At 43.5% G+C, this 144,179-nt stretch overlaps 1 protein-coding gene, 1 long non-coding RNA gene and 1 pseudogene across 2 annotated transcripts; all 3 read left to right on the forward strand.

Moving 5' to 3' along the window:
* The first annotated feature begins 8,516 nt into the window (after window positions 1-8,516).
* Window positions 8,517-75,619, forward strand: PIK3R2 (phosphoinositide-3-kinase regulatory subunit 2). The gene is made up of 16 exons (XM_044305655.1): window positions 8,517-8,646; window positions 29,258-30,045; window positions 41,984-42,076; window positions 48,399-48,461; window positions 53,476-53,607; window positions 56,325-56,526; window positions 59,254-59,339; window positions 59,499-59,601; window positions 60,447-60,545; window positions 67,110-67,290; window positions 67,369-67,494; window positions 67,578-67,720; window positions 68,189-68,365; window positions 72,442-72,513; window positions 72,989-73,159; window positions 74,565-75,619. Exons 2-16 carry the CDS (start codon window positions 29,715-29,717, stop codon window positions 74,752-74,754), a joined length of 2,169 nt encoding a protein of 722 aa, XP_044161590.1. The 5' UTR covers window positions 8,517-8,646; window positions 29,258-29,714; the 3' UTR covers window positions 74,755-75,619.
* LOC122925227 lies at window positions 50,632-50,715 on the forward strand (annotated as a pseudogene).
* A 32,246-nt stretch (window positions 75,620-107,865) lies between the features above and the next one.
* Window positions 107,866-134,049, forward strand: LOC122928037. The gene is made up of 3 exons (XR_006387838.1): window positions 107,866-108,005; window positions 129,065-129,195; window positions 134,001-134,049. It is a non-coding gene; the product is annotated as an uncharacterized LOC122928037 (long non-coding RNA).
* Window positions 134,050-144,179: the final 10,130 nt, after the last annotated feature.

Here is a 144,179-nt window from a genome sequence, read left to right on the forward strand (position 1 = left end):
TATAAACTAGCTGGGTGTTAGGGGCAGTGATAGGGGGTGTCTATGTAACTAGCTGGTGGGAGGAGCTATAAACTAGCTGGGTGTTAGGGGCAGTGATAGGGGAGTGTCTATGTAACTAGCTGGTGGGAGGAGCTATAAACTAGCTGGGTGTTAGGGGCAGTGATAGGGGGTGTCTATGTAACTAGCTGGTGGGAGGAGCTATAAACTAGCTGGGTGTTAGGGGCAGTGATAGGGGAGTGTCTATGTAACTAGCTGGTGGGAGGAGCTATAAACTAGCTGGGTGTTAGGGGCAGTGATAGGGGAGTGTCTATGTAACTAGCTGGTGGGAGGAGCTATAAACTAGCTGGGTGTTAGGGGCAGTGATAGGGGGTGTCTATGTAACTAGCTGGTAGGAGAAGCTATAAACTAGCTGGGTGTTAGGGGCAGTGATAGGGGAGTGTCTATGTAACTAGCTGGTGGGGGAGCTATAAACTAGCTGGGTGTTAGGGGCAGTTATATGGGATGTCTATGTAACTAGCTGGTAGGAGGAGCTATAAACTAGCTGGGTGTTACGGGCAGTGATAGGGGGTGTCTATGTAACTAGCTGGGTGTTAGGGGCAGTGATATGGGGTGTCTATGTAACTAGCTGGTGGGAGGAGCTATAAACTAGCTGGGTGTTAGGGGCAGTGATAGGGGGTGTCTATGTAACTAGCTGGTGGGGGGAGCTATAAACTAGCTGGGTGTTAGGGGCAGTGATAGGGGATGTCTATGTAACTAGCTGGGTGGGAGGAGCTATAAACTAGCTGGGTGTTAGGGGCAGTGATAGGGGGTGTCTATGTAACTAGCTGGTGGGGGGGCGCTATAAACTAGCTGGGTGTTAGGGGCAGTGATAGGGGGTGTCTATGTAACTAGCTGGTGGGAGGAGCTATAAACTAGCTGGGTGTTAGGGGCCGTGATAGGGGATTGTCTATGTAACTAGCTGGTGGGAGGAGCTATAAACTAGCTGGGTGTTAGGGGCAGTGATAGGGGAGTGTCTATGTAACTAGCTGGTGGGGGGAGCTATAAACTAGCTGGGTGTTGTTAGGGGCAGTGATAGGGGGTGTCTATGTAACTAGCTGGTAGGAGAAGCTATAAACTAGCTGGGTGTTATGGGCAGTGATAGCGGAGTGTCTATGTAACCAGCTGGTGGGGGGGAGCTATAAACTAGCTGGGTGTTAGGGGCAGTTATATGGGATGTCTATGTAACTAGCTGGTAGGAGGAGCTATAAAGTAGCTGGGTGTTACAGGCAGTGATAGGGGGTGTCTATGTAACTAGCTGGTGGGAGGAGCTATAAACTAGCTGGGTGTTAGGGGCAGTGATAAGGGGTGTCTATGTAACTAGCTGGTGGGAGGAGCTATAAACTAGCTGGGTGTTAGGGGCAGTGATAGGGGAGTGTCTATGTAACTAGCTGGTGGGAGGAGCTATAAACTAGCTGGGTGTTAGGGGCAGTGATAGGGGAGTGTCTATGTAACTAGCTGGTGGGAGGAGCTATAAACTAGCTGGGTGTTAGGGGCAGTGATAGGGGGTGTCTATGTAACTAGCTGGTAGGAGAAGCTATAAACTAGCTGGGTGTTAGGGGCAGTGATAGGGGGTGTCTATGTAACTAGCTGGTGGGGGGAGCTATAAACTAGCTGGGTGTTAGGGGCAGTTATATGGGATGTCTATGTAACTAGCTGGTAGGAGGAGCTATAAAGTAGCTGGGTGTTACGGGCAGTGATAGGGGGTGTCTATGTAACTAGCTGGTGGGAGGAGTTATAAACTAGCTGGGTGTTAGGGGCAGTGATAGGGAGTGTCTATGTAATTAGCTGGTGGGAGGAGCTATAAACTAGCTGGGTGTTAGGGGCAGTTATATGGGGTGTCTATGTAACTAGCTGGTAGGAGGAGCTATAAAGTAGCTGAGTGTTAGGGGCAGTGATAGGGGGTGTCTATGTAATTAGCTGGTAGGAGGAGCTATAAACTAGCTGGGTGTTAGGTGCAGTGATAGGGGAGTGTCTAAGTAACTAGCTAGTGGGAGGAGCTATAAACTCTCTGGGTGTTAGGGGCAGTGATAGGGAGTGTCTATGTAAGTAGCTGGGTGGGAGGAGCTATAAACTAGCTGGGTGCTGTTAGGGGCAGTGATAGAGGAGTTTCGATGTGAGTAGCTGAGTGGGAGGAGCTATAAACTAGCTGGGTGTTGTTAGGGGCAGTGATAGGGGAATGTCTATGTAACTAGCTGGGTGGGAGGAGCTATAAACTAGCTGGGTGTTGGGGGCAGTGATAGGGGAATGTCTATGTAACTAGCTGGGTGGGAGGAGCTATAAACTAGCTGGGTGTTAGGGGCAGTGATATGGGGTGTCTATGTAACTAGCTGGGTGTTAGGGGCAGTGATATGGGGTGTCTATGTAACTAGCTGGTGGGGGGAGCTATAAACTAGCTGGGTGTTAGGGGCAGTTATATGGGATGTCTATGTAACTAGCTGGTGGGGGAGCTATAAACTAGCTGGGTGTTGTTAGGGGCAGTGATAGGGGGTGTCTATGTAACTAGCTGGTGGGAGGAGCTATAAACTAGCTGGGTGTTAGGGGCAGTGATAGGGGGTGTCTATGTAACTAGCTGGTGGGGGGAGCTATAAACTAGCTGGGTGTTAGGGGCAGTGATAGGGGAGTGTCTATGTAACTAGCTGGTGGGAGGAACTATAAACTAGCTGGGTGTTAGGGGCAGTGATAGGGGGTGTCTATGTAACTAGCTGGTGGGAGGAGCTATAAACTAGCTGGGTGTTAGGGGCAGTGATAGGGGGTGTCTATGTAACTAGCTGGTGGGAGGAGCTATAAACTAGCTGGGTGTTGTTAGGGGCAGTGATAGGGGGGTGTCTATGTAACTAGCTGGTGGGAGGAGCTGTAAACTAGCTTGTTGTTAGGGGCAGTGATAGGGGATTGTCTATGTAACTAGCTGGTGGGGGGAGCTATAAACTAGCTGGGTGTTAGGGGCAGTGATAGGGGGTGTCTATGTAACTAGCTGGTGGGAGGAGCTATAAACTAGCTGGGTGTTAGGGGCAGTGATAGGGGGTGTCTATGTAACTAGCTGGTGGGAGGAGCTATAAACTAGCTGGGTGTTGTTAGGGGCAGTGATAGGGGGTGTCTATGTAACTAGCTGGTGGGAGGAGCTATAAACTAGCTGGGTGTTAGGGGCAGTGATAGGGGATTGTCTATGTAACTAGCTGGTGGGGGGAGCTATAAACTAGCTGGGTGTTAGGGGCAGTGATAGGGGGTGTCTATGTAACTAGCTGGTGGGGGAGCTATAAACTAGCTGGGTGTTGTTAGGGGCAGTGATAGGGGGTGTCTATGTAACTAGCTGGTGGGAGGAGCTATAAACTAGCTGGGTGTTAGGGGCAGTGATAGGGGATTGTCTATGTAACTAGCTGGTGGGGGGAGCTATAAACTAGCTGGGTGTTAGGGGCAGTGATAGGGGAGTGTCTATGTAACTAGCTGGTGGGAGGAGCTATAAACTAGCTGGGTGTTAGGGGCAGTGATAGGGGGTGTCTATGTAACTAGCTGGTGGGAGGAGCTATAAACTAGCTGGGTGTTAGGGGCAGTGATAGGGGGTGTCTATGTAACTAGCTGGTGGGAGGAGCTATAAACTAGCTGGGTGTTGTTAGGGGCAGTGATAGGGGGTGTCTATGTAACTAGCTGGTGGGAGGAGCTATAAACTAGCTGGGTGTTAGGGGCAGTGATAGGGGGTGTCTATGTAACTAGCTGGTGGGAGGAGCTATAAACTAGCTGGGTGTTAGGGGCAGTGATAGGGGATTGTCTATGTAACTAGCTGGTGGGGGGAGCTATAAACTAGCTGGGTGTTAGGGGCAGTGATAGGGGAGTGTCTATGTAACTAGCTGGTGGGAGGAGCTATAAACTAGCTGGGTGTTAGGGGCAGTGATAGGGGGTGTCTATGTAACTAGCTGGTGGGAGGAGCTATAAACTAGCTGGGTGTTAGGGGCAGTGATAGGGGGTGTCTATGTAACTAGCTGGTGGGAGGAGCTATAAACTAGCTGGGTGTTGTTAGGGGCAGTGATAGGGGGTGTCTATGTAACTAGCTGGTGGGAGGAGCTATAAACTAGCTGGGTGTTAGGGGCAGTGATAGGGGATTGTCTATGTAACTAGCTGGTGGGGGGAGCTATAAACTAGCTGGGTGTTAGGGGCAGTGATAGGGGGTGTCTATGTAACTAGCTGGTGGGAGGAGCTATAAACTAGCTGGGTGTTGTTAGGGGCAGTGATAGGGGGTGTCTATGTAACTAGCTGGTGGGAGGAGCTATAAACTAGCTGGGTGTTAGGGGCAGTGATAGGGGATTGTCTATGTAACTAGCTGGTGGGGGGAGCTATAAACTAGCTGGGTGTTAGGGGCAGTGATAGGGGGTGTCTATGTAACTAGCTGGTGGGAGGAGCTATAAACTAGCTGGGTGTTGTTAGGGGCAGTGATAGGGGGTGTCTATGTAACTAGCTGGTGGGAGGAGCTATAAACTAGCTGGGTGTTAGGGGCAGTGATAGGGGAATGTCTATGTAACTAGCTAGGTGCTGTTAGGGGCAGTGGTAGAGGTGTCTATGTAACCAGCTGGGTGTTGTTATCACTGTAATCGTACTGACCCAGTGAATAAAGTTATCATGTTATTTATGCTTAAAAATGAACGCCACAAAAAATTATATTGTAAAAATTCATTTTTTCCCAACTCCCTCCCAGTAAGAGTTAAAAAAAGTTAATCAGAAAGTTATGTGTACCCCAAAACGGCACCGTCCGAACAGATGTCCGCATCTGTTCCACAATTTTACTGAACGGATGCGGACTCGTTCATTTCGCCACAAAAAATTGGCATGTCTATCATAAGGCTGTCCGTGTGCGTTGCGCAAAATGCAGAACTCACTCCGTCGGTATACATGTTTTGCAGGTTGTCTGAATGAGCCCTTATGCAAACTAGGTGCTTCAGAGACTTAATTTGCACATGTGCAGTTGATCTAGGGAGGTTCTCCACGCTAAGATCTGCATTGCACAACAAATGGCCTGATCCGGAAGAGAAGATGCTTGGCTTTGCTGATCTAAAAACAAAGGCAAGGGTTTTCTCATCTGAGAGGAGACTGATATCATTGGTGCTTGAGCCGTGCAGATTTCAGCAGGGAGAGCTCTCCCTGCTCTGAGATCTGCACTGCGCAAACACTAGGGATGTCCGTTCCCTCAGACTGATGTCATCAGCGCTTGTGCAGTGCAGATTTCAGCAAGGAGAGTGTCAAATCAACTGAGCATGCACTGATGAAGCCTTGCGAGCGACAGATTTCAGGGCTAGGCATCTGGACAGTGAGGATGTCTGTCCCTGTCAATCAGGTCATGTGGGTGGCCATGGGGTAAAAGAGGTGAATCGGTGTTCCAAGGGCCTAGGCCAGCGCATCGGTGCTCTGATCACTTCATTTACATGAGAATACAAGTAATTTTTTTTTCTGCAACAGTGCATCAGATTGCAGCAATTGAAGGCTTATTTAATTCACCATGGTCAACCCTACCAGGTGGTATGCTTGGTTTAATAGGGTTGATTATAGTGCCAGACACTCTTTAAAGAGGACCTTTCACCTGGATATCCTTAATCTAATTATTATCCTACCTTATAGGGGTTCTTTTTTCCAAAGAACCCCCTCGTTCGTCAGCTGTGGTCCCTGTATATTTTGGCGCCTCATACGCTAATGAAGTGACTCGGTTATACTAGGCGTCAGTGTCGGACTGGGGTACCTAGAGCCCACCAGTAAAATGTATTTTAGGGGCCCACCATACGGATACATTCAAATATAATAAATAATCTAACAAGTTTGTTATATGACTATAAGCTGGTTGAGGTGCTGTAACTGAATACAGGTCCTTCTCCAAAGATTAGCATATTGTGATAAAGTTCATTATTTCTGTAATGTACTGATAAACATTAGACTTTCATATATTTTAGATTCATTACACACAACTGAAGTAGTTCAAGCCTTTTATTGTTTTAATATTGATGATTTTGGCATACAGCTCATGAAAACCCAAAATTCCTATCTAAAAAAGTTAGCATATTTCATCCGACCAATAAAAGAAAAGTGTTTTTAATACAAAAAAAGTCAACCTTCAAATAATTATGTTCAGTTATGCACTCAATACTTGGTCGGGAATCCTTTTGCAGAAATCACTGCTTCAATGCAGCGTGGCATGGAGGCAATCAGCCTGTGGCACTGCTGAGGTGTTATGGAGGCCCAGGATGCTTCGATAGCGGCCTTAGGCTCATCCAGAGTGTTGGGTCTTGCATCTCTCAACTTTCTCTTCCCAATATCCCACAGATTCTCTATGGGGTTCAGGTCAGGAGAGTTGGCAGGCCAATTGAGCACAGTAATACCATGGTCAGTAAACCATTTACCAGTGGTTTTGGCACTGTGAGCAGGTGCCAGGTCGTGCTGAAAAATGACATCTTCATCTCCATAAATCTTTTCAGCAGATGGAAGCATGAAGTGCTCCAAAATCTCCTGATAGCTAGCTGCATTGACCCTGCCCTTGATAAAACACAGTGGACCAACACCAGCAGCTGACATGGCACCCCAGACCATCACTGACTGTGGGTACTTGACACTGGACTTCAGGCATTTTGGCATTTCCCTCTCCCCAGTCTTCCTGCAGACTCTGGCACCTTGATTTCCGAATGACATGCAACAGTCCAGTGCTGCTTCTCTGTAGCCCAGGTCAGGCGCTTCTGCCGCTGTTTCTGGTTCAAAAGTGGCTTGACCTGGGGAATGCGGCACCTGTAGCCCATTTCCTGCACACGCCTGTACACGGTGGCTCTGGATGTTTCTATTCCAGACTCAGTCCACTGCTTCCGCAGGTCCCCCAAGGTCTGGAATCGGTCCTTCTCCACAATCTTCCTCAGGGTCCGGTCACCTCTTCTCGTTGTGCAGCGTTTCCTGCCACACTTTTTCCTTCCCACAGACTTCCCACTGAGGTGCCTTGATACAGCACTCTGGGAACAGCCTATTCGTTCAGAAATGTATTTCTGTGTCTTACCCTCTTGCTTGAGGGTGTCAATGATGGCCTTCTGGACAGCAGTCAGGTCGGCAGTCTTACCCATGATTGCGGTTTTGAGTAATGAACCAGGCTGGGAGTTTTTAAAAGCCTCAGGAATCTTTTGCAGGTGTTTAGAGTTAATTAGTTGATACAGATGATTAGGTTAATAGCTCGTTTAGAGAACCTTTTCAGGATATGCTAATTTTTTTAGATAGGAAATTTGGGTTTTCATGAGCTGTATGCCAAAATCATCAATATTAAAACAATAAAAGGCTTGAACTACTTCAGTTGTGTGTAATGAATCTAAAATATATGAAAAGTCTAATGTTTATCAGTACATTACAGAAAATAATGAACTTTATCGAGAAATGCTAATGTTTTTAGAAGGACCTGTATATGTATGTAGTGCAGTAAGTTTAATGTGTTATGTGCCACTTGTGCAGGGGGTGGGAGACTAGGGGCCCACCTTGCTCAGGGGCCCACCGGGGGTTTCCCCTGTACCCCCTGTGGGCCAGTCCGAGCCTGCTAGGCGTGGACTTGTATTTCTCCTGGGCGCGGTTATCTTCTCTCTGGCTGCGAGCGCATCCAATCAGAGCGCCCTGCTATTAGCCAGGGAGAAGGAGCTCAAGTTCTCGCGGGAGAAGGAGCTGCGATTCTCGTGAGAACTTGAGCTCCTTCTCCCTGGCTAATAGCGGGGCGCTCTGATTGGATGCGCTCGCAGCCAGAGAGAAGATAACCGCGCCCAGGAGAAATACAAGTCCACGCCTAGTATAACAGAGTCGCTTCATTAGCGTATGAGGCGCCAAAAGATACGGGGACCACAGCGGACGAACGGGGGGGGGGGGGGGGGGGGTTCTGTAGAAGGAAAAAAAAAGTGCGGGCCGCGTTATAAGGTAGGATATAGATTAAGGATATCCAGGTGAAAGGTCCTCTTTAAGTGACTCTTTATATTTTAGATGAGAGAAAGAAATACAATATTGTCCCGTACACGTGGGCTGTAGAAGGCTAGGGTCACATCTGTATTTCCGGTTTCCTGCTCTGTCTTGGGGTACGGCCACACGGTCAGGTTTCTTGATGCTGTTTTGGAAGCCAAAATCAGAAGTGGATCATAAAATTAGAGAAAGTATTGAGGACAGATATGACTTCTCCTCTTTTATGATTCACTTTTTGGCCTTCAAAACCGGACTGTGTGGTTGTGCCCTTAGGACTGCAGTGCTGGATCAGCGCCTGCCAGCCCCATTCCTGGGGTTCATCATTTCAGTAGGGGACACCAATGCTGCCCTCTGTGGTACTTTCTCCAGTGTGGAATGCCTAGTGGTGCCTGCCAGGCAGATATAAAGCCCTGCTAGTGTGCTGAAGCGGGGGAAATAAAGCGTTCCCCTCTCACAGTGGATGCGGTTCAGTCTCGGTGGTTTCCGTCAGCGCTCGGCTTCGCCATCATGCGTCACTTCGGGAGTTTCCGGGATCGCTCGGCTCTCGCTCTCGGCTAGCTGCATAATGGCAGCTCCTGGGAGCCTCGGCGTGTGAAGGCAGGACAAGAACAGAGGAGCAGGGGAAAGGCCATGCACCAGGACTGGCGAGAGTGGCACAGAGCGGTAAGACGGGGCGAAGCTGGCACTGGGCTGCACAGCTCCGTATGCGGGCAGGGCATTAGGGGTTATGGTTACTATGCTCAAAGTTCCAGGGGAGAGTAGAAGGCGAGAGACGGCAACTAGTGGAGGAGCTCCGTGCCAGCTCAGCCCGGGCCTGCACACACGTGCGGGCACTGGAGCCGAGCTTTGTCTCTGGGCGCCCGATGTGCAGGGCGACATGTTCCGAGGAGGCCAGGAATGTGGGCGCAGTACGTCACATGTACGTATTCACAAGGCGCAGGTAATTGTGCGGCATCTGAGCCGCCTGGGCCTTGCTGGGCTCCTCAGTAAGCCTTGTGCCACACAAAAAGGGCTTGCCAACCCCTTGAAATCGCCTTGTGCCCTTAATTGTTTCAGACACAGGGGCACCTGAACGTGTCATTGTGTTCCACAGTCTGTTCACACATTAGTGTGTGTGTGTATATATATATATATATATATATATATATATATATATTTTTTTTTTTTAAATTTTTACTGACCAAAGTAGTGACATGCAATGCTACTTTGCCCATTTAAGTCTATGGGTCGGTGAAAAGTCACTAATACAGCGCAGACATCCCAACCTGCAAAAACTCATTTCCGGGAGGTTTTCTTATTTTTTTTTTCTTTCACAAACAAAAACAGGTTTTACTAACCTGTCAATCATTAAGGTGCCCAAGCAGGGGAGGTCTATGGATGCATGGTGCCCGGCCGCACGCATCGCCATTCGTGCCCAGCGTCGCCTTCTACTCCTCAGTGCCGCCTCTCCCTCCCTCCCCCTTTTGAGATCCTGCGCGTGTGCACATGCTCAGCCTGATGCGCCGTTGTGGACTGCTGGCATCGGCTTCTTCCTGCACTGTGCGCACGCGCCGAGAAGGGGACACAGGTTTACTGCGAGTAAACCTTTCTGGGATATATTGTTTCACATGCGGGCGTCAGGGAGCCGCTATCTAATAGCGGGAGACTCCCTGAACGTCCGGGAGACTTGAGATCCCTGACAGCGCATAGGGCATCCGCGTTTGGTCTATTTTTCGCTCGTAGGAGATGCTGTGGGAAATTAACTTTCAGCTTAGCATTGTCCGTGGAATACGATGACATGCGCACCAAACACGATCCTTCCCAGACGTGCGCAGACGACTTTTCTTTTCTTCTCCTGGCCGGCCGCGCGCTTAAAGGGGTTTTCTCAACAGGCTATTTGATACTTACCTGGTCCCGGCGCGCCATCCACTTCCTGGTTTCGGCACTCTGCAGGGGGCAGGCTCCATCTTCATTGATGTCTTCTCCCGGCCGGGCCGTGCGCTGTACTGAACGCGCACGCCACTGGCCAGGAAGAAGTCACCAGGGCGCATGCGCGGACTCGGCGTGCGCGTTCAGTACAGCGCGCGGCCCGGCCGGGAGAAGACATCAATGAAGATGGAGCCTGCCCCCTGCCGAGTGCCGAAACCAGGAAGTGGACGGCGCGCCGGGACCGCTACTTTCACACTAGTGTTCGATCGGATCCGTTCTGAACGGATCCGATCGTAATAATGCAGACGGAGGCTCCGTTCAGAACGGATCCGTCTGCATTATATTAGCTAAAAAAAGCTAAGTGTGAAAATAGCCTCGGACGGATCCGTCCAGACTTTCAATGTAAAGTCAATGGGGGACGGATCCGCTTGAAGATTGAGCCATATTGTGGCATCTTCAAACGGATCCGTCCCCATTGACTTACATTGTAAGTCTGGACGGATCCGCACGCCTCCGCACGGCCAGGCGGACACCCGAACGCTGCAAGCAGCGTTCAGCTGTCCGCCTGTCCGTGCGGAGGCGAGCGGAGCGGAGGCTGAACGCCGCCAGACTGATGCAGTCTGAGCGGATCCGCTCCATTCAGACTGCATCAGGGCTGGACGGCTGCGTTCGGGTCCGCTCGTGAGCTCCTTCAAACGGAGCTCACGAGCGGACCAGCGAACGCTAGTGTGAAAGGAGCCTTAGGCTCCTTTCACACTAGCGTTCGCTGGTCCGCTCGTGAGCTAAGTATCAAATAGCCTGTTGAGAAAACCCCTTTAATCCCTTCCAGACGAAGGCATTTTTCCCCTTCCTGACCAGACCTAATTTTCTAATCTGCCCAGTGTCACTTTACTGGAACACTGTTACTTATCCAGGGCATTCTGAGACTGTTTTCTCGTGACACATTGTACTTCATTAGTAACAAAAATCCAGGGCAAAAATGATACTTCAAGTCAAGAGTCTTTTTGTATTGATTTCCTCTTATAAATGAAAGCTTTTTATATTAAATAAATCCATATGTAATATTTGAGTGTGCCCCGGATTTGTTACTATTGGTGTGGCACCTCACTATTACATGTCGAGAAGTGCTGGTAATTTCTTCCGCTACATCAAGCTTCATGTCAATGTACTATTTTTCAAATTTTAATTTCTCTACTTTTAAGCCACAGTGTTGCCGCAAAAAATAGTTATTAACATTCACCATTCACAATTAATTATTTTGGGACATTAAAAGACTTGGGCCCCTTTCACACGGGCAAGAATTGTGCGTGCGATGCGTGAGGTGAACGCATGCACTCGCACTGAATCCAGACCTATTCACTTCAATGGGGCTGTGCAGATGAGCGGTGATTTTCACGCATCGCTTGTGCGTTGCATGAAAATCGCAGCATTTTCTATATTCTGCGTTTTTCACGCAACACAGGAAAATCGCAAGCATCCGCAAGCAAGTGCGGATGCAGTACAATTTTAACGGATGTTTGCTTGGAGATGATAGGGATGAGCAACCCCAGACCCCATTAATTTGTATTCACTGTATTATTTTCCCTTTATAACGTGGTTAGACGGGAAAATAATAGCATTCTTAATACAGAATGCTTAGTAAAATGTGGCTTGAGGGGTTAAAAAATGAACTCGCCTTATCCACTTGATCGTGCAGCCGGCATCGTCTTCTTTCTTCTTCTTTCAGGACCTGAAAAAGGACCTTTGATGTAATCACGCTCACCACGTAGTGAGCGCGGTGAGGTCAGCGCAGGTCCTGCTGAATGAAGATAGAAGATTCAAAAACCAACTTTTTTTTAGGACCAGTTCAATTTTTAAGTAACTTTGAGGGGCTTAAATAATAGAAACGACCAATAAATGACCCCCTCAAATTATTAAAAATTGATTTTAGAAACTTTGTTGACCCTTTAAGTCAGGGATATCCAACATGCCGCCCTCCAGCCATTGCAAAACTACAACTTTCATCATGCCCGGACAGTCTACAGCTATCAGGGCATGCTGGGAGTTGTAGTTTTGCAGCAGTTGGAGGCATGCAGGTTGGACATCCCTGTTTTAGGTGCTCCACAGGAATTACCTGTTACATGTGCACTTGACAGCTGAAGACATCTTTGTTGGTCCCATGTTCCTATGTGCCCACATTACTGACAATGCCTGGCCCTGTCAATCAAAGCAGAGAGAATGCAGCAGTTGCAGAGAGAGCAGAGACTCGCGTATGAACACAGGACCAGCACAGATGCCTTCAGCTGCCAAGCGAACATACAACCGGTCAGCCAGTGTCATAAGTACAAATCTGCTGACAGATGCCCTTTTAAAGCAAAAAGGAGGATGACATTTAATTTAACTTTTTGCAGATTTTCCATTTTAATTTTTTTTTCCTGTAAGGCTACTTTCACTCTCACGTTTTGTGCGGATCCGTCATGGACGTATGCGTTCAGATAATACAACCGTCTGCATCCGTTCAGAATGGATCCGTTTGTATTATCTTTAACATGGCCAAGACGGATCCGTCTTGAAGACCATTGAAAGTCAATGGAGGACGGATCCGTTTTCTATTGTGTCATAGAAAACGGATCCGTCCCCATTGACTTACATTGTGTGCCAGGGCGGATCCGTCTCCAGAATGGAGACTGAACTGATGCATTTTGAGCAGATCCTTTTCCATTCAGAATGCAAACTGATCTGTTTTGGACCGCTTGTGAGAGCCCTGAACGGATGTCACAAACTGCAAGCCAAAACGCCAGTGTGAAAGTAGCCTAACACAAGGATTAAAAAGCCAAACAATGTTCGACAGAGGGTAAGGGGTTAGCTGAAAGTGAAGCTTTGTGGGAAAAGTTGAGGGTCTAAGTTGTGTCATTTTGCCCCAAAATCTCTCTAAGGCCTCTTTCACACTTGCGTTGTCCGGATCCGGCGTGTACTCCACTTGCCGGAATTACACGCCGGATCCGGAAAAACGCAAGTGAACTGAAAGCATTTGAAGACGGATCCGTCTTCAAAATGCGTTCAGTGTTACTATGGCAGCCAGGACGCTATTAAAGTCCTGGTTGCCATAGTAGGAGCGGGGGAGCAGTATACTTACAGTCCGCGTGGCTCCCGGGGCGCTCCAGAGTGACGTCGGAGCGCCCCATGCGCATGGATGACGTACCATGCGATCACGTCATCCATGCGCCTGGGGCGCCCTGACGTCACTCTGGAGCACCCCGGGAGCCGCACAGATGGTAAGTATGCTGCTCCCCCGCTCGCCGCTACACTTTACCATGGCTGCCAGGACTTTAGCGTCCCGGCAGCCATGGTAACCATTCAGAAAAAGCTAAACGTCGGATCCGGCAATGCGCCGAAACGACGTTTAGCTTAAGGCCGGATCCGGATCAATGCCTTTCAATGGGCATTAATTCCGGATCCGGCCTTGCGGCAAGTGTTCAGGATTTTTGACCGGAGAAAAAAGCGCAGCATGCTGCGGTATTTTCTCCGGCCAAAAAACGTTCCGTTCCTGAACTGAAGACATCCTGATGCATCCTGAACGGATTTCACTCCATTCAGAATGCATTAGGATAATCCTGATCAGGATTCTTCCGGCATAGAGCCCCGACGACGGAACTCTATGCCGGAAGAAAAGAACGCAGGTGTGAAAGAGCCCTAAGCCAACCAATAGTTGATACAGAGTCAGAGAAAGGTGTCTATCCCTGCACCAAATTTATTGTCCAGCCTGAGCCCCTGGGATAAATCTGGTGCAGGTCTATGAAGTCCACGGGATTAGTAAATCTGGTTTGTAGAACTTGTTAGAGAAACCAATGGGGAGATTTATTAAACTGGTGTAAAGTAGAACTGGCTTAGTTGCCCATAGCAACCAATCCAATTCCACCTTTCATTTTCCAAAGGAGCTGTTAAAAATGAAAGGTGGAATCTGATAACTAAGCCAGTTCTACTTTACACCAGTTTGATAAATCGCCCCCAAAAGGGCTGCGATCAGGTCACTGGAAAATGGCGTTTAGCCGTGTGGCAGAGATGAACAATCCTTTTTATTGTATTCTAGACCGGGCAGAGGGGGGATGCTCCTGCTGCTGCCCAACTCGGGACAGTAAGGAGGGTGGACATGTCTGATGAAGGCCTAGGGGTGGGTGATATGGCCTAAAATCTATATTGTGATATAATTTTAAGCATATGCGATATATATCGCAATATATTTTATACTTCGGGAGGTGGGGGTTAAATTATTATTATTATTTTTTTATTAGCCTCCTTAGGGGCTAGAACCCTTGTCCTATGCACCCTAATAGAGCTCTATTATGGTGACTAGGACCTCACACTCTCCCTGCTGCCCTGTGCATAGTACACACAGCAGCAGGGAGCTTACCATGGCAGCCAGAACTTGAGTAGCGTCCTGGCTGCCATTGTTAACCGATCGGAGCCCCGCGACTGCTGGGGCTCCGATCAGAAGCTGCCACCCTGGGGCCACTGCCACCAATGCTTTAATCGTGTGGAGGGGGGGGGGGGGGGGGGCGCAATTAATATAATACTTAGAAGAGGGGGGAGTAGAAGGGTGAGGCTGTGGCCACTGTGCCACTAATGAATATAGTTAATATGCCTGAATACAAACACAGCCTGCATGTGCCGGCCATATCCCATACTTGGCCTCTATTACTGTGCGCCGTGATCCGCTGCAATTAACCCCTCAGGACCTCTCTGTTCTCATTGGTGGTGCAGTGGCTATAGTCCCACCCCTTCCTCCTGCTCTGTTCCCCTTGGTGATCAGCAGCAGCCGCACACAGTGGGGACTCCCTCCTTCTCCACTGTGTCGGCTCAGGAGAATATGGTGTGTGCCGAGAGTGGCACATGCCATGTTCTACCACGATATAAACAAAATCTCTATCGTTGGCCCCTAGACTTCTTATACATCTCATACACTCCCATAAGTTAAGACCTTATTGTCATTGTAATTATACAACAAGATTTGTTTCGGGGCTCACAGTTATCAGCATTTTCCCGGAGCAGTATAAAAAGACTTAAGTTTCATATACAGAACCGTATCCATAAAGTGCATAATGTGCAAAAGTTATAACCGCAACCTCTCAATCATTATAACCCCCCACTCATAACCAATCCCAGATTTAGTACATCCATACCTCCCCTTAACATCACTCTTATGTGTTTGTGTATTCATGCAAAAAAGAACATGAAGAAACAGTAGTATTAACTGACACCACCGCCCTAAGGCCCCTTTCACACGAGCGAGTTTTCCGCGCGGGTGCAATGCGTGACATGAACGCATTGCACCCGCACTGAATCCTGACCCATTCATTTCATGGGTCTGTGTACATGAGCGCTGTTTTTCACGCATCAGTTCTGCGCTGCGTGAAAATCGCAGCATGTTCTATATTCATGCGTTTTTCACGCAGCTCTGGCCCCATAGTAGTGAATGGGGCTGCATGAAAAACGCATTGCATCCGCAAGCAAGTGCAGATGTGATGCGTTTTTCACTGATGGTTACTAAGAGATGTTGTTTGTAAACCTTCAGTTTTTTATCATGCGCATGAAAAACGCATTGCAAATCGCAGACAAAACTGATTTGAACTTGCTTGCAAAATAGTGCGAGTTTCACTGAACGCATCCAGACCTAATCCGACATGCTTTTGTGAAAGAGGCCTTAGGGGGGGGGGGATGGAACCTGTTCCTCAATCTATTCTTTATTATTATTATTTTTTTTTTTTTTAACCCCTTCCAGACCTAGCTCTGCTGAAAGTGATTTCCTGACCAGTACATGTTTGAGCGGGCCCGATCATCAGTAAGGGCAGTGCTGTTTCTGGCAGCCAGGCCTCCCTTAATAGCACTGCGACCTCTCAGCTGTGTTGACATGGTGCTCCTGGGAGCATACACACATGTGGTATTGCCATAATCGTACTGACCTGGAGAATTAGGCTCCAGTCACACGTCCACAATTTCATTCCGCATATTGCGGAACGGAATTGCAGACCCATTCATTCCTATGGGGCGGACCGCACATTGCCGCTTTCCGTGTTTTGCGGATCCGTGGATCCGCAAAACACATTCCGGACGTGTGAATGGAGCCTTAAAGTAACAGGTCACTTTTACTGTATAGGGAACGCCATAAAAATAAAACTAGGGCTGAAACGATTACTCGATTGAATCTAGTAATTAAACCCAAAAAAATCCTTGATGGAATTTTTTTGCATCGTGGATTAGTTTGTGCCATGTTACCACTGAGCGGGAGTGAAGCACTTGCTATTACTCACCTGCTCTGTGGTCACCCGCTGGACCGTACTGCCCTGCACTGTATCCTGAAACATCGTCAGGTCATAGTGCGTGCTTACGTGCACTATGACCCAACGCTGTGTAACGTCAGGACGACAGTGTAGCGAGCAGAGAATAAGATAGAGGAACTGGGGAGCGGCACCCCTACAGGAAAGGTATGTACTGGCGCTGGGGACATGGCTAGGAGGGGGAGATGGTGGCACTAGGGGGGGGGGAACCTAATGGCATGTGAGGGGGCAGCTGGTGGCACGGGGAGGGGGGGTCTGATGAGTTTTTATAAAGAATGCACACGGCTGTGTTCTGCGGCCGTGAACGGTCTGTGGTATGCCGGCCTGGATTCCTGTTGACAGTAGGAGCGCACAGCGCCATTGGTTGCTATGACGCCGTGCACTTCATGCTGCCGCTGCACTACAGTGATGCACTCGTATGATCTATACGAGTGTATTACTATAGTGCAGTGGTGGCATGAAGCGCACGGCTGGATGCATTTAGCACCCCAACCTGTCCTTGGGATGAGGCTGCAGGCTGGACAATGGTATCATAGAAGGTTCCATCGTGAGGCTTTCCTTTCAGGGGACTCGCTTGATCCTATAGCAGGGTGCTAGAGTAGGATTTAGTAGGGCAAATATCAGGCTCAGTACCATGTTACCCACACCATGGTTCTGTCTGTGTATTTAACGATACGTGTTTTTTTTTTTCACATGACATATTGAAGGGGTTATCCAGGAATTTGATATTGATGACTTATCCTCAGGATAGGTCATCAGTGTCAAATTGGTGAGAATTCCCACACCCAGAACCCCCGCCAGTCAGCTGTACAAAGAGGCCACCACCCTCTCCAGACACTCGCTTCACAGCTTACCAAGCACATTCACTTGAATGGGACTGAGCTGTGCCTAGGTCATGTGACTGATGTAGAAAGAGGTCTAAGCACTCATGGAGTTCTGCGACCTCTCCAAACGAGTCAGATCCCTGCTAATCTCATATTGATAACCTGTCCTGAGGATAGGCTGGAGTTGGCCGCCATCTTCTATATTTCCTTATAGTTGTCCACTTAAACTAATTTTTTATGACTTATGTTATTTACAGTCACATTTTTAGACATCTGTGAACTTTGAAGATACTGGCATGATCCATCCTTGTTAGAGATGTGGATGGGAAACACAATGGAGAAAGATTAGACACATGGAGATTACGATCCCTCCCTTATTATTGCATGGAGACCACCAGGGCTGCAGTAAACGAATATTTTAGTAATCGAGTATTCTATCGATTATTTTTTACGGTTAATCGAGTAATCTAATAAGAAAAACCTTCTTAAAATAACTTTATAAAAACAATATTTTTATTTCTTACAGTGGTATAGCAAATAATTGCACACACCTAAGGCTAGTTTCACACTAGCGTTCGTTGGTCCGCTCGTGAGCTCCGTTTGAAGGGGCTCACGAGCGGAGCAGAACGCTTCCGTCCAGCCCTGATGCAGTCTGAATGGATGCGGATCCGCTCAGACTGCATCAGTCTGGCGGCGTTCAGCCTCCGCTCCGCTCGCCTCCGCACGGACAGGCGGACAGCTGAACGCTGCTTGCAGCGTTCAGCTGTCCGCCTGGCCGTGCGGAGGCGTGCGGATCCGTCCAGACTTACAATGTAAGTCAATGGGAACGGATCCGCTTGAAGATGACACCATATGGCTCAATCTTCAAACGGATCCGTCCCCCATTGACTTTACATTGAAAGTCTGAACGGATCCGCTCAGGCTACTTTCGGACTTAGAAATTTTTCTAAGTTATTAATGCAGACGGATCCGTACTGAACGGAGCCTCCGTCTGCATTAATATGATCGGATCCGTTCAGAACGGATCCGATCAAGCGCTAGTGTGAAAGTAGCCTAAGGCTTATTTCACAGCTGCCATATACATTGTCAGAAAAACAGCCAGAATGTACCATATCGGGTATGTCTGGATACTGCTGGCTGCTGCAGCAATTGACTGTAATGGGGTCCGCTTTGGATGATACCCAGCATGTATGCCGAAACATGGCATTGGACCACATATTATAGTCAATGAGAGCATATAGCTGGCTGTATCCAGCTATACCCAATACTGTACAGTCCAGCAGGCTGTTCTTCTGCCAGAATGTGTATCTAAGGCTATGTTGTGAACTCTGTCAGTCTGTTCCGGTGGAGGAACAGACTGCCGGAGTTCACTGGCTGCCATGATGTCCCCCTTCCCCAATGCCTCTATGCCAGTAATGGCGAACCTTTTAGAGACCGAGTGCCCAAACTGCAACCCAAAACCCACTTATTTATCGCAAAGTGTCAACACAGCAATTTAATAAATCTTGCATGTAATTTATCATTTAGCTATAATATCCTGCCTACATTCAATGTACTGCCTATAGTGCTCCCTGCGCTGACGAATGGCAGGGAAAGTCTAAGGCCTATTAATACACCATAGACTTTTTCCGGGGTGCAGGTGCCGTCTCTGGCACCCGTGCCATAGGTTTGCCACCACTGCTCTATGCCATCCACTATGTCCCCCACTCCCCGAGATCAACCCCTCCATGCCAAATCACAGGTGCCCCCATTAACCCCTCTCCCACCCCGCCAATAACTTTATATATGCAAAATCACAGGTTCCCCTCTCCTCGCCCGCCAGCCAGCTAATAACTTTATACACGCCATTGCCAAATCACACGTGCCCCCATTTCCTCCCCCCGCCACTAGTGCTGTTAACTTTATACTTGCATTTCCTGGCAGTGCAGCGGACACATGGAGTCTGCAGGAGATGTGTTTTCATCCCAGCATGCACTGGGCCAGCGCGCTGACAATGTGTGAACGCACTGCCGAGTCGGGAAGCCACACGCTCCGTGGTAATGTGATTTTTTTGCCTCGATTTCATTGATTTAAATTGATGGATCATTTCAGCCCTAGTGACCTTCCCTATAATAAAATGATGGCTCATAAAGAGTGTCTTTCCGTTCTGGCCCACTGAAGGCGGCTCGAACGAGGGCCTAATGGGGCATATGGAGAGGAGTTGCCTTATTCGGTGGGCTGTATACTGTATAAGCATATGTGAGGTTACAGGACACCATCTGCTTGTCTGTGCTGCAGCATTTCTGTAGGTATAATATATCAGCATGTCTTGTGAAGTAGGTCATCTGTGGGTGTAGAAGTCTGGAATGTGCGCTAATGTATGGGTGCATCTCCCTTCTATACAAAGATTGCTAGGCTGGAGCTGGCGCAACCAAACTGTCAATTACTATTTTCTGGTAATCTCTCCAATCTTTCAAAGAGACCAGTTTCTCTAGGAGAATGATGCCCATGCCCTCACCTCCAACTAATCTTATGCAGGAGAACTCTAATTTGATATGCAGGGCATCCATTGCTGGAGGGTTTCCATATTGTGACTATTGTTTCCCAGCAGTAGAAGTATTCACATCAGCTAGGCATCCAGTACTTGTGCAGTATACGCTGTATTATGATTGGCTATATTTATATGGAGTGTCACCCCCCCCCCCGGATAAGGACTTTATATACTGTATAGTAAACTTGCCATAGATTTCTGTCTGTGAATGTGTGTGCTTCCTTGTCCTTGGCTGAAGGTGGTACGAGATGACTAGCTAGGGGAAAAAAGTAGTGTAAGGCCTCTTCCAAACTTTGTGTTTGATTGGTGTTTCCCATCAGTGATTGTGACCCAGAAGAAGAGCCTACAGAAGTAGAAAGATGAAGGGGTATAAAAGCCACTCGCCTTGGGGCGCTGGGACAGGCGCACAGCAACCCAAAGTGCCAAATCAGGGTCCTTGGCGCTGCTGTTTTACCAGACAAAAATCAGTTTGAAGAGGATCAAAAAAAAACAAAACTGAGGGGAGATCTAATAACTATGTATACATATATCCGGGGTCAGTACAGAGATCTCTCCCATCATCTATTTATCCCCAGGACTGTGACGAGGGGACATCCTCTGCGTCTGGAGGAAAGAAGGTTTGTACACAAACATAGAAGAGGATTCTTTACGGTAAGAGCAGTGAGACTATGGAGCTCTCTGCCTGAGGAGGTGGTGATGGTGAGTACAATAAAGGAATTCAAGAGGGGACTTGACGTATTTATGGAGTGTAATAATATTACAGGCTATAGCTACTAGAGAGGGGTCGTTGATCCAGGGAGGTTCTGATTGGAGTCGGGAAGTAATTTTTTTTCCCCCCTTAACCTCTTCAGGACACATGACGTACCGGTACGTCATGATGCCCTGGTACTTAAGGACACATGACGTACCGGTACGTCATGTGTTGTTTCGATCACTGCCGCCCGGCTGGCAGTGATCGGAACAAGGTGCCTGCACAAATCATTGAGCAGGCACCTAGGCTAAATGCGCGGGGGGGTCCCGTGACCCCCCCCATGTCGGCGATCGCAACAAACCGAAGGTCAATTCAGACCTGCGGTTTGATGCGCTTTTTGCCGTTTCTGATCCCTGCGGTCCCTGACCGCGGGGATCAGAAACTTTACAATGCCCAGAATATATATGTTATTCCTCCCCCTGCACCCCTGAATGATATTATGTGGGCGGGTGGTGCAGGGGGAGGGTTGCGGGCGGTGCGGGAGGCGGGCGGTGCGGCAGGCGGGATCGCGATCCCCCGCCCGCCTCCCATTGCGTAATCGTTGGTGTAGAGTGGGTATACCAGGGTGCCAGCACATTGCTGGCACCCTGGTATAAACGGCTGACATCGTTGATGCAATGTCAGCCGTTTAACCCTTTCCATACAGAGGTCCGTACGGACCGCTGTATGGAAAAGGTTAACAGCGCAGGGAGCTCCCTCCCTCTCCGATCGGGGGGCTGCTGTGCCTTTGCAGCCCCCCGATGGGAGAGGGAGAGAGCTCCCAGACAGCCCCCCGACACCCCAGTCCTTACCCTTCCCCGTCTGCGAAGTTGTGGCAGACGGGGAAGGTTCCCATGGCAACAGGACGCCTGCTCAGGCGTCCTGCTGTCCATGGTGCTGAACAGATCTGTGCTGAAAGCATAGATCTGTTCAGTGTAAGTAAAATACAGTGCAGTACCCTATATAGAGTACAGTACTGTATTATATAGACATCAGACCCACTGGATCTTCAAGAACCAAGTGGGTCTGGGTAAAAAAAAAAGTTAAAAAAAGTGAAAAAAAAGTAAAAATCAAAAAACACATTTATCACTGATTAAAAATGAAAAAAATTAAATTCCCTACACATGTTTGGTATCGCCGCGTCCATAACGACCTGATCTATAAAACGGTAATGTTACTTTACCCGAACGGTGAACGCCATAAAAATAAAAAATTAAAAACTATGATAAAATAGAAATTTTGCCCACCTTACTTCCCAAAAAAAGGTAATAAAAGTGATCAAAAAAGTTGCATGTACGCCAAAATTGTAACAATCAAACCGTCATCTCATCCCGCAAAAAATGAGACCCTACTTAAGATAATCGCCCAAAAACTGAAAAAACTATGGCTCTTAGACTATGAAAACACTAAAACATCATTTTTTTTGTTTCAAAAATGAAATCATTGTGTAAAACTTACATAAATAAAAAAAAGTATACATATTGGGTATTGCCGCGTCCGTATGGACCGGCTCTATAAAAATATCACATGACCTAACCCCTCAGGTGACCATCGTAAAAAAATAAAAATAAAAACGGTGTAAAAAAAGCAATTTTTGGTCATCTTACATCACAAAAAGTGCAATAGCAAGCGATCAAAAAATCATATGCACCCCAAAATAGTGCCAATCAAACCGTCATCTCATCCCGCAAAAAATGAGACCCTACTCAAGATAATCGCCCAAAAACTGAAACAACTATGGCTCTTAGACTATGTAGACACTAAAACTTTTTTTGTTTTAAAAATGAAATCATTGTGTAAAACTTACATAAATAAAAAAAATTGTATACATATTAGGTATCGCCGCGTCCGTGACAACCTGCTCTATAAAATTACCACATGATCTACCCTGTCAGATAAATGTTGTAAATAACAAAAAAAAAAACTGTGCCAAAAAGGTATTTCTTGTTACCTTGCCGCACAAAAAGTGTAATATAGAGCAACCAAAAATCATATGTACCCTAAACTAGTACCAACAAAACTGCCACCCTATCCCGTAGTTTCTAAAATGGGGTCACTTTTTTTGAGTTTCTACTCTAGGGGTGCATCAGGGGGGCTTCAAATGGGACATGGTGTCAAAAAACCAGTCCAGCAAAATCTGCCTTCCAAAAACCGTATGGCATTCCTTTCCTTCTGCGCCCCGCCGTGTGCCCGTACAGTGGTTTACGACCACATATGGGGTGTTTCTGTAAACTACAGAATTAGGGCCATGAATAATGAGTTTTGTTTGGCTGTTAACCCTTTCTTTGTAACTGGAAAAAAAATATTAAAATGGAAAATCTGCCAAAAAAGTGAAATTTGGAAATTGTATCTCTATTTTCCATTAAATCTTGTGCAACACCTAAAGGGTTAAAAATGTATGTAAAATCAGTTTTGAATACCTTGAGGGGTGTAGTTTCTTAGATGGGGTCACTTTTATGGAGTTTCTACTCTAGGGGTGCATCAGGGGGCTTCAAATGGGACATGGTGTCAAAAAACCAGTCCAGCAAAATCTGACTTCCAAAAACCAAACGGCGCACCTTTCACTCTACGCCCCGCTGTGTGGCCGTACAGTAGTTTACGGCCACACATGGGGTGATTATGTAAACGGCAGAGTCAGGGCAATAAAGATACAGTCTTGTTTGGCTGTTAACCCTTGCTTTGTTAGTGGAAAAAATGGGTTAAAATGGAAAATAAGGCAAAAAAATGAAATTTTCAAATTTTATCCCCATTTGCCAATAACTCTTGTGCAACACCTAAAGGGTTAACGACGTATGTAAAATCAGTTTTGAATACCTTGAGGGGTGTAGTTTCTTAGATGGGGTCACTTTTATGGAGTTTCTACTCTAGGGGTGCATCAGGGGGCTTCAAATGGGACATGGTGTAAATAAACCAGTCCATAAAAATCAGCCTTTCAAAAACCAAACGGCGCACCTTTCACTGTATGCCCCGCTGTGTGGCCGTACAGTAGTTTACGGCCACATATTGGGTGTTTCTGTAAACGGCAGAGTCAGGGCAATAAAGATACAGTCTTGTTTGGCTGTTAACCCTTGCTTTGTTAGTGGAAAACATGGGTGAAAATGGAAAAATAAACAAAAAAATGAAATTCTCAAATTTCATCCCCATTTGCCAATAACTCTTGTGCAACACCTAAAGGGTTAACGACGTATGTAAAATCAGTTTTGAATACCTTGAGGGGTGTAGTTTCTTAGATGGGGTCATTTTTGGGAGTTTTCTATTATCTAAGCCTCACAATATGACTTCAAACCTGAACTGGTCCATAAAAAGTGGGATTTTGAAGATTTCTGAAAATTTTCAAAATTTGCTTCTAAACTTCTAAGCCTTGTAACATCCCCAAAAAATAAAATATCATTCCCAAAATGCTACAAACATGAAGTAGACATATGGGGAATGTCAAATCATCACAATTTTTGGGGGTATTACTATGTATTACAGAAGTAGAGAAACTGAAACTTTGAAATTTGCAAATTTTTGAGATTTTTTGGTAAATTAGGTATTATTTTGTGCAAAAAAAATAATTTTTTTGACTTCATTTTACCAGTGTCATGAAGTACAATATGTGACGAAAAAACAATCTCAGAACGGCCTGGATAAGTCAAAGCGTTTTAAAGTTATCAGCACTTAAAGTGACACTGGTCAGATTTGCAAAAAATGGCCTGGTCCTAAGGTGTAAAAAGGCTGTGTCCCTAAGGGGTTAAGTGGGGATTTTTTTTTTTTGCCTTCCTCTGGATCAACTTGCAGGATAACAGGCCGAACCAGATGGACAAATGTCTTTTTTCGCCCTTATATACCATGTTACTACAAGCCACTTATTAATGTATTGTTATTATACATATTGATTCATTTTACTATCACATTATACACCGCTCGTTTCCATGGTTACAACCATCCTGTAATCCAGCAGCAGTGGCCGTATTTGCACACTATAGGAAAAAGGGCCAGCCTGTCTAATGGGTAAGGATTGTGTGGATGGCTCTGAATAGACAATGCTATTGACTGCACAGATAGTTATATTTTTAAGGATACACACATTTCCTCCACTTAAATTGGTATTTCTGTTTAGATGACCATTTTGACAACCGATTAGTGCATTGTGGCTATTACCGTGATGTGAAGGTGGTTCCAGTAGCCTCATAGATGGCAGCCCTTGTTTAAAGGGAGTCTGTCACCACATTTGAGCATATTAGACTGATCAAATAGCGTTATATGTGCCACGAGAACTTAAAAACGGTACCTTTGTTGTATCTAATGAAGTTTTCTTTCAGCCAAAAATGAACTTTTAAGATTCTGTCAATGCGCCCTCTCAAGTGCCCAGGGCGGCGTCTCAATCATCCGAGCCCCAGGCAGCACCTCCTCAACGGCTCATAACCCCGCCCTCCGTGTGCCTCTGCCCGCCCGTTTACTCTCCTCCTCTTTCCTTTTCCACTGCGCCTGCTACGAATTTGACCACGCAGCCGCAGTGGAAAAGGAAAGAGGAGGAGAGTAAACAGGCGGGCAGAGGCACACGGAGGGCGGGATTATGAGCCGTTGAGGTGCTGCCTGGGGCTCGGACGATTGAGACGCCGCCCTGGGCACTTGAGAGGGCGCATTTACAGAATCTTAAAAGTTCATTTTTGGCTGAAAGAAAACTTCATTAGATACAACAAAGGTACCGTTTTTAAGTTCTCGTGGCACATATAACGCTATTTGATCAGTCTAATATGCTCAAATGTGGTGACAGACTCCCTTTAATGAATAGGCAAGTGGACAGTGTCTTATTTGTGCTTCAGGCCTTGTAGAGGTTAAATAGATGTGGTAATTTAGTGGTGTCTCAGAGCGCAGACATCTGGAATGTATTATGCTAGGACCCTCCCCCACCATCGTACCGCACAATGGATGTCTACAGCATCCATGCTCTGTTCCTTCAGATCCACTTTCCTCTCATTGAATGACTAGTGTAGTTATCTGTGCGCCATTCATTTTGTCCTATCCCATCAGAAGTAGGTCATGCGTAGGATGTGGTTGACCACTTACCGCACTCCATCCTGGTAGAAGGGTATTTAGTAAATGTGCCAGCCCCTGCTATAAATTAGTAAGATGTCCCAATCAGCTCTGTTTTTGTGGCCATGTGACACCTTTAGTAAAACAGTTGGGTCATAGGTCACATCTGTCAAGAAACGGAGCGCTGTGTTCCATGGGAACATTGGACTTGAAAGACTTGTCAGTTCATAGGGTGAAATAAATGATTCCAGTAACATTAACCGTTTTGGCGCAGTGTTGGCAGAGGCCTCCATTTGTTTGAGTTCTCACACAAACTCCACTTCGTGCTTTATAGAATCGGATAATTCCCCCGAGCCTTCACATTTCTTTCAGATGTCTTCATGGTTTATACAGCAGAAGGCAGCATGATGTCTCAGTGGTTAGCACTCGGTCTTGTGTTTGAAACTGACATGAGGCAACATCTACATTCAGTTTGTATGTTCTCGCAATGTTTGCAACTGCAGACTTAAGTTAAAGGGGCTATCTGGGAAATGATAATGATGACTTCTCCTCAGAATAGGTCATCATTATCAAATCAATGGGGGTCTAAGTCCCGGCATCCCCGCTGATCAGCTGCGTTCACTGGAGCTCGGGTGAGAGGTGAAGACTCCCGCAGCTTTCAAAGGACAGCGCTGTGCATCATATAATTGCATTGTTTGGTATTGCAACTCTGTCGCTTTGACTTGATTGGGGCTGAGCTGCAACTAGGATATGTGACCAATGTACAGGGATGTCACTAGCCTAGGAACGGGCTGCAGTTCTTAAGGCATCTTCTAACAGCTGAGCAGTGTGATGATGACCTATCTTGAGGATGTCGAGAATATCTTTTCCTGGATACTTCCTGACCCTTACAGGAACCTGCGTTTTTCTGTTTTTGCCTTTTTGTTTTTCACTCTCTGCCTTCCCGGTGCCATAACTTTTGTTCACATAGCCTTATGAGGACTGTGGCACTATTTAATCTTGCATATGAAGTGGTAGGAAGCTGGGAAAAAAATCCAAATGGGGTAAAATTGGAAAAAAAAAAACCACTGTTCTGGCACAGTTTTATATTTGTTTTGAGTTTACGGCGTCTCCTATGCGGTAAAATTGACTTGTTACCTTCATTCTCAGTACGATTACAATGATACCACACTTGTTTAGTTTTTCTTGTGTTTTAATTCTGTAAAAAATAAAATAAAAATTTAAGTAAATAGATTTTTTTTTTTTCACCTCCATATTCTGACACCTAGAATATTTTTGTAGATGTGTACGGAGCTGTGTGAGGGCTAATTTTTTGTAGGGCAAATATTATGTTTTAATGGGGTTGTCCGAGATATATATATATATATATATATATATATATATATATATATATATATATATATATATATATATATATATATATATATATATATTATTTTTTTTTTGTATGTTTCTAACTAATCAAATGTAGCTGCTTTACCATGCACTTACTGCATCTGTAGTTGCTCCTTTCTCAGATTTCACTGAGGGTCACATGATCTGTGATGTCAGCTTCTCTCCCTACTCTGATGTTTGGTGCACAAGCCTGAGAGAGCAAATATGTGTCTGTACACTACAGGTCACTGTACTGGTCACGCCCCCCTGCACTGGAAGCTGCTTCTGCTGTCTGCCCTGTGTCTCCCTCCCACTGGATACTTCAGGAAACATTAACCCCTTCAGGAGCACAGCCACAGGGCTGAAGGCTTTACTGAGTAGCTGCAAGCAGACAGAGGAGACAAATGCTGGGCACAGAAGCTGACAAAGGAGTTCTGCAGAGTATTGCACAACAGGTAGGGAGAAGATCCTGTGTGTATCAGCAGTGTCATTGTACAGCTAGGACCTGTAGTCCTACATAGAACATACTGCTGAGTCTCCCAGCAGGCAGACATGTCACTCAGGGAAGACTCTCTCCCTTTGCAGACTAGGGGGAGGGGAAGAGATTGTTGTTGTTATTGCAGGTAAACAAAGGGCCAGAAGAGAACCAGGGAAATGAGAAAATATCTATTTTTTTTTATTTTATTATTTTTTTATAACCTAAAACTTGCTTAGCTCAGTTATACATTGCTGCCCTTCAGATTTTACAGTGAGATATATATTTAAAAAAAATTTCACAACTCAGACAGCCCCTTTTAATAGTACGGGTGTTTTTGCACGCGATGATGCCCCTGATGTGTATTGTTTTTATTGGTTATGTATTAAAATTTTGGGAAAATGGGGTCATATGAACTTTTATATTTTAAAAACTTTTTTTTTTTTTTAAGTCACCCTGGGTGACTATAACTGGCAATCGTTAGATTGCCCATTGTGTTTTTGATTGCTACATAGCCATCATAGAACACTTCACTTCATTTACCATATACCAATACAGTTCTGCCACCTGCTGGTATGTATTAGTATATTCTAGTAATAGCTACCAAAACCTGCTTAAAGGCATTGGGTTATTACTATACCATAACAGGTTCCCCTATGTCGGCTGAGGAACGCTGTTACGGGCATTGGAGTGCACGGCTACTGCTTCCGGACCGCTCAGATGCCGTGGTAACATTTGACCACGGCATCAGGGGTTTAATGTATGCGATCAGCAATAGGACTGATCGCATACATTCGCTACAGGTCTCTGCTGTTTGAAACGGCAGAAACCTGGTAGCTATGGTGCCCACTGCACGTGTGAGCGGATGTCATCATTAACGTGGCGACTTCCGCAGTACATGTATGGAGGAGGTCGTTAAAGGGGTTTTCCGGGTAGTTAATATTAATAACTAATCCTCGGGATACATCGTCTCATCAGTATCTGATTGGTGAAGGGCTGACTCTATGCAAGGGGTCAGCTCTCAGGCAAACGCTGCAGCCTCCTCATAGTATCCTAAGTACAGTATTGTCGTTCCTTCTAGAAATGTATTAATAAATTGACAACTGTCTCTTACCATTACCCTTGTCAGTACATAGTCCGACCCTGTCAACACTGACTTGACACCTATTTGTAGGTGGAATAACAGAGGAAAAGCACAAGGCAGAGGTCTAAGAAAAGATGCTCCACAGAGTTCTAGGCTCTGACTACACTGTCTTTTCCTTGGCATTTCTGGCATATTACATTTACAATCTGGCATTTTTAATTAGCTTTTTTGGGGGTGGCATTTTTTAAGCTTGTTTTTCCTGTTGAGAAGTCTTTGGAAAAATGTCTGGGAAAAAACACCACACCCAGAGCATGCTGCGAATAAAAAAAAAAAAAATGCCAAGGGAGCAAAAAGTTATTTTAAAACTCCACTACAAAAGGCAATCAGAGTTTGTAAAGAGGGAGAGCATCATAAAATGCTTATATCAGAGGGGCTGCCTGGGTGAAAATGGGGAGTCCAGGTTCAGCTTTGAACCCAGACAACCCCCTCTAACTAGACTGAGGTGCATGGTCATAGTACTGCCTGTGTAGTTTATTCCTATGAAGTCTACTGTATTGTCGTTTGTCAGAATCTGATATTGGCCTATCCTTCAGCTCAAGTTTCATAATTTTTACAAAAAAAAAAAAAAACTATTCCACTGCATAGTACAGGAATTCTGCTGTCTAACTGTGCAGTGCCTTTCCTGTCAGACCACAGCCGGGAGTGGATTTCATTGAGAGCTAAATTGCTGTAAATTCTCAGTTTCTCTTTCTCCAGAGGCAGTATAGGGATTTTCAGCTAGCAGATGTGACCTACAAACCGCATTCTTCTTGTACATGTACCTTTTTATTTATTGTACTGCATCCTACTCTATGTTCTCTATATATAATCCACTTTATACCAGTATACATGTATGTCAAGCCCACTAACACCCAAAAAAGTTGCACAAACCAGTATTGTATCTGAATAATAAATCTTTCACACTACTGAGCAATTACTGGGCATTTTCTCAACAAGGCATCTTCCTTGTCTTTCAGATTTGCAACCTTCAACACGTTGAGCATTGATCAAGGAAGTACCGGCAACCAGAAGAACATTCCTTCCTCAGCTCCTCCAATTTGTTGTTCTTCTTCCAGTTGCCGCATGGTCCCTGAAAAATCCTGGATTATGTTTGTCGCACTTTTCCTGTGCTCTATCATCTGGCTGAATAGAGGGTTCAAGCTCAGAATAAGAGGCAGCTAGCTGGTATAGTGGTCTTGGTCACACTACCTTCTATGTTCTCTCGGGACTTTTTAGTAGCTGAATGTGAACTTCACTTCAGAAGAGGGTTCTCTGTATCCTCTGTAGAACAATGTTCATGGAAGACCCCTCTGCTTTTGTAGTGTAAGTTCTATCCCCCAATATTTCTTTGGTGCTGTAATGCACTAAGGACATTATTGAGCACCTGCGACTTCTAGGACATTTGGAAGCCATTACAGGAAACCTCCTGTACCAATGTCAACCGAAGGGTTCCAGTATCGAGCTCTGTATCCATATGAAAGAGAACGAGAGGAAGACATAGACCTTTTGCCTGGAGATGTCCTAACGGTCAGTCGAGCATCTTTGTTAGCATTAGGGTGTAAAGATGGAGAAGAGCTGGACCCACATCATATTGGTTGGATTTTGGGAGTCAATGAAAGAACCAAGCATAAGGGAGACTTTCCAGGAACTTATGTTGAATTTATCGGACCTGTACGAATGTCGTTGCCAGCCCATCGTCCACGTGGGCAGCGGCCCCTGCCTGCGACTCCCACTACATCTAGGATAGACCAATCCAGCCTCTCAGGTAGGTTACTTTTGCACTTATTTGACAGTGGTGGGTTTTATGTGGTCACTAAAGAGAGATGATTTCTCAGTAAATGTGGTCACCAAGCATGAATTTTATTTTGCTTAAAAATGTTGTCTGGCCGGGAAGCGACCTACCCATTCCTCAGAATCTGGGCCCAAATAAATAAAAAAATATATAATCTCTCATATCTGCAATCCTGAGGTGCCAATGAAATGACAGGATAGCAGTCAGGTGATTTATTTATTTTATTTTTATTTGTGCAGTTGGCTGTTAGGCCGGACAACCACTTTATACCCCTTTGTAAGAAGTATGCACAGATTTTGCTTCTATATAACATCACAGACTGGTTGGGATCTGTGCTGCGCGCTGCTCATAACTGTGCAAGACTTATGCGATCCCGGCCACACTGCAGGCTGTCAATCTAACAAAAGAGGGGACGTTAGGAGGCATGCTTACCTAGACTCGAAGCAAGGAAGCTCACGTGGGATTTTATCTGTAGGGGTGTTTCTTAGGCGGAGCTGAGGAGCTTGACTCAGAGAAAATATGACTTTTCTCTGGTCAAGCAAGGAAGATATGACTCTTTCTGTTAATAAGCATAAAAGGCGGGAAAGTGTTATAGGGCGATAAAATAGGACAGGTTAGTCCTGAGAAGATTATGGGAAATATCAGGATAAACAAGCATTAAGGTACATTTGGTTTTATATGTCAGAACATGGCGACAGGTTCCCTTTAAGTAAGGCTAGGTTCACATGACATTTTATGATGTATGTTTAGCGTGTTCGGTAGGAAAGCTAACTAAGTATATGCTAGACTTGTCCATAAAGGTACATTGTCCAAAAGAGTGTCCTTTTTAGGCTCCTTCTGGCCAGTATTCATTAGTATGGTCATAGCGATAAAAGATGGGATCATGCCTTGTCACTCGTAATGTTCAGAGTGAGATATGGCAGGCGTAGGACCTCTACATCAGGTTCCCTTGTGATGTAAAAAATGATTTGTTCATGCATGTATTTTTACAGTAAGACGCTATAGGTGAGATATGCTACTGTAAGGTCAGATTCACATCTGCTTCAGATTCTGCTGCATGAAGTGTTATTTTGTCTGGCAGAATGAGGGAAACCATAATGGAAACCCAACAGATGTTATTACTGACAGTGGGGCGCCGTAGGTGTTCATCACATGCCAGCCGTAAAAAATAAAATAAAAAAAATGGGAAGTGAACATGCCTCAAGCACCCGTTTAGCCTTTACATCCCAAAGTATATGTAGAGGTCATAAGCGTGATGTGAACAAAACCCAAAGCTACTGTAGACATTATACGAATGTCAGCAAATTGAGATAGCGGTCCAATATATATATATAAGGGTGGCTCGACCACCCCGGCGCTTACTTGCAAGCAGAAAAAAATGAAGCAATGTGCTTGTTGGAATTTCACCTGTGGATCCTTTGTCTGGAAGATAATCGCTGATGGCTGGCTCTCTCCATAGCAATATACTGCTTCCATTCCTGGTGACCAGGAGTCGGAGAGCTAGCAGCAGTACATGGCCAGCTTCCAGCAAAGGGCATGGAGGGGATTCCGCACACCGTCTGCTACATGTGAATGAGGTTTCAGATGTCACCATACTTTTGTATTCACTGTATTCATGGTGCAGAATCCTCGTAACCATCTGCAGTGATTACGCTGCATCCTGAGAGGGATTTTCCACCCACTTGTTTCTTAACCTGGGCATGAACATAGCACTCACCATCCAGTGAGGGTTCTGGTATTTTTGCTTAGAGACCTACATTAATAGAATTGAATGTTTTGGTATCTTATATAAACATTGCCAATGACCATTAAATGTTCCTTTTAGACATGGCAGGAGTTGCCCCATTAACATACTGGGCAGGTAGGTCTGAGTACCGAGGTGGACCCCCTTTAACCATTTGATGGGCCCTTTGCTTGTGTACGTTACGTAAGCATGGAAAACCTCCATTTATTTGAGTTCAAGGCTTAGATTTCCAAGCAGCCATACTGCTGAAGCACACACAACCTTTCCGCTCCTTGTCAGTGTGCTGGTACACCATAGTGTGCCCTATCCATGAAGTTTGTTCTTTGGCTCTGGACCACAAGCTGTCGGCATCAAAGAAAGGCCAGGGAGAGCCAGCCAAGTGCATAATTCCTCTTTTGTTCCTCTTCTATCCTCAAGCCAGCTCCGATATCTTCCCTTGTCACAGACTTTTTCTATAGAGGACACATGTACGCCTGCCAAATTCCTTTTAACCCTCATGTTGCTTCATGCTCCAGCTATAGTGCAGAACTGAAAAATGGAAAGGAATTGCGTGCCCTGTGGAAATTAGGCCCCGGTATGATCATCTGCCATTTCTATGGACTCAGACTGTGCATATAATATGTTGGTGTTGTCCAGCAAGTACCAGTAAAAAAAAAAAAAGGTCAGAGTGGCTTAAAAAGATATTAAAAAAGGTGATATTCGTCAATCCCTGGCTGCTCTTGTTACAATATGTCCGACTCCCTACTTTCCGGTCTCTCTCAACACCGGAAATGTACCACCCAGCCAATCACTAGCCCCAGAGGTGACTGGCCTCAGGCTGTGATTGGCTTAAGTCACATATTAATGGCTTGAATGATGATGAATGAACATAAAAACGGAAATGATTAGCAAAGTTGTGAACCTAGTCTTAATTGGGAATGCTATCCTAGAATAACTTGACATATATGGAAATCAGTTTAATATAGTGGAGATGTCCTCAAGCCTGGTACGTATATTGCATATACCATCATCATTTATGGGGATCCATGCATATGAACTGATCATTACTGGTAGGAAACCCTCTTAGATTTCGGTGCATGTGGTCTTCTGGTGGGCTGTTGCCAGACCTTAGAGCTATTTTCTCGATGGGCCGATTCCCATAAGACTGTGCGAGCCCTCTTGACTGCCACTGGCCGGGTACATACAACTGGGTGCACAATAGGGGTCCTTATTAGAGAAAGTCAAGGCAGCATACTGAAGGAAGGGCTGGCTTCGTGTTGTGGCCCACATCTCCCCTCCTAAGCCCCCTGCTCCATATCCATGTTAGAGGAGGACAGAATGTGGTACCATAGAGGAGGGATCAGCAACCTCCGGCACTCCAGGTGTTATGAAACTGCATCTCCCATTATGCACACTTGCTTGGCTGTTCTCTGAACTCCCACAGAAGTGAAAGGAGCATGCTGGGAATTGTAGTTTCACAACAGCTGGTGTGCCAAAGGTTGCTAATTCCCTGGCATAGAGGGACCACTTAATGGGAGGCACTGTGGTATTTGGGAAGGTATTCTGTGCTACACTATGGTATTTTTTATTTTTTTTTGTTACGCTCTTATATAGTGCTGCTGTACTCCGCAGCGCTTTACAGACATTAGCATGACTTTCTGTTCTCTATCAGAATGTCTTTGGAGCGTGGGAGGAAACCCACGCAAACACGGTGAGAACATACATCTCCATGCACTATGGTATTACTGACCCTGCCACCTTGTATTGACCCCATCCGCTTTTGTTGCCCCATCTCCCGTCAGTTGGGACCCACCTACAACATTGGGGCCACTTTAAGTTTGCAGTCCTCCCCTGGCACCAGGCCTGTATAGAAGTAGTAAAGTAATCATGTAGAATTGCACCATTTAATACAATTCCACAAATGGCTTTGATCTCAGCCCTTGCATTTATCCAGCGTCGTTGCCAGCTTAAGGTTATGTGGCAGGTGCACCCTATTTACAAGCCCTAACACTTTTGGAACAGAGTTGTTTCCCTTCAAGTAGGCCATTGATTGGCATCAGCATATGTGGCTGGCATCCATGGTTTATGTAGTGAAATAACGGCGCTGGCTCTACTGTTGGCTCATTGCAATGGATCCACTATGGGGTCAGTTTCTTAAGACTGGTGTGAAGTATGGCAGTCCTAACCAGATGCTCTCCTGGTGAAGCGGGAATTGCAGCTGCCCCTAAAGGGGTTGTACTGATAGGAGATGCCATGAATGTCAGATAGGTGCAGGTCCCACCCCAAAGTGAAGGAGAGTACACTGTGCGTGCAATGGTAATTCCAAAAATTGCTGAGCGAGTGCACTTTGCTCATAGCATCGAATGGAGAGCGTGCCTGGCCGCCCCTCCATTCATTTCTGTGGGACTGCCATCGCTCGGCTACTTTCAGAACTCCCATAATGGTAAAGAGAGGGTGGTGGTGCTTACGTTGTGTGCTCCCCTTCACTTTGGGAGGCCCATTCTGAAGATAGGTGAGGCTCCCACGGAGTGATATGCCATAAATGTCCGATATGAGACAGCCCCTTTTTAATCCAAATTTCTGAGCTTGCCACATGTGTTTAGTATGTGGTAAGCGTTGCCACTTCTGTTCCATTTCTATACTCCTGCCATTGACCTCCGCAGACTTTATGGCTTCTAAACGTTACACAATCCTTTCTTCTAAATTAATGTATAGACCCCAGCACTGCACTAAAGATTTAAAGGGGGTGTCCATTTTTCTGATATTGGATAGGTCATCAGTATCTGGCACATCCGCTGTCTGAAGAGACCGCAGTGCTTGTTTCTCCTCACCTACCTGCTCCCCGTATACACTGCGGTGTAATTACAGCTGCTCCGTCCAATTCACTTGAATGGAGCCACTGTAATTACACTGCATGTCCGCTGTGTTGTCGATGGCATGCAGATAAACAGGGAAGAAAATGCAGCATTTTTTTTTTTTTAAACCACATGGGTATTAATGATCTTGTCAAGACTACGCCAATTTTCATTAAACTGCATATTGGCGTTGTTTTCACCCGCACGTCCGTAGTCTATTGCAGATCCGCAATACACCCGGCCGGCACCCCCATAGAACTGCCTCTAGAATAAGACATGTTCTATTTTATTTTATTTATTTTTTGCGCTCCAGAAATGCGGAATGCGGACAGCACACTTTGTGCTGTCCACATCCATTACTTCCCCATAGAGAATGAATAGGTCTACACTCGTTCCAGATAATTGCTGAATGGGTGTGGACACATTCTATGGACGTCTGAATGGACCCTTAGGCTCCATTCACAAGTCTGTAGCGTGTTTTGCGGATCTGCAAAACACAGACACCGGCAATGTGCGTTCCGTATTTTGCGGACCGCACATCACCGGCATTATTAGAATATGACTATTCTTGTCCGCAATTGTGGACAAGAATAGGACATGTTCTATTTTATCTTTTTCGGAAAGGGAATTGCGGACCCGGAAGGGCGGGTCCACAATTCCGTATCCGGGCAGCACATCGTGCGACCCCATAGAAATGAATGGGTCCGCAATTCCGTTCCGCAAAATGCGGGACGAAATTGCAGACGTGTGAATGGGGCCTTAATGGTATGAAAGTCTGAAATAAAACTGGATGTACTGCACAAGGCACTTAAAGCACAAAACGGTATTGAGAAGAATTAGAAATCTACGGTATAGTTTATTAAAACTGACCACACATCCAAGTCTTTATCTGTTGTCATACACCGTTCTCACTGCTCTGTGCTCCAACTAAATGGTGGAGGTCCTGAATGGGGGGGCACCCTTGGTGACTCACAAATGTACTAATAGAATGTTTGGCAATGTCTTTTCTAAACCAGACTGCGCCTTTAAGACCAGACTTGCTACAAGCTTCTGTTAGTGTATGAGATTTCATATCGATGGATTAGATGTGTGTGTGATGTTTCCCTGACTTGCAGACATTGATCTTGCTGAAACCAGTTTGAGGAAGATTTTTTTTTTTGCCTTTTGAGACACGTGGTAAAAATTCAATTGGTTGTATGGGAAGCAGCGGAGTGAGAGAGAGAGAGAGAGAGAGAGAGAAACCCTCTTGGAACATAGGAGGAGGGGGAGGGAGCTTTCCCTGTCTCTGGCAATTATTCCCTCCTTGTAGCTTGAGTATTCTTCTCAAATAGTTTCCATTAATGAAGAGAAAGCAGAGAATTTATTGCTGTGCCTACATGATCTGTGTGCCTGGATGAGTTCCCTGCTTGTCAAACTTGTACATCTATAGAAGGTTACTCAAATCAACAAGCAGATTTAGGCCTTATACACAGGAGCCATGATACAACTCCTATAGAAGTCTGGGGGGCTCTACTGTACCCCCATAAAGAGTTTCCGTTATGCATTCCTCTACCTCCGACCATAACTAACCATGGACCATAACTGAATTCTTAGATCACCCGAACTTGAGACATCTCTTTGAGAAGACCATATTTTCTGTAACGTACAAAAACAGGAGATTTATCCATACTGGTGAAAAGGGGAAAGAAAATTTTTTAAGTTAAGTTGTCTAAAAGTTCACATTATTGGGTAAAAGTATGACGCAAACAAAGTTATACACAGCAAAGCGCAAAAATAAAAGTTCATTGTGTGCATGTTCATACATACCACTAAATTTACATGCACATATCTTCATAAAATCATCACAACTAGAAAGAACAAAAAAAAAACTGGTTTTAAAGGGGTTCCACCTGACTTCTCCACAACGCAACTGATGGTCCCAACCCCATTTATAAGGCAAGAAATCCCACTTAATAAACCTGACAGGGCACACCTGTGAAGTGAAAACCATTTCAGGTGACTACCTCTTGAAGCTCATCAAGAGAATGCCAAGAGTGTGCAAAGCAGTAATCAAAGCAAAAGGTGGCTACTTTGAAGAACCTAGAATATTACATATTTTCAGTTGTTTCACACTTTTTTGTTATGTATATAATTCCACATGTGTTAATTCATATTTTGATGCCGTCAGTGTGACTCTACAATTTTCATAGTCATGAAAATAAAGAAAACTCTTTGAATGAGGTGGTGTGTCCAAACTTTTGGTCTGTACGTATATATTATTAATAATAATAATAATAATAATATTTATTTATTTATTTTACAAAGTTAGCTGCTTCAGTTTTTATAGTGGCAATTTGAATTAGAAGAGCTTTAAAAGAGGGATGGTACTTGTAATCATTGTCTTCTTCTGTTAACCATGGTTACCTGGAAGGAAACATGTGCAGCTATCATTGCTTTGCATCAAAATGGCTTCAGATTATACTTAAATCGACCATTGATCAGATCATCAAGAACTTTAAGGAGAGAGTTTGAATTGCTGTGAAGGCTTGAGGGTCCCTAAGAAAGTTCCAGGACCATCTCTTAAGGAGGATTTAGCTATGAGATCAGGTCACCACCAGTGCAGAGCTTGCTCTGAAATGGCAACAGAGTGCATCTGTAAGCACAGTGAGGCAAAGGCTTTTGGATGATGGCCTGCTGTCAAGAAGGGCAGCCGACAAGCCATTTCTCTCCAAGAAAAACATCAAGGACAGAAGACTGTTATTGTCTCTGTTAGTTATTGTCTTGAGAAGAAAAGGTGAGCGCAACCATGAGTCCTGTGTCATGTCAACAGTAAAGCATCATGAGACCATTTAAAGTGTGTGCTTGCGTCTCGTGGGAGTGGGCTCACTCATATTTATATCATTATTATTATTATTATTTTTTTTAGGGCCCGTTCACACAAGCATATATTTTTGTATGCATCCGTTCTGCAACTTTGTGGATCAGATGTATACCCATTCATTTCAATGGGGCCACAAAAGCTGTAGACAGCACACCATGTGTTGTCTGCATTTGTTCCGTGGCCCTGCAAAAAAGATAGAATATGTCCTATGCTTGGTCGTATTTGCGGACAAGAATAAGCGTCTCTATCATGGAGAACGATATTCCGTTCTGAAAAATGCTGCAGGCACATGGCCGGTATCCATGTTTTCTGGATCTGCAATTTGTAGGCAGCAAAAAAACTGATCAGTTGTTTGAGAAGGCAGCGGCGCTCCAGGAGAGCCGCAGCCTTCTCACTGTTTACCCTGGCCCAGTGACGTCATGACTAGTATCACTTGCCTGGCCGCGGCTAAGCTCCATTCCCTTGAATGGAGCTTAGCCCCGCCCAGGCCAGGCAAGTTGTGATGTCACTTGGCCAGCAGTAAACGGTGAGAAGGCCGTGGCGCTGCTGGAGCGCCGCTGCCTTCTCAAACGGCTGATCGGCGGGGGTCCAGAGGATAGATCATCAGTTTAAACAAAGTGTCGAACCCCTTTAAAACCATTTTTTTGGTTCTTTCTAGTTGTGATTATTTTATGAAGATATGTGCATGTAACTTTAGTGGTATGTATTAACATGCACACAATGAACTTTTATTTTTGCACTTTGCTGTGTATAACTTTGTTTGTGTCATACTTTTACCCAATAATGTGAACTTTTATACAACTTAAAAATATACATTTTGACTTAACAAAATTGCAAGACGGCGTCTGTGTATAAAGTGCAGAGTGGCATTTTGACAGTATTTGGGTGTCTACTTTCAGAAAATGTGTTTTAGGGGGTTAGTATGATTTTATATATTTTTTTTGTTGTTGGAACTTAGGTTTTATGGGTACATGTCAAAACTAAAAATTTCTGGCTACCAGAGGTGCAAATCAGACTCTCCTGTCAGGGTTTGTCCAGCGAGGTAAAATTTATTTGGAAAGGGCTGTTTATTCAAATAATGGAAAAAAGGATACCTCCTGGGTCTCTCCTGCCGCTCCTGTTCTGATGCTGGTCTCTACTTCCTGATCCCATTTCGAGGTACAGAAGATACCTGTTCAGCCAATTACCAGTATTTCTTGTGTGTCAAGACGGACACGTATCCATTGATTTTAATGTGTTTACTCACACTTGCTTGGAGATGTACACTACTTTTGTCTATTATGTGTACCAAACAGTCTATGGGTCAGTATGAATGGCATCGTTGTTTTGTCAGTGGTTTTCATTGACCATTGGTAGGAGATGCTCTGGAAATCCCTTTTCAGCCTAGCAGTGCATGTGAGAAATGGGTGACACCCAAAGAACAATAAAATGCGCATACAGACTGGACCTGGTTGAAACATAGATCGTTTTGTCATGGACATAGACACAGGCACGTGAATGAGGCCTTATTGTGAGGACTGTTGTAATTGTAACATTCTGAACCTGCTATGCCACATAAAGTATGAAAGAAAAACAATGAAAATGGCCGCCGAGTACAGCTCTTCACTGTTTCCAGCAGGTGAATGAAGACGCAGTGCATGTGCTCGACATGTCGCTCTGTGCATTTTAGGGGGAGCCCTGCAGTGGATTTTTCTGTAGTCAGGGTAGCCTAAATCGTAAGGTATCTGCACACTATATAAGCATAAGACATTTGGGATATACCATTATTTCGCTTCTGTGCGGTATTCATTTGGATACATTTAGAAACCTAAGTTCAGATGGTTTGCTTCCTCCCAGTATGGCCGTTCCATTCTGTAAAGAGTTAATGTGCTTGGAGAGCTTGGAATTTGCTGACAAGGCTAAATAAGCCTGGCTGAGGATTAAGCTGAGAGCCAGGATGTGAGGAGGAGGAGGAGGGGTGCAGGGAAAGCATCAAAGTCTTGCACTGTGTCTTTCCTTTATTTCACATGTCTCCAAAGCACTGCCCAAGTAGTAGATGAAAGATGAAAAGTGTATTGACGTTTGGGGTCTGTTTACTTAGAGAAATTTCCTGCCCACAAACTGCCGCCCATTGATTTCAATGGGAAATCCACATTGCTGTTCAAGCCCTGCAGAGTTTTTCAGATTTAAACTGACTTGTTACTTTTTAAGGTGGATTCTAAGTGTGGTAATCCTTCAGCTTCTACAAACACATTAGCCGCATTGCATCTGTAGGTGGATCTGCAGCAGAAAATGCCTTGTGAGCATAGAATTACAGGCCTAGTGCTAGTTCATATGGCAGATGTTGCCATTGTCAAAATCCACCATGGATTCTGGGACCGAAACATTCTGCTGCATTTTTTGAATGTGGCAGACATTCTTGCCATTTAGCCCCAGTGACTGTGCGGACAGTATGCCAAGAAAGGACACGACCGGCAGCGCGACTGAAAGTGCTGGAAGGCGGTTCCCACACGGCTGTTTTGGCACGGAGTCCACACAGATTTCCGTGGAGAGAAGTCCCTTTACATACGAGATCTAATAGTTTTTGAGTGTTTGTACATATGTGGACATTTATATGGATTGGGATTTGTGTCCCCATTAAAGGCTATGGACACCTTTTTATTATTGAAAAAGAGGTTTTGTCCAGCTTGTAGTTGTGGTAATCCAAAAAGGCTTTATTCGATATTCAATAAAATCCAGGTACAAAAATGCAGAGTCTACATGTTTCGGGCGCAATTCAATCTGAGCCCTTACTCATAAGGGCTGAGTTATGAGTATGGCTGAGATTGAATTGCGCCCAAAACATGTAGACTCTGCATTTTTGTACCTGGATTTTATTGAATATCGAATAAAGCCTTTTTGGATTACCACAACTACAAGCTGGACAAAACCTCTTTTTCCATATTTTCGTCATTGCTCCTGATTCGGGTGAAGGAGTTGTTCCGTGCTATAACAGTGGAATCCTTGGCAGGTGAGAGCTGCTCAAATCTTTTATTTATTTTTTTCACAACCTTTTTAAGCATTGTACTTTTTTTTTTTTTTTTTTAAGCAAATTTTTTTTTCAATTGGTCTTTATGAAACATTTTAAACACTGTCTGTGCAACCTTGATTTTCTCTAGTAGCAGGATCTGAATTTTTACTCTGTTCTGTCAGGCAGCTCAGCTGACGGCTCCTTTTCTCTGATCTCTGACCTCCTAAACACTCGCTGTGGCTTAAATAAGTGTTTATGACCTTTTAGTAATTTAGAGAGAAGGGTTATTAAATGATCAGCACAAAGTGAAAGTACCATTCACACAGCTAGAAAAACACTTAATTTTTTCTGACAGAACGGCTCAATAATTTTAATAAAAAACTATTGAAAAAAATATTTTTAGCCCAAAATGAGTAAAACAAATCTACAGCATTATATTACCAGAATAGTAACACTTATCGGGTGCTAACGTGTAAATGAGGATATCGGGCCTGTTACATCCGAGCCTTGGTAAGGCTATTTTCACAGTACCGTTTTGCTGGATCCGGCAGGGCTCTGCAAAAACACCTGTTACTGATAATACAACCATCTGCATCCATTATGAACTGATCCAGTTGTATTATCTGTAATATTGCCAAGGCGGATCCGTCATGAACTCCATTGAAAGTAAATGGGGGGGCGGATCCGTTTTCTATTGTGTTAGAGAAAACGGATCTGTCCCCATTGACTTGCATTGTGGGTCATGACGGATCAATTTTGCTCCGCATCCCAGGACTGAAAGCCAACCGTAGCATGCTGGGGTTTGCTCTCAGCTATGAGAACGGAACGGAATGCATTTTGGAGCACTCCATTCTGTTCAGTTACATTTTGTCCCCACTAACAATGAATGGGGACAAAACGGAAGCGTTTTTTCCGGTATTGAGACCTATGATGAATCTCCATACCGGAAAATATTAACGCTAGTGTGAAAGTAGCCTAATATGGAGAAATTCTTTTAAAAACTGTTCTTAAATGGTTTATGTGCAGTCATGGGCAAATACACTAGACTTTCAGGGGTCAGTTGCGAGATCTGTGTATTAGTTCCCTGGCTTATTTAGTCCTGCTCATATACATCAAGATCCTAAAAATGAGTAGTCGTTCTCCCTTTAATAGCAATTCTTTACTAAAATATTATTTCAATCGTAGGAGCAGGGCTGAACCCTCAGCTCTAGGACGTAGCTGTGGGGAACAGGTTTGTACCTCTTTTATTTTAGGTACCGCACTGTCCTGGGTATAGATAATATTGTGGCAGAATAAAAGTATGTTTTCACACTATATGTACTGCTCTCCTTAGCCCCTACCTAGCTCTGCCAGCAGTTTAGCCTGGTCCAAACTTATGGCAGCTTCCCTTTAGTCAGTAAATTAGCATAGCAGTTCACAATAGTAGAATGTTATTTTTTTGTGAATTATGAACATGCCATGTAACTCGCTTCATTTTGCTTTAGGCTCCATCCTACTTGAACTTGTCGAACAGTTTTCTCCTCCTGAAGAAGCACCTCCTCTCCTTGTAAAATTACTCAAAACAGTTGAAAAAAGAGGTGAGATCTTTTTGGCTTAAATACAAGTGTGCATTATTGTGTTCAGCCTTCACCACTAGCTGCACTAATTGATTTTGGGATGCAGTTATGAATTAAATTGTATAAACCAAGAGGAAGATTTATCGTCTCCGTTGCACCAGAAAAGTGGCTTTAAAAAGTCATAAGCTATGTGTTTTGTGTCTATTGAAATGCAAGTTTTTGTGAACAAAAAGTCGCAAGTGCCTCTTTTTACGCCGCCTTCAGCACGTTTCCAAATGGGGATGGGAAAAGTGCGTGATCAACCGCAGAGACAAATTGTATCTTCATTTACACCAGTTTTCTGCTACAAATGAAGTCAGAAATCTATGGCGGCTCTGCTAGAGGTTGCCTCTAATTTATGACCAGGCCCGCGCCTCATCATAACATAAATTAGGCATATCCTCACACACAGTGCAGGGGATATCAAGACCAGCACAGAAACCACCCATTTCCTCATTGTTAATGGAAATGTCATTTTTATTCAAAATCGGTGACCTGCTGCTTAATGCCACGGCCCAGTGGAAATGGTTTTACAAACATCCTGTGGGGCCACCGTATTGGAGATACACTTTTCCTCTCCATTATCTGTATGGACCGTATAGCATGGTGTGAGTGCTTGATGGCTCCTGCAAAGTGTGGAAGTTAGAGGTTTCCAGGACTTTGGTACTGAGGCCTACCCTTCACCAGGCACGGTATTGTGTATTTGGTTGCGGCTGTGCCCGTTAGAGCTCACTCGTATGAATGAGACTGGGCTGCAGAGAGTTGCACTACAAGGGTCAGCTGCTATAAGACATACAGATCTGTGCCTGGTAAAGAATTAGGAAAGAGCCTGCAGTTCATTCAGTGAGTTTTAATAGAAGTAGACCCCCCCCCCCCCCACCTATCCTAATTATAAGCAATCCATATCAAAGTCCCAGAAAACCCATTTTATTGAGACAGAAATGTAATAATTATTCCAATCTCTGTGCATATAGATCCTCATATCTCTCCTTCACTAATTAGTCCTTCAGCACTGGACAGGATCATAGCTTATGTTCTAACTCCCATCTTCAATAACAGTTGTGGTATCCTGTATACTCAATGGGATCTATGTGCGTGCAGTAATATCCCCCGTTCATCAGAGACATTACCTACAGCTAATATCCCTGTATGGGATCCTTGAAACTCCTGGGTACCAGAAAAGTATCTGGAAAAGAGATCAAGTTGCAAGAACTAGAGGCTTTAAATATGCGATCAAAAACTTCCATGGGGCATATAGTTGTGGAAATTGTACCCCCTGGTACTGGAGAGCGTGCTGGAGTTATAGATATTGAGAAAAAACTGTATGCTCAGGCCAAGTTCACACTGGAGTGACTGAAAAGATTTGGACCATTATCATATAGCTGGTACATATAAATAAATTAAATAAATAAATATATACACACACACAGTGGGATGCGAAAGTTTGGGCAACCTTGTTAATCGCCATGATTTTCCTGTATAAATCGTTGGTTGTTACGATAAAAAATGTCAGGTAAATATATCATATAGGAGACACACACAGTGATATTTGAGAAGTGAAATGAAGTTTATTGGATTTACAGAAAGTGTGCTATAATTGTTTAATCAAAATTAGGCAGGTGCATAAATTTGGGCACGGTTGTCATTTTATTGATTCCAAAACCTTTAGAACTAATTATTGGAACTCAAATTGGCTTGGTAAGCTCAGTGACCCCTGACCTACATACACCGGAGAATCCAATTATGAGAGAGAGTATTTAAGGGGGTCAATTGTAAGTTTCCTTCCTTTTTTAATTTTCTCTGAAGAGTAGCAACATGGGGGTCTCAAAACAACTCTCAAATGACCTGAAGACAAAGCGTGTTCACCATCATGGTTTAGGGGAAGGATACAGAAAGCTGTCTCAGAGATGTCAGCTGTCTGTTTCCATAGTTAGGAACATATTGAGGAAATGGAAGACCACAGGCTCAGTTCAAATTAAGGCTCGAAGTGGCAGACCAAGAAAAATCTCGGATAGACAGAAGCGACTAATGGTGAGAACAGCCCACAGACCAGCACCAAAGACCTACAACATCCTCTTGCTGCAGATGGAGTCACTGTGCATCGTTCAACCATTCGGCGCACTTTACACAAGGCAATGCTGTATGCGAGAGTGATGCAGAGGAAGCCTTTTCTCCGCCCACAGCACAAAAAGTGCCGCTTGAGGTGGGCTAAAGCACATTTGGACAAGCCAGCTTCATTTTGGAATAAGGTGCTGTGGACTGATGAAACTAAAATTGAGTTATTTGGCCATAACAAGGGGCGTTATGCATGGAGGAAAAAGAACACAGCATTCCAAGAAAAACACCTGCTACCTACAGTAAAATATGGTGGTGGTTCCATCATGCTGTGGGGCTGTGTGGCCAGTGCAGGGACTGGGAATCTTGTCAAAGTTGAGGGACGCATGGATTCCACTCAGTATCAGCAGATTCTGGAGACCAATGTCCAGGAATCGGTGACAAAGCTGAAGCTGCGCCGAGGCTGGATCTTTCAACAAGACAACGACCCTAAACACTGCTCAAAATCCACTAAGGCATTTATGCAGAGGAACAAGTACAACGTTCTGGAATGGCCATCTCAGTCCCCAGACCTGAATATAATTGAAAATCTGTGGTGTGACTTAAAGAGAGCTGTCCATGCTCGGAAGCCATCAAACCTGAATGAGCTAAAGATGTTTTGTAAAGAGAAATGGTCCAAAATACCTTCAACCAGAATCCAGACTCTCATTGGAACCTACAGGAAGCTTTTAGAGGCTGTAATTTCTGCAAAAGGAGGATCTACTAACTATTGATTTAATTTCTTTTTTGTGGTGCCCAAATTTATGCACCTGCCGAATTTTGTTTAAACAATTATAGCACACTTTCTGTAAATCCAATAAACTTCATTTCACTTCTCAAATATCACTGTGTGTGTCTCCTATATGATATATTTAACTGACATTTTTTAATCGTAACAACGATTTATACAGGAAAATCATGACTATTAACAAGGTTGCCCAAACTTTCGCATCCCACTGTGTGTGTATGTATGTATGTGTGTGTGTGTGTGTGTGTGTGTGTATGTATATGTGTATATATATATATATATATATATATATATATATATATATATATATATATATATATATATATATATATATATAATATATGAGATCCCTTTTGTTCCCAATGTTCAAATCCCTCCAAACTATATAGTTCCCACAAAAAGTGTATTTCAGAGAGGCATGTGTTTAGTACATCCAGAAAGCTCTTACAGCTCCCTGGCTTTTTATCAGATCTTCATAAGTGTCAAGGTATGCATATTAGATGAGACCAGGTCGAATATATGAACTTCTAGAGAGCACAACACATGCCTTCCCTTTAAAACATATTGCAACACACACTGCCTGGAGTCCACAACTGGTTCCAATCCCCAGCGCAGCATATGTTGTATCTGCGAGGCTAGAAAATAAGCCCACAGTAAGTCTTGAAAAACTATTGACAAATAGGATGGAAGCATTGCGAAGAACATATCATAACCGTGGCTTTAATCTAATTTTGAAGTTAGCCCGACCCATCACAGACACAATTTTAATCCATGCTTCCACCTCATGTTTCATCTTATCAAGCAATGGCAGCATATTTTACATAATGTAATCATTAAGATGATGGTCATAAAAATAGGAAGTAGGTAGTGTCAAGGTTATCTACAAAAAGCAGAAGATCATCCGCATACAGCGAGACACATTCCTCTGTTGTCCCATACGTACACCCTAAAATACTATGTGGTGATCTGATCACAAGCTGTTCAATTGCAAACAGCAACAGCAAAAGGGGAAACCATTGGAGAGTTTCCCTTTCCATTAATCTGGGCTATTGGGGCCACATAAAGTTGTATTTGTTTAAATGGGACCTGTCACCTGTACTGTACTGCCATCTCTGAGGGCAGCATGATATAGTGACAGACTTGCCGATTTCAGCGGTCTGTCACTTTTGAGCTGGCAGTCAGTAATTTCATAGTACTGCTATGCCGAACCTCATAGCGCCCGCCAGCACTACGAGGGAGATGAGCCCGTTAAGACTCGCTGGCCCTGCCTCCTGACAATGACTGGCAAGTTCCTTTCCTATGAGTAACTGGAAAGGAACCTCCCAGGCATGGTCAAGAGGCGGGGGATGACGGGCCTAGTTAGTCTTATCGGACTTATCTCCTTGAAGCACTGGTGTGCACTGAAAGGTTTGGCATTTCCGTACTATAAAAGTACTGACTGCCAGTTCAAAAGTGACAGACCGCTGAAATCGGCAAGTTTTGTACTATACTATGCTACCATCAGTGAGGGCAGCATAGTACCAGCGACAGGTTCCCACTTTCTCTAGTACGGGCTACAGGTAGCACCACTTAACACTGTCCAATGCTTTGGCAGCATCTAACCATACAGCCTTGTTGACCCGCCTGGAAGTTAAGAAAAAGGGTTTGTAAAATGAACACCTGTCAATTTAGACAACATGAAACCTGACTGGTCAGGGTGTACTGCTGAAGTAACTACATTTGCTAGTCTTTTTGCAAGAATGTTTGCCAGGATTTTTACATCCATTATAAGTAAAGAGATCAGGCTGTAGGAATCGGGGAGGTCCATATTCTTTACCAGTTTTGGCATGTCCACAAAGATGGCCTCCTAAAAGGTAAATGTCCTCTAGAATAGACATTGTTGTAGATGTCTAAGATTTAAGAAGATCTTCCCTTAACAGTGTATATAACTCAACTGGTGACCCATGGGACATTATACTAACCGCGTCCTGCAGTTACACCAGCATAAGAGCAGCTTCCAGCCATTTTTTCTCCTGGGAGTAGATTTATTTTTGAGGGCTCTGTGTGGCAATAATTATTGAAGGGGGCACTATTTTTAGGGGAACTGTTCCTGCAGTATAGTACTGGGGAGCACAGCGGACACAGTATTGTGGGTGGCATAATGGGATAGTTGAGTAGATGAGGAGGAGGATGGAAATGTAGGTACCTAAGATGTCTGTGTGGCAAACTCAGTGGCAGAGATGAGACATGGCTGAAAGAACATTTCTATCAGAGGCAATGTCCTGGATGTAACAGGTATGGAGTGCTGTATTCTCCAGTATATTTGGTAGAGTGGAATGTAATTTAAAAAGCAATGGTTATCTCTCGTGGGTCCTTATGTGGTGTCTTCCTTTTCGACAGGATGACTAGTGCTGCATGCTGAGCTATTTTTTCTGTCTAATCTGAAGGAACTGCTGACAGAGGCTTAGAACAGCGCCTGTGACAGTGGTGTGACAATAACCTTGTTTAGTTAACTTCCTTAGGGACCCTTAGGCCTATATTAGACACGCAGATCTTCAAGGTGATTGTCGGGAAGGAAGCATTCCTTTACAGCAATCGCCTGCTTGCTAGCAGAGGAGACCATTGCAATTACATGTAACAATCTTCTCCTCAGTATGGGGTGGAGCGATCGCTAATGCCATCGCTCATCCCCATACTAAATCACTGCTGAACCTGCTGAAAGATTTCAATTACCTGATGAATTAGCTAATGATTGCTCACTCATCAGGTAATCTGTGGCATTATTAAGCCTCATTCACACATCAGTGTTTGGTCAGTGATTGGAGCCTCCACAATCATAAGGTATAAGGGAAAGATCTGCACCTCTTCTGTGTTTAGAGCCGCGCCTGGTTTGGGCTCAAAATCACTGACCGAACACTGACATGTGAATAAGGCATTACAGTGCCGGATCAATGAGTGTTCATGTGAACTTTTGTTAGTGATGATCTGCACGATTATCTGCCCTTATAATATAAGTTTTAGTCTAAACCTATATGGGGTCACTTATCAAACTGGTGTAAAGTAGAACTGGCTTAGTTGCCCATAGCAACCAATCAGATTCCACCTTTCATTTTCCAAGGGGCTGTGGGATCTGATTGGTTGCTATGGGCAACAAAGTCAGTTCTACTTTACACCAGTTTGATAAATGACCCCAATAGTGACTAGGGTGTACTTGGCATAAAAAGGTTGAGAACCTGTAGATTACAGTATAAGATGGTCGGAGACGTGTGTATATGCTATAAATGTTGAGATGGGAATACCCAGCATTCAATACAAAGAATTTCAGTTTGTTTTTCTTTCTTTTACTTACTGGTGTTGTGAGATATTGTTTATTGATCATGTGCAGAATGAATGTATGGCTGGTGGTGAAGGCATATGGTGTGGGGGCTGGGTGACTTGGCTGCTGTGTAAACTCACTTGGTATGCTTTCCCCCCCCTCTGTAGGACTGGACAGTGATATGCTTTACAGGTCCGCTGGCTCAGAGTTTAGACACACACTAAAAACCGGTAAGAACCAGTTCTCACAAGGGTCTGTATAGCAACCGGTGGGCAGGCCGGATCCTTCTGTGTAGCTGATATAGCAGGGATATCACAAGTTAGTAGTTTACTTTGCATTTGACACTTTGTATGTTGGTTTTATTGGTGTCTTTCGGTACCTGAAAAGCTGTGCCCGGAGGATGCATGGAAGTGAATAGGCATTCTGGCCGCACCAGTCCATGTACCGACTGACTGAAATACCTTCCATTATGTACTCTAGAAAAATCAGCCACAGGTTAACATTGATGGAAAATGGAGCATTATTTTATTCCATTAATGTTCTATTGTTTCCAGGCAATCAGAGCGATCACTGGTCAGTGTAATGTAGAAGAGCAGTCTAGTAGCATTCATGCTGCCCACCTGAAGAATTTTTTTAGGGGGATGAAAATCACTTTAGATCACCTATTATCTATCAACATAAACCTGAAAAGGCGATCATATGGAATATGTTATGTCTAAAACGTAACTTTTAATACACATGAATAATATAAATGTCCCTAAAAATAAACGGTAAACATTACATAAAGGTTGCCGCTGTGCATCATTTTTTCATTCCTACTGCACCTGTGATAAACCAATTGTCCTACCACAACCCAAGATTCCAGGTCTCCACGGTCCCAGGAAGGAAGCTGGATACAATATAAGCTATCCCCGAGTAACAAACGTGGTAGTAATGTGTGTGCATAATTTTTTCATGCCCACCTGAAGGCCAAGAGTTTCCGCCATGCATCGCTGCCTGGAAATGCCATCTTCTAAGAAAGTGTTGTGTTTTTTTGTTTTGTTTTTTAAACCACCAATATCAGTGATCCAGAAATGTTTCTGTGAAGGCTCGTTCACACAAATGTGTGATGCCCATTGCTGTTTTGCAGACCGCATTTGTGGATCCGCAATACACGGGCAGTGTTCAGTTGCCATTCATTTCAATGGGTCCGCAAATCTGGAGTTCCGTTCCATGCTTCCGCACCGCAAAAACATAGAACTTGCTCTATCTTTTTGCGGAAAAGAAGGATCGCGGACCCATTCAAGTGATGCCTGCATCAGCATCTAATTTTACAGTAGAGAACCATTTAAATACCTACCATTCATGCAGAACCTGGACCGCCTATTGAGCTGCATTTGACACCACTTTACACAAGTATCTGTTTCTGCATTTAGTTTTTTTGGCCTTAAATGATGTGTTCTTGGACACCTGTTTCCCAAAAAATGACCTACTATTTAATTCCAGGTTTAATTAAACGGAATGTATTATAAGGAAATGGTCTATTTTGTTGTTTTTCGTGTAAAAAAAAAACAAAAAAACATTCTGATGTGGGCAATTTTCCCTCTGGTCACCAAACTTTATAATAAGATTTCGCTTCCTGCTCTGTAGAGCTCAGTTTTCAGCAGTCACATTGTTGTCTCCACAGTCAGATTGCAGTGACAAATAACACCTCTGTATATAGATAACAATAGGAGCTCACCTCCTTCCCTCTCCCTGCAGGGGTAACAGAGCATGTCATGACAGCTTTCTCATAATTGCTGTAAAGCAAATCTCAGTCATTGTTGTTCATGGCTCAGAGCAGTCTCAAGCCTGATGGCTATCCCATTGCCTTTAAAGGCATCTTTTGTAGATGATCTCTTCTTTAAGGGAATCTGTCACCAGCGACCTCCCTATCCAACTGTTTGCACAGGCACGTAGCTGTGGTTCAACTGATTAAAACACACTTTTTCTTTTATTGATCTGAAGCTCCGTTCCTGGATAACTTTTTCTCAATATGCAAACTAGGCCTTTGGTGCAACAAGGGCGTCACCGTTGCTTTTGTTGCCCCAAGCTCCACTCATTTCTGTGGCCAGCCCTTCCCTCGCTGACTTGCCATTGTCTGGCCCTGTCAATCAAAGCTGTGCAGGAAGCGTTGGCCACAGAAAGAAAAACAGCGTTTTACTCAGGTGAACCACAGCTATATGTCTATGCAAACAGTTTGATAGGCGACAGATTCCCTGTAAAATAATACGATTTTGCTGTACTTATTAAGGGGCAATAGATTGCACCTTCTGTGTAGTACCTAAGAAGTTGCTGTGCACTCATGGTTATGATTCCACTGTGTTCATGATCCTTGCGCTTTCCCTGCCCCCTCCTTCAGTCATTTAATGGCCGCAGTGCAATGCTTTTCGGCCTTTTGGCTAAGATCAAGTGTAGTATCTGTTCTTCAGTTCCTGTAGAGCTACGCTCCAGGACATACTCCAACTGTGGCTAGCAATGGTTGTCGAGCGGAATGGAGAACCACACAGCAACCTTGGGTAGTGGAGCGCGGGAGTAGTAGTGTCCTCCTATGCGAAGCTACCATTGGGCTCTGCTGGATCGAAGCCATGAGGCTGTGTTGTATTGAAAGCCCGAAGTGGTGGTGCCCCAGGGGTGGTATCCCGGGGATGTCTTAACTCGCTGGGTTCTTTTGAGGCCCACAGAGTGATGGCACATTTGCATATTTTTAGTGCACACACCTCTATTAGCTCGGCTTCGGCCTTGAAAATACGAGGAATTTTTATAATTCCGGGCCTTAATGGCACACATTCACTTTATTTATTTTTTATCTTCGCTGTGTGCACTTTTACATGTTTGTTGTGTCCACTAGGATTTTCAGGGTTGCCGGCACCCTTACGGGTACCCCCTCCTTGAGGTCTGGGGGGGAGGGGGGGGGGCATATTGGTTCCTCACCCCCCTGCCAAACCCCTTGGGCTCTCCCTCTGGGGAGAGTCCAGACCTTGTTGAAGCTCCTGGCTGACTCCTTGGGTGGCAGCCTAGGCGAAAGCCAGGAGCATAGATGGGCGTACCCTTGGCTTCGGCTGAGGGTTGCCACTTGTCCCAGTCCCTTGCAGGAGCTTCGGCCCCGGAGGGATTGAGAATGGTTTGTGGGGGGCCCTTTTCTTATGGAGAGGGCCTGCAATAGACCGTGACCTAGTGCACGTTTTTGTGTGGCACACTGAACGATTTTGCTGCACAGGGTGAGAGAGCACGACTTTGGGCTTTCAAAAATAAAATATAAAATATGGATTCCATTACCACGGACCAAAACGCAATTCCATGACGTAATACATAACTGAATGCCTTTACATTCCCTCATTATAGAAGGCTATGGTCAGCAGAACGGATCAGTCATGGAATTGTGTTTTTGTCCGTAGTAACGGAATCCATAACGCAATTCAGTACATACCTGAACTTCAAAACTTGAAGTTCGCATATCCCTAATGAGGAGCAATTACTCAGAAACGGGTGTCTGCAGATGAGGTGCTGTTTTAATTACAAACCGGATTCCAAAAAAGTTGGGACACTAAACAAATTGTGAATAAAAACTGAATGCAATGATGTGGAGATGGCAAATGTCAATATTTTATTTGTAATAGAACGTAGATGACAGATCATTTTAAAGAAAAAATACGTTGATTCAAATTTTCACGGTGTCAACAAATCCCCAAAAAGTTGGGACAAGTAGCAATAAGAGGCTGGAAAAAGTAAATTTGAGCATAACGAAGAGCTGGAAGACCAATTAACACTAATTCGGTCAATTGGCAACATGATTGGGTATAAAAAGAGCTTCTCAGTGTGGCAGTGTCTCTGTGCGTAAGGGTCAAGGCCGTAAAACAATACTGGATGCCCGTGATCTCCGGGCCCTTAAACGACACTGCACCACAAACAGGAATGCTGCTGTAAAGGAAATCACAGAATGGGCTCAGGAATACTTCCAGAAACCATTGTCAGTGAACACAATCCACCGTGCCATCCGCCGTTGCCAGCTAAAACTCTACAGTGCAAAGAAGAAGCCATTTCTAAGCAAGATCCACAAGCTCAGGCGTTTTCACCGGGCCAGGGATCATTTAAAAAGGAGTGTGGCAAAATGGAAGACTGTTCTGTGGTCAGACGAGTCACGATTCAAAGTTCTTTTTGGAAATCTGGGACGCCATGTCATCCAGACCAAAGAGGACAAGGACAACCCAAGTTGTTATCAACGCTCAGTTCAGAAGCCTGCATCCCTGATGGTATGGGGTTGCATGAGTGCGTGTGGCATGGGCAGCTTGCATGTCTGGAAAGGCACCATCAATGCAGAAAAATATATTCAGGTTCTAGAACAACATATGCTCCTATCCAGACGTCATCTCTTTCAGGAAAGACCCTGCATTTTTCAACAAGATAATGCCCGACCACATTCTGCATCAATCACAACATCATGGCTGCGTAGGAGAAGGATCCGGGTACTGAAATGGCCAGTCTGCAGTCCAGATCTTTCACCTATAGAGAACATTTGGCGCATCATAAAGAGGAAGGTGCAACAAAGAAGGCCCAAGGCGATTGAACAGTTAGAGGCCTGTATTAGACAAGAATGGGAGAGCATTCCTATTTCTAAACTTGAGAAACTGGTCTCCTCGGTCCCCAGACGTCTGTTTAGTGTTGTAAGAAGAAGGGGAGATGCCACACAGTCGTGAAAATGGCCTTGTCCCAACTTTTTGGGGATTTGTTGACACCATGAAATTCTGATTCAACATATTTTCCCCTTAAAATGGTACATTTTCTCAGTTTAAACTTTTGTTCCGTGATTTATGTTCTATTCTGAATAAAATATTACAAGTTGGCACCTCCACATCATTGCATTCAGTATTTATTCACGATTTGTATAGTGTCCCAACTTTTTTGGAATCCGGTTTGTATTATCCAAGTCATGTCTTAAGGCCTATTTAAAGGGTCGAACGTTGACTTATAGGATATCTACCTTATTTCTGGTGTCATCAGAGGCACAGGATGCTAAGAGCTCATTTGCATAACTTTATTTGGTGGTTTAAAATGGTTAAAACCTAACAAGAAAATATTAAAGATAAAATATAAAATTTGGCCCGATCCCAACAGAATAAAACTCTAGCCGTGAAAAAGTGACTGTGCCTAGGTTTTTACTCCTGGAATGGAACTTCCATGTGAGACTTCCAGTTTCTGCTTAAATTTTTGGTTTTATCATTTCAGATCTCTCTGGGATTGACCTGGAAGTGGCAGACATTAATTTCCTCACAGATATGGTGAAGTCATTCCTGCAAGAGTTACCCAGTCCCGTAATTCCACTGAATATCCACAGAGACCTTATTCAGGCATTGTTAGGTAAATGCTCTGTCAACCCATGTTGTGCAGGTTTAGTAGTCCGTCCTGCAACTGCCTGTATTTTAACTCTTCATAATCCCTTCAGATGGGGGTATTAAGTTTTCTGGTGGGGAAAAATGTCAAAAGGCGTACAGTGGCTTAAAGATAGATAGATGAAGCCACAGTGCCCTCTTCTTGGGCCATCTCCACACAGAAAATGCCTGTACTGCCAGCAATTGGCTGTGTGGCATTTCCTATGTGTCAAGACTGGGGAACGGGCACCTGGTAAGTGTTGGAACAGGAGTGGCAAGGTGTCGGTGGATTATTGCTTCTTTGAGCCCTTTTGACAATTTTTTTTCCCTGCTGGACAACCCCGTAATAGAGGATTGGCCAGTAACAAGAGTGATATATCCACTGTAGCAATTACAACCATTATCAAATGTTTGGATGTACTACTGAAATGTTGGCCACTATCGACTGTGGACCTTATTCTGGTTCTGTCTATAAAGTGTTTTTTTAAATTTGCACACATTTCAGGGTGTGGAATGAATCTTTTTGCATAGTATACCGATGTTCACATGAAATATTATTTGAATATGCACCGTGCATAGAGTTGAAATGTGCTGCCCCCTACTGGTGCAAGATGAGTAGATTTGTGTGAAATCCTTGTTCAGTATGACAATGTTTGTTTTTTCTATGCATGGTGCCTTGTGAAAGTATTCACCTGCTTTGGTGTTTTTCCTGTGTTATTGCATTGCAACCTGTAATTAAAATGAATTTTAATTTAGATTTTATGTAATGGCCCGGATAAAATAGTCCAAAATGTTGCGTTGGAATTAAAAAAAAATTACATAAGACCTGTAAAGTTGTTAATAGGTATTCTTTGTCATGAAACTCCTAAATAAGGTCTGGTTCAACTAAATCCCTTCCAAAGTCCGATAATTAAGGCTCGTGCACACGGACCCATTTTCGGTCTGCATCCAATCCATGTTTTTTCTGGATCGGATAAAGAACCATTTATCTCAGTGGGGCCATAAAAGATGCGGACAGCACACCCGTCCGTTAGTCTGTTCTGCAGCCCTGCAAAAAAATAGAACATATCTTTTTCTTGTCCATTTTGCAGACAAGGATAAGACATTTCTGAGGAGGAAAAAAAAAACATGGCAGGAAGCACTTGGCTGGGATCTGACAAGAGAAGGCCACTTGCCAAAACTCTGAGAGGGCAGGGAGGGCATTAATCACTAATAGCTACACTGAGGAAGCTCCATAGCGGAGATGGAAGAATCTGTCCACTGGACTGCTATAAGCCGTACACTTCATAATGTGGGGTTTTATGGAAGAGAGGCCAGAAAATGCCATTGCTAAAGAAAACTCATAATGAAACATGTTTGGTGTCTGACAAACAGCACTCCGCAACATATGGAAGAAGGTTCTCTGGTCAGTGGAGACTAAAATTGACCTTTTTGGCTATCATGTCAAATACTAAGGGTGGCGAAGACCCAAGATTTCCCATCACCCCAAGAACACCGTTCCCACAGCGAAGTCTGTTGGCGGCAGCATGCTAGGAGGAGGATTTTCAACAGCAGGGACTGGAAAACCATTCAGGCTTGAAAGATGGATGGTGGTAAAAATACAGCAATTCCTGGGGAAAACTTGTTCCAGTCTGCCTGAGATTTGATACTGGGCGGAGGTTCATCATCCAGCAGGACAGTGACCCTAATCATACTGCATATCAGATTCTGGAGTGCCTTACTTTAAAGCATCACTAACTTTCACAAACACAAGTCAAAAGTTTTGATCAGTGGAGGTCTGAGTGTTGAAACTTTCACAAATCTGTAGAACACAGGGAGAGAATCTCTCTCTGCTACTGAGGACTGAATGAAGACAGACGCATAGACTTCTGTGTAGCTTGTCTCGTGCAGCAAGCAGAGAGAGCACGATATACATGCACTTCTCTCCCCTCATTCTAGAGATCGGTCAGAGTCTTAGCAATCAGGCCCACACTGATCAAAACTTTTGATATGTCTTTATGAAAATTTAAAAGCGTATTCCAGTTATAGAACGTTATCCCCTATCCACAGGATGGGGTATAGCTATCAGATTTGTGGAGGTCCTATCGCCAGGACCCCTACTGATCATGAGCGGCTACGTCCATTTCAGTGGTGCTCCACTGGGTACGGAGCCCCTGTTCTTGTGATTTGGTGGAGGTCCTAGCAGTAGGATAGGGGATAGCTTGGGATAACTGAAATACCTCATTAATGACACTTTAAGGAGGAACATTTAAATGTCTCTGAAGGTCCTAATGAAGGCCCAGACTTCTGTCCAATGGAGCTTATGTGGCAGCACCGCCCATCTAACTTGAAGGAGTTGGAGCAGCTTTGCCTAGTAAAATGGCCCAAATATATATAATTGACTTTCAGGGGGTGAATACTTCAAAGTGGTAGTCATGTTGTGTAAATCAAATGGTACAAACCTCCCAAAAATCTATTTTAATTCCAGGTTGTAATGCAACAAAAAGGAAGAATAGCAGGGGGGGGGGGGGGGGAGGGGAATGTCTTCTCAAGGCACTGTACATTTCCAAAATAAGCTGACCTGTACTTTCCTTATTCCTGGGCATCACATTTGAGCAAATTTAATTGAAAAAAAATGTGTATCTGTTGACTGTCAGGTAGGTGATACTATAAGGTAATGTACTTTTATTACAGTATGGTTATCATAAGGTTTGCTTTCTGTTGCAGACAATGGGGAAGATGTACAGAAGAGAGCGCACGTTTTGTCACTCCTGCAACCACCCGCTGTTCCCATACAGCATGCGCTCACTTTTCAGCATGTCCTCCAGCACATCAGGAAAGCATGCAGTGCCAGTAACTTGAACAGCTTCACAGTCAAAGTTGCTGTAGAGACGTTTGGACCTTTGCTGTTTCGGCCTGCCATCACAGGGTCAGTTCTTGTGTATAATGGCTATGGTGAAGAATGACAGAGGCTTCTATCTGTATTATGAGAGCCTAATGAGGCAAACGTTTAGAGATTAGCATACTGCAGAGTTGCACGCCAGTGTGACCAGTGTTCCCTAGACTATATTCTCCACCAACCTGTTGAGGAATAGTGTGAGGAGTACTGAAGATGCCAAGTTGTGTATAGTAATGTCAGAATTTGAGCTTTGAAGGCCATGCCGATTTCCAAAACAAACGTAGGCTATGTTCACATCTGCATTGGAGGTTCTTTCACAGATTTCGTTGAGAAAGTGCTATTTTGCCTGGTCAAATGCCGTATACTATGACTGAACCCAACGGACCCCACAATAATGACTGGGTCTAACAGGCACCATTGTGTCAGGTTTTTGGATGTGATTGTTGGGTTTCTAAAGAACACACAAATGTCCTATATTGGACACAACTGCCAAGGCCTGGGTCAAATAGTGATGTGCCATGAGCTAAAGTTGCTGTAGAAATAGGGCCATGCATTTAAATTCCACCATGGCATCTTCTAAAGAATTTCTGTAGGTTACCACTGCCCACTGGTTTTTCTGTACTTGAATCACTGCAAAAGGTGCACCACGATGATATGCAACTGACAACACTGGCTAATCCCTCACGCTGATGTTAAGAACTGAGACTTTAGCCAATGTATTGGAGCCCTTTTGCACCACCGTCAAGGTATCTGTGTGGCATGAGGCCTACTACTAGACTACCTAAGGTGTGTGAACACAGTTTATCTCCCCCGGTTATAAACGCGCTACAGTGTTTGGGTTTTTTGAGCATTTCCTCCCATTTAGGCCACGTTATTTTAGTGATTTTTCTTCTGCACTTTATACACACAATGGGGTAGATTTATCAAAAGTGGTGTAAAGGAAAACTGGTTTAGTTGGAAAATGAAAAGTGGAATGTGATTGGTTACAATGGGCAGTAAGTCCTGCTGATATGAATGTACTTATTCGCCAGCTACTGTTGTCATCTACTTAAAGGGGTTTTCCAAGATTTTAATACTGATGACATGTCCTCTAGATCAGTGGGCGTCAGACACCCAGCACCCATCTGATCAGCTGTTCGAGAAGTCCCGTGGCCTTCTCTCAGCTTTTCATAGCCAAGTGACAACACAGTCATCGGTCACTTGGCCTAGACACAGCTCCATTGCAGGGACTGGCGCTGAGTGCTATTCCAAGCCCAGCCGCTATACAATGTACTGCACTGTGCTTGGTAAGCGTGGAGAAGGCTCTGGTGCTAATAGGAGTGCTGCAGCCTTTTCAAACAGCTGATCGGTGGGGGTCCTAGGCATCAGACCACCCACCAATCAGATACAGATGACCTATCCAGAGAATAGATCATCAGTATTAAAATATCAGAAAACCCTTTTAAAGTAATTTTATGTGAGACACATAAATACACGGTTCACAAACACGGCGTACTGAACAGTCTTGATACTATAACGTCAACTTGTCACTCTCATTATTTGCAAAAGTTCCTTACATGATGCACAGAATGTGGAGTTTACAGCAATGTGATGCTTCACTTCACTCAGTAATCCTAAATACCCGAATATCCACAAAGTAGTCCTGGGGGGCTGGGACTAGAAGAAAGAAAAGATTGTCAGTGCAGGTAAGGGGAAGGAAGAAAATTAGTGTGAAATGCAGGTTTTTCCATCAGAACACATGTAGAGAAGTCGCAGAAGAAAATGGAGGAACACTTTAAGACTATTCAGACACACTATACACGTCATGAGGAGCACCACCAGATATGTCAGTGTACAACTCTTTTAGTTCACAGAACATGTGTGCTTCTAATTAAGTATAGTTTTTGTACAAAACACCATTACAATATAAAGATTTCCCAGGAGTTAAAAATGGATGCCTTGTGCTCCTAGCAAGACCCCCCCCTTGACGTTCAGCACATCATAGTATAACAAGCACGGTACCGCACATTTTATAGTGGCTCTGCTTGGTTTTGCATCTCAGTCCCGTCTTGAATGGGACCGATTGGCAGAAAGACCATGTGACCGGTGGATGTGACATCATAGCCCCTGGACCCCTTCAAAACAATTGACAGGGCTGCCAGGAGTCAGACTCCCACTGATCTGATATTAATGAGCTACCCTGAGGTTAGGTCATCAATATTTAAGTCGCGTAAAAACCCTTTTAAAGGGGTTTCCAGAACTTTAGAAGTGATGGCCTATCTTCAGGATGAGCTATCAGTCTCATTCCGCCCATCAGCTGTTTCAGAATATCTCTGGCGCTGGAACTACGCAGCTCACTTCAATGGGAGCCGCTGTGCAGTAACCAGCTCCGTCCACCATGCAGTATCTGTGTTGTTCCATCGCTGACTTTTGGCACTGGAGCTACTGCAGAAAGCTAATTTGCAGGGGGCTCAGGGTGTCTGTCCTCCTCTGATCTGATAATGATGGGTTATCCTCAGGATAGGCCATCACTTGTAAAATCTTGGACAACCCCTTTAAGGCATCAGCCCCATCAGACACCTTACCCACAGTACTAAAGAGTCAACATTTTGAAACGATCCTGTGGGGATTTCAAGTACAGCACTCCAGAAGTGCTACCAGTGTGGTTGCCAGGTTGAGGAGAGAGGTCATAGTAGACAGTCTGTGTGATCCATAGCACATACCGAGGATGGAGCCCTTTTCTATCATTTCTGACTTTTTTTCTTTTACTCTGATCAGGGCAGAAGCTTTGCCAGATTATCCTGCTCTGCTCCTGGAGCTTCTGCTTCAGGATAATGAAGTTCCACAAGATCAGCCTCCCCCAGGTACAGCTTCACTGGAGTAATGACGTTTAATTGAGCGCTCACTGTGTTATGTCTTGTTCTGCTTTTGAATTATTAGATATTAATTAAAATCACTTTGAGGTTTGTGTTTCTGTACTTTAATTATGAAGATGGCTTTACTTTCTGGTTTGTCATTCCTAGCTCTCCCTCCCAAACCGGCAAAACCCAGACTGCCAGCTTCTACAATCAATGGGGTTGGAGGGACACTGCAGGAGGCAGAGTGGTACTGGGGGGACATTTCTAGGTGAGTCACATTTTCCTTGATATTTTGGATGGGGACTACTGAAGTCTGGCAATGCCGAGAACCCAGTTTTCAACTTATTTAGTTGAGCTTATTTTATGGGCAGGTGCACCTTTAACCATCATTGAAACATGTCAGAAGCAAGTAGACTATATGCAGGAGCTTTATCAAAACTGGTGTAAAGTAGAACTGGATTAGTTGCCGATGGCAACCAATCACATTTGAACTTTCGTTTTCCAAAGCTCCTTTTGGAAACTAAAAGATGGAATATAAAAGGTTGCTACGGCCAACTAAGCCAGTTCTATTTCACACCGGTTTTGATAAAGCTCCCCCTATGTGTCATGCACAGTAAAAGGTTGAAATATTGTGCATATGTTCGGCATAAAATGACTGCATAGCTGTGCCTTATCAAGTTGAGTAAGGTTATATTCAGACGGCAGATTTCTTGAACTGTAACATACATCTAAATAAGCTTTGCAAAAATCTGTATGCGTGCTGCAGAACCAATTCAGATGCTTTGAACACATCTCTAGTCACAGAAATTTTAGCAAACATTTTGGTAAAAACAAAAATATGAAAATATACCCTAACGTTTAAGTAACTATGAAGGCACTTGAAAATCTAGGATATAAAAACACATGAGGCTCACATCCTGTACATAGAACATAGACTGCAATATAAATTTTCACATTTGTGAAAAGCAATTCTGTTAAGTCTTTATGTTAACATGATGTGCAGACAGACTTGTTCAGTGCTTGATTGAAATGGATATGATAAAGATATGTGATTTTGACATTGCTATATGTATTAAAAACCAATCATTACATTTTGCTAATGTCTGCATTCAGGGAGGAAGTCAATGATAAACTGCGGGATACACCAGATGGCACATTTTTGGTGAGGGATGCTTCCAGCAAAATCGAAGGAGAGTACACTCTTACTCTAAGGTAATAGAACTCTTCACGAAGGTGTGTACTTTGTGGATTTGTCATGTCTTACCTCAGTGACTTCAGTGGGATAAAACCATGACTGTGGAGTTGGCAAGCCAAGCTTTCAACTTTAACTCCTACAGTCAGGTCCATAAATATTGGGACATCGACACAATTCTAACATGTTTGGCTCTATACACCACCACAGTGGATTTGAAATGAAACAAACAAGATGTGCTTTAACTGCAGACTGTCAGCTTTAATTTGAGGGTATTTACATCCAAATCAGGTGAACGGGGTAGGAATTACAACAGTTTGCATATGTGCCTCCCACTTGTTAAGGGACCAAAAGTAATGGGACAGAATAATAATTATAAATCAAACTTCCACTTTTAAATACTTGGTTGCACATCCTTTGCAGTCAATTACAGCCTGAAGTCTGGAACGCATAGACATCACCAGACGCTGGGTTTCATCCCTGGTGATGCTCTGCCAGGCCTCTACTGCAACTGTCTTCAGTTCCTACTTGTTCTCGGGGTATTTTCCCTTCAGTTTTGTCCAGGGCTGTGGAGTCGGTAGATAAATGCTCCGACTCCTCAGTTTTTGGTACTTCTGACTCCCCGACTCCGACTCCTCTGTATTTAATATGCAAATGTATCTTATACATTCCTTGAAGGAAAGAAAGGCAACATACATATCAATATCATTACCACAGAACTACTAGCTAGGAAACTGCTGCCTTCTCCTTTGTGTGCTGATCTTCTGCTGATAAGGCAGTGGGAGGATCCAGGAAGGGGCATTTTAAAATATTGATTTCCCTATTAGAATCCCACAGTCATGTTTAAACTTTAAGCTAACAATCTGAGTTTACAAGTTTTTATAGCCTTAGCTGAATGACATCAGTTTTTCAAATGGTTTACAGCTTCAGTCTTGAGCTATTGACTATCCATTCCCTTCACTTATACAAGTGTCTCTAGTCCTGCAAAAAACATGTTTACTTAATCAGTTATCAGTGAGAGGCTAGGTTAACCATGGGCGTTGCGTTCCCTGTAACAGCGGAACACAACACAATGGAAAGTATAAGGGCTGTTTCACACGAGCAGATGCTGTGCGGGACATCCGCTGCGTGACTGACAGCCAAGACCCGATGTGGACAGCAGAAGCACGAAACATTAACATGATTGATAATGCTCCATGCCTCTCCGTGATCTCTTTACTACAAAAACACAGTGAGATAATTCAGACCTGCAGTTTGCTGCTTTTACCTGGTGCGGCGGTGGTGCCATCGGGTCCCCATGGGGCTGTAGGGGGAACCCGATGGCATGGAAGGCAGCGGGATGCCTTCCTGAGGCACCGCGCTGCTTTCCGGTGAAGAGCCTGTGAGATCCAGCCCCCTGGATCTCACAGGCCGGAAGCTGTATGAGTAATACACACAGTATTACTCATACAGCCAATGCATTCCTATACAGAAGTATTGGAATGCATTGTAAAGGATTAGACCCCCAAAAGTTCAAGTCCCAAAATGGGACAAAAAAAAAGTTGAAAGTTTTCCCCCCCAAAAATTAAAAGTTTCAAGTAAAAATAAACCAAAACGTAATTTTCCCCAAATAAAGTGAAAACAAAATTGGTAAAATATAGGGGGGGGTGGAAGAAAGTATACATATTAGGTATCGCCGCGTCCGTATCCACCGGCTCTATAAACATATCACATGACCTAACCCCTCAGATGAACACTGTAAAGAAATAAAAACTGTGCTAAATAAACCATTTTTTGTCACCTTACATCACAAAAAGTGTAATAGCAAGCGATCAAAAAGTCACACGCACCCCAAAATAGTGCCAATAAAACAGTCATCTCATCCTGCAAAAATCATACCCTACCCAAGGTAATCGCCCAAAAACTGAAAAAAATATGGCTCTGAGACTATGGAAACACTAAAACATGATTTTTTATTTTTTTTTGCTTCAAAAATGAAATCATTGTGTAAAAAAAGTATACATATTAGGTATCGCCGCATCCGTGACAACCTGGTCTATAAAAATATCACATGATCTAATCTGTCAGATGAATGTTGTAAATAACAAAAAATAAAAACAGCTATTTCTTGTTATCTTGCCTCACAAAAAGTGTAATATAGAGCAACCAAAAATCATATGTACCCTAAACTAGTACCAACAATACTTCCGCCCTATCCCGTAGTTTCTAAAATGGGGACACTTTTTGGGAGTTTCTACTCTAGGGGTGCATCAGGGGGGCTTCAAATGGGACATGGTGTAAAAAAAAAAAAAAAGCAGTCCAGCGAAATCTGCCTTCCAAAAACCGTATGGCATTCCTTTCCTTCTGCGCCCTGCCGTGTTCCCGTACAGTAGTTTACGACCACATATGGGGTGTTTATGTAAACTACAGAATCAGAGCCATAAATATTGAGTTTGGTTTGGCCGTTAACCCTTGCTTTGTAACTGGAAAATAATTATTAAAAAGGAAAATCTGCCAGAAAAGTGAAATTTTGAAATTGTATCTCCATTTTCCATTAATTCTTGTGGAACACCTAAAGGATTAACAAAGTTAGTAAAATCAGTTTTGAATACCTTGAGGGGTGTAGTTTATAGAATCGGGTCATTTTTGGGTGGTTTCTATTATGTAAGCCTCGCAGAGTGACTTCAGACCTGAACTGGTCCCTAAAAATTGGGTTTTTGAAAATTTCAGAAAAATTCAAGATTTGCTTCTAAACTTCTAAGCCTTGTAACATTCCCCATGTGTCTACTTCATGTTTGGATCCTTTTGGTAATGATAAGTAATAACTATTTTTGGAGGTATTACTATGTATTATAGAGGTAGAGAAATTGAAACATGGAAATGTGCAATATTTTTTTTACAAATTTTTGGTAAATTTTGTATTTATTTTTTTTTATAAATAAAAAAAGTGATTTATTTTTGTTTTACTTCATTTTACCAGTGTCATGAAGTACAATATGTGATGAAAAAACAATCTCGGAATGGCCTGGATAAGTCAAATCGTTTTAAAGTTATCACCACTTAAAGTGACACTGGTCAGATTTGCAAAAAATGGCCAAGTCCTTAAGGTGAAATAGGGCCGAGTCCTTAAGGGGTTAAATTAAAGCTGAGTCTGCAGTTAATGCACATCTTGTTCGTTTAATTTCAAATCCATTATGGTGTATAGAGCCAAAAATGTTAAAATTGTGTCGATGTCTCAATATATATATGGACCTGATATTTTTCCAGCCACTCAAAACTGACTCAGACTCCACACCCAGTTAGTTGCGATCATTCTTTATTTTTAAGTGCCATTAATTCCAGTGCGTTGTACATATGACAAGGGGTTTACATACATACCTACATACATACATACATACATACATACATACAATACAATACAGACCAAAAGTTTGGACACACCTTCTCATTCAAAGCGTTTTCTTTATTTTCATGACTATGAAAATTGTAGATTCACACTAAAGGCATCAAAATATGAATTAACACATGTGGAATTATATACATAACAAAAATGTGTGAAACAACTGAAAATATGTCCTATTCTAGGTTCTTCAAAGTAGCCACCTTTTGCTTTGATTACTGCTTTGCACACTCTTGGCATTCTCTTGATGAGCTTCATGAGGTAGTCACCTGAAATGGTTTTCACTTCACAGGTGTGCCCTGTCAGGTTTAATAAGTGGGATTTCTTGCCTTATAAATGGGGCTGGGACCATCAGTTGCCTTGTGGAGAAGTCAGGTGGCTACACAGCTGATAGTCCTACTGAATAGACTGTTAGAATTTGTATTATGGCAAGAAAAAAGCAGCTAAGTAAAGAACGAGTGGCCATCATTACTTTAAGAAATGAAGGTCAGTCAGTCCGAAAAATTGGGAAAACTTTGAAAGTGTCCCCAAGTGCAGTCACAAAAACCATCAAGGGCTACAAAGAAACTGGCTCACATGCGGACCGCCCCAGGAAAGGAAGTTCCTCCGAGTCACCAGCCTCCGAAATCGCAGGTTAACAGCAGCTCAGATTAGAGACCAGGTCAATGCAACACAGAGTTCTAGCAGCAGACATATCTCTAGAACAACTGTTAAGAGGAGACTGTGTGAATCAGGCCTTCATGGTAGAATATCTGCTAGGAAACCACTGCTAAGGACAGGCAACAAGCAGAAGAGACTTGTTTGGGCTAAAGAACACAAGGAATGGACATTAGACCAGTGGAAATCTGTGCTTTGGTCTGATGAGTCCAAATTTGAGATCTTTGGTTCCAACCACCGTGTCTTTCTGCGACGCAGAAAAGGTGAAAGGATGCACTCTACATGCCTGGCTTCCCACCGTGAAGCATGGAGGAGGAGGTGTGATGGTGTGGGGGTGGTTTGCTGGTGACACTGTTGGGGATTTATTCAAAATTGAAGGCATACTGAACCAGCATGGCTACCACAGCATCTTGCAGCGGCATGCTATTCCATCCGGTTTGCGTTTAGTTGGACCATCATTTATTTTTCAACAGGACAATGACCCCAAACACACCTCCAGGCTGTGTAAGGGCTATTTGACCATGAAGGAGAGTGATGGGGTGCTGCGCCAGATGACCTGGCCTCCACAGTCACCGGACCTGAACCCAATCGAGATGGTTTGGGGTGAGCTGGACCGCAGAGTGAAGGCAAAAGGGCCAACAAGTGCTAAGCATCTCTGGGAACTCCTTCAAGACTGTTGGAAGACCATTTCAGGTGACTACCTCTTGAAGCTCATCAAGAGAATGCCAAGAGTGTGCAAAGCAGTAATCAAAGCAAAAGGTGGCTACTTTGAAGAACCTAGAATATGACATATTTTCAGTTATTTCACACATTTTTGTTATGTATATAATTCCACATGTGTTAATTCATAGTTTCGATGCCTTCAGTGTGAATCTACAATTTTCATAGTCATGAAAATAAAGAAAACTCTTTGAATGAGAAGGTGTGTCCAAACTTTTGGTCTGTACTGTACATAACAAAAATAAATACAGTAAGCATGGACTTGGTGATAGATTAGTACATACGGCGAGGATCCTGCCCACAAGGGCTTACAATCTACAAGGGAAGGGGAAAGTAGGTGACAGTAGAAGCTGCCTATATGACTGAGAAGCAGCAGCAGCATGGTTATTGTAGGTTGTAGGCTTCTCTGATAAAGGTAAGTTTTCAGGTTGCTTTTGAAAGTTTGGATGGTGAGAGAGGCTGTCATGTGGGCAGCAAAGAAGGAGTTCTTGTAAGAATCAGAGATTGCATGTGGGGCTATATTAGGAGGTTAGGTCAGAATTGTAAGGACAGGACACATGGTAAATGGCATTGTATGTTTTTATTTGTACTTTGAACTGAATTTGTTGTGTAATGGGAGAGCCAGTGAAGGCAGAGGTAAGCTGAGAACAAACAAGAGGACACGTGAATTAACTGGGCAGAAGAGTGTAGGATATTTAGGAGGGCTGTAAGAGTGTTGGGTGGAAGGCCACAGAAGAAGTTGCAGTAGTCTAGGCAGCAGATGATGGGGGCATACACTAGTCTTTTAGTTGACTCAAGGTTGTGCTTTTGATTTGGGGGTGGCGGGATGTGGTAAGGTCTTGGATGTGTGAAGGAAAGGGCAGAATCAAATGTTATCCCAAGGCAGCGGACTTGACACTGATGAAAGCTTGGTGTCATTAGCTGTGAATGATGGGTCTGGTAGTGAATGATGGGTCTGGTGGTGGGGGCTGAGTGACATGTTGAGTTTTACGAAGGAGGAGGATATAGTTAATAGACATGCTGGGATCCTGCATAGCTACGAAGTGACATTTGGCCATAGAGGTAGATTTGAAGGTCTTCAACATAGAAGTGGTAATGGAAGTCAAAGTCCATGAGCAGTCCTAGGCCAAAGGTATAAATGGAAAACAGTAGGACTCCCAGGACAGATCCTTGACGCACACCAACAGAGAGAGGGTAGTTGGGGTGAGGAGGTGATGCATGAGTGGGAGACACTGAATGTTCAGTTGGTGAGGTTTGAGGAAATCCAGAAGAGAACTAAGTGTCTGATGCCAAGGGATGAATTTGTAACCAGAGGGAGTGGTTGGCTGTGTCAAAGACAGAGGACAGGTCTAGAAGAAGCAATACAGAATAATGACATTTAGTGTTGGCAGCTAGCAAATCATTAGTGACTTTTATTAGGGTACTTTCATTAAAATGATCTAGTTGGAAGCCAGATTGTAGCTGGTCAAAGAGCGAATGCATAATACATTACAGCTGATGTTAGGTAGGGACATACAGCATTATAAATCATTATAAAGCCGTGAGGTCCCGTTACAACACAGGAAATCACGCTCCCACGCAGAGCCTGTTTCCCGCAGACAACTTGCTTGACTGAAAGTGGCCTTAGATTGTTTTCACAGAAATGACCCTTTGACTTGAATGTATACAACTTAGAATAACCTATGAATATTACCAGGTGTGAACAAAAGGGAGGATATGCATGCGATATAATATGGACACAGTCAAAGCAGAAAAATCTGCCTAAATATTCAGCATTCCTATACTGCTGCTACTTTTACTGCTAACTTTGACCTTTTTTTTATTTTAGGAAGGGTGGAAACAACAAACTGATTAAAATATTCAACCGGGATAACATGTATGGTTTTTCGGAACCTTTGACTTTTACGTCTGTCATGGCTCTAATTGCACATTATCGTCATGAGTCTCTAGCTCAGTATAATGCTAAACTGGACACCAAACTTCTGTACCCCATGTCCAAATACCAGCAGGTAAGAGTTAGTAGCTGTGGGTTTTACTGATACATTTATGTTTGCCTTAATCTAACTAACCTTTTTATGGAAATTTAGGACCAGATTGTCAAGGAAGACAGTGTGGAAGCCGTAGGGGAACAGCTTAAAATTTATAGTCAGCAATACAGAGATAAAAGTCACGAGTTTGATTCGCTTTATGAAGAATACACAAGGACAACTCAGGTAATCCCTTGACTGTACTTATTAGCGGGTATTCTGCTCTCACAGGTTTTACTCACGAGCCTCAACCTTCTGTTTTTTAACAGGAATTGCAAATGAAGCGGACAGCTATTGAGGCTTTTAAAGAAACCATCAAAATCTTTGAGGAACAGTGTCAGACTCAAGAAGCATTTACAAAGGACTATATTGCGAAGTGTCGCAGGGAGGGCAACAACCAAGAGATAGAAAGGTCAGAACAGCACACAGAAATACTGCTGTTCTTTTGGCCATTCACGTGCAATGCTGTTTCTATTCATTTTTAATTTTTTTTGGGAGTCACAGCTCACCTCATGTTGGGTTTTCCATGGTGGTGGCCAGCAGCCTTCTCGCCAAGATGGTTGTGGTTTTAATGGAAACCATAACGGCAGTGTAAACAGAGCCTAAGATGGGGAATAGTTGTAACATGTCATTTTTGTACTTGTGGGTTGCCGATCCTTAGAATTGAAGGACCATGTGCATGGCTTATTCTTTTGGTGAGAAATGTGTCTATAGGAAATTGTACAAACATCATTTGATACATAACATGTAGCATGTTTATTACTGAAAATGTTAATTTCCAATAATGGTGGACTTGTTATAGAATAGGTTACTTGCGTATGTGTATATACAATGTCTTGCCCTTTTGACACTCTACTTCTTTCCGTCCAACTTCCAACAGAATCATGATAAATGCCGAAAAGCTAAAATCTCGGGTAACAGAGATCCATGACAGTAAAAAGAAACTGGAGCAGGACCTAAAGAAGCAGGCAAATGAAAACCGGGAGATTGACAAGAAAATGAATAGTTTGAAGCCAGACCTGATGCAGCTTCGGAAACTTCGAGATCAGTATCTTGTGTAAGTATCTTGGCTCAGTAGTTCTTTTGCCTAAATCGATTAAAATGCATATTCCTGCGCTTGAGACTGAATTAATTTTGGTTGGGAGGATTGTGCAGGCTTCTCTATGTAAGTAGTAAAACAAATAAATATGAAGAGGTTCTCAGAACTTCTTCTTATGTACAGCTTTATATTCTCACGCTACAACGCCAGCACAGGACCTTCAGTTGGATCCTAATGAACTCAATCTGATGCCAGCACATTGAGTCAGTAAGCGACGTCATTAGGAGCCACCTGTCCCCTCCTTTCCTCAAGTGTAAGAAGTACTGCTGTGTGAGTCACAAGTCTATGGGTACAGGAGCTTGATCTGTGAGTACAAGTTAAAGGGGTTGTGCAGTGTCATGATATTCATGATCTAACCTCAGCATAGGTCATCAATATCAGATCAACGTAGTTTGAAGAGGCTACGGTGCTCATGCAAGAACTGCATCTTAATTCAATGTCTACCTGAACACAGTCTAGACTGTAGCAGTGGTGCAGTGTAGTAACAGTTGTTCGTACCATTCACTTCAGTGGGAGAGGAATCTGTATTTCCAGTGCACTACTGTTACAGTCTAAATGGTGTGCAGGTAAAAATTGAAGAGGGTGCTGCGGTCTGACGTCCACCAATCTGATATTGATAATGTATCCTGAAGATAGGTCATCAATATCATGACACTGCACAACCCCTTTAACTGCCAGGCACTCCAGCGCCCCAGTGTATTATCTATGTGATACCAACACATTACATCCTGTTATACTCTAGTGCTATAATGGCAGCACTGTGTGTAATAACTACATGGCTATGTACATAATGTAGTTTGAAAGGATTACATGACCCAGGCCGTATATTGGTCTATGTAATTTCATCATCATTACGCAACCTGCACCACAATGATCACCTGAAATCTGCCAACAGTTTTATAAAATGACACGCATTCTGGTGTTAATAGTGCAACAGATAAATATTGTATATGATGTAAATGCTACAGTCCACACTGTGCTGCAAAAGCTGTAGTCAGACTTATCTACTGCAAAATTAACAGCAAAAGTTTGTGTATATATACATATACAAACATACATATGTGTGTACACACACAGTAACCAGAACAAAAGCCCACATGAAAATAGCTATGCGTAGCAATAACATCATACACTTAAAGGCTATGTACTCTTTTAAAGGCAATTTAGTTTTAATATTGCATTGCACTCATGTTGAGCTAAAAATGTTAAACCCCTTTCTCTGTACAATCTTGAGATTCTCTAGTAGCAGGCTCTGTTTTTACTGTTTCTGGTCAGGCTTCTCAGCTCCTTATCTACTTTCTCTGACTTTATAAACACCCATTATAGCTCAGCTCTTATTTAAGCCACATTCTAATCAGTAAGATAAGTGTTTATCACCTTTTAGTAATTTAGAGATGAGGGTTATTAGATAACTGTCACAAAGTAAAAGTGAAAGTACCAGTCACACAGCTAGACAGTTAACCCTTTGTGACAGAACAACCAGGGCTGTGGAGTCGGTAGATAAATGCTCCAACTCCTCAGTTTTTGGTACCTCCGACTCCTCTGTATTTAATATGCGAATGTATTTTATACATTCCTTGAAGGAAAGAAAGGAAACATACATGTCATTACCACAGAACTACTGGCTAGGAAGCTGCTGCCTTCTCCTTTGTGCGCTGAAGTTTAAGCTAAGAATCTGAGTTTACAAGTTTTTATAGCCTTAGCTGAATGACAGCAGTTTTTCAAATGGTTTACAGCTTCAGTCTTGAGCTATTGACTATCCATTCCCTTCACTTATACAAGTCTCTAGTCCTGCAAAAAACATATTTACTTAATCAGTTATCAGTAAGAGGTTAGGTTAACCATGGGCATTGCGTTCCCTGTAACAGCGGAACACAACACAATGGAAAATATAAGTATTGCTGTTCGTTAACTGTGCATTGCATGCCATATAGTGAAGCATATGAAAAGCATGCTTCTTCATGGTCACTTAACGTGTTCGTTTTGCGGTAAAGTGACGCACTGCATGCATTGGCCTTTATTCTTACAGTAGAGAAGTACCGTATTTTCGCAAAAGTGGGGGAAAAAATAGCAGTGCGTCTTCTGGGGGCGAATGCTGTGACTGTCCGGTAAATAGGCTGAGAGGGAGGAGGGACTGGGGGCCGGCATCTGTTTCTGTAATGGCAGCGGGGCCTGCTGCAGTCACTGTATTCTACTACACCGGGCCCCGCTCACTGTAGTATACGGTAATCATATCTAACTAGTATTCCAATAATCTTAAATCTAGCGCTGTACTACTTACTTCTAACTTATTGGCAATCAGGAGGCCGGATGGGCGCTCGTAGCGTAGCTCCCTACGTTACGCGCCTGCTCCACCCACTTTATGAATGAAGCAGGCGGCACAGGCGCGTGACGTAGTGAGCTACGCTGCGAGCGCCCGCCCGGCCTCCTGACTGCCAAAAAGTTAGTGGGGGATCTGTAGATGATACATAAGATAAGATGCTATATATGTGTCATCCATAGATGCCACCATATCAGTGCAATCCACAGATGCCCCCACAATAATCCCACATAACAGTGCCATCCATAGATGCCCCCATAATAGTGTCATCCACAGACCACCATTAGTTTTTTTTTCTTATTTTCCTCCTAAAAAACCTAGGTGCGTCTTATAGGGCGAAAAATACAGTAATTAATTATAACTTTTTGTGAACTTGCTTTTTTTTTTTTTCTTTTTTTTTTTATTCCAATTTAAATTTAGTAGGAGTCGGAGTCGGTTCATTTTTTGCCGACTCCGACTCCAGGTACCCAAAATTGCCTCAGACTCCACAGCCCTGGTTTTGTCTTCAGGAAGTGAAATGCATGCTCAATCGGATTCAGGTCAGGTGATTGACTTGGCCATTGCATAACATTCCACTTCTTTCCCTTAAACTCTTTGGTTACTTTTGCAGTATGCTTGGGGTCATTGTCCATCTGGGCTGTAAAGCGCCGTCTAATGAGTTCTGAAGCAGATAATGTTGCCCGAAACACTTCAGAATTCATCCTGCTGCTTTTGTCAGCAGTCACATCATCAATAAATACAAGAGAACCAGTTCCATTGGTAGCCATACATGCCCACACCATGACACTACCATTACCATGCTTCACTGATGAGGTGGGGTATGCTTAGGATAATGAGCAGTTCCTTTCCATCTCCATACTCTTCTCTCCCCATCACTCTGGTACAAGTTGATCTTGGTCTCATCTGTCCATAGGATGTTGTTCCAGAACTGTGAAGGCTTTTTTAGATGTTGTTTGGCAAACTCTAATCTGGCCTTCCTGTTTTTGAGTCTCACCAATGGTTTACATCTTGTGGTGAACCCTCTGTATTCACTCTGGTAAAATCTTCTCTTGATTACGGTAATTAATTAATTATAACTTTTTGTGAATTGGGACATTTAAACTCTGAGTCGGTTCATTTTTCTTGCCGATTTCATGTATATTGCATTATTTACATAGCTCCTGTTGTAAGAACCTCCAGAACCCTTTACATACATGTTTATATGCAGTTGAGTCATTTTAATAAGCTTTATTATTTAAATCGTTCTGTAATTCCCAATTGTGTTCAGTCTGTCTTTTCATAGGAGAGCTGTCATACAGCAATGTGACATCTCAACTTTCTATTGACTTCCTTGGGGTGTGATGGTTAGGACTCGGTATTCTTTTGAACATTCATTTGTTGTCACATTGGACTGTGTGACTTATTGGGGGAGATTTATCAAAGGAGTGATAAGGAAAGTATCTGACCATAGCAACCAACCAGTTTCTAATAGCACTTTGAAAAATAAAAACGAATTGGCTGATATGGGCAGCTACTCCACTTGACGCTCCCACTATGTGCTAAATCTACCTTATTGTCTTTTTGCCTTTTTGTTTCTGCCTTTTGTTTTGCGGTGTGTTTTGTTGCATTTTGGGTGTTTTTCATAACTATTGTTAGTTTGTTTTAGTGTAAACTTTGATTTATTTATTTTTTTACATTTTCAATTTCTGAATTAATATTTTAATTGCTATTTCAGCTGGCTGGTAGGGAATGGTGCTCGACAGAAAGATATCAGTGAATGGCTGGACACGAAGAATGAGCCTGAAGAGTAAGTAATTAACATGAAACAGAAATATTTCAGCCATTACATAATGTGGTATTGATAAATACCCTGTAGGATACTGGTATCATACCAAAGATAGCATTGCTTGGAAAATGTGTGATTAAGGGCTTATGCACACGACCTTATATATTTTGTGGTCCACAAAACATGGATCCGGAAAAAATACGGATGATGTCCGTGTGACATCCATATTACCCTGTACATCCTTTTGTTGCTGATCCATTGTAGCAATGCCTATCCATGAGGACATACGGAAACGGAATGCACACAGTCATTAAAAGTGTGTGTAGTTTAAGAAGGTTTCAGATGTAAACCTGCCAAATGTATGGAAGAGTTCTGATCACTTGCAAAGGTGTTAGTGAGGGATTAAACAGGGGTATGAATAGAGACTGAAGAAGGGCTTAACATAATGAACAAGGTGTCTCACAAGGCATCATCACTTATCTTTTCTCCCTTTCAGTCCATACTCCATGATGGATGATGATGAGGATCTCCCTCACCATGAAGAGAGAACCTGGTACATGGGAAAGATGAAACGTGAACAGGCTGAAGAAATGCTCACTGGGAAGCCAGGTGGTACTTTCTTGATTCGAGAGAGCAGGCAGAAAGGTTGCTATGCATGCTCAGTTGTGTAAGTACAAATTCAGTGCCTTCTGTTTCCCTTTATATATTAAAGGGGTTTTCCTGGAGTCATATATTGATGACCTATCCTGAGGTCCTCAATATCTGATCAGTGGGGGCAGGGGCGGATTGGGATCTTAAAGTGGCCCTGGAAAAAAAAAAAAGTGGCCCCCACGTAGGCGGGTCCAAATTAACAGAAAGCAGGGTTAACACACTTAGACAGGCCCAGCAAGACCATATTGCGGCATAAAATACCGCCTCAGCAGAGCCAAATATCTAAGTGTAACATAATCAATTGCCCCAGCAGAAGAAAAAAACACAATGCAGAATGAGATAGTTCCCCAGCAGCACAAAAGACAGCTCTTTGGTGGCCAGCACCAGCTGCCATGTTCTGTCCTCCTACTCCAGGCGCCTCAAGATGACAATACAGTTGGAATCAGGAGGGCACCTGTGCTCGCCAGCCAGATACATAACTACTTGATGCCCTCAGAGTTAATTAACTATGATAGCGACAGATCATTACTTACCTGGCTCAGGCAGCCACCTGGGCAACGGCCCACCAGGAAATTTCCCTGTAGAGTCTATGGCCAATCAGCCCCTGAGTGGGGGAGACTCTCAGTGCCCCCGCCGATCATTATATTTTTTTTTTTTTTTAAGAGACTGCAGCAAGTCAGTGACATCAGGTTCACCGGTCACATGATCTACTTGCAGCTTGGTCCCAGTGAATGGACTTGAACCACAATACCAAGCACAGCCACTATATAATGTACAGCACTGTACTTGGTTAAATGTGAGGAGGCCGCAGTGCTCAGCAGAGCTAATTGGTGGGGTGCTGGGCGTTGGACCTCAACTGATCAGATATTGATGACCTGTCCTGAGGATAGGTCATCAATATGAGTGTCCCGGAAAGCCCCTTTAAAAAGAATCATTCAACATGTTAACACCCCAGCTGACCACTGTTAAGCCCAAGACCTGAGTGAGTAATATGCTAATATAATCTAATCACTGCCTGCCTTTTAAATATTTATATTTTGCCATGTGTCCCATCCACTTTTAATGTTGCTGCATCCCTACAGTGCACCAATGTGGCAATCACGGGGCGCAGGCGTAATACCAGAACTTAGTTGGGGCAAATCTTGACAAAAGTAATACTGCACATGGTCACAGCATGTACATATGTGCTAGTTATGGGGAAAGGAGATGATAAATCAGGGAACAGTCTTACATCAATTTAAGAGCCTACACCAGATTTGGTGATAGAATAAAGACTCCTCCTAAGTGGTTCAGGACAATAGCCACATTACAGCAGGCAATAGTGAGTAAGTACACAAGCAATAAGTACATATTCTGAATCTGGATAATAAATACGTTCTGTATGTTTCTACACGCATTAACACTTAATCTTACATTTTTAGGGTTGATGGTGACACCAAGCACTGCGTTATCTACAAGACTGCCACCGGTTATGGCTTTGCTGAACCCTATTACCTTTATGCCTCTTTAAAAGAGCTTGTGCTACATTACCAGCACACATCACTAGTGCAACACAACGATGCCCTGAATGTCACGCTGATGTACCCCGTGCTGGCACCACCATCGCGGTGAACTTTTAATCTTCTACCAACTGTGTTTTCAACCACATAAGATGTGCCCTTGGAGTAAATTTGGTTTGGTCTTATGATCTTCTAACTTTAATGATGAGCAACCTCTACTAGAACAATCTCTGTGGGGATTAATAGCTTTGTAGATCACCTATTTTTATTTTTTTTTGTTAAGGAAATTGGCTATTCATTCCTTTCAGAACATAAGATCTTTCCTTAGAGGGAATTACCGTTTTGAGCATTGTGAAGTTGGATGTGTTTATATGCTGCAACTATATCCGTAGCATTGTGTGTACACCATACACAGTAGTTAATTGAAAGTCTTATTCATGTTACACCTTGAAGTAAGATCTATGCCTCCAATCTTCTCTAAGAGGTATTTAATCTTATTTTGTGTGTTTTTTTTTTTTTTTTTTTTTTTCACATTGGTAAAATTAAACCACATACAGAATCAAGCTCTCCTTCTCAGATAGGCCTCTACACCTTCAGTTGTCAGGCACACAGTCTTTTTTGTGGTAGTCATATGCAGTGTGCTTCTTTCTTTGTAGGAGTTTTTAATCAGAATCTTGATTCTAAATCACCAGGTCTGTATTTAGCTATAAACACTACCCATTTGAAATGACACATAGACCAGCAGAACTAGAGTATCTACAGTTCATAGTCCTTTGCTGCATGCTCAACAAAAATAAGCTATATAATTAACATTCACTAAAAAACATTATTTTTTGTCTATGAATCATTGTGTGCTTTGGGCCTCGTGCACACAAACTTGGTGGCTTCTGTGTCGTTCAATTATTTTTTTTTAAGTATAGGCTGCGGACCATTTCATTTCAATGGGTCCGCAGGAAATGCTGACAGCACACCGTGTGCTGTCCGCATCAGTATGTCCGTTCCGTAGCCCCGCAAAAAAAAATAGACCATATCCTATTCTTGTCCTTTTGAGGCATTGTTACAATGGGTTCGCAAAAAAAAACAACTGATGGCATACGGATGTATGCGGACCGCAAAACACATACGGCCGTGTGCATGTAGCCTTACATACAGGAGCAGTCTGTAGACAAAGACGACATAGAAAGTAAAGCCAAAACAAATGAGGTATTCTAAACACTACACTTGGCTCTCTCTCACACACACACATATTTTTTTTACCTTCTGATATAAGGAGGCATACAAGAAACTGTTCCTAACATAGTAATTTCAGTGGACCCACCAGAAAGTGTGACGTCACATTATCATGGTGAGAAGGCTGCAGATAGTGATCAGCAAGGTTCTGAATCTCTAGAAAATAATAATATATATTTTTTATAATCTTTTACTTTGAAGATTTAATGCTACGGCCAGACTGTGGTGCTGGCTCACCACACTTTTCGTTACTTACCTGTCTGAGAACAGGTCACACCTGTATCAAGTTTCCATCACGGTTTTCTGGGTGTTGACAGAATTTCACCTCTGTGATTATAAGTACGGTAGTTGGCGTATGTCGCATTTTAAAGTTTGACATATTTGGCTTTGCAGAGTTGTGTTTTAATGGGATTCTGTAAATCTACCACCCATACAACTTTCCAGGTTTAGAATTACTTGTATTTCCATATTCCACACCAGTTTGTGGTGCTTTAACAAAATCTGCCAGTATATGAACGCGTCCTCAGTCCCCTCATTTTACAAACCAACATAAAGAAAGGATCTGCATAAGTAATACGGTAGTGCAAGGGATTACACTTTGTGCAGATCAATAGATTGCATATTATGATGACAATATAGCAAGCAATCTGCAGGCAGCATGTTATAGAGCTAGAATCGCTGAGCAGATTAATGTATAGACTGTGGGAAAAAATTCTATAAAACCTTAATCATTTATACATTTACTGTATATCTCTGCTCTTTCTGAGGTCAAAATTACCCTATTCAGCTATTTATCAGTGACCCTTTAAATCTCTTCTATTTCTAACTTCAGTTATACAAGAAGGAGGTGTTATCTGTAATTGATAGCATTCCCCGTTTGAGTGTGTATACAGTTAGATGTCAGTCACTGATAGTTGTCCACTGGTCCGATCTTAAGTTCAAAAAGAGCAGAGGTTTAAAAGTATAAATTACAAGTTTTACTGAATTTTTTGCCCATAAAACTATGTATCAGTGTGCTCAGCTCCTCCTGCTCTATAACTTGCTGACTGTACATTGCACTGCATTTTGTGGTGACCGGTTCTGTTTAAGTTGTGAGCCAACCTGTCCTAAAAGGGAAAACATCCCTTCTGATCCCTAGTGTCGATCACACTGGATCAGCATTATAAACTGGAATTCTACACATTCCCATAAGCATCAATGTTATTCTGTTCTAAGAGATCATCTAGGCCTTTTTGAGGTTAACAACTTTTCCTGCTGTGACCATGTCCTGAGGTAGACTATTTCACAGATTCACAATCAGTGGGAGATATCATTTTCAAACCATGGCAGCTAGACTGCTGAGCTGTTCCTATAAAATGTAGGCTCATAGGCTATGCAATCCGCCATTTAGTTTGGCCCCATATTTTTGCACTTTTGAGAAATTTATAAAAATAAAGCTACCCAGTCTCCCATGAAAGGAAAGTTCCACTGAAGATTTGTCTCTCTAGTGTTGAGTGAACTTCTCTTTTCAAGTTTGGCGTACATAGTTCGGGTTATCTAAGAATTACGTTATGGATTCCGCAACCAAGAACCATAAGTTATGATGGATCCATAATGGAACTCTTAGATAACCAGAACCCAAACCTTGTTCACAGAACCTGAAAACACGAGTTCGCTCATCCCTACTTATCTCTATTCCACCCATAAATCTAATTGGACAAATTTTCCCAGTCTTCTACTAGCAATGAAATCATGTAATTGCACATACTAGTTAATGTGGTCACTATTCAGACCAATATTTCACCTGTCATCTCCAGTGTTTGCAGTTTGTGGAACCTCTCCCAAAGATGTTACTATGGACAGATGATACCAGAAAATGTTTGCACATTTAATGTACTGTATTTACAAAAAACACACAGTATAGGTCTTAATGCTATACTGCTATCACCATCTTAAACTAAAATTCTGGCAGCCAGTCACCCTTTCCCAGATGTGTTGGCTGCTGCCAGCAGTCCAACACAATGCATACCAGCACTGGATCTCTCCACATGAGCATGGAGATCCAGCATGGTCATCGATGAGCTGCATCTGGGGAAGCTTTGCACACAATCTAGAAAATGAAGAATTGCAATGGGAGACTCCCGTTGTTTCCCCTGTAGCTTTTGTCAGGATTTAGTATTTGGATAATGCATTAAAAATGACTACATAAAGCTGGTGCTGAACTTCACTGCAGCAGGAAGGAAGCTGCCATTCCATCTAGATACATTCTCATAAGTTAGACTTGATGCCACTGTAGAGAAACTGTGATTGACCATCAAGTCACAAAACATAAGCACTAGAGTTTTCTGTTCAGCTTGGGAACACTGCTGGACTATGTGATCATTTTATAGAAAATGATCAGTTCACCTCATAGAGAAAATGTAATTTTCCATTCCTAAGCCATCATGACCAAATGGTAAAACACTAAACCTTCATGTTATTGCATTAGTATACCTCACAGTTAAGCTGACTGTAGACTAGCTGACAGATATCCTCCCCTGACACCTTCATCAACATGTTGACCATGTTCTTGTATGGCTAGGGAAAGGCAGCTGACAATTCATCTGGTACTGCTTATCTTGGTTACAAAAGGATTAAACAGGTAACAAAAGATCCATCCTTGTTTCTCCTACCAGGTGAGGTCAGGGGACTTTCTGGCTGTCCCTATAGGGTTAGACTATCAGCAGTAAAGAAAATCTATGGTCAGTTTGTTATGTTATCCTGTTGCACTTTAGTCTGGTACACGCTTTACAGCATTGTTGTATTGTCATGTACACTGCCTCCCTCTATTCTTCATGGCCCTGTTTATTGCCTGATATCTAGGCCCGCTTGTTGGGGGAACTCAGGTGGGGATAATGTATTTTGTTAAATATACAGGACACCAGCATTTAGTTGGTGTCGATGTTGCAGAAGGCGGGTTGTGTCCCAGCTTTCTCTAACTATAGCTAGTGGTGGACTGCTAGCTACTCTTGAATTCAAGTGGAGCTTACCGGATGCATTTAATGATGGGCTCTATGAATGACCTGTTGGAAGCTATTTCTATTATTATAATGCTGCCCTTTAGGCTATACCCTGTTCTTCTTTCCTGCCCTCTGTGCTTTTAACCTATTAAATAAGCTATTGTATCACTTTGTTATTTTAGAATGTGTGCCTATTTTTCTAACTATGCTTTTTCTGCAGTTTAGAATGAATCTGTAGGTTTGCACGGGGTCATTGCACTAGACTAATCCTGCCCTTGAAACAGTCGGGAGCAATGTTTCACATCCATGACTTACATATGAAGAAACATTTGAAGCAAAACTTTGAGGTCATTTGTATTTGCATTTCTCATTCATCTATAGGTGACTACAAAGGAACAGTATCCAAATAAGTCAGTCCCATAACATATGCGATGGCTGGTGGTCAACCTAAAGGGGTTTTCTGGTACTTATACACATTTTACATATGCCTTGTAGCCTGGATTGGTTACCAAAAGATTCATATTTTGCTGCTTCGCGCTCCACCAGTCCCTCACTCTGCCTCAGATTCATCCATCTTCTGGTCCAGACTTGTTTTCTTCCAACCAGGTATGGACATGTTCATGTGCAGCACTACAACCAATGAATGGCTTTAGCAGTTTCATATCCCCAAGCGACAGATCACTGAAGCCAGTCATTAGCTACAATGGCAAAGGTGACCACCCACCTGGCTAGGTGAAAATAAGAGGACCGGAAGATGGAGGAACGAACACGGTGAGTATCAGGCAAGTATAAATCTTACAAATAGGCGATGCATGCTACAGAACATAAAATGTGTATAAGCCCTAATTCACACGTCGATGATTTCCATCAGTTTACCATTCTGAGCCAAAACCAGGATTGGAGCCTATGCAGAGAGAAGGTATAATTGAAAGATCTGCACCTGTTCTGTGTTTACATATTTTTGTCTCAAAATCACTGATGAAAATCACTGACCGAAAAAATGACTTTGTGAATAAGCCATAATTGGTGGAAAAAAAACAAAAACTGTGGGTTCACACACAATTTTTTTTGTTTTGTTTAGGGCATCATTATCATCTAGGAAAAAAGAGCTAGAAAAACAAAGTGCTTAAAGTAAAAAAAAAAAATGACACAAAAAAAACAAAACTTCAAGCAGTATGGAATTAAACCTGACCAATTTTCAATGGAGTGTTTTTAGTTTTTTTTTTTTTGTGAGAAAAAAATGCCAGACCAAATTTGTGTGTTCGGAGCCCTTAGGGTAGTTCTGATCTGTTTGTTTCAGTCTTTGCTACTTTTTAGCTCTATACCAGTTGGACATAGGCTAAGGCCTTCTGCACACAAACGTGTGCACCCCGTAAATTTTGGGCAGCAATGCACAAACACTGACTGTGGGGCAGCCGCAGCGGATCGCGGATCCATTCACTTTAATTGGTCCGCGATCCGCCTGTTTCGCAAAAAGATAGGACATGTTATATCTTTTTGTGGAACGGAAGTACGGGATGAAACCCCACGGAAGCACTCCGTAGGGTTCCGTTCTGTGCTTCTGTTCTGCACTATTCCAGAATTGCGGACCCATTGAAGTGAATGGGTCCGCAACCGTAATGCGGAATGCCCACTGAACGGCACCCATGTATTGCGGATTTGCAAATGCAGTCCGCAATACGGCAACGCGCAGCACACTTTCGTGTGCAGGAGGCCTAAGGCTGGGATTCCACGTCTCTTTTTGTTATGTGGCTTTTGTAGCAAAAGTCAGGAGTGGATCATAAACGGAGGGCAAACATAAAGGTGCAACTGAGTCTTCTTTTTGAATTCCAGTATTTGGCTTCAAAAAGCATTAGTTCCAGTTGATTTCAGTTAGTCCCATCTGGAGTAACTAATTTAAGTCTTATGGTAACATACATATCCAGCAATACACTTCTACAATAATTATGATCATCAAGAGTGTTTTACATAAAAAAAAGTCTTTTCAGTTGATTCAAAAATCTTCTGTAAAAAGGTTCCAGCTTTAAAGGGGTATTCCAGTTAAAAAGAGGGGATAGCTATTAGATACGTGGGATCCTACCCCTGGGACCCCCAACAGTCACAAAAACGGGGACCCCATACCCCGTGAAGCCCCTCAAAATAAGGTTGCAGTTCTCTTGATGGGGGGGGGTCCCAGGGGTAGGATACATGAGCAAAATACCCCTTTAATGATCAGAACAAATAAATGCAATAGGCTCACCGCCTTTGTTAGTCCTCGGTGCACAGATCCAAATCCATTGTAGAAACCAAATAGCAGGTCCAGCACTTGGCTCTTGAATAAAACCATAAATCTTTTATTTCAAATCGTTTAAAAAAAAAAAAAAGTCCAAACTGGCACACAGCCGGACATCTCCCCACACCAGTTTTAGGCCTTAAAGGGGTATTCCAGTTCTTTGAAGTTATCCCCTATCCTTAGGGGTCCTACCAATCACGAGAATGGGACCCCATATCCCCTGCAGCCCCCCTGAAATGAACAGAGTGGCTGGTCGAGCCCCCCTGAAATGAACAGAGTGGCTGGTCGGGCATACACTGGCTGCTCTATTAATTTCTATGGGAGTTCTGGAGATATCCGAGTACAAAGCTGATATGAGTTATGTGTAACATGGCTTTGTGGAGGCTCTGATCGTTTTGGGATTTCTAATATTTTCCTGAAGTCATGAAGTCTCCCATTATTATATGTCACTTCACTTTCTAAAAAATTATAGAACTGCACCCAGGACTGTAAGAGTTAATGTAGATTTTCATATACACGTCACAAGGTGTATGTACAATATGCACTATATCTGTTTTGCTTCACCTTTTCTTTAGTGCCTGATCCATAGACATTGCTATGATTGTTTCTCGGGGCAGAGAATTTAAATTCTTTTATACCTTATAACCCTATGCAGACAAGAGAACCAATTTGGAAAATGTTATAGATTTTATACCTAACCATGTTTTTTATATAGATGTATTCCATTTCACTTCTAGATTATTACATTTAAGCTTTTGTTGCTGTAGATTATGCAGGAGAAAAGCATACTGTGAAAATTCAACATATATGTACTATTAACCCTTTTACTAGGAAGTGTAGAGTGAATCACTTCTGATAGTTTCTAGAGTAAGCCGGCTGCTCTGTAGCATGTAGCCTTTTTTTCTTTGTAACATGACCAGCCATTGACACAAATGCTGAATGTTTCTACATAAGCTGGCTTTATTGTTGTATGTTTAATATTCCATATGTTTTTTTTGCCATAAGCTGTTTTATCCAGTGAACATTGGGAAGATAAACTTTTGATTTCTCTTGTATACTTAACACTATGTTACCAGAGATTTTCTTTCTTTTTTTTTTTTTCCCTTAACAATGTTTCTGTTTATTAATAAATGTTTACTAATGTAAACCAAGTATTTGTTTCCAAGACTGGTACTCGAAAATGACATTTTGTATGGTACTTAAAAAAAAATTAAAAAATAAAAGCAGATGAAAATACTTGTGTCATCTCTATATCTATCACAATGGAGGAATGATTTATTGCTAGGCAATGTAGTGCATGTTATGTTGCAGCTCATAGACTACGATTGAGTCTCAAAATGTGTGTTCCTGAAACTGGGCCTGATCAGCTAATAAAATGTGCACCAAGATACAGTGCTGCCCATAATTATTCATACCCCAGGCAAATTTTGACTTAGTTACTTTTGTTCAACCAGCAAGTAATTTTTTGACGGGAAATGGCATAGGTGTCTCCCAAAAGATAATAAGATGATGTTCAAGAGGCATTATTGTGGAAAAAGGAAAACATTTCTCAGCTTTTATTTACATTTGAGCAAAAAGTGTCTAGTCCAAAATTATTCATACCCTTCTCAATAATCAATAAAAAAGCCTTTATTGGCTATTACAGCAATCAAACGCTTCCTATAATTGCCGACCAGCTTTGTACATGTCTCCACAGGTATTTTTGCCCATTCATCTTTAGCAATGAACTCCAAATCTTTTAGGTTAGAGGGTCTTCTTGCCATCACCCTGATCTTTAGCTCCCTCCACAGATTCTCAATTGGATTCAAGTCTGGACTCTGGCTGGGCCACTCCAGAACGTTAATGTTGTTGTCTGCTAACCATTTCTTCACCACTTTTGCTGTGTGTTTTGGGTCATTGCCATGCTTAAATGTCCACTAATGCCCAAGGCCAAGTTGGAGACTCTGGAGACTGCCTGATGTTGTCGTTGAGAAACCTCATGTATTGCTCTTTTTTCATGTTGCCGTTTACTGTGATTAGGTTCCCTGGTCCATTGGCTGAAAAACACCCCCAAAGCATTAGGTTCCCACCACCATGTTTTACAGTGGGGATGGTGTTCTTTGGTTTGAAGGCTTCTCCTTTTTTACACCAAATGAAGGAAACCTCATTCTGACCATAACACAGAAGACCAGAAGTAGTCTTCTTTGTCCAGATGAGCTTTTGCAAAGGCCAAGCGAGCTTTGAGTGCCTTATCTGAAGAAGTGGAATCCAGCAGTGTCCGTTGGATTGTCTGCCTTGAGACATTGGCACCAGCAGAGCCCAGATTCACCAGGATGGCCTTGGTGGTGATCCTTGGATTCTTTTCTCCCTCTCTAACTATCCTCCTGGCCAGCACAGATGTCACTTTTGGCTTCCGACCACGTTCTCTGAGATTTTCCACAGTGCGGAACATCTTGTATTTTTTGCTCAAAAGTAAATAAAAGCTGAGAATTTTTTTCCCCCCACAATAATGCCTCTTGTACATTGTCTTATCTTTTGGGAGACACCTATGTCATTTCCCGTCAAATAAATTACTTGCTGGTTGAATAAAAGTAAGTTTAAGTAAAAATTTGCCAGGGGTATGAATAATTATGGGCAGCACTGTATATACAAACACTGAATATATTGGGACACATTTACTACGACCAGTTTTTACAATTTAGTCATGGTTTCCCCCTTGCGCTACTGTAAGATTCATCATAAATCAGACCCGTTTATAGAAGACCTTGTGTACCAGGCTGGCATAGTTTTTCACCAACATTTGCCTGATGTGGCCCCTGACATGCTCCCATCCCAGAATTGCCAAGCATGCCGTGAAACCAGCTGTGCGACTTAATATTGTTTAGTAACAGGGGGGTGATCAATGTTTAGTAACAGGGGGGTGATCAAGTAAAAAGGCTTGCAACTAACTTTTTTTCTTACTAAAATAGTCACAAGACCCTTAATAAATGAACCTCATTGTTTTAAATTGCTTTACTTGCCATATTTACTTATAAAGTTGACGTTCTTAGCCACAGCAAAGCTACTTCTCACAGCTGTGTCCCTGCACTCACCAAACATGGGGCCAGTACGGAACCAGCTTTTCTGTGCTTTAATTAAAACAGGGAAGAGTCCACAACTAAAGTCACCATGAACAGTGCAAAAAAATAAATTAGTTGGCACATCCACACAATATGAAGTACAGTGCAAGCACAGATCTACTTGATGCCTTTAAAGGGGTTGTGTCACTTCAGCAAGTGGAATTTATCATGTAGAGAAAGTTAATACAAGGCATTAACTAATGTATTGTGATTGGCCATATTGCCTCCTATGCTGGCTGGATTCACTTTTCCTTCATATTATACACTGCTCATTTCCATGGTTCCAACCACCGTGCAATCCAGCACTGGTGGTCGTGCTTGCACACTATAGGAAAAGATGCCAGCCGATTTGTGCTCCCATGGTCCTGGCCGTCAGAAAGATGTTCTTTATTTGTTTTTCGTATGAGAATAAAAATGAAAGTATACAACAATCACAGTTATGGCAAATGTACAAGTACACATCAAGTACAGAATGAAGATGACATTTATCACAATTGTACACTATTGTCATACATTGATCAGTATAAAATCCCAATGCTTAGCTACAGGCTAATTTCCTTTCTTGTCCCAGATAATAAAATGTAACTTTTAATGATTCGCTTAAAATGAAGTCCGCACATCTATAACTATTATAAGTGAGCTCTAAACACTGTGGGTTAAAACTAGCTGATGCTCATTATTAAGTGCCAGATCACTATGTTATTGAATTGCTTCGTTTTTAGACAGTGGCTGGGAGTGCACTTCCCCACACCACCACTCTGTAGTGCATTTACCCTTGAGGACCTGCAAGTGAATTACGCAGTTCTTCATCCAATAAAATGGAATATGCCATGGAAATTATTTTGCGGGAAAACCTAGCTTGTACCACTAAATCAATCCCTGGCATTAAAGTCAATGTCAACGGACTTCCTCATTCCTGACTCTGCAGGGAATGTAGCTGTAACTACTGATAGAACACCCTGCATTTGTTGAAAAGACTTAAGTCCCTTCTGAATAGAAAGCCGTTTCTAAATAAGTGTAGGGGCACCGCGCACCTCCACTGGGCTACTGCACACTATAATGGGAGACGGCTACTCGATACCAAACTATAAAGGCAAGATTTACCTTATTTTTATTGGTCCTCCTTGTAGTTGCTTGTTAGTCCACGTGTGGAGTCACTTTACTTTTATTCTTCAGAGAGCTCAACAAGGATCTCCGCTGATTGTAGGCAAAGTTTTTCAAAGCTCGCCCCGGCTGGTGGGATAGCTTCTACTTTCGTTTTTCGCTCTTGCTCACAGAATGGAGCGGGTGACGTCACCAGAGCTACGGTTCCTCACAGACACCAAAAAGGATTAGCCAACCCGTTTCTAGCACTACAGTGCTCTTCGTCAGGGATTCGCTAAGGTGCCTTCTTTGTCTACCTTTAACAGCTACGATCCTTGTCTGTTTAACCCTTCTTCTGCTGTAAATAACTTTTACTAAAATAACTAAATTTCTTTATTTAGCCCCCTCGGTTCTAATGTGTCCATATTAAAAATCCACTGTGTCTCTTTTTTTGACATATATTTGAGATCATCTCCACGTATATCCACTTTAACTCTTTCCAACCCTTCCATTATGCTGTTCCCTATAGTGCCTTGATAACGGGTGATCTTCTACTTTCTTTTTTATATTATATACACTCACCTAAAGAATTATTAGGAGCACCTGTTCTATTTCCCATTAATGCGATTATCTAGTCAACCAATCACATGGCAGTTGCTTCAATGCATGTAGGGTTGTGGTCCTGGTCAAGACAATCTCCTGAACTCCAAACTGAATGTCAGAATGGGAAAGAAAGGTGATTTAAGCAATTTTGAGCGTGGCATGGTTGTTTGTGTCAGACGGGCCGGTCTGAGTATTTCACAATCTGCTCAGTTACTGGAATTTTCACGCACAACCATTTCTAGGGTTTACAAAGAATGGTGTGAAAAGGGAAAAACATCCAGTATGCGGCAGTCCTGTGGGCAAAAATGCCTTGTTGATGCTAGAGGTCAGAGGAGAATGGGCCGACTGATTCAAGCTGATAGAAGAGCAACGTTGACTGAAATAACCACTCGTTACAACCGAGGTATGCAGCAAAGCATTTGTGAAGCCACAACAGCGGATGGGCTACAACAGCAGAAGACCCCACCGGGTACCAATCATCTCCACTACAAATAGGAAAAAGAGGCTACAATTTGCACGAGCTCACCAAAATTGGTTGAAGACTGGAAAAGTGTTGCCTGGTCTGATGAGTCTCGATGTCTGTTGAGACATTCAAATGGTAGAGTCCGAATTTGGCGTAAACAGAATGAGAACATGTATCCATCATGCCTTGTTACCAATGTGCAGGCTGGTGGTGGTGTAATGGTGTGGGGGATGTTTTCTGGGCACACTTTAGGCCCCTTAGTGCCAATTGGCCATCGTTTAAATGCCACGGGCTACCTGAGCATTGTTTCTGGCCATGTCCAACCGGAGCTTCGTGCCCTGGATGTGATTCCCTAAAATCTCCATCAACTGCAAGATGCTATCCTATCAATATGGGCCAAAATTTCTAAAGAATGCTATCAGCACCTTGTTGAATCAATGCCACGTAGAATTAAGGCAGTTCTGAAGGCAAAAGCGGGTCCAACACCGTATTAGTATGGTGTTCCTAATAATTCTTTAGGTGAGTGTATATATGTTCATTTATTCTCTTCTTCAATGGTCTCTTTGTTCGGCCTATATAGATCTTTTGACATGGGCATTCAATGGCGTAAATAACACCCTTAGTATTACATGATATATGATCCTTTATTTGGTACTTATACGTACTACTTTTATTTTCTATATGTACCCGTTTTTTGTTCTTATTCTGTGTGTCTACGTTCTTCACATTTCTTACAGGGATAAAAACCTGTCAGTGGGTTCTTTAACCACCTCCGGACCGCCTAACGCAGATCTGCGGTCCGGAGGTGGCAGCCCTGCGCAGAGTCACGCATATATGCGTCATCTCGCGAGGGCCGGGATTTCCTGTGAACGCGCGCACACATAGGAACGGAAGGTAAGCGAGTGGATCTCCAGCCTGCCAGCAGCGATCGCTCGCTGGCAGGCTGGAGATCTGATTTTTTTTAACCCCTAACAGGTATATTAGACGCTGTTTTGATAACAGCGTCTAATATACCTGCTACCTGGTCCTCTGGTGGTCCCTTTTGTTAGGATCGACCACCAGAGGACACAGGCAGCTCAGTACAGTCGCACCAAACACCACACTACACTACACCCCCCCCCCCTGTCACTTATTAACCCTTTATGAACCACTGATCACCCCATATAGACTCCCTAATCACCCCCCTGTCATTGATCACCCCCCTGTAAGGATCCATTCAGACGTCCGTATGATTTTTACGGATACATGGATCGGATCCGCAAAACGCATACGGACGTCTGAATGGAGCCTTACAGGGGGGTGATCAATGACCAGTGGGTGATCACGCATATAGACTTCCTGATCACTTCCCTGTCATTGATCACCCCCCTGTAAGGCTCCATTCAGACATCCGCATGATTTTTACGGATCCACTGATACATGGATCAGATCCGCAAAACACATGCGGACCTCTGAATGGAGCCTTACAGGGGGGTGATCAATGACAAGGGGGTGATCACGCATATAGACTTCCTGATCACTTCCCTGTCATTGATCACCCCTCTGTCATTGATCACCCCCCTGTAAGGCTCCATTCAGACATCCGCATGATTTTTACGGATCCACTAATACATGGATCGGATCCGCAAAACACATGCGGACGTCTGAATGGAGCCTTACAGGGGGGTGATCAATGACAAGTGGGTGATCACGCATATAGACTTCCTGATCACTTCCCTGTCATTGATCACCCCTCTGTCATTGATCACCCCCCTGTAAGGCTCCATTCAGACGTCCGCATGATTTTTACGGATACACTGATACATGGATCGGATCCGCAAAACACATGCGGACGTCTGAATGGAGCCTTACAGGGGGGTGATCAATGACAGGGGGTTGATCACCCCATATAGACTCCCTGATCACCCCCTTGTCATTGATCACCCCCCTGTAAGGCTCCATTCAGACGTCCGCATGTGTTTTGCGGATCCGATCCATGTATCCGTGGATCCGTAAAAAATCATACAGACGTCTGAATGGAGCCTTACAAGGGGGTGATCAGGGAGTCTATATGGGTGATCACCCCTCTGTCATTGATCACCCCTCTGTCATTGATCACCCCCCCCTGTAAGGCTCCATTCAGACGTCCGCATGTGTTTTGCGGATCCGATCCATGGATCCGTAAAAATCATACAGACGTCTGAATGGGGCCTTACAGGGGGGATCACCCTGATCACCCCCTGTCATTGATAACCCCCCTGTAAGGCTCCATTCAGATGTCCGCATGTGTTTTGCGGATCCGATCAATGGATCCGTAAAAATCATACGAACGTCTGAATGGAGCCTTACCAGGGGGGTGATCAATGACAGGGGGTGATCAGGGAGTGTATATGGGTGATCACCCCCCTGTCATTGATAACCCCCTTGTCATTGATCACCCCCCCCCCCCCCTGTAAGGCTCCATTCAGACATTTTTTTGGCCCAAGTTAGCGGAAATTTTTTGTTTTTTTGTTTTTTCTTACAAAGTCTCATATTCCACTAACTTGTGTCAAAAAATAAAATCTCACATGAACTCACCATACCCCTCACGGAATCCAAATGCGTAAACATTTTTAGACATTTATATTCCAGACTTCTTCTCACGCTTTAGGGCCCATAAAAAGCCAGGGCAGTATAAATACCCCACATGTGACCCCATTTCGGAAAGAAGACACCCCAAGGTATTCCGTGAGGGGCATATTGAGTCCATGAAAGATTGAAATTTTTGTCCTAAGTTAGCGGAAAGTGAGACTTTGTGAGAAAAAAACAAAAAAAATCAATTTCCGCTAACTTATGCAAAAAATAAAAAAATTCTATGAACTCGCCATGCCCCTCATTGGATACCTTGGGGTGTCTTCTTTCCAAAATGGGGTCACATGTGGGGTATTTATACTGCCCTGGCTTTTTAGGGGCCCGAAAGTGTGAGAAGAAGTCTGGGATCCAAATGTCTAAAAATGCCCTCCTAAAAGGAATTTGGGCCGCTTTGCGCATCTAGGCTGCAAAAAAGTGTCACACATCTGGTATCGCCGTACTCAGGAGAAGTTGGGCAATGTGTTTTGGGGTGTCATTTTACATATACCCATGCTGGGTGAGAAAAATATCTTGGTCAAATGCCAACTTTGTATAAAAAAATGGGAAAAGTTATCTTTTGCCAAGATATTTCTCTCACCCAGCATGGGTATATGTAAAATGACACCCCAAAACACATTCCCCAACTTCTCCTGAGTACGGCGATACCAGATGTGTGACACTTTTTTGCAGCCAAGGTGGGCAAAGGGGCACATATTCCAAAGAGCACCTTTCGGATTTCACAGGCCATTTTTTACAGATTTTGATTGCAAGGTACTTCTTACACATTTGGGCCCCTAAATTGCCAGGGCAGTATAACTACGCCACAAGTGACCCCATTTTGGAAAGAAGACACCCCAAGGTATTCCGTGAGGGGCATGGCGAGTTCCTAGAATTTTTTATTTTTTGTCACAAGTTAGCGGAAAATTATGATTTTTCTTTTTTTTTCTTTTTTCCTTACAAAGTCTCATATTCCACTAACTTGCGACAAAAAATAAAAAATTCTAGGAACTCGCCATGCCCCTCACGGAATACCTTGGGGTGTCTTCTTTCCAAAATGGGGTCACTTGTGGGGTAGTTATACTGCCCTGGCAATTTAGGGGCCCATATGTGTGAGAAGAACTTTGCAATCAAAATGTGTAAAAAATGGCCTGCGAAATCCGAAAGGTGCACTTTGGAATATGTGCCCCTTTGCCCACCTTGGCTGCAAAAAAGTGTGACACATCTGGTATCGCCGTACTCAGGAGAAGTTGGGAAATGTGTTTTGGGGTGTCATTTTACATATACCCATGCTGGGTGAAAAAAATATCTTGGTCAAATGCCAACTTTGTATAAAAAAATTGGAAAAGTTGTCTTTTGCCAAGATATTTCTCTCACCCAGCATGGGTATATGTAAAATGACACCCCAAAACACATTCCCCAACTTCTCCTGAGTACGGTGATACCAGATGTGTCACACTTTTTTGCAGCCTAGGTGGGCAAAGGGGCACATATTCCAAAGTGCATCTTTCGGATTTCACCGGTCATTTTTTACAGATTTTGATTGCAAAGTACTTCTCGCACATATGGGCCCCTAAATTGCCAGGGCAGTATAACTACGCCACAAGTGACCCCATTTTGGAAAGAAGACACCCCAAGGAATTCTGTGAGGGGCATGGCGAGTTCCTAGAATTTTTTAATTTTTGTCGCAAGTTAGTGGAATATGAGACTTTGTAAGAAAAAAATAAAAATAAAAAATCATCATCATTTTCCGCTAACTTGTGACAAAAAATAAAAAGTTCTATGAACTCACTATGCCCATCAGCGAATACCTTAGGGTGTCTACTTTACGAAATGGGGTCATTTGTGGGGGTTTCCTACTGTTTGGGCATTGTAGAACCTCAGGAAACATGACAGGTGCTCAGAAAGTCAGAGCTGCTTCAAAAAGCGGAAATTCACATTTTTGTACCGTAGTTTGTAAACGCTATAACTTTTACCCAAACCATTATTTTTTTGCCCAAACATTTTTTTTTTATCAAAGACATGTAGAACATAAATTTAGAGAAAAATTTATATATGGATGTCGTTTTTTTTGCAAAATTTTACAGCTGAAAGTGAAAAATGTCATTTTTTTGCAAAAAAATTGTTACATTTTGATTAATAACATAAAAAGTAAAAATGTCAGCAGCAATGAAATACCACCAAATGAAAGCTCTATTAGTGAGAAGAAAAGGAGGTAAAATTCATTTGGGTGGTAAGTTGCATGACCGAGCGATAAACGGTGAAAGTAGTGTAGTGCCGAAGTGTAAAAAGTGCTCTGGTCATGAAGGGGGTTTCAGCTAGCGGGGCTGAAGTGGTTAATTCATTATTGCTGCACATTTCTTCGTGGATGCAATTATGTTTCCAATATTTGCTACTTTCCTATATACAAATGCAGGTGCTGCTGGTATCAAATCCCCAATCCATGTGTCTTCCCTCAGTATATCCCAATGCCTCCGGGCGGGTCTCGTCCTCTTGCGGTGTTTTATTGACGATGTGATATTTATTTGGAGGGGGGGGGGGGTGAACAAACTTTTAAATACATTTTTAAACGATATTAATAAAAATGAGTTTTTTATTTGGAATTCACCCCGAATTACAGTTTTAAAGAGGTTAACTTCCTGGATCTTATAATATATGTTGAAAAAAAATAACATTTATGCAAAAACCTACGAAAAACCCCCCCCACTGATTCTAACAGCTATATTTCAAGAACAAGCTGCCACCTCACCCGGTGATTGGATAATATTCCCAGAAGTCAGTTTATGCGCTTAAGGAGAAATTGTACAGACGTCATAAAATATGATAGGGAAGCTGAAAAACTACAGGACAAATTTGAAGATAAAGGCTATGATACAAATATACTAGTAGCGCAAAAGGGGGAAGTTGGGGATGATCGAAAGAGAACAGCTATTGGGGGAGAATAATAAGAATAAAAAGGGAGCAGAAGGACAAGAGGATGGAAATAAAGAAATACCACCTATTATAATTTCATTCAATTCAGAGACACATATATTCAGGAAGATAGTGGGTAGGCATTGGGATATACTGAGGGAAGACACATGGATTGGGGATTTGATACCAGCAGCACCTGCATTTGTATATAGGAAAGCAGAAAATATTGGAAACCTAATTGCATCCACGAAAAAATGTGCAGCAATAATGAATAAAAAACTATTATAGAACCCACTGACAGGTTTTTATCCCTGTAAAAAAACGTGCAGGATGTAGACACACAGAATAAGAACAAAAAACGGGTACATATAGAAAATAAAAGTGCCACGTATAAGTACCAAATAAAGGATCATATATCCTGTAATACTATGGCTGTCATTTACGCCATTGAATGCCCATGTCAAAAGATCTATATAGGCCGAACAAAGAGACCATTGAAGAAGAGAATAAATGAACATATATATAATATAAAAAAGAAAGTAGATGATCACCCGTTATCAAGGCACTATAGGGAACAGCATAATGGAAGGGTTGGAAATAGTTAAAGTGGATATACGTAGAGGAGATGATCTCAAATATATGTCAAAAAAAGAGACACAGTGGATTTTTAATATGGACACATTAGAACCGAGGGGGCTAAATAAAGAAATTTAGTTATTTTAGTAAAAGTTATTTACAGCAGAAGAAGGGTTAAACAGACAAGGATCGTAGCTGTTAAAAGGTAGACAAAGAAGGCACCTTAGCGAATCCCTGACGAAGAGCACCGTAGTGCTAGAAACGGGTTGGCTAATCCTTTTTGGTGTCTGTGGGGAACCGTAGCTCTGGTGACGTCACCCGCTCCATTCTGTGAGCGAGAGCGAAAAACGAAAGTAGAAGCTATCCCACCAGCCGGGGCGAGCTTTGAAAAACTTTGCCTACAATCAGCGGAGATCCTTGTTGAGCTCTCTGAAGAATAAAAGTAAAGTGACTCCACACGTGGACTAACAAGCAACTACAAGGAGGACCAATAAAAATAACAAGGTAAATCTTGCCTTTATAGTTTGGTATCGAGTAGCGGTCTCCCATTATAGTGTGCAGTAGCCCAGTGGAGGTGTGCGGTGCCCCTACACTTATTTAGAAATTGCTTTTTGTTCAGTAACCACAGCGGAGGTACGGGGCTGTTTTTGGAGCACTGCTGCATAGCTGTTATAAGATAGCGCCGATGGATTGTGGTGTTGATACACAGTAGATACCCTTCTGAATAGAGTTGAGATATCCTAGTAATTCAAGATCGTTCCCAATTATCAAATCCTTCCAGCTTAAAAATCTCTCGGAACCGAGAATTCCTCCAAATAGGGGTATATTTCGTGCATCCATCTATCCCCAATAATTCTCTCACCCTCCACCATGTTTTGTGTAAAAGAAGGTAAGGTAGGAAATCCAGGAGAGTGCAGGCGAAGTTTATGCGATTCCAAAGCCTCTACGAGGGATTTCTCTGATACCAATGACTGCACAATCAATCTTCTAGAGTCAAAATCACTACTTCCATCCTCTATCCCCCATCCCTGCATATGCTGTAGTTGTGCTGACATGTAATATACCCATAGATTAGACAAGGCTATTCCTCCTTCTGTTTTAGAAAGCTGTAACTTTGATAGTGCTATTCTGGGAGTCTTTTTTTCCATATTAAATCTCTAAATATACTTTCCATTCTGCAGAACAGATATTTCGGGAGCCACACCGGTGCATTATGCAAAACATATAATAATTGTGGCATTAAGATAATTTTGGCTAAGTTGCCATGCACCATAACTAAAAGGGGTAATTTAATCCATGTGTCTACCTTCCGCTTCATTTTCTCTAACAATGGAAGAATATTAGAGGTGCTATAATCATTTATATTGCGAGTAATCCTTATACCCAGATATTTAAGCATGTCTACACACGGGATCGGAACATTTGCTACACATCTCCTATCCTCTTGAGAGGACATCAACATTATTGCCGATTTAGTCCAGTTAATAGTCCTGAGTATTTCCCAAACTGGTCTATGATCTTCATTACCTTGACTACAGAGGTGCCCACATCATCCAGGAATAAGAGCAGATCATCTGCATATAGTACTACTTTTTCCTCCACCACTGAAGATTTGAAGCTGTGAATCTGAGGTTCTTGTATAATAAGAGCAGCCAATGGTTCAATAGCAATAGCGAATTACAAGGGCGATAGTGGGCACCCCTGTCTAGTCCCCCTTTCCAGCCTGAAACTATCAGATAATTTATTATTTACTCTAATTTTTGCATCAGGAGCAACATATAATTGAACCCAGGACAGGAACATAGGCCCAAACCCTATACGCCACAAAACAGCCCACAGGTACACCTATTTGACACCCATCAAACGCTTTTGTAGCATCTAGCAATATCACTTCTTTGCCGAAGGGACCACCCGGGACTGCGTGCATATTAAATAATCGCCTTCTCAAATTAACTGCAGTAGACTTAGATGGTATAAAACCTGACTGGTCTGGATGTATCATCGATGTAATAACCCCTACCAGCCTATTAGCTAACAATCTTCACATCTGTTGTGAGTAAAGAGATCGGTCTGTAAGACTCAGGTAGGGTAGGATCCTTTCCCAGCTTAGGGTGGACTACTATAGTACCTTCATAAAAAGAATCAGGTAGACATCCCACCTCCTGTGCCCCCTTGAACACCTCTAACAATATAGGCAATAGATCCTCCACCATGGACTTAAAAACCTTAGCCGATAACCTATCTGGACCAGACACTTTCTCATTAGCCATGCCACCTATTGCTATCTTCAGTTCCTCTAATGTGATAGGCGATTCAAGGCGGTCCCTCTCCTCTCCCGACAGTAACTTCACGTTAATATGACGTAGATAGTGAAACACATCATTGTCGCTATACCTTCATTTAGTTTTATATAAAACTGATTAAACACCTTAAGAATGTCAGGGGTCTCCGTAACCAACACGCCAGAATCATGTGCTGTCATCGTGTGCACATAGGATAAGTCCAGCTGTACTTTGGCCACTGTCACCAAAAGATGACCCACTTTTCCCCCCCTCCTTAAAATATTGTTGTTTCATAAAGAATCTATGATTACATGCTTGTTCCATACTATGCGCATTAAGAGCCTCCTGCGCCTATTTCCAATTCGCTAAAGAGGATTAGAGATGTCGTGAACATAAAATTTTCCGTTCGCGAACGGCAAGCGCAGATTTTTGCAAATGTCCGCGAACGGGCGAACTGCCGAACCGCCATTGACTTCAATAGGCAGGCGAATTTTAGAGCCCACAGGGACTCTTTCTAGCCACAGTAGTGATGGAAAAGTTGTTTCAAGGGGACTAACACCTGGACTGTAGCATGCCGGAGGGGGATCCATGGCAAAGCTCCCATGGAAAATTACATAGTTGACGCAGAGTTGGGTTTTAATCCATAAAGGGCATAACTCACCTAACAATCCTACATTTTTTTTAACAACGTGGTTTAAAACATCCAGTGTGTGTACACGATCAGGTAGTGTAAGGGTTACGCCCGCTTCACAGACATTGATAGACCAAACTCCCCTTTTAATGCACCGCAAACAGTCCATTTGCCCAACCGCAAACTCCCCATTTGCACAAGGTTGGATACCAAGCTAGCCATGTCCCGTTGATGTAATTGAAGGTTTCTTCCTCCACCCAGCCACGTACAACACCAAGGGTCCCCGAAAGGTGAATTGAATTGATTTTTCAAACGGGGAGATGGTTAAAAAAACGCTGGCTCCCTCCCCTTTGTTTGAATCCACGGTCACTGTGTCTGCGCCGTGCAATTTACTGTCACACCCGATATGAGTGGTATTTTCTGTAGTTCTATTCTCATCAGTTTAATCCCGGTTACGTCCCCAATCTAGGGTCCATTTATTGAATTGATTTTTCGAACAGGGAGATGGTTAAAAAAAACACTGGCTCCCTCCCCTTTGTTTGAATCCACGGTCACTGCGTCTGCGCCGTGCAATTTACTGTCACACCCGATATGAGTGGTATTTTCTGTAGTTCTCTTCTCATCAGTGTTTTTGTAATACAGTATTAAATGTTTTTTTGTGATTTCTTCATTGACACACTTATTCAACCCCTTAAAGACTACCACTCTTAAGAACAGAGGTTCATTCAAGTGTTTTCGATCAGGTATTGAAAACACCTGTGGATGTCAAGGAGCAGCAATCAAGCATAATAAGCACCAATTAGGCAGATTTAAAAGGACTGTGATACTCAGCTCCTTCTAGACATTTACTGGTGTGTTTACAAACATGGTGAAGTCAAGAGAATGGTCCAGGAAGACAAGAGAAGAGGTGATTTCTCTTCACAGGAAGGGCAATGGCTATAAGAAGATTGGAAAGATGTTAAACATACCAAGAGACACCATAGGAAGCATCATTCGCAAATTCAAGGCAAAGGGCACTGTTGAAACGCTACCTGGTCGTGGCAGAAAGAAGATGCTGACTTCGACTGCTGTGCGCTACCTGAAGTGCAAAGTGGAGAAAAGTCCCCGTGTGACTGCTGAGGAACTGTAAAAAGATTTGTCAGATGTGGGTACTGAAGTTTCAGCTCAGACAATAAGGCGCACACTGCGTAATGAAGGCCTCCATGCCAGAACTCCCAGGCGCACCCCCTTGCTGTCTCCAAAGAATAAGAAGAGTTGACTGCAGTATGCCAAAAGTCATGTGGACAAACCACAAAAGTTTTGGGATAGTGTCCTGTGGACTGATGAAACAAAATTAGAACTGTTTGGGCCCATGGATCAACGCTATGTTTGGAGGAGGAAGAACAAGGCCTATGAAGTTAAGAACACCTTGCCTACTGTGAAGCATGGCGGGGGGGGGGGGGGGGGGGTCAATCATGCTTTGGGGCTGTTTTGCTTCTACAGGTACAGGGAAGCTTCAACGTGTGCAAGGTACTATGAATTCTCTTCAGTACCAGGAGATATTGGATGAAAATGTGATGCCTCCCGTCACAAACCTGAGGCTTGGGAGATGTTGGACCTTTCAATAGGACAATGATCCCAAGCATACCTCCAAGTCCACTAGAGCATGGTTGCAGATTAAAGGCTGGAACATTTTGAAGTGGCCATCGCAGTCACCAGACTTAAATCCGATTGAGAACCTCTGGTGGGACTTAAAGAAAGCAGTTGCTGCGCGCAAGCCTAATAATGTGACTGAACTGGAGGCTTTTGCCCATGAAGAATGGGCGAAGATACCCGTAGATCGCTGCAAGACACTTGTGTCAAGCTATGCTTCACGTTTAAAAGCGGTTATAACTGGAAAAGGAAGTTGTACTAAGTACTAAGATTGAATGTCACTTGGGGGTTGAATAAAACTGATAATGATGTGAGCACAGAAAATACATTTGTGGTTATTTCATTATAAATATTATGTTATATTTGTCTGACTTACAAGTGCCTCTTTGATTTAATTGTAAACAAGATGACTGAAATGATCAAAATCAATGTCAAACTGGCCAAAATACTCAATTTCAGTGGGGGTTGAATAATTTTGAACACAACTGTGTGTGTGTATGTGTGTGTATATATATATATATATATATGCACACTGATGTACCAGGGCTTTTTGGGGTCCTGTCAGGACACTGTCCTTACAGCAGATGAGTCTGTGGACACAGAACACTGCCCTAGCTAGCGCTTTCCCTATTGAATCAGCAGCAGCAGCACTGTCCCTCCTCTCACTGAGAATGCAGCTTCCGAATGAATCTAAAATGGATGCTGTCCAGAATGTGGGAGGGTCTGGGAGGGAGGGTCTGCTGCTGATTGGCTGGAATGTGTCTGCTGACTGTGAGGTACAGGGTCAAAGTTTGCTCAATGATGATGTATAGGGGGCGGACCGAACATCGCATATGTTCGCCCGCCGCGGCGAACGCGAACAAGCTATGTTCACCGGGAACTGTTCGCCGGCGAATAGTTCGTGACATCACTAAAGAGGATGGGGAGGGATCAGCTACGTGAAGCTTTTCTGTCTCCATTAGCCTGCGATTAAGCTCTTTCCCCAAAGCTCTACTTTTTGTCTGAATGAGTCTAAATATCTGTGCAATAAAAATACCTCTCAGAAACGCTTTCAGAGTATCCCATATCACTCCCACTCCAGATGACCCTTCACTGGTCTTCAGAAACTCCCTCCCTTGTTCTCTAACCTCCACCATATTTACCAGATTAATCCAGAACGGATTCAATTTCCATCTTCTATGTCTCCTTCGTCGCGCCTCGCCCACACATAGACTAACAGATAATATAGAATGGTCCGATAGGACTCTAGGAGTATAAGATGCTTGGGATACCCATGATAATACTGCATAATTGCCTAAAGCCAAATCAATGCGCGGGAGAGAGAGAGGCATATGTCGCGGAAGCACAGAAATAACATCTTTCTGACTCTCCAGACATCCACCAACCCCAACTCTTCCAATAGCCTGCCAAAAGGGGTTCTAGAGTCAGCCGAGATCAGCTGCCGTACAGGAAACTTAGCTAAATCATTGTTCACAAAATTATTAAAGTCTCCAAGTAACCACATAGGCAGGTGTGACACAGAAGTTGTAAATGCGAATTCCTGGGTTAGAACTGCACTGGAAAACGGTGGAGGAATATATAAGAACATAAGAATACATATTACGTTAAAGAGAGTACACTGTAACCCTATACACTGCCGCTTCTCAGTTAGAGACTTACACAGCTGAAAGGGCACATTTTGGTGAATTAAAACACTTATCCCCCTAGAATACGAGGAGTAGACTGAATGGTACGCCCATCCTACCCATCCCCTACTCAACCAGTGCAAAGTATCTGAAGTAATGTGTGTCTCTTGTAGACCCACAATAGAGGGTGTCAATGACCGCAACTGATCAAACACTGCAGTGCGTTTAGTGGAATCCCTGAGGCCTGTAACATTCCACTATATCAAATTCACAGTCCCCATAGTGCCAAGGTAAGTACCTCCCGACTAAAGATAGGACACATCTCCACACCTTTCCCGATATTTTGACAACTATAAAATCTATATGTAGCCACACGGAGAGTCCCCCCCCACGTACCTTATCCCAACAAAAAGAAATAATAATAAACATTGATATCCAACTCTTACATGAGAGGTGGGACAATTATATCGCACCCAACAGACATGAGAAGATGAAAAAGCATTACACTAAAGTAATACAGTGAGACATGCATCTGTAAAGTATTTCTCTTACAATTGTTGAAGAGCAGGTCCTGGTCACTAATACACGTAACCCGGCCCGCCGCGTAAAGGATACTACCTCCCAATCACCTATTGGTGAACAGAATGTAAATCGGCCGAATAACTAACGTGTATTTTCAACCATAGTGCAACTAAGGTAACTCTAGAAAACCTGAGCTAACAAAAGAGCATTTTTCCCCAGTATTAACATAGAATAGACATCGTAATATCAAACTCTACATTCCTTCTACTCTACCACCTGATGCCAAAAAATTCCCAAGGCACTTATAGTCACCGCTCCTTCCCAGATCAGCCTGGAACCACTTTACGTATCTGTTTTTTTTTTTTTTTTTTTTTTTTTTTTTTTTTTATATCTTTTTATTAAGATTTGTGAGATTCCATGCAATGTCAATGAAACAGCATACATTAAGCAATTAGGAAGTGTTACATTTTCTTCCATTCAGCATTGCAGTCCATCAAATAAAGCAAAGATAGATCAAATCACGTATCACATTTGGAATCTCATTTTCAATTTTTTACCCCCCCCCCCCTTTAGTTGCCCTTTCCTGTAAACTGGTATATCTCCCCAACCCCTCCCCCCACCCCCAACTGATGCGATTTGTTGCCCTACGTAGTTTCCAGAGAATCATAATTCCAATAGAGGTGCCATCACCTAGGCAGAGGAAGAGAATAAATTGAACCATTTATCCCTAGGGACTCCATATAAACTAGGGTTTCCACCCCCCTACAGAGGTATTTGCTCCCTGTCAGTGCACCTGCCCCCGAGTAATTCTGAGGATATCTGCTGGGCCTCATCCGGATACTTTGAAAGTTCCCAAATCTCCCTTCAGGTCCTCTTTTAGATACCATGCTGTCAGCCTGAATGGGTTCATTATTTTTGTGTATTCTGTACATGGAACATACGTCAAAGCAATCAGTTTCCAAGTTTGAAAGAAGCGCTGTCCTAGTACCTCTTTACAGTTTAACGCTTCTAACCATTCCAAATGAAATAAGTTAGGCATTTGTGCTACTACCATTTCCCTAGTAGGGACCTCATTTGATAACCATAGCCTAAGCAGACACCTTTTAGCGACCATAATCAGTTTGTGGCCCACCAATGGTACCTTAGATAGGTCATCTCCCTTCTCCACTGAACCCTGGTTAGGCTGCTTTCACACTAGCGTTCGGGTGTCCGCTCGTGAGCTCCGTTTGAAGGGGCTCACGAGCGGACCCGAACGCAGCCGTCCAGCCCTGATGCAGTCTGAATGGAGCGGATCCGCTCAGACTGCATCAGTCTGGCGGCGTTCAGCCTCCGCTCCGCTCGCCTCCGCACGGACAGGCGGACAGCTGACCGCTGCTTGCAGCGTTCGGGTGTCCGCCTGGCCGTGCGGAGGCGTACGGATCCGTCCAGACTTACAATGTAAGTCAATGGGGACGGATCCGTTTGAAGATGCCACAATATGGCTCAATCTTCAGGCGGATCCGTCCCCCATTGACTTTACATTGAAAGTCTGGACGGATCCGTCCGAGGCTATTTTCACACTTAGCTTTTTTTTGGCATTTTAATGCAGACGGATCCGTTCTGAACGGAGCCTCCGTCTGCATTAATATGATCGGATCCGTTCAGAACGGATCCGATCGAACGCTAGTGTGAAAGTAGCCTTAGCAACTTGATTTGACGCATCGCAATGTAATATTGCCAGTGATGGTGTGACTGCAGCGCGCACCCTGCTAATCTTGCTTAACATCTGACTGATTCCATCCCAGTACTTGCTCAATTTCAAGCAGGCCCATAAACCGTGATATAAGTCTGACCTGGGGGTGTCTCATTTGGGGTAAGCTGTTATTCTCTCTGGATTGGTTGGGGAATTAGGTATGTCAAATCCGTATATGGCATGATGCAAAATTTTTACGTGAGTTTCCCTCCAAGTTTCATTTATTATGGCCTTGCACAATGCTGCAATTCCCGACCATACCGTTTCGTGGATCTCTGCCACCCCCAGTTTTCGGGCCCATTTCTTAAATATTCCCTTAGGGTCTAAAGCTCTCCACCTGTCTCTCAGTGCCTGGTGTAACATTGAAAGTGATCTCTTTGCCGAGGCGCTTAGGAATGAATCAAAGTCATTTTGCTTCCACTCTTTCGACAAGTCACTAGATAAGCTCCTACAGTAATTTCTTATTTGAGTGTATTGCATGAATGAGGAACTTCCCAATGCAAATTTGCCTTTTAATTCCTGCAAAGTCACCCACCTCCCTTCAGTTTCATGGAACAAGTCTCCTATTTTATTGATCCCCTTAAGGGCCCAATCTTTGAAGAATACGCTATCCTTGCCTGGTATAAAGGAAGGGTTTCCTCTTAAGGGGAGATGTTTGGAAATCTGGTATGGAAGTTGAAAGTGGATTCTAAGTTTTTTCCATACTACTGTCGTGTCCCTCACTACGAGAGAAGATTTGATATGTACCGGTAAAGTGGGTCTTTTAGCATGGAGCAGAGCCACCAGATCCCAAGGCCGTACTAGTTCCCTCTCTAAGGCCAAGTTTGAGTAGTGAGTCGTCCCATTGACCCAATCTAAGATGTGCCTACTTATGCACGTCAGGTTGTAACCTCCTAAGATCCGGAAAATTCAGGCCTTCCTCCTCCTTTCTAAGTTTTAGTTTATCCAGTGATATTCTGGGCCTTTTTCCTTGCCAGATGAAGCGAATGAACCTGCTTTCCAGCAGTTGGATATCCGCATGGCGAAGGAGAAGTGGAATAGTCTGGAGTGGATAAAGAAGTTTGGACATGCTCATCATTCTAATGAGATGGCACCTCCCCACCAGGTTTAAAGGTAGTCCCTGCCATCTATCTAGCTCTTGCGCAATCTTGGCAATAAGAGGGGGAAAGTTTAGCGAATATAATGAGTGCGGGTCTCTGCCAATGTTTATGCCCAAATACTTGATGCTCCCTTTCGCCTTTGCTATACTTAAATGTTTAGGCAACTGATATCCCCCTGTATCTTTCTGGGATAGGGCTAACAACTCACACTTTGAAGCATTCAATCTGTACCCTGAATAGGATCCGAAGTGGTTCAGTGCAAGGAAAATCTGTTCCACATGCTTTTTAGGGTTAGCTACGAATAGTATTATATCGTCTGCGAACAGCGCCGCCTTTAGTTGCCTAGTGCCTATCCCTATCCCGTTCTCTTTGAGGAAGGTATTTCCCATCCGGGCCGTTTGGACTCTCCCACCGCTTGGATTTAGTACCGTCCCGATCCGCCAAGTCCCTCACGTCCTCGGCGGTCAGTAGATCCTGTAGCGACTCTGCTGCGACAGAGGGGTCGTTGAATACGGCGGTAGTGCCATCTAGCATGGCCACTCTCAGTGTGGCCGGGTATTGTAACTGAAACTTGACTTGTCAGCGGAACAAGGCAGAGCATAAGCCACTGAACTCCCTTCTTTGTTTTGCAACTTGTGCGGAATAATCCGCAAATAGCAGTATGGCCTGTCCCCTGATCTTCAAGGGACCTCTCCTGGTTCTATAGGCCCTGAGAATCACCTCCTTGTCGCATTAGTCCAAGTACCTCATGATGACTGGACGGGGTCTCTGTGGAAGGCTATTGCTGTCTCGATTAGGCGAACTACGTGGGTCCGGTGGCGGTCCGACCCGGTGTGCCCGCTCCACTTTATGCTTTCCATCTAGCCCCAGAGCCCTTGGTAGGTCGATTTCACATATCTCCTTAAGGGCCTGCGCTTTAACCCCCTCAGGTAGGCCTAGAAGTCTCAAGTTGTTCCGCCTGTAACGGTTCTCTAAGTCCTCAAGGCGATCCCTCAAGATGATGTTATGTTTCTGTAGCTCTTGGATGGCCAGGTTGGATTTGGAATTCTCCTCTTCTATAGATGTACACCGCTGTTCCAGGTCCACTAGACATGCGTCATGTTGCGCCACCGTTTCATGTAGCTGCTGTAGGGACATTGCCAGCGTTTTGGAGAGTGTCTCCTTTATATCTGGCGCCAGGTGTCTGGCTACTTCTATGGCCAGTGATTTGTTATCAATTTTGGTCAAGTCCGATGTATCATCAGGCTGCGTGTTTGGTATAGCATTAATGACGCTCTCTACTGCGCTCGAGGGGGACGCAGGCTCCGAGCCCTCCATCTTGTCTGGCATGCTGGTGTCTGTTTGTGCAGCGCCGCTCCGTACCTGTTTTCTGCCGCTCCGGAGCAGGTATCTATCCATGGGCCTCTTGTCAGGATGTTCTGGGGAGGTCAGGGTCACTGTCCCGTCCCCTGCTACGCCGGTATGTCGCGTCCGGAGCTCTGTATAAGTGAGGGATGGACGGAGCTTACTTACTCCTCGTCCTCCATCTCAGCGGCAGAACCGGAAGTCCTTTACGTATCTGTTTTTCGTGGACGTCCAGCCACCGCAGAGCATCCTTCGGTAATTCTAGAAAAGTAGTAGTTCCAAGTGCTACGACCCGGAGTTTGGCTGGATAAACTATGAAATAGGTAACTTGCAGCTGAAGCAATCTTCTATTAACGTCCATAAAAGAGGCCCTTTTCTTCTGGACCTCCACAGAGTAATCCAGAAACAGCGACACCTTGGCAACTGTTAATCTCCAGATCAGATTTTTCTCTAGCTCTGCAAAGAATTGCATCTCAATCCTTGCAATGGAGGATTTTAATCAATACTGGTCTAGGCGGTCAGCCTAGCGGGCCAGATCTGGTAGGGACTCTGTGCGCCCTCTCTACCGCAAACAGCTTACATAGTATTTGCTTCCCAAATGCTCGACTTAGCCATGTCTCTAAATATATATCTGGATTGTTGCCCTCGGCTTTTTCAGGAACGCCAACTAGACGTATATTGTTGCGTCTCAGTCTATTTTCTAGATCATCAGTTTTGGCAAATAGAGCTGCCAGCTCTTGAGTATGTTTCTGCGTCGCAGCATCTATAGGCGGGACATTATCTTCATGACTACTCACTCTTCTTTCCACGGCTGTAGTATGCGCCGCCACCTGCTTTCTGCCGGTCGTCCCTGTCGGCCCCGTGCGCTCCGGCTTCGGCGCCATATTGAAATTCAGGCCTGCAGCTTCCTTCTCCCTTCTTCTGCTGGCCGTGCCCCTTAGCGATATTTTCCCTCCCCTCGCTATCTTACCTACAGTGGTAGCAGGTATGTAGACCCTTTATGTAGGTCTAAATCAGGCCATCAGGATTACTAGCAAGAGTATAACAAGGGTATAGCGGCGGGAGCTTCTCACATCGCTCACTCGGCCACACCCTGCATCTGCCAGAAAGGTGTTCTTTCTACTTTTGCTTTACAATCACACCCCTTGCCATAAGTTGGTTAGTGGTCATTTAACACTTACACTGCTTTTAGTATGAGAAAAAAAAATCGCTGTTTGACCTCATTGACATGAAAGTCCCATAATGTGACTCATGACATACGAAGTATAAACTGCTAATGCTGCTTCGTCAATGATCACACAACCAAGATGGTGCACCCTTTATTTTGGGTTTTGCAGTAGGATATATGTTGAGACAGGGTCACGTTAATATTGGGTGACATGTCCCCTTGTTGAGATATAGGCTGACACTCTGTCATGGTAACAGTCATACAGATGCTGGAGATCTCCTGTGTTATGTCATTCCAAGCTCTTTCAACTTGGAGCCATAGTTCAGCCAAGGTGGTTGTGGTTGCCATGCATGGGAGATCCATCCCCGCATCCAGGCCCAGACATTCTCCATGGGGGAGAGCCCCCTGTTGATTGAGCTGGTCAGGGGAGCTGCTAACTGAAGAGCACGTTGTGTAATACAGACAGTGTGTGAGCGTACATCATCTTATTGGAGCACTGCATCTCCTATCAGTCAAAAAAGGTAGTAGGACTAGTTCCACAGTGTCCTGGACATACCAAAAGTACCAATGTTCTCTCCATCAATACCAGACAGGAAATGCCATGGTAGCTAATGGCGGCCCCACACCCTGACACCTGGTGTTGGTCCTGTGTGTCTCAGCACTAGGCATGATGGCAGTAAGTGCTTTTCTAGTCCTGCGAATTCTGGTGTGGCCATCATTAGTACCAAGGCAGAACCTGCTTTCATCACATCTTTTGGAACATATTTTGTATTAACCCTTCTCGATATGTGGCATACATATATACGGCGCAGCGGGCAAGGAGTTTCCTATGACACATCAATCAGACAGGATTTCAGGAGCCTGGCTGTAAATGCCAACATCAGAGAGAACTTCGATGCCAGTGGTTTAACCCCTTAGATGTGCCAGTCAATGCTGACCACTGCATCAAAGCGGTTTACAGAGGGAGTGGCCTTCCTCTCTTACTCCATCAGCACCCACGATGCAATCACAGGTCAATTGCCAGAAAAATAAAATATATGGCCTATAAAAGGCAACGCAAAAAAATAAAAATGAAAAAGCGATCAAAATAGTACCAGTTACAATGGTAACTCATCCCTCTAAAAATAAGCCCTCATACATCTCGTAAAAACGTATGGTTTAGGAGATTAGGGTAACTCACCTATGTTGGGAACATTTTCTGCACGAGAATTGTTTTGGATATTATATACCCCCCCTCCTCTCTTCAAAGCACCCCCCCCCCCCCTCCCCCTTCCTGTCCCTTCATTCCATCCACCCCCAGTTTCTGGTTTCTTTTAACTTTATGCTTCCATATCAGAAATATTCCTGTAGAAAACTCGAAGGACATAGCTTCCAAAATGGGGTCACTTATTGGGCGTTTCCACTGTACGGGTACCTCAGGTCTCTGCAAATGTGATGAAGCACGCAAAAACCATTCCAGCAAAGTCTGCCATCCAAAATCCAAATTGCATTCCTTCCCTTATAAGCTCTACCATATGCCCCTAGAGCAACTTACGTCCATGTTTATGGCATTTCTGTGCCCAGTGGAACCTGCCTATCAACCCAAATGTGGTGTGTGTCTCAGATGGCACCAGCTGGGCACAGAAAATTAGGCACTATGGCCATATCTGTGGGAAAACTTTAATTTTGCGTGTCCACTATGCATTCATTTCTACAAAATATATGAGTCAAAATACTCACGCTCCTTAATACTTTGTGGGCAAAGTTTCCAAAATGAGGTTCCATTTGTTATTTCAGTTTCTATGAGGAGGTAAGTTCTAGACTTGACCAGGGTGTCTCAATGGATGTCGTGTATCTGGACTTCTCCAAAGCATTTGACACTGTACCACATAAAAGGTTAGTATAGAAAATGAGAATGCTCGGACTGGGAGAAAATGTCTGTATGTGGGTAAGTAACTGGCTCAATGATAGAAAACAGAGGGTGGTTATTAACGGTACACACTCAGATTGGGTCACTGTCACTAGTGGGATACCTTAGGGGTCAGTATTGGGCCCTATTCTCTGCAATATATTTATTAATGATCTTGTAGAAGGCTTGCACAGTAAAATATAAATTCTTGCAGATGACACTAAACTGTGTAAAGTAAGGATATGCCCCCATTGTGTTATAGGTGCAGGTCCCACCACTGGGACCGGCACCTATATCGAGAATGGAGCCCCGCAAGGTGGTGGCTGAAGGACTGCGGTCCGGCCACCACTAAGCTGGCTCCCTTAAGAAGTGAATGGGAGCGGGCTGCGCATGTGCGGCCCCCGCTCCCATTCATTTCTATGGAGCCGACAGAAATAGCCGAGCGCCAGTGCGCCGTCCTTCACTTACAGGGCTGCGTTCTCAATATAGGTGCGGGTCCCAGCGGTGGGACCCGCACCGATAAGCCAATGGGGGTATATCCTAGCGATATGCACCCATTTTCCATGAAACGGAAAGCCAAAACGCCAGTGTGAAAGTAGCCTTAGGTGGTTAAGTTAAGTTCACTAAACTAAAATTCCTAACTGTTCTGCCGGTGCTCAGCTCCAGCTGTGGCAAAAGTACTTAAATGTTCTGCCACTCAGGTTCGGTTTCAACTCAAGGTACCACTTGGAACCGAATCCGAGATCGGGAAATGATTTTTTTACAGTACAAATTAATTTATGAAGCAATAACTTCAGCTCATCGGAGCCAATACATTCTAATACTGTACAGAGCTCCTGCTCCGTACAGTATTGGAACGTAGTTTTATGCAATTCGACTTCAGATGTTTCATCCGAAGTCGATTCGCTCCTCTCTAGTCCCAACGTATCATCATCTATGGGCGGTCGGGAACTGGTTAAAACTCATGCTGAAAATTTAGAGAAATGTAACTTCTACAAATGATAACAGCAAGAGGACACCTGCATAAGGAAGTGAAACGATTAATTTCATCAAACATTATTTCACAATCAACATACAGTATGACGGCGGAGGATAACATGGTAGTATGATTAAAAAGGAATCTATTAACTGTTTACAAAATAACAACATTCTGAAACTTTTTTTCTAATATGCTTTTAATTTATGAAAGTACATTTTAATTTTATTATCTTTACGTGTTTACAGGAGCAGTCATCTTTTTTGAGTTGTGAACAACAGTTCCAGAGATTTACTTTACAGAAGACATATAGGAAAATAACCTAGTCACTTAATTAGCTATAGGGGTCGAGGGCCCCCCTTCCCAGTGGTGCTGTATATTTCCCTTTATAAGAAGCAGTGCATCTTATAAAGGGAATACTAGTGAGCAATCACTAGTCTGCAGGAGGAGGGGTAGTAAAGCACTGTAAGAGCAGTACTTACCCCTCCTCCTTGCTTCCTTTTCACAGGGCCCGCACTGCTGTGTCCTGGCTGCGTATAGCGTCAGGACGTATAGAGCGCACTGTGACCTGACGATGCAAACAGGTGACTGTGCAGCTCGGGCCCCGAGAAGAGAGCCGGGGAGACCGCCGGACCAGGAGAAAGGTGGTGGAGCAGGAGAGGTAAGTTAATTTATTTTAAAGTCTGATCTGAGGTCTGATATGGGGCATCTGAGAGGTCTACTAGGGGTCTGGAGGTCTATTGGGGGTCTGGAAGTCTGGTCTGAGGTCTGATATGGGGGTCTGGAAGTCTGGTCTGAGGTCTGATATGGGGGTCTGGAAGTCTAATGGGGTCTCATATGGAGGTCTGGAAGTCTAATAGGGGTCTGATTGGGAGTCTGGAGGTCTAATCGGGGTCTGGCAGTCTAAGAAAGTCTAATGGGTCTGATAAGGGGGGTTTGGAGATCTAATGAGAGGCTGATATAGGGGTTTTGGGGCCTAGTTCGAGGTCTGATATGGGGGTCTGGAGGTCTAATGGGTGGAGGTCTAGTGTGGGTCGTGTCTTGGGTCAGATATGGGGGTCTGGGAGTCTAATGGGGGTCTGAAAGGTCTAATGTGGGTCTGATCTGAGGTCTGAAACTGGGGTCTGATATGGAGTCTGACATAGAGGTCTAAAAGGGGTTTGGTTTTAGATGGGGGGTCTGATCTGAGATCTAATATGAGGGTCTGATCTGAAAGGTAAATAGGTATTTTTTTTGTACTGGTGCACAACATAAAGGGGTATTTTTGTACTGGCCCAGTACTGTGTGGTTCCAGTACTTTCAGGGGAACTGTTTCTGCACTATAGTATTGGGGAGCACAATGGGCACAGTATTAGGGGTGGCAGGATGGGGTATTGAGAAGGTGGAAGGTTGATGGAAAAGTAAGAAACTAAGATTTCTGTGTGTTAAACTCCGCAGAGAAAAGACACGGCTGAAAGAAATCATCATGGTGGCCCTGTATATAAAAATAGTGTTATTTAGATCAGATTTAAACAACATGATATATAGGAATGACAGGGGGGCAACTTAACTCTTTGCCCCTCCGCTAGGTCATTGTTTATGGTTGGCTTACAATTACCACTTCCTATATATATGTATACTGTCCCTAATGATTTATGTATATATCCCCTCTGGGGCTAGCGCTGGCAAGTTATTTATAATTTTATATCTCCAAAGAGTGGGAGTAAATGTTATAAAATTGTCTCCTCTCTACTTCCCCCTCATTCATACCTTTATTCATTATTCCTACTATATATAATTCTCTCATGGTGCATACTACAGTTTCATGCATCTGTATCATCCTTAGCCTCACTGCTCTTTACTATACCAGTCCTGCCTTCATGCCTTCTCTTTGATCCACCGCTAAGTCCCTGCTTTACTTCGGAGCTCGGTCTCCTTGTGGTACCTCCCCATTCTGTTACAGTGTGTCATTCCTTGCATGTCATGTGTTCCCGCTTTGCGGTCACGTGACATGGAGTGGACTCACTGTGGGGGCGGAACGCTTTCTCGTTGCGTGTGAGGGTAGGTGGAGCTACCCTGGTTAAATAGCCAGCGTTTTGGTGGCCGTTTCAAGGCCATCATAGCGCCGGAGCGTGGTTGCTGTGAGAGATGGACTACGTATATTTCTAATGCCTGCATATACTTAATGAGTCAAGTTAGGTTACAGTACGGGCTCCTGATGATACATAGTGTTAGATGTTGAAACGCGTTGAGCCGTACCCTCAGTTAGGACTTGTAGCCTCATAACTAACAGGGCAATTCAATTCTGTTGTTTACAACAGCCTTCAGTTGCGTGAATATGTAATGAGCAGGACCGTGGTATGGTTACACTGACACTAAATTCTGCAGTGGGTCAGGATATGAATATAATAGTCTATAGTTTTGTTTGTGACGCTAATTTCAGCGTGCGCAGGGTTTAGTCACAGGGCCCTTCAAAGTGTTATAATGCACGTCCCAGTTTAAGAATGCCAGAGCAGTGTAATGTCTCTGTATGGTAGTGGTAATGGTGTCAATAGTGTCTCCTACCTGGGTACGGCTGGACTCCTGGCTCACTTGCAATAAATTGAGGGTAGTGATAGTGGGAGTAATAGAGGAATTTGCAGCAAAAATTAAGATCCAGACATTTGGTAAAGTTCAAACGTGTCTTTACTGAGGGTAACTTTCATCCAAGCAAGATACAGCTTTAGTCTTAGGTCCCAGCAGGTATTGGCAATGGTTGGCAGGAATTTATCTTCTGCTCTATCAACCTGGATCTTGTAGGAAAGGACATCTGCTTTGTAGCTCTATACTGTGGCAGGAATTGAGCTTCTGCACTCTCTATCTTCTGAGGTATGGGGACTGACTAGCTAAGGAGGAATAACTTCTCCTAGGGTCTCTGTATTTTACTCACAGTTATCTTCTCAGGGGATGATTTCTTTCTTGAACTGGAGTTGTCTGCTTGCTTGATCCAGCCATGGCTGCAGGGCTCAGGCTGAGGATTTGATCAATGTCTCAGCCGAGACAAGATCCTGGTTTGGTTCCCTATATCTGGGAGCTTCTTCTAACATGCACACCCTACCCCTAGCAGGGGGTGGGCTACACTCACTCTAACTTCCTTCTCTCCCCATGCTGCAGGATGTGGGCACAGCCCACTCTGCTCACAGAGGGGGAGCTAAGCTGGAATGAACTATTCCAGCTTAGGTGTACTAAACTAAACCTAATCCTTACCAGACCATTGCTGCCACCTGCTGGTGAACATGGAAATTGCAACAATATACATTTAACATGGTTTATGCACATTTGTGAATGACATCATGTAAAATTACATGATGTCATACATAGACAAAACATATAACGGCTACCCTGAGGTTCCTGCCCGCATAAGTAGGGTGTCCTAATTAACAGTTTTCCTCTCGGTATAACCAGTGAACCAAAGGTCTGCACTAAGCAATCACTACTGACTGACTTACTGTAGTATTTTGGATCCTAATACCAAAGAAAGCATGGGTGTGTCCTTACTCTGTAATCCCACCATGGTGTAAGTAATGAAATACTTGCAAATGGAAGGGTGGCTTTATCCTGAATTCCCTTCTCTGCACCAAAGTCAAAATATAAAGCTTATAGCACGATCACTATGGTGACTATGGGTATCTAAAAGTGGCTCTAGGGCTTGAGGTACCATACCTTAGGCAAAGGCACAGAAGGAAAGGTATTAGTGTCTCCATGCACTTCTGGCAGTCACAGGAGGAGGGTATAGTAGTCCCATTACCAATCCTGGCACATATAACAAACAAGAAGGAGGGCATACATTATTCCCCTAGTCGTTCCAGAAGCAGCGGGGTTACCCTTGCTGTTGCTAGACCTTCCAGGACTTACCACTTGGTTCTACCCTGGGTACCTATGGGTATATAACACCGGTGTAGGCCATTAGTATTAAGCGTCCAGATAGGCAGTCCGTTTAAAGGGGGGAGAGAACAAGAGCTGTAAAGTAAGGCACACAAGAGTAAGTTGCTACTGATCTGGTTAAGTGCAAAGTTAAGTGCAATTTAACAATAAGTACATGAATTCACATTGCAGCACCTAGAAGAGAATATACACAATGGGCATATGATACTTGAACATTGCATAACATGAAAACATTAGGCAAAATGAGTGCAATAATATCACAATAGAAATCACAAAGAGCTCAGGTATACGTTTGAGTCTTTTTTTTGGGTGCAAGCTTTTAAAGTTGCAGTAAACATTTTGGAAAACAGTGCAAATACGTTATGCATTTATTAGTGCAATAATATGCTCAAATAAGGCTTGAGTCCTTTTACTTTAAGTGCTTGATGTAGAATCCTCTGGAGACAGGCAAAAGTCAATTGTAATCCACAGGGATAATAGTTAATTGTAACCCAATAAAAATGGTATAAAATGTCATATAAAACATATAAAAGCAGCCTATTAAGAACTGTAGTTCCATAAGGCTATCAAGTAACCTGAGAAAGGGTTATCCAATGTGCAACAATGTGCAAACTTTGGCACAACCTGGGATGTGAAAGGTTGTTGAAGGTGAATATGGGGGGAGTCCTTACTGCACATGACCATCAGGGTGAGGACAAAATAGGGCAACCTGTAAAGGAAAACATTAAAACAATGCCAACGGGTCCTCATTCATCATGAACAGTCCACGACGTGGCTCCCAAATAGTTCAGGTGTTGAAGAGAAGGACATTTAGAGGAGGACATCCAGGTCCTCATTGCTGCTGGAGCTACTAAGCGCATTAGGGGGGGGGGCGCTCCTGCTTCCGGTAGCTCAGGGTTGCAGCAGTAGTGGTGCACCACTGCCCTCTAGTGGTGCTTTTGGTATTTGGCTGAGCAGACAGCCTGGTGAATGCAGCTGTGACATGCTGCAAGCCGGGATCCCTAGCCGGTGCAGAGGTGGTTAATACCTCCAACTGAAGGGGCTCTGGCAGACAAACGGCAGCTTCCAGGGTAAAATGTAGGGTTGCGCTCTGGGATTGAAAGTCAGGACAGAGTTATTTATTTGCCCCACCTGTAGAGTTGGGGCCGCAGGGAGTTCAGGGATCACTATGGGGACCTCCCTGGGTCTAGCAGAGGTGTTGGGTACCACCGGGCGCGGTGCAGGGGCAGCTACGGTTTGGACCGGGGCCTCAGGGAGCGAAGTGGCTACTACCTGATGTTGTGGCCAGGCGGCCAGTTTCAATGCCTCCTACTGGTCATCTTCGGCAGTCGCGGCTGTCTCTGGAGCTGGGAAGTCAGTCGCTGGAGGCGTAGATGTGGTCGGTGATGCAGAGACCTCCAGGGCCTGGGCAACTTGGCTGGTGGTGGCTTCCGCAGGCGACTTGGCTGGCGGCCATATTGGGGGACATCTCGTCGGTGCATCCAGCCGTTGCGGAGGGATCCACAGCCTCCGGGTTTCGGACTGTAGACAGGACGTCGTCATCCGTGGGAGTCACGGCATGCACAGATTTCGGGGACACTCCAAACGTACAGGGGCCAGCTCTCTTCATGAGCTGGGAGACCCTGATCTCTGGTAAGGTAGCTTCATAGACTAGCTCTCCTTGTATCGCCATTTGGTCCCACTTAGGTGATGGGAGCGCCATGTTTCCTTCGTCTCCTCTCTCACTTGGTACAGGAAATGAGGGTGTAACCCAGAGGGAGGAGACTGCACTCCCTTGGCTCACATTGCAAAGTTCTTGGTGGGCAGGCTTGAAAGTTCCCGCTTTTAGGGGGGCGTATTCTGCATTTTCGCGTTCTTGAGTTTTCCTGCTTCTGAAGGGCATGAAGAAGCGGCGCCATTACACAAATATGGCGAATTAACCCTTGGAGTGCTGGTGCGCACCGTGTAGCGCTTTCTGGCACCGCAATAAAGGCAGTAAAGTCAATTTTTAGGGTTTTGCACAATCCTCAGGCCTTGTGGCTGTGTTAAACATGCAATTTGATTCTGTTTAGGCACACAAATGGATCCGGTTCTGTTAGCGCCAAAAATGCAATGAGCAGGACCGTGGTACGGTTACACTGATGCCAAATTGTGCAGTGGGTCAGGATATGGATATAATAGTCTATAGTTTTGTCCGTGATGCCAATTGCAGTGTGTGCATGGCCCTTCAAAGTATTATAATGCATGTCCCAGTTTAGGAATGCCAGAGCAGTGTAATATCTCTGTATGGTAGTGGCAATGGTGTCAACGGTGTATCCTACCTGGGTAAGGATGGACTCCTGGCTCCTGGAGTGATAGTGGGAGTAATAGAGGAATTTGCAGCAGAAATTTAGATCCAGACCTTTGTTAAAGTTCAAACTTGTCTTTACTGAGGGTAACTTTCATCCATGCAAGATACAGCTTTAGTCTTAGGTCCAAGCAGGTATTGGCAATGGTTGGCAGGAATTTATCTTCTGCTCTATCAACCTGGAGCTTGCAGGAAAGGACGTCTGCTTTGTAGCTCTATAGTGTTGCAGGGATTTGGCTTCTGCACTCTCTGTCTTCTGCTATATGGGGACTGACTAGCTGAGGAGGAATAACTTCTCCTAGGGTCTCTGTATTTTACTCACAGTTATCTTCACAGGGGATGATTTCTTCCTGGAACTGGAGTTGTCTGGTTGCTTGATCCAGCCAAGGCTGCAGGGCTCAGGCTGGGGATTTTATCAATGTCTCAGCCGAGACAAGATCCTGGTTTGGTTCCCTATATCTGGGATCTTCTAACATGCACACCCTACCCCTAGCAGGGGGTGAGCTACACTCACTCTAACTTCCTTCTCTTCCTATGCTGCAGGATGTGGGTACAGCCCACTCTGCTCACAGAGGGGGAGCTAATCTGGAATGAACTATTCCAGCTTAGGTATACTAAACTGAACCTAAGTCCTTACCAGACCATTGCTGCCACCTGCTGGTGAACATGGAAATTGTAACAAAATACATTTAACATGGTTTATGCACATTTGTGAATGACATCATGTAAAATTACATTAGATGACAAAGTGAAAGCTCTTAACAGATTGTAGCGGGGCAAAAGAGTTTAGCAACACAACTCTGGGGTGTTACAAATAGCAGCTTAAGTGATAGCCTGCCATGGCCTCTGTTGTTTGGATTGAGCAACGGGGCACTTTTTTGACAACCCCAGTGCCTTATGGGACAGATCTGAGACTGATCCGGGACAATTGAAAAGTGATTACGCAACGCATCAATCCATATTGTCTTGGGATCAGAACTATCGCACCAGTGGTCATGCAGACGGTCTGGGGCTAAGGAGAGCCCAGGGTGGGTGATCATTCCTACCCTGAGGCTTATAATATGGTTATTAGCCCATCCTAACGGAGCTGCATGGTACCAACAAGTTTTACTCATTTACCCCTACACCCTTGTGAATCAATAAAGATTTTTGTTTTGGTCCTTTTTTAGCATCCCTTGTTTCGTCAGCACATCTAATTTTTGGGGGTGTACACCTTGTTATCATAATTAATTGTGAGCCTAGTTACTGTAATATCCACAATACAAATCATGATAGCCCTATTTACTTATCACATGAATGTGTCCTGTGTGCTGACCTAGCACATGTATGTCATATAACACTGCAATTTACTGGATGTCAGGGGTTATATAATGTGAAGAACATCACATGACTGATGTTATGTTTCATTTAGAACAGTGAAAGCAGAGAGGAAAAAAGGGAGGGAGAAAGTTACTTCAATCCTAGAGGGATCTCAAATCCCCAAAAAGAATTAAATCAATTGGGCGCTGACAATGTTGGGGACTAGAAGTGAATTGGTGAAAGGAGGAGAAGGAGAAAGATAGGAAGGCGGCTCACTAGGAAGTGTTATGAAAAATCAAGAACACTCACAGACAGCAATGTTAGGAGTGCGGATTCCAGATGGTGTCGGTGTGAACGAATAAACAGTGGACAGTCACCCACTGCCAGGTGGAAAAAAAAAGGAAGGGGGGTTAGTTTAGTGAGCACCACTCCAAAAAGAATTATAACTATGCAATATGTGGCAATGTAGCTCTGTATTTTATAGATGATAGTAAAATGGCCTATAGCATAAGGCCCGTGAGCAGTAGTGGGTACAGTTACAACTAGTTGGCCATCCCCCAACTAAGGTGCTATATTAGTGGATGAACTTTGGTCCAGTCAGAAGGGGCGGGTCCAAGCAAAAAAAATATAATATATATATATATATAAAATATTTTGTAACGGTAGTAGTGGAACTAGCAATAAAAAATTGCAATAAATATAGTAATAAAAATAGTATTCGTACTAGTGATAAAATTAACAATGAGTGAAAGTACTAATATGGTATTAATGCACTCACTTCGCTGGGGGGTAGTCATCAGGATAAGCACATAACACCTGTGACATCAACCCACCTGGTCAGGATCACATGTAGAGTGGCGGTGAAAGACGGCAGCACACCGAGAAGGCTTCGGCTCAATCACTTTATTCAGACAATGTAAGGCTAAGGTTCCCCTTCCTCAGGAGCAGATGCAGAATGTATACCTTGTTGATACAAACATATTTATACACATACCAATCAGTAAAAAAATAGCGTTTTACCCGCCTACAATCCCGGAACAGGAACTGACGTCATGTCCGCTCGTGGTGGAACGCACATGCTTTCCAACCACGAACGGGGATAAAAAAAAACATCAAAATGATTAATAAAAAAAAATGAACAACGTCCATATATTGTACCAGACAGAGCCGATGCTCTGCAAATAAGGGGAGGCAGGTGAAGAGGCCAAGAGGCCGTCTAACAGGTATGTTTCAATTAGGCCATGGATAAATTACACAGGACTGATACATGGGCTACACTATTCTACTGCATATATTGGTCAACCGCTTGATGTTATAAGGTACAGTCCTGATCAAAAATCATATTTTACATTGTTGGATCTTAACAAGGTTCCAAGTAGAGCTTCAACATGCAACAAGAAGAAATGAGAGTGAGACAAAACATTTTTTGAGCATTCAATTAATTGAAAATAACGATTAAACTGAAACAGGCTGTTTTTCAGCTGATCAAAATTTTAGGACCACATGCCTTTAAAAGGCCAAATCTGTGCAAAGATGTGGATTCATTGTCATTTTCTGTCAGGTAGTCACACGTTGTGATGGCAAAGGCAATAAACCTCTTTAACGTGGTCGTTTGTTGACCTGCATAAGCAGGGTCTCTCACAGTGCGCCATCGCTGCTGAGGTGGAAGTTCTAAAATGATCCTGAGGGTTATGGAACAAAAAAGTCAAGTGGAAGACCCAAAGAATTTCACCAGCACTGAGCTGGAGGATCCAATTGGCTGTCTGTCAAGACACTGGACATCCTTGACCCAAATTAAGGCCCTTACTGGTGCTGACTGCAGCCCCCAAACCATCAGATGGCATCTGAGACTGAAGGGCTTTAAAAACCTCGTCTCCTTGAACTCCACAAAACTGCTTGTTTTGGACTTTGCAAGAGAGCACCAAACATGGGACATTCAAAGGTGGAAGAAAGTTTTATTCGCTGATAAGAAAAAATTTAACCTTGATGGTCCTGATAGTTTCCAACATTACTGGCATGACTGGCATGTCTAATGCTACAGTGGTACTAAGAGCACCAGCAATACTTAAGATTACCAGCTTTTGATCAAATCCAGCCATTACCAGTACTCTGCATGCTAAACATTCTTACAAACCAGACCATCCATAACAAACCAGACGTAATGTACACAAGGGTCACCAGTACCAAAATACAACAGAGAGATACATAACCTGGGTTATTTATAAGAATGCGTTGGATCCACGTTTTGTCCCCCTATCCCGGCCGGCAGTGTTATTGATATCTTTCATCAGCATGTTTTACAAGAGATAGGAGGCATCATTTATGCCCAAGCACAGGAAAAAATCACAAATGGTGAAAAAAGAGCCCTGCAGTGGATAAAATCGCATGATGATATTATTGTGAAGCCGGCCGACAAGGGGGGCAACGTGGTCCTCATGACCAGGGATTATTATGTATCAGAGGCTCACAGACAGCTGAGTGACCAGCACACCTATGAAATTTTGAAACAGGACCCAGTAGAATGTATTCAGAAGGAATTGAAAAACGTTCTTGGAGAAATTAGTACCCTCTCATCCTATGAAACCTTCATGGTATTTCATTCCTAAGGTGCACAAGTCACTGAGCCATCCCCCGGGCTGCCCTATTGTGGCTGGTATTGGCTCAGTGACAGAACCACTCTCCCAGTATGTTGACTGGTTATTAAGACCAATATTAAGTAGGGCTCTAGCCTACATCAGGGACACTAATGATTTCCTCCTGTCCTTCAAACAGTTTCATTGGCAGGAAGGTTATCAACTAGTGTCCCTAGATGTGGAGAGTTTATATACACGTATACCACATGTTGAAGGGGTGACAGCAGTCATTGAGGTTCTAAAACAAGCAGAAAAGAGTTCCCTTTATTGTGATTTTGTGCAGGAAGCTGGTATAGACAAAAAGTCGGTACAGCAATGGGGACTCCGGTCTCATGTACGTTTGCGAATATGTACCTAGCTAGATTAGAAGATAAGTGTATTTTTAACACCAGTAATCCTTTCCTGCAGTACATTAAATTATTCCTTCGGTTTGTGGACGATATTTTTATAATTTAGTCCGGCACAGAGAGTGTATGCAGGGAATTTGTACAGCACCTCAATGATGAGAATTGTATGGCCATGAGATTCACAATGAATTTTGGGGGGTTGCGTTCAGAATTTTTGGATGTTTCTGTCGTGGTTTGTGGTGGAGAGTTGGTCACGGAGGGGCATCGTAAGCCCACGGAGACCAACTCTCTACTACAGCACGGCAGTTTTCATCCGTACCCCATAAAAAAATCTGTACCGTATGGGCAATTTGTCAGATTGAGGCGCATTAATAGTAAAGATGAAGGATATAAAAAACAAGCACTGTAGTTAAAAGAACGGCTTTTACCAAGGGAGTATCCTGAGCACTTATTAGATGAGAAGATAAAAGAGGCCGAAAAATTCTCACAAGATGAGTTATTAAGAGGTAAAAGGGGAAATGACAGGAAAGGTGTCACCGCCACTTCTGTGAGAAGGTCTGTTAGATGTTCTTCTCTACCTGCATGAAGTTCTTTGTTTTGGTTTCCCTTTGTCATCTCCTTTCCTTCTCCCAGCTGTCACCTATTTACACTAATTGTCTCCCTTTATAGTCCCTCCCATACTGCCTCACTTTGCGGTTTATACTTCTTCCTGGATTGTGTTCACTGCTGGAGGCTGCTTCCTCAGATAAGTCTGTTTCCTTTATTTGTGTTTCCTTGCTGGCTTGATTCTAGGTGACCCTGACTCCGTCCGTATTAAGTGCAGGGAGCCGGTGGTCGTGTCCCCTCACTATTATAGGGTTTTCAGGCGTCACATAGTATGAGGTACGTGGACATGCAATCGTCTACCATAAAGACCTTTGCATGGGCATAGCAGTCAGGGAGAGCTCTAGAGGTTTTATAGGGCTCACCCATATGCTCCTTAGTTTAGAATCAAGCCAGGCGGATGTTTAATTATAAGTTCCCTCTTTCTGCAACACCATCCGTGACAAAAGGACAACAGAATAACAATAATAAAAAAATGGCTAATTTAATACGAACAGCAATATTAAAACACTGGGATATCCAGAAAAAGGATGTGGGTCTGAAGGGAATAGTGGATGAGAGACCGTTAATAACATATAGACGGAGCCACACAATAAAAGATAAGATTGTGAGCAGCAGCTTCCTGGGAGGAAAAAAATAAATAACTGGTTGCAGGAGAGGTTGCCGAAAGGCAACTACAAGTGCGGCAGTTGCTCGTTATGTGATTACAACTCCTAAAAGAGAATTAAAAATAGATCCCATAATAAAAAATGTTACCAGTTTCATAAACTGTAGGAGCACATATGTAGTGTATGTTTTGATGTGCGATTGCGGCCACTTTTACGTAGGTAAAACCATCAGGTGTCTATTTGAGAGAATCAGGATGCATTTTAACTCTATAAGAACGGGAAAATGCTGACTAATTGACCGTGTGAGAAGAGGGAATGGAGGGAATATGAAAGCACTTCAGTTTGCTGGAATAGAGGCTGTCCCATACCCAGTTCAGGGAGGAGACAGACATCACACCCTTTTGCACAAATAAGCAAAATGGATTATATGTACGGGAGCAGTAGGTCAGCTAGGTCTAAATGACTGTAATTATTTGAATGTGTTCTTGTAACAATGTATCTCTCTGTTGTATTTTGTTACTGATTGACCCTTGTGTGCATGACATCTGGTTTGTAACAGATCTCCATAGCAACTAGACGCCAGGTATAAGAGGTCAGCACGTAGATACGCGCATATGTAGTGCCCTGAGGAAGCGCAATAATCTGTGCGCGAAACGGCCATTGCCGCTTCTATGTGAATATAGCAATCTGCTACCTAGCCGCATGAAAGCTGATTTGTCCAGAATAAAAGAAGCAAAAGAACCATTGGTGAGTGCTGCCTATTCTTTTTTCACTCTACATTTGCAAGATTTGAATGACTATATCTTCTGGATAGTGCACCACCACATTGGTTTGTGTTGGAGGCATCGAGAGGCTTGTGCAAGCATGCATTAGTGTTAACACAAATCAGTAGTGCCACCTGTGACTCTTCTATGTGGATTGTACCAACTAAAGAGAGTGACTTAACACCTGGCCACTATACAGATATAGTATGTAACTTTTGTGTCATGGTGATTTAAAACTTGATATGCTGGACAGACTCTCATTCGTCTAGTCTACAACTATAGGAGCTACATTTAGGTATCATCAGCTGTTTAGCAATACAACAAGCGCTGTGTTCGTTCATAGCTGGATATAATTCTTCACCCTTTGCAAAAAATCAATAACTATAGCTGGTATATTTTACTTGATGTGCTATACAGTATATGCACAAACAATGTATAGGTATTTTGGTGGATTACCTTTGACATCTATTGCGTATATTCGTATTATACAGTGCTAATTTCCGAATTGTTTACAGTGGTAGTTCATATTTTATTTTACGTATTTATTTTATTAACTTACTTTATATTCTTTATTCTAGTATTGGTGATTTATTCGATAACTAATAAACTTTGGTGTCTCTTACATATTTACATATAATGCATTTGCTTTTTTCACATTTTGTTAAGTTACACCTTGTGATGAAAGAGAAAAAAAAATTTACATTTGCCCCATCTATCTGCACTCAATCTCCCTGAATTTTAGCAAATTTGCAAATGTATTAAAACGGAAAAACTAATATTTCGCATGGACATAAGTATTCAGACACTTTGCTATGACACTTGATATTTAGCTCTGGAGGTCTCCCATTTCTCTTGACCACCTTTGAGATGTTTCTACACCTTGATTGGAGTCCACCTGTGGTAAATTCAGTTGATTGGCCAAGATGTGTATATAGATCTATATATGGTTTCACAGTTGACAATGCATATCAGAACAAAAACCAAGCCATGAGGAGGAAAGAACTGCCTGTAGAGCTCAGAGACAAGATCGTGTGGAGGCACAGATCTGGAGAAGGGTACAAAAACATTTTTGTTGCATCAAAAGTTCCCAAGAGCAAAGTTGGCTCTATAATTCTTAAATGGAAGAAGTTTGGAACAACCTCTTCCTAGAGCTGGCTGCTTTACCAAACTAAGTAATTGGGGGAGAAGGGCCTTGGTAAGAGAAGTGACCAATATCCTAATGGTCGCTCTGGCAGAGCTCCAAATATTCTGTGTGCAGATGGGAGAAACTTCCAGAAGGTCAAGAATCACTGCACCTTTCTACCAATCAGGGCTTTATGGAGGAGTGGCTAGAACATAGCCTCTCCTCAGTAAAAGACAAATGAAAGCTTGCAAAAAAAACACCTAAAGGACTCCCAGATTGTGTAACAAGATTCTCTGGTCTAATGAAACCAAGATTGAACTTGTTGGCCTCAATTCTAAGCACAATGTTTGGAGGAAACCAGGCAGTGCCCAATACCATCCCTACAGTGACGCATGATGGTTCCAGCATCATCTGTTGGGGGTGTTTTTCAACAGCTGGGTCAGAGTTGAAGGAAAGGTGAATGGAAGAAAATACAGAGATATTCATAATGAAAACCTGATCTAGTGTGCTCTGGACTTCAGACTGGACCGAACATTTAACTTCCAACAAGACAATGACCCTATCCATACAGCCAAGGCAACACAGGACTGGCTTAAAGGGGTTTTCTGGGATTTTAATATTGATGACCTATGCTCAGGATAGGTCATCAATATCAGATCGGCAGGGGTCCGACACCCCCACTGATCAGCTATTTGAAGAGGAGGCCATGCTCCATGCGAGCGCTGCCTTTCCTTCATTGTTTACCTGCTTGCTGCCAACATCCCAGCGGCGAGCAGGTGTAATTACAAGCTGTCCCATTCACTTCAATAGGACAGCTCCTTCCAATTCAAGTGTATACTACAGAGCTGTCCTATTGAAGTGAATTGGACGGCTTGTAATTACACCTGCTTGCGACTAGGTAAACAATGAAGGGAAGGCAGCGCTCGCATGGAACGTGGCCTTTTCTTCAAAAGCTGATCAGCGGGGGTGCCAGGTGTCGGACCCCTGCAAATCTGATATTGATGACCTATCCTGAGGATAGGTCATCAATATTAAAATCCCAGAAAGACCCTTTAAGGACAACTGTGAATGTCCTTGTGTAACCCAGCCAGTTCCCTGACTTGAACCCAATCGAACATCTCTGGAGAAACCTGAAAATGGCTGTACAGCTGACAGAGGTTGAGAGGATCTACAAAGAAGAATGACAGAAAATTCACAAAGCCAGGTGTGCAAACCTTGTGGCATCATACCCAAAAAGATTGGAGGCTGTAATCACTGCCAAAGGTGCTTCAACTTAGTCTGAGTAAAGGATTCGAATACTTAATGTGATATTTTATTTTTTTATTTTTGATCAAATCAGCATTTCAAACATTTTGTTTTAATTTTCTCAATATTGGGTATTAAGTGCAGAATGATGGGGGAAATTAGAACTTTTTTTATATTAGTTCAAGGCCGCAAGATTACAAAATGTGAAAAAAGTGATAGGGTCTGAAGACTTTCCAAATTCACTGTATTTAGTACAAACCGGATTCCCAAAAAGTTGGGACACTATACAAATCGTGAATAAAAACTGAATGCAATGATGTGGAGGTGCCAACTTCTAATATTTTATTCAGAATAGAACATAAATCACGGAACAAAAGTTTAAACTGAGAAAATGTATCATTTTAAGGGAAAAATATGTTGAATCAGAATTTCATGGTGTCAACAAATCCCCAAAAAGTTGGGACAAGGCCATTTTCACCACTGTGTGGCATCTCCCCTTCTTCTTACAACACTCAACAGACGTCTGGGGACCGAGGAGACCAGTTTCTCAAGTTTAGAAATAGGAATGCTCTCCCATTCTTGTCTAATACAGGCCTCTAACTGTTCAATTGTCTTGGGCCTTCTTTGTTGCACCTTCCTCTTTATGATGCGCCAAATGTTCTCTATAGGTGAAAGATCTGGACTGCAGACTGGCCATTTCAGTACCCGGATCCTTCTCCTATGCAGCCATGATGTTGTGATTGATGCAGAATGTGGTCTGGCATTATCTTGTTGAAAAATGCAGGGTCTTCCCTGAAAGAGATGACGTCTGGATGGGAGCATATGTTGTTCTAGAACCTGAATATATTTTTCTGCATTGATGGTGCCTTTCCAGACATGCAAGCTGCCCATGCCACACGCACTCATGCAACCCCATACCATCAGAGATGCAGGCTTCTGAACTGAGTGTTGATAACAACTTGGGTTGTCCTTGTCCTCTTTGGTCCGGGTGACATGGCGTCCCAGATTTCCAAAAATAACTTTGAATCGTGACTCGTCTGACCACAGAACAGTCTTCCATTTTGCCACACTCCATTTTACATGATCTCTGGCCCAGTAAAAACGCCTGAGCATGTGGATCTTGCTTAGAAATGGCTTCTTCTTTGCACTGTAGAGTTTCAGCTGGCAAAGGCGGATGGCATTGTGGTGGATTGTGTAAACGGACAATGGTTTCTGGAAGTATTCCTGAGCCCATTCTGTGATTTCCTTTACAGTAGCATTCCTGTTTGTGGTGCAGTGTCGTTTAAGGGCCCGGAGATCACGGGCATCCAGTATGGTTTTACGGCCTTGACCCTTATGCACAGAGATTGTTCCATATTCTCTGAATCTTTGGATGATGTTATGCACAGTTGATGATGATAGATGCAAAGTCTTTGCAATTTTTCGCTGGGCAACACCTTTCTGATATTGCTCCACTATCTTTCTGCACAACATTGTGGGAATTGGTGATCCTCTACCCATCTTGGCTTCTGAGAGACACTGCCACTCTGAGAAGCTCTTTTTATACCCAATCATGTTGCCAATTGACCTAATTAGTGTTAATTGGTCTTCCAGCTCTTCATTATGCTCAAATTTACTTTTTCCAGCCACTTATTGCTACTTGTCCCACCTTTTTGGGGATTTGTTGACACCGTGAAAATTTTAATCAACGTATTTTTCCTTTAAAATGATACATTTACTCGGATTAAACTTTTGATCTGTCATCTACGTTCTATTACAAATAAAATATTGACATTTGCCATCTCCACATCATTGCATTCAGTTTTTATTCACAATTTGTTTAGTGTCCCAACTTTTTTGGAATCCGGTTTGTATACTGTATGTCTTGAGTGTCACATAACTGGTCACTAGTATTGCAGGTACATAGAGAGCAAGTCAGAGAACGTGGCACAGCATATTTGCCCACACTCCAGGGGTGGTGAGCCTCTGTATTTGGTAAACAAAACCAGAATAAAATGATTTGCAAATCTCACAGACCCATATATTATTCACAATAGAATGTCATGAAAAAAATTTACTTGTTTAGAACTTGTTGGTAGCAACACTTCTCAAAAAAGTTGGTACAGGGACAACAAAAGGCTGGAAACGTAAGAGAGCTGGAGGAGTACGTTTTTACTAAGTCACATGACTGGGTATAAAAATAGCATGTTGGAGAACCAGAGCCTCTCAGAAGCAAAGAAAGTGCAGAAATGTACCAGTCTGTGAAAAACGGCATCTAAAAATTGTGGAACCATTTCAGAAAACGTAATATTATTGTTATTATCCATATTGCTTGCTTTGCTGGCTGGATACATTTTTCCATCACATTATGCACTGCTCATTTCCATGGTTACCACCACCCTGCAATCCAGCAGCAGTGGCCATGCTTGCACACTATAGGAAAAAGCACCAACCTATGTGTGCTCCCACGGTTTCGGCCACCAGAGAGGTGGACACTTTTTCCTATAGTGTGCGAGCACGGCCACTGCTGGAAGTAACATGAATAATAACAATACTTTAGTAAGTGCCTCGCATTAAAGTTCCTTACATAATAAATGCCAGTTGCTGAAGTTACACAACCCCTTTAAGTTTATGACTTGAGTTTCTGGTGCACAGAGATGCGAATAATTTTTAAGAGGCATTTTCACAAGGCCTGTATGGATGCTAGGCTTTCCTGCTTTCTGTGGCTGGCACACTCAGACAGAGGCAATGCGCTGTGATCAGTGCAGGAGGTGGCGGAGCTCAGCAGTGGAGGGGAGAAGTGGTGGGGAACAGTCTGTGAAGATACCATGTAGATTGAGAGGGAGGAGCTTTGTGTTCATGAGACAAAAGCAAAGAAGGATGTAAGAGCCAGGGAAATGCTGGCAGTTGTAGTTCTCTCCTCCTATACCTCCTCCCTGTAATGTCCTCTATATCACATAATATCAGCCTAGTCATGCTGGGAGTTGCATAGTTCAGTATTCTTAAACCTCCTCCCTGTAATGTCCTCTGACATCATATAATAACATGGAAAATTTCAGCCCGCACAACCCCTAGCAGGTGCAGATTGCTGTGGCGAAATAAAGATATAAATGTAAAAACACAAAATGCAATCGCACACTGCAACCAGCACTCTGCCCTGCCTTTATGCTGGATGTTGAATAAGGCATTGGTGTACATTTTGGCCAAAGCGTAATGGCCCATAAAAGGTAGGAACTAGTGTTAGGGACCACTCATGAAGGCGACCTTGACGTGGTGAGTGGCTTATTACGCTTTGGCCAAAATGTACACCAATGCCTTATTCAACATCCAGCATAAAGGCAGGGCAGAGTGCTGGTTGCAGTGTGCGATTGCATTTTGTGTTTTTACATTTATATCTTTATTTCGCCACAGCAATCTGCACCTGCTAGGGGTTGTGCGGGCTAAAATTTTCCATATTTTTTTCTTTGTAGTACGTATTGGAGGCGTGGCGATCTCCAAGCAGTCAAGCACACCTGTCCAGTTAATCTGCCCCCCTGGAGGCTGGTTTTAAAGTCAGTATAAAACTGAGTCTGCTTATACAGCACCTACCAGTAGCCATTAGGCTCCAGGAGAAGTATAAAGTGGGCTCAGCATGCATGTGAGTACTTGCATCCCTGGATCCGATGAAAGCTGTAATGGCACCGGACGGGGTTAAAAGCAGAGTGTGCTTGGCGTGCATGCTGTACCTGCGCTCCCTGGACTTTATGTGGCTGTCATGGCCCATAAAAGGTAGGAACTAGTGTTAGGGACCACTCATGAAGGCGACCTTGACGTGGTGAGTGGCTTATTACGCTTTGGCCAAAATGTACACCAATGCCTTATTCAACATCCAGCATAAAGGCAGGGCAGAGTGCTGGTTGCAGTGTGCGATTGCATTTTGTGTTTTTACATATAATAACATGCTGTTATTTGATTTCTAAGGGGAGATATGTATATCTCCCCTCCCTGGCATCCCACCACCAAACTATGACCACGGGCCAGTTCATCGTGGCCACAGGGACACAAATATGTATCTGGTTTATGCCTGTGATGGCATGATGTCTAATAATTTGATTGAACTGTGGAATGGCCTAGACCCCTTGAAGGGAGGTTTTCCTGCAGGATCCGTGCTATCTGAATGGAGGTGAGAAATCGTAAACAAAGGTGGCCTGTTAGAAGTTCTCTGCCATTTGGCTGGGCTTTGAAGCAGGGCCCCCCCTGTGGAGTCCATTACCTCTGCTATCTGACAGCAGATGGCTGGTGTGGGAACATGGCTGACGGTAAATAATAATCCATATTCCTCTCAGGTCGGTGTGGGAACATGGCTGACAGTAAATAATCCATATTTCTCACAATATATGTGTATATATATATATATATATATATATATATACAGTACAGAACAAAAGTTTGGACACACCTTCTCATTCAAAGAGTTTTCTTTATTTTCATGACTATGAAAATTGTAGATTCACACTGAAGGCATCAAAACTATATGTGGAAATATATACATAACAAAAAAGTGTGAAACAACTGAAAATATGTCATAGGTTCTTCAAAGTAGCCACCTTTTGCTTTGATTACTGCTTTGCACACTCTTGGCATTCTCTTGATGAGCTTCAAGAGGTAGTCACCTGAAATGGTCTTTCAACAGTCTTGAAGGAGCTCCCAGAGATGCTTAGCACTTGTTTGCCCTTTTGCCTTCACTCTGCGGTCCAGCTCACCCCAAACCATCTTGATTGGGTTCAGGTCCGGTGACTGTGGAGGCCAGGTCATCTGGCGCAGCACCCCATCACTCTCCTTCATGGTCAAATAGCCTTTACACAGCCTGAAGGTGTGTTTGGGGTCATTGTCCTGTTGAAAAATAAATGATAGTCCAACTAAACGCAAACCGGATGGATTAGCATGCCGCTGCAGGATGCTGTGATAGCCATGCTGGTTCAGTATGCCTTCAATTTTGAATAAATCCCCAACAGTGTCACCAGCAAAGCACCCCCACACCATCACACCTCCTCCTCCATGCTTCACGGTGGGAACCAAAGATCTCAAATTTTGACTCATAAAGACCAAAGCACAGATTTCCACTGGTCTAATGTCCATTCCTTGTGTTCTTTAGCCCAAACAAGTCTCTTCTGCTTGTTGCCTGTCCTTAGCAGTGGTTTCCTAGCAGATATTCTACCATGAAGGCCTGATTCACACAGTCTCCTCTTAACAGTTGTTCTGGAGATGTGTCTGCTGCTAGAACTCTGTGTGGCATTGACCTGGTCTCTAATCTGAGCTGCTGTTAACCTGCGATTTCTGAGGCTGGTGACTCGGATAAACTTATCCTCTGCAGCAGAGGTGACTCTTGGTCTTCCTTTCCTGGGGCGGTCCGCATGTGAGCCAGTTTCTTTGTAGCGCTTGATGGTTTTTGTGACTGCACTTGGGGACACTTTCAAAGTTTTCCCAAGTTTTCGGACTGACTGACCTTCATTTCTAAAAGTAATGATGGCCACTAGTTTTTCTTTACTTAGCTGCTTTTTTCTTGCCATAATACAAATTCTAGCAGTCTATTCAGTAGGACTATCAGCTGTGTATCCACCTGACTTCTCCACAACGCAACTGATGGTCCCAACCCCATTTATAAGGCAAGAAATCCCACTTATTAAACCTGACAGGGCACACCTGTGAAGTGAAAACCATTTCAGGTGACTACCTCTTGAAGCTCATCAAGAGAATGCCAAGAGTGTGCAAAGCAGTAATCAAAGCAAAAGGTGGCTACTTTGAAGAACCTAGAATATGACATATTTTCAGTTGTTTCAAACTTTTTGGTTATGTATATAATTTCACATGTGTTAATTCATAGTTTTGATGCCTTCAGTGTGAATCTACAATTTTCATAGTCATGAAAATAAAGAAAACTCTTTGAATGAGAAGGTGTGTCCAAACTTTTGGTCTGTACTGTATGTATATATATATATATATATATATATATATATATATATTTATTATTATTGTTATTATTTTTATTAATAACATTTTGTTTTATTGTTATTTATTATCTTTTATATACAAAAAATAATGTGTTTGAAAACCACAATATTTTATGATATTCGATCTCTTCCCCCCTTATGTCCTGTGCAGACCAGCCTAATGATTAATTTTCAGATCTTACATGACAATATCGTGCTCTTATAGTACATGCTTGCAGGTTTTACTGCTCTGCACTTTCACCCCTTTAAAAGGGGTAATTGTTACATTTATGAAATTGTATCTATGAGAATCATGGATACAATTTTACAAGGAAGATATATAATTACATGATGTGGATACTTGCGACCTTCTGTACCCTGCAGTGGACATTGCTTAATACATTTTTTCCTTTCCTTTTTTGAAACATATTAGTTTCAAATATCGATTCATGTCAAAAATCAATTATAATACAGTAGATCTCCCCTCTTTTTGTCCCCCCGACATACCAGTACGAGATTGATATACTTTTTCACTTTTATTACAACAGTATCGTCTTACTCTACAGTATGCTCTGCAATGAATATCGCCAATAACAAACCAGCATAATTACCAAACAGCTTTGTAGGGATTATTGAGGCTATACGAGGAGGTCACACTTTCCAGTGTTCCCGATATGCAAGTCCTATAAACAAACGCCCACAGACCCGCCCCTCTTCCTCCTCCAGGTCTCACACGCCAAATTTTTTTTAGTTTATGTGAATGTTGTTTTATGTTGTATATTGTCCTGATGAAGGGGGCCCTCTGCCCCTGAAACGCGTTGACTGTAAATAAATAGTATTGTTTTACCAATACTTACCCGCTTCCGACTCCTGCTGACAGTGCCACCACAAAGGTTCAGTTTTTTCTCTCTTCCTATACAGACTATCTCATCCCGACAAATGCTCCCACAACACGGGCTGGAACCTAGGCAGCAGCGCAGGCACCCCGTTCGCTGATCGGGAAAATCAGCAAGGCTACACATAGATGTTGTGACTTCTTACAACATATTCTGGTAAGAGTTACTTACTATTAATTTTATGATTTTATAAAACAACACCACACATGAGGCGCTGCGTCCTGTCCTTCTTTTATCTTTACATGCTTGGCCCGGAGCGGTATCCATTTTAATTGCAACCGGAGGACGCGCAAGTCCGTGAGTTTTTATTGGGAGGATCTGCAGCCCATTGTCTGGTATTTTGTGGTTGTTCCAAACTAGATTGTGAGTACAAGAACTTACAAAGAACAACAATGGAATATTTCCCACAGCGAGTATGGCCACGTGAATCGTTGGTCTCACGCTATACTACCAAGAAAGTTAATCCTACAATTCCCCTATTGGACACTGGAGATGACAATATGGCAGGTCACACCGCTATGGATACAAATAGGATGCTCGAACTGTTTAAAAAACTTGAGGATAACCTCAAAAGTGAACTATTGCACTCTCTAGACATAATGTTTCTTAAAATATACTTACAAGAAAAATATAGCTTAAGAATAAACATTCCACCCACTTTTTCAGATGATCCAGTTTTCACCTATTAGTGGAACGATTATCTGCATCAGTGCGCAGCGGGTTTGATCAAAATCATTTTTCTGTCATTAATCATAATCTTACCAACAGTCTTTACCAAAATGAACAGAATATCATAGCAACCAAATCTAATAAATTGCAGAGGGACAGAACAGATAAAGAACAAGGAAAATATTGATTACGCAAAAATGCAGAACATAATACCCACAACCAGCTAAATGAAATAAAGGGCCAGGCTCACACATATGCTACAACACACTATAATAGACCAGCTCATGATGGAAATACTAGCTAACGGTAATTTACCAATCATCGCTAAAGGAAGAATAACGCTTTAAAACAACTAAATGACAGTCAATGTGAGGTAGAAGGGAGGAGAGACACACGCCATCTTACCCATACCATCCAAAAGGTCTCCACCAAAATAGCCACCCCAATGGTTGATTGTAACCCTCACAGCGGTCCTAATAGTATTAGTACTAGACATATCTCCAGTTCCAAGTCTCCCCAGCACCCCCTTAAGGAGAAAATGATTCCGCTGATTGCTCCCCTTGGTGCACTTTGTAATAGCATACCTTCAAATATTATGGTATTACCCATTCCAACTACTGTAGCTATTAGTCCCAAACATCTCATGGACACAGAACTCCTCTACTGATGAATTTCTAGAGAAAGTGTCACGACCCTTGGTCATGGTCGTGACTCCTTAGGTGCCGCATGCTGTTGCCCGCGGTTTGGGAGTTTGTCAACCGCAGCTGGGGCACTTGGTTGTTTGCCTCGGGTGCGGTTGCCGCGGACAACGAGTGTGCGTGCGGTTGCCCTTGGCAACGGGTTTTGTGTGAATGCCCGTTTGTATGTCTGTGTGCACTTTGTGTTGTTTGTTGTGCACGAGGTGATGTTTTGTATGCACCGGGACTCCTCCCTTCACCTGCGGTTGTCCGCGGCAACGTCTGGCGATGTTTGCATGCTGTGGATGTGTCTCGGCCTGTTGGCTGTTCTGGAGGACACGGTTGCCACGCATGCCGTTGCCGTCGGAGACAGGTGAGTGAGGTTGTGTGCTTTCCCCTTTATGTGAGTTTCCCTTCTGTGTTGCTGGAAGGGTTAACTCCCTTCCCAGTGTGTGTGACTTCACGGGGTGTGTGCTGATCGTTGGGTGGGGCCTCTTGGCCTATAAAGCCTCAGTCCCTGGCTGGGCTCAGTAGGTTGCTCTCAGCCATGCTGGCTGGAGCAGCCTCCTGTCTCCTCCATCTGCCTGGTGGGGACCATCCTTCTGGTCATAAACCATTGTCAGTTAATACTATGTTTCACGGTGTTATCTAGGTGTGTGTGGGGTTATCTTGTTAGTGCAGCTTATGGTTTCCTGGTTTCCCGTGTAATGTCTGGTGTGTGCTGTGTCCTTTATGTTGCTGTGGACATCAGCACTTGTTCATGGGTTCCAGGTTTGTGTGTCTGTGGCAGGTAAGTGCAGGACTAGTCTCACTTACCTGTCATTTCCATATGTCTGTTGATGTTCCCCCTGTGTTGCTTGGCCGTTGAGACCCCGGCTCCTCCGTTCCTAGGAGGAGTAGGGCGTCTGACACTGTCCCCTAGTACAGGGCCGACTTGAGGGCTCGTAGGGACTGTAAGGTTCCGGCGTATGAGTCCTCCTACCATCAAGGTCGGCTCATACTGATAGGAGACAGGGTCAGCGTTAGGGACGCAATAGGAGGTGACCTGCTCCCTAACTCTGTGGTCCCGGCCAAGGGGTAACCCTACCATCTCCTGGCACCGCACGGCTGGGGGTTTCCCCCACCGCCAGCCGTGACAGAAAGTTAGGGCATTTAAAACTAAATATTTTGAACATAAAAACCGATCCTGGTTTCCTCCTATGGATCCGTCTATTCAGGAGCCCATTTCTAGCGACACTCCAATATATAAGTCCCATCCCTTCCCGCCTGTCCCTCATCCCTCTATTACTAATCACACAGCTCACTCTCTTTCTATCACTACCTCTGGTATACCTCCACCCCACGTACATACGGTCAGTCATCCTACAGATATCTCTCTACTTTGCAATATCACTACACACTATACATCCCCACCAGGGGTCACAGCCAACAACCATGTTATTACTATTGACAATTCACAATCTGGCTCCTCCGCTCTAGTATCTTTTTTAGGCCATGCCAAAACTATCCCACCCCTGTATTTCCGATACAGTTCCACATGCACCCCCTACACCCCTCAAACACCATTCACCAGATAACACAGTACTTCAGACCCATCCCTGGAAAAAGAAAACTCGAACACGAGGTAGCAGGGGAGGGACACAAAAAAGGAAAATCGCCCAAAAAATGTAAGAAAAAAAAATCTGAATCCATTTCTACTGTAAAAAATTTTTATCTCTCTTCTCACATATTGACAGCAACAGAAACCAAGCTACTTGAGAAAGGATTATCCTTCTGTCCATTTTACACTGTAAATCCCTTTGAGCTATTTTTGTATATACAAAAATTTAGGTGAAACCTTACAATTAAAAGACATTTTGAGGTTGAAAACATCAAACCTCCCGTAAAAAACAAAATGGATCCACCAATGGAAACTGAATTACCCACATTTATACATCAAGAAGTTAGACCGAAGTCCAATTTCTTCCCCCTTCAAAGCCAGGGACATCATATCCCTACTTGATTTGATGTTGTATCCTCTGACATCAAAACAATGACTTCTGTACCAATCATGGCAAATAGAAAAGAAAATCTTAGTAAACCCCAAAAAATGCCCTAAAAAGTGTTAATGAAAATATTATTGTTTGCCCAGCAGACAAGGGGGGTGGGATAGTCAACCAAAACTTTGTAGATTATGAGAGGGAGGCACTCAATATCCTTAATGATACAGTCTATTATGAAAAAGTGACTGAAAACCCTTTTCCCGGTATAAATAATGACCTCACTAAAATGATGCTTACAATAAAAATTATATAAACAAAAAAGAAAAAAACTTTCTACTACCCAGAGCCCCTTGCATACCCTATTTTTTATCACCTTCCAAAAATACCTAAAAATGCAAAATATCCCCCTGGAAGACCAATTGTGTCAAATATGAAATGCGCAACAAGCAACCTTTCACATTATCTGGATCTATTCCTGCAACCCTAAGTGCATTCATTAACCGCTACCTTCACGACTCTAGTCAGTTAATCCGGGAATTAAATATTACTTGGAAAGACTCATATGCATTATTCACTATGGACGTCACAGCCCTATATTCTAACATCCAACATGATTTGGGTATACAGTGTGTTAGAACTACCTTAGAGGGAGATCCTAATCTAAAAACACCTCAAGTATGTTTTCTCCTAGATAGTCTGCATTTTATCCTAGAGAACAATTTCTTTATAACAGCGTAACATACCATCAATGCAGGGGTACCGCTATGGGTACGAAAGTGGCGCCGTCCTATGCTAACCTTTTCATGGGGGAGTTTGAAAGGCTATACATCCAAAATACTGTACCTCCTATTCAACAACTTGTTTATTATAAGAGATATATTGATGACATCTTTATAATCTGGGATGGCGACAAAAACACTGCATTAGAATTTTGCAATACCATAAGTAATACAGGTTGGGGAATTACTTTCAACCCAAATTATAATAGGAGTGAGATTGAGTTTTTAGATATTCTTATCTCCACAGAAAATAACCAGTTGGCCACTAAAACATATTTCAAATCTATTGATACAAATAGCTACATTCATTTTATATATCCCATATAGCCAATACAAACGTATTCGACGAAACTGTACCCTGGACAGCGATTTTAAAAACCAGGCAAAAATTCTTGAAAGACGATTTATTGATAAGGGCTATCCCAAGAAACTTATAAAAAAACACCTATATTAGAACAACTATTGATACACAAGAAACCTGTCTACAGCCTACAAAAAGAGAAGGGATGCATACAGAAATGAATATAAATTTTGTCACACAGTTTAATACATCTAATAATAATACCATACGTACAATATTCTCAAACCACTGGCACATCCTATTACAGGATCCATACCTAGCCAAATACTTACCATTAGAGTTGAGCGGACACCTGGATGTTGTAGTCAATGGGGACCCGAACTTTTGAGCACTAAAATGGCTGTATAAATGTCATGGAAAAGGCTAGAGGGCTGCAAATGGCATCAAAATGTGGTTAAGAGCAGGGCAAGTGCTCTTCAAACAAATGTGGATAGGGAAATTACTTTAAATAACATAAAATACGTAAAAATCTAAAATAATAATTTTGATCTAGGAGGACAAGGTCCATATGGAGTAAGAGGTTAAGGAGGCGGTGAATGTGACAGCGGCGGTGGAGGAGGTAGCCTACTGCAGAGGGAAGTCAGGTGGGTGTATGTATATGGATATATATGTATCTGCCCCATCTTTGATATGTGTATATATGTATATATATGGGCCCCTTTATATGGCTAATAGGGATATATATTTCCTGTATGGCCGTGTATATATTGGCCCTGTATGGCATATGTATGTCCTCTGTATGTGATGCCCCAGGTATATGCGAGTGTGTGAGTATATATAGATATGTGTGTATGTATTTGCTCACATGTCTATATATATACACTTATGTCAGCATGACAGTATGTATGTGGGCTTATTGCTGCCCATTCATACCCCTAGTTTTGTATGTATGTATGTGTATGTGTTTATAGATGTGCCCCAAGCATCTGTGAATATATATATATATATATATATATATGTAGAGGGAAGTGGTATAATTGTGTATATGTACTGTATATATATGTCTAGTGTATATATATATATATATATATATATATATTGGCCCTGTATGGCCAGAGGGGGGGGAGGTCATAGTGTTATGTGTGTATATGTGGATATGTCTGTATGCCCCTGTATTTACACACATTTCCATATATACTTACATTAGAGTTGGGTATATATATAATATATATAGATATGCCCCAATTGTCTTATATGTACTTATGTATGTGGCCAGTTATGTCCCCCAGTCACGGCGCCCCCCCCCCCCCCGCCTCCTTCTGCATACCTGCGGATGATGGCACCAGATGGCTAGATTGTCCAGCTTCTGGTCACTTCAGAAGATCAATAGATCCTTTTGAAACATCCCCAGCAGGGCTCCCTCACCATCTGTTCAGGGACTGTTTATGACATGGGTGTGTGTGTGGTGCCATGGTGTCTTTGGCTGTACAGATTCTGAGCCTCAGTGTCACGGCCATGGTCATGGTCGTGACTCCTGAACCGCATGCGGTTGTTAGCGGTTTTGGTTTGGTTGTCAATCACAGGTGAGGGCTGTGGTATTTGTCTCACCTGTGGTTGCCGCTTGCAACAGTATGTATCGTGGCAGCTTGCTATGTTGTGCATGCGGTTGCGTTTGGTCTGTGTGTGTGATGCACTTCCCCTTTAAGTGGTGTTTTCCTTCCCTGGTGTTGGAAGGGTTAACTCCCTTTCTGTGTGTGTGAGGCACTGGGTATGTCTGTGTGGGTGTGGCCTCTTAGGCCTATAAAGCCTCAGTGTTTGGCATGTGTCAGTGGGTTGCTTCAGCCATGCTTAGCTGGAGTAGCCTCCTGTGTATATAATCTGCCAGTGGGGGCCACCCTTGCGGCCATAGGTTTATCTGTGAAGTTTATGTCTTGATGTTCAGTTGATGTTTTCCTTTGTCTCTGTTTATTTGCAACTACGGATGTCCTGGTTACCTGTGTGTTATGTGTGCTGTGTCCTCTAGTTGTTCTGTGGACATTAGTAGTGCATGCATGGGTTCCAGTCAGCGTGGCTGTGACAGGTACGTGTGGAACTAGTAGTTCGCCTGTCATATCTGTATGTTGTATGTGTTTCCCCATTCCTTGTAGCTTGGCCAGTGAGACCCCTGTTCCTCCGTGTCCAGAAGGAACAGGCCGTCTTACCTTGACTCCTAGTTCAGGGACCGGTCGGAGGGTGAGTTAGGGATCCGAGGTTCCTGAGCATGGGCCCTCCTACCTTCAAGGTCGGCCCATGCAGCTAGGAGTTAGGGTCAGGTTAGGGACGCTTTAGGAGGTGACCTGCTCCCTAATCCTGTTGTCCTGGCCGAGCAGCCTAACATCTTCTGACATCGCACGGCTGAGGGTTTTCCCCATCCTCAGCCGTGACACTCAGGGGGCCAGTCAGTTATCTGCTGCAATCTGAGTGCATGCATTCCGTCACACGCACACAATGATGTCATTTCCCTACACCTTGGATGGAGAAAGGGGGGGGGGGGAGTGAAAGTGACATATATCAGTCCAAGACAAAGGGAAGCAGCTCTTGGAACTGGTCTACAAGGGGAGACACATGGGAGAGAGCAGCTTCATGATGTGCCCCTGGAGAAGGCCTAGTAACCCTGGAAGGGCTAAGTATACCTCTGCATCCGTAACCCCTTCACTGCTGCCCTGATTAACCCCTACCTGTCTAGCCCCTCACGTCCCCCTATATCCCCAACAATAGTAACCCCTTCCCTGCCACCAATACATCAATCCCTTTCCCTGCAGGCCCTGTCACCCCTTTTACCCCCTTCTGCTGACCTCCTGCAGCATTAACCTCAGACCTGTCTGCCTCTGCCCATATCCTTAACTCCTGCATTCCTGGTGTGCAGCCCCAGCATACCCTTGCTGGCTTGTAATATCCTGGTCCCCTGCAATAGCCCCAATTACTTTGACCCTGGGTTTACCCCTTTATGTCCACCACCCCCTGCACTGTGATTATCCCTACATTGCAGTGATTGTGTGGTTTACAGCCCCGCTTCAACCCTTGCATTGCTGGGCTGTATTAACCATGTATTCCCTGAACCTGTACCCCTGCCTGTATTTACCCTTACAACCCTGTGTCTGTGGCCTGCATTCACCCCTGCAGCACTACCGTTCCCTTTAGGGATAGTTTTTAGTCCAGGTTGGGAGGGCTGCTAATGTATGTGTGTGTGTACTGTATACAGTCATGTGAAAAAATTAGGACACCCTTTGAAAGCATGTGGTTTTTTGTAACATTTTTAATAAAAGGTTATTTCATCTCCGTTTCAACAATACAGAGAGATTAAAGTAATCCAACTAAACAAAGAAAACTGAAGAAAAGTCTTTTCAAGATCTTCTGTAAATGTCATTCTACAAAAATGCCTATTCTAACTGAGGAAAAAGATAGGACACCCTCACATGTATTCCCTCTTAAATTGGCTCAGATCTCACACAGGTATATCACACCAGGTGCACATAATTAGTAGATCGTTACTCTGCATGTTGAATGAGGCTTGCCCTATTTAAACCTCAGACATTTAGTTTGGTGTGCTCCTGACTGTTGAAGTGAGAGTGAGCACCATGGTGAGAGCAAAAGAGCTGTCAGAGGACTTCAGAAAAAAGATTGTAGCAGCCTATGAGTCTGGGAAGGGATTTAAAAAGATCTCAAAAGATTTTGAAATCAGCCATTCCACTGTCCGGAAGATAGTCTACAAGTGGAGGGCTTTCAAAACAACTGCCAACATGCCCAGGACTGGTCGCCCCAGCAAGTTCACCCCAAGAGCAGACCGCAAGATGCTAAAAGAGGTCTCCAAAAACCCTAAAGTGTCATCTCGAGAACTACAGCAGGCTCTGGCTACTGTTGATGTAGAAGTACATGCCTCTACAATCAGAAAGAGACTGTACAAGTTTAACTTGCATGGGAGGTGTGCAAGGAGGAAACCTTTGCTTTCCAAGAGAAACATCGAGGCCAGACTGACATTTGCCAGAGATAAAGTTGACAAAGACCAGGACTTCTGGAATAATGTTCTTTGGACAGATGAGTCCAAAATTGAATTATTTGGACACAACAGCAGAGGACATGTTTGGCGTAAACCAAACACAGCATTCCAAGAAAAGAACCTCATACCAACTGTGAAGCATGGAGGTGGAAGTGTCATGGTTTGGGGCTGCTTTGCTGCAGCAGGACCTGGTCAGCTCACCATCATAGAATCCACGATGAATTCTACTGTGTATCAGAAGGTGCTTGAAGAACATGTGAGACCATCAGTTAGAAAATTAAAGCTGAAGCGGAACTGGACCATGCAACATGACAATGACCCAAAACATACTAGTAAATCAACCAAAGATTGGCTGAAAAAGAAGAAATGGAGAGTCCTGGAATGGCCAAGTCAAAGTCCAGATTTGAATCCCATTGAGATGCTGTGGAGTGACTTGAAAAGGGCTGTACGTGCAAGAAACCCCTCAAACATCTCACAGCTGAAAAAGTTCTGCATTGAGGAGTGGGGTAAAATTTCCTCAGACCGATGTCGAAGACTGGTAGATGGCTACAAGAACCGTCTCACTGCAGTTATTTCAGCCAAAGGAGGTAACACTCGCTATTAGGGGCAAGGGTGTCCTATCTTTTTCCTCAGTTAGAATAGGCATTTTTGTAGAATGACATTTACAGAAGATCTTGAAAAGACTTTTCTTCAGTTTTCTTTGTTTAGTTGGATTACTTTAATCTCTCTGTATTGTTGAAACGGAGATGAAATAACCTTTTATTAAAAATGTTACAAAAAACCACATGCTTTCAAAGGGTGTCCTAATTTTTTCACATGACTGTAGTTAGTTTGTGGGTGGAACTTGGGATTGAATAGTGTATTTAGTGATGTATTTATGGTGCTGTATTGTGTGTATTGTGCATTGTAGGTTGATAATTGTTGAGGAAGGGTTGAGACGTATGCAAACACGTGCGGGCATGTATGGTATATATGCATACATTAACCAACGCATCATGGGATGATGTGCGCAGATGTGCCCAGGATCTGCGCACGTCTGCCCATGGTGATCCCCAGGGGCTCATGGTGGCCCCTGTGGGAAATGTGACCCCTTTTAATATATGTAGGGGCTTGTGCCCCCTTATAATGTAGGAGCTTGTGCCCCCTTATATCATCTGTGCCCCCTTATCTGTGAAATATATCTGTCCCTTATATTGGTGTATACATGTGTATGGATGTGCCCCATGCATCCATACACATGTATATTATGCAGTATTCCCCCCCTACACCTGAAACCAGGTGCATCGGTGTGAATGTGCCCCAAGCATTCACACCGATGCAATCTGGCTAATTGCATCAGAATGACCTGATGGATACAAAGAGCTCAGATTCAACAGAATCTGAGCCCTTTGTTGCAATTACCTCCAGCGCTGCTGGAGATAATTACGCATGATAGAAGGGGAGAAGCCTCCCCTCCTTCTGTTATGCGCATTCCAACAGTGCGAAATCCTGCTTGTGTTGTGGGGTCCTGGGGAGCCGGGGCATACCTATGCCATTGGTTCTGCGGGCCTCCACAAGATGGGATCACAGGGGGAAATCAGCCTGGGTACACATGAGTGGACAGGGATACGGTGCCATCAATAACAAGATGGTGCTTTGTCCACAGCACTCCAGTTATCCTAACCTAGTAGAGAGGCCATCCTAATCTGTTGGTGCAGAGGGATGTGTAGCAGAGGACGCGATCCTCTGAAGGTAGGGTGTTCAGACACCAGTGTTGGGATAACGAGGGGTCCTGTGAGATAAAGGGCAGGCCAATACCTTTCTCTACCCATGGGTCAAAGGTATTGGGGCTGGGAATTTTTACATTTAATTGCACTGTTAGGGGAGAAATTCCCCCGGGAGCGCCTGGTATTTTCTTCTGCCATAGGTGTGATTTTATATGGAGCGGAAGAAAAACCCAGGAGATGCCACAGAAGAGGCCAGCTATTCCCCCTGACACTCTTGTGAGGCTCCAGAGGATCCCACTGGATTTTGGCAACCAAGCGACCTCTGTCTAGAGGTGTTGATGGAAGACTGTGCCACAATCCAGCGGGAGCGTTATCTCAGACTCTGGAGGAAGACTTGGAGACGTTCGGGTGGAAGAGCATATTATCACTTGTTTCACCCAGTGAAACTTGTTCTGGTCATCGTCATCTACATTAGACTGTGTATCGGAGGGTCAAGGGACTTATTGACCAAATACACCAGAACCAGACAGAACTTTACCGAACTAACCGAAGGAGGAGGCTCAGGACATAACGCAAACATTGTTCCTGTAGCCAAATATTGTATGGACACACTTTGTTTTCTATGAGGGTTCGGGACGTATAACTTGTACTACCCTGAAACCCCATAGCACATTGTATTTATTGATTTTGTTTGTCGGTCGATTGTGTACCCATAGACACTCTAGGTGCAAATTTGTGACAGCCTATATTTGACTGTACACATTTGCATCCTATAGTTGTTTCCCATTGACACGGGGGGTCTGCGACCCACCTGTGTCTTTGGAGGTAGAGAGGAATGCCAGGTTGCGTGAGTCTCTATGGGTACAGACATATAATGGAATTTGGTAGTGTTGGGAGGGATGTGACATGTATTTTGTGTGAATGGGGATAAGGTTAGGTCACGATAGGGACAGGCATCCCTTGTTTGCCAATTGCCACCTTGAACCCTGGAATGGTGAAGTTCTTAAGGGAAGGGCTGGATGTGTAGTGTGGCGGAAGTGTTCTCCGCAGTAGAATTTAGGTACTATGACATCACCGCTTAAGTCTGGCCTGCCTTGTAAAGACCTATTAATCTGTCCACGAGAGAACCGCACCCATCAAGATGGAAACAGACGTTGGATAGAAGAAAGTTGGGACTGAGACTGTGAGGGTGAACCCGCTCCAGATGCCTTGGAGGCGGGCCATACCTGAAGATCGGCAGAACTACCGAGAGACTGTGGGGGTGTGGTCACTCCAAAGTGGGGGTGGCCGACACTAAAAGACTGCGAAAGAAAGGCCAGTTAAAGACTGTGAGGGTGAACCCGCTCCAGATTCCTTGGAGGCGGGCCATACCTGAAGATCGGCAGAACTACTGAGAGACTGTGGGGGTGTAGTCACTCCAAAGTGGGGGTGGCCGACACTAAAAGACTGTTAAAGAAAGGCCAGTTAAAGACTGTGAGGGTGAGCGTCATATCACTGCGCCGGCCCACGTGGATGATGGGGGCGCGCGCCCCCTGGTGGGTGGAATAAATATCCGGCGGCCCCGGCACTCAGTAGTTAGGGTCTGGGCCCCCACCTGGATGACAGCGCGGCCCCCCCCCCCTACGGCTGAAGAGCCCGACCAGACCACCCAAAGCTGCCCCCCAGAAGGACAGAGGGTCGGGACCCTTACTGACCTGGAGAAGAGAGCTCATCCTGCGCTCAGGCCGTGACCGGTCCCCCCCTCCTGAAGGAGAGTGCGATCGACGCTAAGGAGGAGCGGAGCAACCCCTTAGACGACGAGCAACAAACCATAAGTATCATCCCCCGAACGTTTATACCCTGTTCCCCCTCTGGTTAACCCCTGCCATACCCCTATGGAATACCCTGTTCCCCCTCTGGTTAACCCCTGCCATACCCCTATTCCCCGGGTTAACCCCTGACCCTCCACCACACAACCCTTCTCCTCCCTGATTAACCCTCTGATAAACCCTATAATACACTGGTTAACCCGTGCTTACCCTTGCCCCTGATTACATTGTGGACTGGCACATTGTGGACTGGTCCCTGATTAACCCCTGGTGGCAACCCCTGTAATCCCTGCCACACAACCCCCCCCCTCACTGTACACTTGCAGAGTATTAACCCCTGCATTACTGTACAGCCCTGATCCCCGATACTCTGCTTACACCCCTGCAAGACCACTGTAAACCCTTGTCGTACCCCACGGAAAGAGATCCATCTTCGTTGGAGATACATAGAAGTCCGGCTGGTCAGGAAGAAGCGATCCGGAAGAAAAGGACTTCTTTCAAGCAGCTGCAAGGGACGGAAAAGTACAGCACCAACAAGAAGATGGAGGCTCAGAAAAATGTCACTGCATCGCTCAAGTGATTGCGAGGGGGAAGAGGACACGTCACTGAAGGAGATCCATCTTCGTGGGAGCAGCGTACAAGTCCGGCTGGTCGGGAAGAAGCGATCCGGGAAAATTGACTTTTTTATATAAGAGCAGGCCAGAGTACCTCGGGAACTGGAGGCGCCCAGATCGTCCCTGGCCAACACTTTCCAGGTGTGGTCCCCATGATGGAAAGAAGGGACGAACCCAAAAAAGGTGCAGAGTGTGTCACAGGAGGGGGATACGGAAGGACACACTCAATGTGACACGTGCCCTGATAATCCGGGCCTCTGCATTATTGGTTGCTTCAGGAAGAACTACACTTCCATGGAGTACAAAATGCATATCCCAATGTAGCCACTGACAATCAGATTTTAAAAAAAATATGGTTCTCAGACTTGAGACACCAAAAAAAATGGTAAAACCTAAAATAATTAAAAAAAATATACAAATTAAGTATCTCCACGTCGGTAATAATCTCCTCTATAAAAATACCCCATGACCTAACCCCCCAGATTAACACGGCCAAAAAATAAATAAATAATAAAACGGTGCAAAAAAAGATTTTTTTGTCACCTTACATAACAAAAAAAGTCATATAGCCCCCAAAATAGTGCCAATAAAACCGTCCCCTCATCCCACAAAAAATGAGCTCCTACCTAATACAATCGGCTAGAAAAAAAAATAAAAAATGACTCTTAGACTTTAGAGATACAAACATTTTTTTGGGGTATCAAAAAGGATAATATAGTCTAAAACCTAAATAATTGTAAAATAGTAGACTTATTAGGTATCGCCGCATCCGTAAAAATCTCCTCTCTAAAAATACCCCATGACCTAACCCGCCAGATTAACACAGTCCAAAAAAAAACTAAAACGGTGCAATAAAAGAACTTTTTTTCTGACCTTACATAACAAAAAGTTTAATAGCAAGCGATCAAAAAGTCATATAGCCCCCAAAATAGTGCCAATAAAACCATCCCCTCATCCCGCAAAAAATGAGCCCCTACATAAGATAATCGGCTAAAATACAAAAATAATGACTCTTAGACTTTAGAGATACAAAAATAATTTCTTTGTATCAAAAAGGATAATATAGTCTAAAACCTAAATAATTGGGCACTTTTCCATTTCCATCCGTTTTTTCGAGTAACAAAGCAAGGGTTAACAACCAAACAAAACTTTATATTAATTACTCTGATACTGCAGTTTACAGAAATGCCACATTTGTGGTCGTAAACTGCAGTATCACTAAAAGGCAGGACGCAAAAGGAAAAGACCGACATGCTTTCTGGAAGGCAGATTTTGAGGGCCTTTTTTATTGTCACCATGTCCCTTTTGAAGCCCCCCTGATGCACCCCTAGAGTAGAAACTCCCTAAAAGTGACCCCATCTAAGAAACTACACCCCTCAAGGTATTCAAAACTGATTTTAAAAACGTTATTAACCCTTTAGGTGTTCCTCAACAGTTAATGGCAAATGCAGATGAAATTTCAGAATTTCAATTTTTGGTAACCTTACCTCACAAAAATATAATATAGAGCAACCAAAAATCATATGTACCCTAAAAATAGTCCCAACAAAACAGTGACCTTATCCTGTAGTTTCCAAAATGGGGTCACTTTTAGGGAGTTTCTACTCCAGGGGTGCATCAGGGGGGTTGAAAAAGGACACGGTGTAAATAAACCGGTCCATAAAAATCAGCCCTCCAAAAACCACATGGCACTCCTTTCCCTCTACGCCCCGCCGTGTGGCCGCACAGTAGTGTACGACCACATATGGGGTGTTTCTGTAAACGGCAGAGTCAGGGCAATAAAGATACAGTCTTGTTTGGCTGTTAACCCTTGCTTTGTTTGTGGAAAAAATTGGTTAAAATGGAAAATTTGGCAAAAAAATGAAATTTTCTAATTTCATCCCCATTTGCCAATAACTCTTGTGCAACACCTAAAGGGTTAACAAAGTTCGTAAAATCAGTTTTGAATACCTTGAAGGGTGTAGCTTCTTAGATGGGGTCACTTTTATGGAGTTTCTACTCTAGGGGTGCATCAGGGGGGCTTCAAATGGGACATGGTGTCCAAAAAACTGTCCAGCAAAATCTGCCTTCCAAAAACCATATGGCGCACCTTTCCCTCTCCGCCCTACTGTGTGTCCGTACAGTAGTGTACGACCACATATTGGGTGTTTCTGCAAACGGCAGAATCAGGGCAATAAAGATACGGTCTTGTTTCTCTGTTAACCCTTGCTTTGTTAGTGGAAAAAATTGGTTAAAAAAGAAAATTTGCCCAAAAAATGAAATTCTCAAATTTCATCCCCATTTGCCAATAACTCTTGTGCAACACCTAAAGGGTTAACAAAGTTCATAAAATCAGTTTTGAATACCTTGAAGGGTGTAGCTTCTTAGATGGGGTCACTTTTATGGAGTTTCTACTCTAGGGGTGCATCAGGGGGGCTTCAAATGGGACATGGTGTCAAAAAAACAGTCCAGCAAAATCTGCCTTCCAAAAACCATACGGCGAACCTTACCTCTACGCCCTACTGTGTGCCCGTACAGTAGTTTACGGCCACATATTGTGTGTTTCTGCAAACTATCGGGGCAATAAAT

The sequence above is a fragment of the Bufo gargarizans genome, chromosome 1, assembly GCF_014858855.1.
Source record: "Bufo gargarizans isolate SCDJY-AF-19 chromosome 1, ASM1485885v1, whole genome shotgun sequence".
In the NCBI taxonomy this organism is placed as follows: domain Eukaryota; kingdom Metazoa; phylum Chordata; class Amphibia; order Anura; family Bufonidae; genus Bufo; species Bufo gargarizans.

Coding starts and splice junctions, on each gene's coding strand:
- PIK3R2 (XM_044305655.1), top strand. CDS start 29,715: ATGTCAACCGAAGGGTTCCAGTATCGAGCTCTGTATCCATATGAAAGA. Junction 48,462..53,475: donor TAGACACACACTAAAAACCG/GTAAGAACCAGT, acceptor TTATCATTTCAG/ATCTCTCTGGGATTGACCTG. Junction 60,546..67,109: donor GAGTACACTCTTACTCTAAG/GTAATAGAACTC, acceptor TTTTTATTTTAG/GAAGGGTGGAAACAACAAAC.